This window comes from Dipodomys spectabilis, unplaced genomic scaffold, assembly GCF_019054845.1.
Source record: "Dipodomys spectabilis isolate Male_0828 unplaced genomic scaffold, ASM1905484v1 ptg000095l, whole genome shotgun sequence".
Lineage (NCBI taxonomy): Eukaryota > Metazoa > Chordata > Mammalia > Rodentia > Heteromyidae > Dipodomys > Dipodomys spectabilis.
In genome coordinates, this window is record NW_024870772.1 from 33,983,703 (window position 1) to 34,118,962 (window position 135,260).

The window sequence follows — 135,260 nt, forward strand, 5'->3', positions numbered from 1 at the left end:
GGAGTAGAGAAGTTAATCTAGGAAGTGTTTGTAGCTGCCAGTCCCTCAGTTCAGTTAAAATTAAGACATTTGTTAGAAGTTTATTTGTGCCTCTTACTGTGAAAGGTTCCAAGTGCTCAAGGATAAATGAGGCCCAAATGGTAACAAAGTCTTATGACATCACATGCTATGAATTTCTCCCTGCCGGTGTTGACCAAATAGTGGCTCATGAAACCACTTTAGTAGATAAGTCTATCTTGTGCAATTGTGTTTCACAAAATGTTATGTGCCTGTATGTGTGATTAACAGATCTTTACTAAGAACTGTGTTACAAAGCATAATTTGAAAGCACTGGTGGTTTAAGCCTATAATTCTAGCTACTCTAGATCTCAGGAACCTAGCTTACAGACAGTGCCAGCAGGTGTAAGACTCTTATCTCCAGTTAGCCACCCAAAATCCAGAGGTGAAGCTGTGGTTCATGTGGTAGAGCACCATCCTTGAGTGAACAAAGCCAAATGGAGCATTAGGACATAAGGTCAAGCAGGAATGAAGGAAGGAAAGAAGGAAGGAAGGAAGGAGGGAAGGAAGGAAGAAAGGAAGGAAGGAAGGAAGGAAGGAAGGAAGGAAGGAAGGAAGGAAGGAAGGAAGGAAGGAAGGAAGGGAGGGAGGAAGGAAGGAAGGGAGGAAGGGAGGAAGGGAGGAAGGAAAGAAGGAAGGAAGGAAGGAAGAGAAGGAGGGAGGGAGGGAAAAGGAAAAAATAAAAAATCAAAGAAGGAAGGAAGGAATGGAGGGAGGGAGGGAGGAAGGGAAAAGGAAGAAGGGAAGGAAGGAAGAAAAGAAGAAGGGAAGGAAGGAAGAACTAAAGAAGCAAGCAAGGAAGAAATAAAGAAGGAAGGGAGGGAGGGACTTATAGTTCATGGCACTGTAAGGGATGATATTTCAGGCTCATGTTCCTGTAATAGAATCTACTTCAGGAGTTAATAGACAGTGTATCAGTTATCTACTGCCATAGCAATACTGCATAACAACCACAAACCCTCAGTGGCACATGGCCATGAGCACTGGCTTCCTTTATGCCTGAGGAGCAGCTGGAAAGCTGTTGCTGTTGTTGGCTGGCTCACAATCTGAAAGCCAGCAGGCTACCAGCTGGTCTGAGGTGAACTTGGCTATGAGTAAGTGTGTGTATCCTCAAGTACGCTAGCCTGGGTGTGTTCTCCTAACACTGGTGGGGGCCAGTGTACATGCCCAAGATATGCCAACACATTTTGATCACCTGTTTCCATCACGTTTCTAATTTTCTAATGACCAAAATCACACAACCAAACCCAGAGTCAGGATGGGAGTCTGGCAGAGTGATATTAATTTATCAATCAGTGGTAATTAGTGACAATGAATGATAAGTGTGAATTAACTTTGGTTGATCCTGTCAACCCATCAGGCTGATGGTTCTGATTTTGATTTTTGTATCTGGTGCTCATAGGCTTGGCCAGATCTCTTTTACCTTTGGCAAGCTCTGGAAAAGGGGAAGAAGTGGAAAAGGTACAGGTGACAATGAGGAGGTTGCTTCAGTGGACACTGACATAGATGCCAGGCACCTCTTGGCAAGGCAGGCCAGCAGGAGAGAGACGTGATAGAGCCTACGCGTGGTCAGATACCATGGGAAAATTCCTGTTTTTCCAAATCTGCACTTGGTTCAAGGGTGGCATTGCAACCAACCAGCTTATTCCAGGAACAGGAAGTGTGTCCCATTTCTAATGTACAAAGAAATGCTGCTTCCAGCCTCGTCAGTGATCATGGATGGAATCTTGGCCAAGCCAGTTGTTCTCTGTTGGCCTCAGTTTACCTACTGAAGGAAAAGAGATAACTATGGGTTGTGAGGTAACCATCTAGCTCTGGTCTTTGTTTCTCATCTCCACAGTATAGATATGTCACCCAAGTCTCTATTCCTCCCTCAGGGGCTCGTGATAGATAGGCTGATCCATTCTAGAATGTTCTAGTATGAATACCTAGTATGGATATCGCCTTAGCCTCTTCTCCACACAGTATGAGGCTACTACGGTTGTCAGAGCACCTGTACAAGATGAGCCTTGTTATATTTGGGAAGATGGCTGGAAAAAGGACCTCTTTCTCTTTCCCAGCTGCCAAGAGGTTATGGGATGGACTCAGGCAGCTGGGAATGCAGCAATATCCCTCGTGTCAAATTAATTTAGAGAAGTGAGCTGAGCTCAAACTCTTCCTTGTAACAAATGTGGACCTCGTGGAAGCTTATGGGAACTCTAACCTATACCAATAGCAGCAAGTCTTTAATAATCTGGGGGAAGGAAAGGGGATGACTTTTCAAAGGTCACCATTGCTTTTGTCATTTTAAAGGCTAGCCAAGGACTAGAACTGTTCCAAGTAATCTGAGGTTCTTTTAGTTTTAGAGGACTGGCAATGTGGGTTGAACTAAGCCACTCTGATTTTTAGATTGTCCAGATGGAGAAACCTGAGCCTTCATGTTGCTCAGCAGACTTGAAATCGTATCCACTACTATAGCTGCACATTGTCCCACTTTTCCTTGGGCTGTCCCAGCATCAGGCAGACACTAAAGCATGGGAAGAAGAGGTAAGGACCCTGGCTCGAACTAACACCTGCTAGTCATAGGAAACTGGAAGAGTTAATTCACTGCTCTGTGTTTCAGTTTGCTGATCTAGAAAATGAAAATACCAATAGATCCTTCCTTCCTTATTTCCTTCCTTCCTTCCTTCCTTCCTTCTTTCCTTCTCTCTCTTTCCTTCTTTCTCTTTCTCTTCCTCCTTTCCTCCCTCCCTCCTTATCTTTCTTTCTTTCTTTCTTTCTTTCTTTCTTTCTTTCTTTCTTTCTTTCTTTCTTTCTTTCTTTCTTTCTTTCTTTCTTTCTCTGTCTTTCTCTCTGCTTTTCTTTTTCTTTTTCTGAAGCAGAAACTGGGGCTTGAATTAAGGGACTGGATGCTATCCCTGAGCATTTTTTTGTTTTTTTTTGGTTTTTTGGTTTTTTTGGTCAGTCATGGGGCTTGAACTCTGGACCTGGGCACTGTCCCACTGATCTCTTCAGCTCAAGGCTAGTGTTCTACCACTTGGGCCACAGCGCCACTTCCAGTTTTCTAATGGTTTATTGGAGGTAAATGTCTCATGGACTTTCTTGCCTGGGCTGACTCTGAACCACGATCCTCAGATATAAGCCTCCTGAGATTACAGGTGTGAGCCACGAGTGCCCGGTTCCCTGCGCCTTTTTGCTCAAGGTTGTGCCTCTACCACTTGAGCCACAGCTGCATTTCCAGCCTTTTGGTAGTTAATCAGAGATAAGAGTTTAATGGACTTTCCTGCCCAGGCTGGCTTCAAACCGTGATCCTCCTAAGTAGCTAGATTCCTAAATAGGCATAAGCCACCAGCACCCAGATATTCTTGGTACTTTTTAAACACAAGTGTTAACTGTGTTAGTTTTCTTTTGCTGGGACAAAATGCTGGAGATAGCCAACTTAAAAGGAGACAAGGTTTATTGGTTTATTCTAGCTCCTCAGCCCATGGTGATTGGTCCTGTTGCTCTTGGCCTTTGGCAGCACAGCCTGGTGATGGAAACATGAGGCCAAAGAGGCCCATTCATCTTCTGGGCAGCTGGGAAGCAAAAAGACAGAGACAAGAAGGGTGTCAAGTTCCAAGATACCCTCAATACCATACCCCCAGCAACTTAACTCCCTCCAGCTAAACCCCTTACTTTTTTATGCCAGTATTAGGACTTGAACTTAAGGCCTGGGTACTGTGCAAGGCTAGTCTCTACCACTTGTGCCACAGCTCCATTTTGGCTTTTTTGTTTTGTTTTGCTTGCTGATTTACTGGACATAAGAGTCTTTCCTCCTGAGTTGGCGTTGAACTGGGATCCTCAGATCTCAGTCTCCTGATCCACTAGTATTACAGGCATGAACTACGAATGCCTAGTTGACTCCCACTTCTTAAAGATTCTACCACATCTGTAAGTGGCACCACAGATTCAACCTGCAATTCGTGGAGGGGGGACATAGCAACAATCCAGCTTCCCTGAAGCCTCTCCCACCCCCATCCTCACCCCACCCCATAGTCTCTCCTTTTCCTTTTCCTTGGGAATCTGCAATCGAATCCTCTGCATTTTAACCTAACTCAGAAGGACCAACGTTTTGGGTCCCCTCTCTCTTAGACACTCAAGACCACAAGTTTGTATCTTCCTTCTGAAGCTAGAGAGCCAGTCACTCAAGAAATAGATTTTCCAAGTGCTGCTTTGTTCCATTAATTAGTCAATTCCGGAGTTGTAGAAAGAGAAATTATCTGTGAACCATCCAGACAGAGGAGAGTTTTACAGTGAGGAGCAGAGAGATGTTGGCTTGGAACAATCGGGAGAGCTAATTTGCAATGCAAATGAGCAGCCAGCAGGCAAATGAACCCTTATGGGAAAACCACTCTAATCATAAAACCCTGCTTGCTTTGGGGAGACTGTGACGTGAGGACAAGCAAAATCATAGTTCCACGAATACAGCGTATTAGGGAATTATCCAGGTAGTTTTCTATGAAATTACATTTGAATGAAGTGAAATGCTTTCCTTGGCAGTGGATGATATCTTGAAAAATCAAACCCCGCAATTGCAGACTTGAATTATTTATGATTGTTACAATATAGCTGTGATAGTTTGGATATAAAATAGTCAGACTTGCCTCTCTTGTTTTTATTTGTAGGAAAACAAGTCATTCAAGCTTTTTAGTGATACAATGTGACTCGCTGTCGATGGCAGTTAAGGATTTTTAAGCCCTGCCAAGCACAGAAGTACCCAGAAGGGACATATGTTTCCTTTGCTTTGTGTTCCAAATTTGTCTTAAAAACATGCAATTATGTGAAGGCCTGATTTATATTTTCAAAGAAAAGCACAATAATGGCCCTGTTTTGTAACTCTGTGTGTGTGTATGTGTGTGTGTGTGTGTGTGTGTTTTCCCCAAAGCTTATTTATATGGCTGCCTTTTCAAAAGAAGTTGCCTACTGATTGCTAGATTTTCACTTTCCACCACAATGTAAAAACATTTGATGAGGTCTATGACATTTAAGAACTGTTTTTTTTTAAAAAAAGAGCAATGCCAATTTAATTAATATAACTCTGAACTTTCAGCCTGACATATCTCCTGTAGTTACTTTTAGTCCATTTATTTCTATTTCTGGAGAGTGGGGAAGGAAAGGCAGAAAGCATGTGTAGGCACAACCAGGAGGCAAAGATGGCACAAAGCCTAGGACAAGGTATACATCTTGCATGGCCCCAGAAGGTTGTGTTGTGTTGTACTCAGCTAGGGAAGGTGGCCAGAGCTAGACTGAGGTATTTGTTGGGGTTGACTCTGGGGAGAAGAAATTGTAAGGGGAGAAAGTGAGGGATCACATTTTTGCTTAAATACAAATTACTGTAGGGTCCATTCTAAAGTATTACACTGGCTCTAGATTCTGCCCTTTATGACTGTTATTAATGATGAGGGTAGAGTGCTTTACTCTCTCAGCAACATTTCTGGTAAGTTCATTCAGCAAAGAGGAATTAGTCTCTTTCTGTACTGAAGAGCCCTCTTCTAAAAGGTAGGGCAATTTATTTATTTATTTTTAACTGTTCTTTTTTTTCAGTAATTGAGACAAATGTGAAAGGTAATTCCACATACTAAAGTAGCTAGTGAACAAATATAAAATTTTACACTATAAAGTCTAGTACATATTATAGCTTAGAGAAAAAAGTATTTGGGAACGGTGAAAAGATGGAAGTTTGTAGCAGGTATCACATCATATGCTGTGTGGATTTATTTGTTGACTGAGTTTCACTGTGTTGTCTAGGCTGGTCTTGATCTCCCGAGTTCAAGGAATCCTATGACTTCAGCCACTCAATGAGCTTGGACTAGAGGCACATGCCACCATTTCCCAACCAGTGCAATATACTTTGATTTCTTTGTGTGAAACTATAGTCACTTGTTTTGTTTAGGAATAAATGTGTCTTAACTAACTTATGAAGACATGAAGTATTTATGATGCATGTTTGAAATTGCAAAGGTTCAGAAAAATGTTATAAATTGAGATACTAGCAGGTGTTCCCTAAAAGTTTACCATTTCAAGGAAAATCATTTTCAAATCCTTAAAATTCATTTTACCTCCTGGAATTCACAAGGAAGCAAGGGGAACTCACATATGTTCCCTGGAGACATCAGCTTCTTGTGCAAGCGAGATGCATGGTTACGGTACGTTTTCTCATTTGTGTGGATGGTGAGCCCCTGCTTTTGTGGATTCTGTAAGCTTGGTTCAAAACATTCTGAATTTTTTTTTTAAAAAAATTCTGAATTTGTCTAATCATAGTATCTTTGTCTAGCAGTGGAAATGGCCCCTCCATTTGACAGAAGCATCATTTGCATGTATTTGCATATATCTAAATACTCTGGAGATCTTTCTCCTAGGCAGCCTGTGACACTTACTTCCTGGGTTTAGATCTTACCAGAAGAGTCCTTAGGGAGATTTTCCTAAGTGTTTTTTCCAACAGTTGGTTTTCCAATTTTGCTCCCCCATGAAAACTAATTAGAAGGTGGTGTCACTCAAGATAGAATTTTACTTCCATTCTACAAAATGATGGGTCTTCACAGAGTTTTGTGGTCAGTCTGAGTTTTATGGGAAGGACTACCACCTTAAAGACTGGTACTCAGAGAACTCAGAAGATGATCTTGTTGAGGAAAAAGCATTTCTTTTGCTATTGCTTTAACTTGACTATGAGTCCCATCCCCACCCCCTACCAAAGGTTTGGTCCTCAGCTAGTGACACTATTTTGGGAGAAATTATGGAAACTTTAGCAGGTGGGACCTAATGGGAGTCACTAGAGGAATGTCTTTGAAGGGGGTATCTAGCCCTGGACTCTTCCTGTTTCTCTCCCACTCCCTCTCTCTTTCCTCCTAACCTCTCTACCCCTTGCCCTCCCTCCTCTTCTTCCCCACTCTCTCCCTCTCCAGCCCTCCCTCTTTTCTCCTTCTCCTTTACCTTCTGCTCCTCCTCCTTCACCTCTTCTTCCTCCATCTCCTCTTCCTGTCTGTCTGTCTGTCTATCTGCCTGCCTGTCACCTTTCTTTCCACCATGAGGTAAGTAGCCTCTACCTATTGCTGTGTGGTTGGGCCTTACTACTGGCCCAGAAAAACAAAACCTACCATGACAGACCTAAAGGCTTTCAAACTGAGAGCCCAAGCAAGTCTGTCCTTCCTTGTTTCTATCAGCCAGTTTGTCACCAGGATGCGGAAAGTGATGATTATGACTATCTTCTTTAAGCTTGAGGAGATGATGCAAGAATAGTGGACCCACTGAGACATCCATTTTAAGTCAGATGTTTGTAAATTTGCACAGATGCAAAACAAACTCTGGAGATAGTAGCTAAGATGCCTGCTAATGGTCTATTTATTGATAGGTGATTAAAAGAAAACCAGGTTCCCTCACACCAAGACTAGAAAGAACCTATAGCCTTACTTTGAAAGTTTTTCCTAGATAAGAGATCAATTCTCACTTTGGTTCAATGACTAGTCTCTTTTTTCTTTTCTTCTTCTTTTCTTTTTTAAATCCTTATTGTACCTGTTCTCATTTTAGTTCAATTACTGGTCTCTTTTTTCTTTTCCTCTTTTCTTTTTTTTTAATCTTTATTGTACCTGTTTTCTCTTCCAAGTCAGTGTCTACCCTATCTTCTTTTACTCCTGCCATCCACCCCTTTTTTTCTCCCAACACAGTCCAGTCAACCCTGCTCAGAATGTGGGTCTGGACAATCCACTGAACCAGAGTAAAGACACAGAAGAATAAAGGCTGAAATAACCCAAGGATGACTTAGATACTTGTCTTATTGACTATACGGAGAGAGAGAAATTATGGATTTGCAAATATTACATTTTTATTACATTACAGTTTTAACCATGAGATTTTAATATATAATCTTTTTTTTATGAGATTGAACACCGAGTGACCCTGGAAGAGCTACAGAACTTAAACGCACTCTTTCAGGTAGGAACTGGCCAGGTAAACTCTTTTAGTGTCCTGCTGAGTCATTTGATTCTGTTTTTTGGATGCATGACTTTTCAGTGCAAACTACAATACTTTCAATTTCTATAAATGAGAGATGAAAAATATTTTTGGAGGTAAATATTTTTGTAGGTATTGAGGGTTTCAACTCAGGATGTCATTCTTACTAGAGGTCTGCTATATTTAGGACTATATTTAGGACAGGATGGTGTCTCATTTCCTGCTCTGGTGTATACCTGAGGTTCCACCCACTTTTAGATTCCCATCATCCCTGGGATGCCTGCTTCCTTTCCAGAGAGATGAAGTCTCCCTGACTTTTCTGCCTGGACTGGTCAGAGACATCAGTCTTTCCAACCTCAGCCTCTTCCTAGCTTGGGATGACAGATACGTGCCACTGCAATAGATTGAGAGAAACTTTGCAACTCATTTGCCCAGGCTGGCCTTGAACCTCAAACCTTCTATTCTTAGGAACCCTGAACTGTTATCCATTTACTCTCAGGTGCTTGGCAGGAATACATTTTTGATTGTCCCTTTTGGTCAGTAGCAGGGTTTGAACTTAGGGCCTTGAGTTTATTCAGCTTGCTTGCTCAGTTCAGTGGCACTCTTCCACTTGAGCAAAATTTCCTATCCAGCTATTTTTTGCTGGATGGAGCCTTGTGGACTTTACTGCTCTGAGTGGCTTCAAACTGTAGTTTTCCAGATCTCAGCCTTCTGAATAGCTAGGATTGCAGGTATGAGCTACAAGTACACAGCAGATTGCCACTTCTTAATGGAATTAGAAACAAGTTCTAAGTGCATCAGAAAAAAATGAAGAAAAGAGATATAATGTTAGGAGTCAACAGTTCAGGTAAGTCTGATTAGACATTCAAATCTTTTTTCCATATATATATTTATTGTAAAAATACTGTACAGAAGGGTTACAACTACTTGAGTAGGGTAATGAGTACATTTTTTATCGAGCAGTGTTACCTCTTCCTTTGTTTTTCCCCTACCATCCCTTCTCTCCCCACTTCCCCAACTCCTCACTCCCCGCCCCAAAATTGTAAAGTTTGTTTTCAACATAGTGTCTTGTACATCTCATTGTTACAGTGGATCAACCTGTATCCTTATTTAAGCATTTTGTTATATCCTTTCCCCTTCCCAAATTATAAAATTGTATATACAAGATGCAGGATACTGGAATCAAATACAGTGAAAACAGGGGTTATACCATAGAGGAAGAACAAAGAAAAACAAAGAAACAAAAGAAAAACATCGTGCATTATAAGTACATTAAGAACAATAGCAAGGAATAAAAAAAACCACTTGCTCATCTTCTCTAGCCATAAAAGAAATGCAGATCAAGACAACATTGAGATTCCCCCTCACTCCAGTTAGAATGTCTATAATCAAGAAATCTGATATCAACAGATGCTGGAGGAACCCTATTGCATTGTTGGTGGGAGTGTAAGCTTGTTCAACCTCTTTGGAAAGTAGTATAGAGGTTCCTCAAAAGACTACAATAGAACTCCCCTATCACCCATCAATCCCACTTTTGGGCATTTACCCAAATGATCATAAATAAGGTCATACTAAAGCTACCAGCACAACCATGTTTATTGCAGGATTATTCACAATAGCTAAGATATGAAACCAACCCAGATGCCCCTCAGTAGATGAATGGATCAAGAAAATGTGGTATATATACACAATGGAATTCTATGTCTCCATCAGAAAGAATGACATCACCCCATTTGTTAGGAAATGGAAAGACTTGGAAAAAATTATATTAAGTGAAGTAAGCCAGGCCCAAATAAACATAGGTCCCATTTTTTCCCTTATTTGCAATAACTAGTACATGTCTGAGACAAGCAAAAAACAAAAAAGGTCAAAAGCTATGTACATATGACCCTATAAGATGATGTTAAGGGAAATGAACCCTAACACATTCAAATCTTTGAAGTCTTGCTCCTAGAGAAATAAAATGCAACAACTATAGGTTCCTAGCTCATTATTCCTTTTCTTTTTCCTCCCAGGAGCATGAGAAGAGAGGAAGAGCATTATTGGATATGGAAACTTTTAAACACATGATGAAGCAGAGCATGAAGACACAGGATATAGTAAGTGTGTTTTAAAAATGTTGGAACCACATTAATCTTTAACCAGGTGACTCAACTAGATTTGATGACCTATATGTAAGATTTCTCTCCTTTCTAAGCTACAATTTTTCCTAAATACCATCTGATTTACTAGACAGTTTGTATAAGAAAATATTTTTAAATTATTTAATATGCTCAGTCAATAAGATATTGGATGTCAGTGGCTCACTCCTGTAATCCTGGCTACTCAGGAGGATCTCCATTTGAAGCCTGAATGACTGAATGCCTGTCAGATTCTTATCTCCAATTAACTACCTTAAAAGCCAAAGGTGTATCTGTGGCTCAATTGGTAAAGCACTAGCCTTGAGAAGAAAGAAAGAAAGAAAAATCTCAGAGACAGTACCTGGGCCCTGAGTTCAAACCCCAGGACTGGCACAAAAAGAAATAAAGAAAAGGAAGGAAGGAAGGAAGGAAGGGAGGGAGGGAGGAAGGAAGGAAAGAAGGAAGGAAGGAAGGGAGGGAGGAAAGAAGGAAAGAAGGAAGGAAAGAAGGAAGGAAGGAAGGGAGAGACAAAAAAAGAAATACAGAAAAAGGAAGACAGACAGACAGACAGACAGACAGAAAGAAAGAAAGAAAGAAAGAAAGAAAGAAAGAAAGAAAGAAAGAAAGAAAGAAAGAAAGAAAGGAAGGAAGGAAGGAAGGAAGGAAGGAAAGAAAGAAGGAAAGAAAGAAAGAAAAAGAAGAAAGAAAGAAAAGAAAGAAGAGAAAGAAAGAAAAAGAGAGAAAGAGAGAATGAGGAAGGAAGAAAGGAAAGAGGAAAGGAAGAAAGAAAAAAAAAGGATCTTTATAAGAACATTGTTTTTGTCTATTCCAAAGACATCTTTTAAGTATCTATTAAATCTCCTCACTTCTCGAGTTAAATATTTCAGACTTACTCTCTGTTAACATTAGATAGCCCAGGATACGAAGTTTATGAATAAAATGTGCTTCATTCATTATAAGATAAAAATATATGTTAAGGAACAAACTGTTTAAGCTCAAGTTGTCAAAGTTTTATAATTGTGTCTTAAGTTACAGAAAAAAATATTATTTCACTTAAAGCTATGATCCTGTCCCTGGAGTTTAATTACAAACACACCTAGTCAATTTGTAGTATACAAAGTTATCTCTTCCAACTGTAAGGTCCCCAGGCCAAAGTTACAATGGAAATTAGATGTGTTTAATCTCACCTACTACAGGAAAGGAAATTAGATCACATCAATTGTTTTTTAAAATATCCTCTCCTATCTTAGTTACTTCAGGCTGCCCTAACAACTACTCATTTCTCACAGCCTAGGAGGCTGGAAGGCCAAAGTTAATTTCTTGGCAGATTTGCTATGCAGTGAGGGCTACTTCCTGGATCATGCACAGAGCTTTTTTTTCCCCCTGTATCTGCTCATTGCAGAAGTGGTGATAGGTCTCTCTGGGGCCTCATATACAAGTGCATTGGTCCTGCTCATTAAAGCTTTGCCCTCACACACATTCTCCCTGATAGGCAGAAGTTAGATCTAAAATGCACTGGGACATAACAAATTATACAGGATTCTAGATATACTCTGGGAGACCAAAAGAGGATACTCTTAGGAGAGAAACACAAAGGCTCACTGTCTAAGTACCTCTTCATATTTATATAAAATAATACATTACTGAAATGAACTCCAAGATATGGAAACAAAAGATTTTTTCTCAGTTTAGTTTTTGATAAAACTAGAAAAAAGGATGAAAAATGCAACAGTAGAGCTCACTGGACATTGATGAAAGTGAACTATACACCTTGTGGGTAGAAACAGGAGGGAGGAAGTGGGGGGGAATGAGGGAATAGAAGACACTGTATGAAAGGAAATGTACTCATTACCTAACACATGTGATCATAATCCCTCTGTACATCACCTCTATAATAACAATAAAGTTAATTAATTATTTTTTTAAAAGCTTTGCCTTCATTCCCCAGACACCCTCCAAAGGCCTTTCTTATTATCCCACCATCTTGGGATTAGTTCTTAAACACAAGAATTTGAGAAGGAGGAAGTGGTGCTGTGGCTCAAGTGGTAGAGCACTCGCCTTGAGCTGAAGAGCTCAGAGACAGCACCCAAGCCCAGAGACAGCACCCAAGCCCAGAGTTCAAGCCCCATGGCCAACCAAAACAAAAAAAAAAGAATTTGAGAAGGAAAGAAATGCATCTCCATTTGATGAAGCCAAAACACTTTCAATGAAAGACAAAGAAAATTTCTAGATGGATAGATGCTCAGGTTACAAAAACAATACCCTAGTTCTTTAAAATGGGAGCAGTACAATTACCTATGTTTGAGAAAGCCTGCCTGCCTAGTTGTCTGCTTGTCCTTCTGTTCATTCATTCATTCACTCAGTCACTATCCATCTGGTCAGGCTTTGTCTTACAACTGTGGTGCAGTTGGTCAGGATAGTCTATGCCTTGCAGGAATGCAGACAGAGCTCTCATACCAAGCACAGGTACATGAGAGACCTGAACCGGATGAGGAGTCAAGAAGCCATAGGAATGTGAAAACTGAGTTTTTAAGACTGAAAGAATGGTACCATAATGAAGGAGAGGGCAGTGAGGTCTTCCAGGCAGAGGGAAGAGCATTTGCAGATGCTTAGAGGCGAGAACCAGCATGATATCTTTCAAACACATCAGTAAGCACATGTGTGTGTCACACTGGCAAGGGACCAAGCTAAATATCCCATGATTCAGTGCCAGTTGAAGTAAGCAAAATTTTACCCAGCACAATACAGAAAAGTGATGAGACATTTATTTTACAGTTATTGATTTCTGACTCCCAGCTCACATTGCCTTAGGATCTTTATGCTTGGTTCCATCAGCCTCTGGAACAGCAGAAGAGCCTTGTTCAGAAAGCATCTTATTCCTGCCTTATAACTGAAAGCACAGGGGATCTGAATAAGTGGCTGAAATTCCCTGGGTATGGGGGAATTGACTGGGAATTCAAACTCCAGTGCCACTAAGGCTCACAATGTGGGGGAGGATAAGGTTGAACTAAAGTGACAGCCCTCAGCCATTAAGGCCTGAGATAAGAGATTTCTTGTCTCATGTAAAAAGTCAGGGGTCAAGTGATTTCATGAGTTCTTAAGAGCTTAGACTCCTGCTACTCTGCCACTTAGCCATCTTCAATATGTGGGTTCTTCTTTATGGCCCAAGATGGCTGCTCAGATTCCAACCAACAATCCTCATTCCAGACATGAGGAAGAGGTGAGTGGCAAGGAAAGATTTACCCCCTTTACTTTAAGAACAGCTTTCAGATACTTCCTTGACAGGTACTTGGGCTCAAGTACTTTTAAGAGGAAAAAAATGTGCCATATCTAGCTGCAAAGGAAATGGTGGAAAATGTGGTCTTTATTCTGAGAAGCATGAGCCGGTTAAAAATTGGGTGCTCTATTAGTTAAGGAAGAATGTCTAAGGGAAATAACTACCACCATGTCCCTGCCACTAATCAGGAGTTTTGTATTCAGGTACCTGCTTCATACTTTCTATGAAGTGCTGACTTAGTCAAAATCAAGTGTCAAGAGCAAGTTCTAAAGGAAAGATGAATATTTCAGACACCATTGGCATGCAGAGGAAGGAAGGTCTCAGATTAGGAGCATACCAAGACCCATGACTCAGTTGGGAAGCCAAAAAACAACTTAGTTTTCTTTTCTTTTCTTTTCTTTTTCTTTATGTCTGTTGGAGGGCCTGAACTCTGGGCCTGGGCGCTGTCCCTCAGCTCTTCAGCTCAAGGCTAGTGCTCTACCACTTGAGCCACAGCACCACTTCTGGCTTTTTCTGCATATGTGGTGCTGAGGAATCGAACCCAGGGCCTCATGTATGCGAGGCAAGCACTCTAATACCGAGCCACCTACCCAGCCCCTGAGTTCCAATTTTCTAGAAATATTTTGATGCTCTTCCTTATGACCTGATGGGGGTCTGCTGCCAACTGTAGCATGAAGTTGACCATTTCCCACTGTATGTGAGGTTGCTTATCTGAGACAATGAGCACTATCACAGAATCTCTCAATGCAGAAACCTCTAGATCTGCCACCATGGCGCAGTACACTACTAGTGCTCAATCTGATTGGTTTCAAGGAGTCAACTCACTGAATTCAGTTATGAGATCAAGGCCCACATGACCATGTCTGTTCCTGCAGACACACCTCATGCTACTCAGCACTGGGCCGATCTGGGCACAGCCACAGGGCAGCTGCACCAGGGAGAGTCTATCTGCAGGTCCAGGCATTCACGATGTAGCTTATGAGGCTGCTGCCCTCCCTATCCAGAGCTCCAGGGTGTCTAGTTCTACCCAAGGTCTCTCAGACTCTTTTATGGTCACAGTGGTCCAAGGCCAGCTGTGATTGCACTCACTTGGGCACTGCTGATCCCAGTCCCTTCCTGAGGCCACACCTGTGTGTGTTTGGGCTTATTCAGACATTAATACCCAAAGTACTTTTAAACACCATGGTCATGGTATTGTCTGATGTCTGTTTGACACCATCACCCACATCAGAAGTATGGTATGTTTTCATTGGACTGGAGGGAACACAGTGGAACTTGGTCCTTCCATTTATGATCTTGATACTGTTTGTATCACTTGGATGTCTTGCTGTCCTAAATACCATGCACCCCAACATTCTCTCCATTTCATTGTTGTTTCTGTTTGCAGATACCCCTGGATTTTGTATGTCCAACATGAACACATAATCTTAGCATCTCTATTGAAGCCACCTTCAATAGACCTTGGCATTTGAAAGGACCATGTGTGTGTGTGTGTGTGTGTGTGTGTGTGTGTGTGTGTGTGTGTGTGTGTGTGTGTGTGTACACCTATACACACACACAGTCATTTCAATACTCAAATACCTTTTGCTGCTAAGCCACAAATCAGCTTATATGGATTGCCTTCAGCTAAAGAGAACTCAGTACCTTGTAGGGCAACTTACATAGCCAACTATGATCCATAGAAATGCTTGCTTTACAAGAGTTGACATTGAATTGTAATTATATGTTATCCATCAGCCCAACTTTTATGCCTTCGCATTAGTAATCCATTGCTACATGACAAGGCTTCAAAAATTCAAAACGATACATGCATAATTATCCTGAGATAACTGAAGCTATTATAAGTGAGGATCCAGACCTGGCCAGGTGGATCTTCTCAGTGTCTGAGAAGGCTGGCCAGTCTTGTCAGAAATCTTAATTGGAGAAGCATCTGCTTCCAAGCACACATATTGTCACCAAGTTTCAGTTGCTTACTGACTGTTGGAATTCACGTCTCAGTTCTTTGGTGACTGTTGGCCAGAGGCTGCCTTTGCTTGTTTGCTGGCTGAGCTCCTCTATAGAATAGCTGGCAACATGGCAGGCAGCTTTGTCAAAGCCAACACAGGAGAGTCTGCTAAAAGGACAGAAGTTGTGATCTGATGTAATCTCATTGCAGAAGTGACATCCGCAATAGTGAGGCACTCCATTGTCTACAAGTGAGTTACTGGGGCTGAGGGAATTTACACAAGCTGTGAATGCCAGGAGGCAGTAACAACTGGGACAATGTATGGTCTGGCGCTATAAACACACAAGTAAATCTCTTTTGTCTCTGTCTCTGTGTTTGTTGTCTGTCTCTCTCTTCTGTCTTTTCTTTTTCCTCTGTCTCAAACACACACACACACACACACACACACTCACACACACACAAGGATCCTTCTAATACTCAAAAACACTTCATAATTGCACAATTTGTCAGGCTACTCCCAAGTGAGTACTAACCTCATGCTTGTCCTTGGCTGTTCATCTGTTCTGCTTTCCAGTCATCTGATTGAACTGCTTGTCAACTGTCCATTCTTTAGGTAAAGCTGACCAGCATGAAGTAAGACTTCTTAGGAGCACAAGCACTGAGGATTACAACGCATCTTCTGCTCCTTAGGGCTTGATTTCAATAGCAAAAGTGCTCAGAGCCCACATCACTCTTTCGGGAAGAGTTTTGGTGTCCATGTGCTGAATTGTGATACATAGTCCTATTAATGTGGTAGTGTAAACAGTCCAGAGATTGTTTTTGAATATGAAGTCCATAAACTGGAGAAGTGACAATTTCCGCTCCTTCTGCACCTTTTCTCTCAACAGGTGTAGTGAAATCTACACACCTATTTTTTTTCTTCTCTAGAGTATTGAACAAATAGAACAACTTTTCATGAAAATAGACTACGAAGCAGTGGGGGGAATTCAGTGGGTAAGTCTGGTTATGTTTCCTGAATCCAATGGGCATTTAGTATGGATGTATGTACAAAGCATGTTTTTGTTCTGAGCTGGCTCCTTCCTGGGATACCCTTTGCCCCTCAGCACCTTTGCCAACTTGAGGCTGAACCAAAAGACAAGATTGTTGCCAATTTTCAGGATCTTAGATGTTAGGCTATATTTGCAATAGTCAGGTAGGAATCTTGGTAGCTAAGGAAAGTTCCCTGAATGCTACCCTAAAACTGAGGACCAAAAGATACACCTACCACTTTACCCCAAAGCCAGAGAAACACCAATGCACAAGAGATCTTAAGTTGAGCACCACTAGCTCACATCTGTAATGCTAGATACTCAAGAAGCTGAGATCCAGTGACTGGGGTTTGAAGGCAACTCCAAACAGGAAAGTTTATGAGACTGTTATCTCCAATGAACCAGCAAAAAAGCCTGAAGTGGAGCCGTGGCTCAGTGGTAGATCACCAACCTTGAGTGAAAAAGCCAAGCAAGAACATAAGTCCTTGGCCATAATCAAAAGCAGTGGGCAGATGTAAAGTATTTAGCAAAAGACTGTCACAGTTCAAGCTCAACAAATATTAACTCTATCATTATTAACAATACTCAACTTGAAGAAGCAATAGAGACATCTGCTTTTAGCATTCTTGCCTTTTATGTTTATCATTGGCCTTATTTTATTCTAGAACAAATTAACTCCCAAAATGACAAAGTGAGCAGTAAGACACCTCCATTCAAACCTTTGGCCAATTTCCCAACCAGATCAAATACAAGTGTTGTTACTATCACCTGACATGGAAAGGAATATTCCAGATTCCAAGGGTAGAGAAGGGAAGCTTCTCATGACACAAGACTTTGGGAAAAGTGGAAAAAAAATGAAGATTTCCTAGGTTCAAAGATCCCTGCCACACATCCCACCCCAAGGATACCGTAGGATTCTTTGCTGCAAGGAAATAGTTCAGACTCTGTTATTGAAACCTGAGTCCTGACGTATACAAACGTATACGTATGGAGCCATAGATAAGGCCCAACATCCAATGGCTTATTAAATTTATTTGCTCTTGGGCGAGCATTTAGCCTTTTTAGACTTTAATTTCTCCATTTCCAGTGGCTCACTATAAGCCCAGCTACTTAGGAGGCTGAGATTTGAGGATCATGGTTTGAAGCCAGCCAGGGAAGGAAATTCTGTGAGATTTCCATCTCTAATTAACAGTCAAAAATCTAGAAGTGAAGGCTGGAAAGATGGCTCAGTGGTAGATTGCTTGCCTTGCATACATGAAGCCCTGGGAAGCGGGTTTCCGTAGTGTAGTGGTTATCACGTTCGCCTCACATGAGGCCCTGGGTTCAATCCTCAGCACCACATAAGCAGAAAAAAGCTAGAAGTGGTGCTGTGGCTCAAGTGGTAGAGTGCTAGCCTTGAGCTGAAGAGCTGAAGGACAGCGCCCAGGCCCAGAGTTCAGGCCCCACGACTGGCAAAAAAAAACAAACAAAAAACCAGAAACCAAAAAACAAAAACAAAAAAGTGAAACTATGTTCCTATAGTTATTGTGAGAATTAAGGTATAAGTTCATGTTGTATGAAACATGGAATATTCTAAGAACAATGCTTGGTAAGAAATGTGGTCATTACCTTGCTCATGTAATTGTACCCGCTCTGTAAAGTATTTTCACAATAAAAAACTTATTGAAAAAAACCATGGAATATTCTAAATTAAAAATCACCATCCTTGCTTTGATGCTCCCCAGTGTCCCACAGTCACGCTAAAGAAGGAGAGTGGCCTGGAGGGGTAAGCCCAACAGATGGGTAACAGACTTCCAGGCATGGCTGAATAGGTGTACCACAATTATTAACCCCAAGTTTGGGGCAACCAAGGTCACATGCGAACAATTGTGTCATGTCCAAGAAAGAAGTTAGCTATTCTTTATGGGAGGAAATTTGTTTTGAAGGCCAGTGGCTATTTCATGCATCTTTCTCTGTTCTCCAGGATGGCTTCTGCACATATCTGCAACTGCAGTATTTGGAGCAGGCCAGTGCTCTGGCCCGACAGAAAGAGGCTTCTTTCCTGCTGCCGGCTCTACCTCAGAGGCTGTCCTATGGGGCCCCCGTGCTGCGCATGCTCTCTATGCCTGATGACACCTTAATCGTGATCAAAGAAGATGGAGCTATTTATTTCTGGTCCCTGCAGCTGAAGTTGAAAAGAAAAAAGTGGATTTTTGTATGTGATTCTCATTTGATAAGGTTGCTGAGTGCTACAGTTTGATTTTATTTGCTATTTTAAACTGCTCCTTAAGTGGCATGATTACAGAAATCATGCCCCAGAATAGAATATATTCATGTTAGATTTTGCCAGTTGATGAGAGGCAAAATAAAATATGAGCTCTACACGGAGTACAAGATAATGCCTCATTTCACTTCTCACATCAGCTGGAGTGAAGAATGACATGGGATCCTATCATGTAATTTATCATGTGCCTTAATGAATGACAAATGGAATCGACGTTTTCCTTTTATCCTCCATTTGTGGTTATATCAGTGAGGCCGTTTAGCTAGGATTTCTCATCTGAAAACTAGCAGAATCACAGAATCAGAAATTTAAACAGCAGAAAGCATTTGGGATACATATTTGGGTGTAACGATACAATCCCTGACCCAGGTTAGGATCTATCTATCTTTTTTGTTGTTTTTGTGCTGGTACTTGGGCTTGAACTTAGGGGGCTAGGTGCTATCCCTTAGTAGTTTTGCCCAAGGCTTTGCTCTACCACTTTAGCCTCAGCTCTACTTCTAGTTTTTTGTGGGTTCATTGGAGTTTCATGGACTTTACTGCCTGAGCTGGTTTCAAACATGATCCTCAGATCTCAGCCCCCTGAGTAACCAGGATTATAGATAGGAGCCATCTGCACACAGCTAGGATATAATCTATCTTGAGAATCATTTTTTTTATTATCTTAGTCAACGAACTGTTCTTGTTTTTGTTCTGAGGCAGAGTCTCACTATGTAACCTAAGCTTGCCTGAAACTTGCTATGTAGCCCAGGTTAGCTCCTAATTCCTGATCTGCCTCAGTCATCTGAGTTATGAGGTTCAGATGTGAGCCACCAGTAAGTAGTTGAGCCTTTATGTTGATGCAGGCTCTGTGCTGGGTTCAAAGATACAGAATACAGCTTCTGCCTTTAGAAAATGTATGCTGGAGTTATAGCCCAACATCTCAGGATGCAGAATAAATCCTTCATGAGTAGACATTAAGGGGCTGGGAAGGTGGCTCAGAGGTAGAGCACTTACCTTGCATGCATGAGACCCTGGGTTCAATTCCTCAGCACCACATAAGGAAAAAGGAAAAAGCAGGAAGTGGTTCTGTGGCTCAAGTGGTAGAGCGCTACCTTGAGCTGAAGAGCTGAGGGACAGCGTCAGGCCCCACGACTGGACCCAAAAAAATAAAAATAAAAATGAGTAGACATTAAGTTGGCAGTGAAACCCAATTAAAGGAAGCATTATGTTGAACATGCGTATTTAGTCATAGGCTGGTGACTCATCTCTTTAATCCTAGCTACTCAGGAGGCTAAGATCTGAGAATCACAGTTCAAAGCCAGCCTAAGCAGGAAAGTCTATGAGACTCTTATCTCCAATTAACCTCCAAGAAACCAGAAGTGGCGCTTTGGCTCAAAGTAGTAGAGTACTAGCCTTGAGCAAAAGAGCTCAAGGACAGCGCCCAGGCCCAGAGTTCAAGCCTCACAATTACCCCCTCCCCCTCCCACCCCCCCAGAAAAGGCATAGGTTGGTTAATTTCTACCCTTTAACCTTCCAGGGAAAGTCTATCAGGCAGAACCCCAGGTGGGTGACAGATGTCGTCAGCATGCCCCAGTACAATAAGCTCATCATTGGGACTGGGTGAGTACTGGAAGTCCCTCAACTGAAATTGAGAAATTGGGGTGTTAGGAGATGAATTTCCATATTAAGTTCACACAGATATGTTTGTATTTGTGGTATGAAGATAAAGTCATAAAATTCTCCTCAGAAAATGTTAGAACCATATATCAGTCAGAGGCAGTGGCCTAAGTTATGGTCTTGGCTTTCCCTGTGGTATTTGTTGTTATTGCTTCAAAGGGATGAGGCCTCCTTTGGGGGAAATGGCCAAGGAATGGGCCACATGAGAGAAACACTAGTCTGGAATTTTTTTTTTTTTTTAACACAGTTGATTTTAGATTCCAAATGGAATTCCTGTTTTATTATCTGAACTAATTCAGTCATGAGTGCTCTGTACTGACTCAAATAATTAACAATAGAAAGACAAGACTCCTCACTATGGACTTGCCTAAGAAGAGCAGGTCTCAAGCTGGGAAGGAAGATCCTAAAGCTTCCAATCCGATGACAACATTCTAACATGACTGTGCAGAGCTCAGGGTACCACCAGACCTCACTATGATTTTGTGAAAAGGGTACGAAGTAGTGGGAAGGAAATTCATTAAATGTCAATCAAGATAGAAGCAGAAGCAAGTTCAGCACTATGGGAGCATCTGGGTGGGTGGGTGGAGGTGGGGGAGAATTAGGCAATTTTCATCCTGAGTTTTCAGGGGCAGGGCATGGGAGTGGGCGTGGCTTGAAGAGGACATGCCCTGGATCTCTCAGGAGCCCAACTCCAGAGGGTTTTGTCTCTCCATCTTGTCCTTTCCAGAGCTCACTGTTTCTCTAGGTTTTTAAAATAGTTTAATGAACTATCCGTTAATCCAAGCTGGGTCATTTTTATTAGCTATGCTTTAGTTCATGTTGGGTTTTATAATTTATGTATATTTTCAATGATAGTTTAATAATCAATGTTCATTAACATGTTATTGTATTAACATCATCTATTTAAAAAGAAGCAAATGCGGACCTACAAATCCAGTCCAGTTTGACTTTTGTGCCAGTACTGGGGCTTGAATTTGGGGCCATGTGCTTTGCTTGGCTGATTGCTCAAGGCTGGTCCTCTACCAGCCTCCACTTCTGATATTTGGTGGTTAATTGAAGATAATTGTCTCATAGGCTGTTCTGCCCAATCTGGCTTTGAGCCATGCTCCTCAGGCACAAATCAACAGTTACTAGCTCTAGTGTGACACAAATATTATTTTTTACTTTGTTTTGAGACCTACTATTTGTACAACTTAATGGGGTCCTTTGTGATAACTTGATACATGAATACAATCTACAATGATCAAATCATTTGATCAAACCAAATGATTAATCAAAGAGTCATTTCATGAGCTGGGAAAGTCACACTTTTTTCTAGTCAATTTGAATTATATCACAGATTGTCTTAACCAATAGTTACTGTACTGTGATATAGAAAATCAGAACTAGGGCTGGGAAGGTGGCTCAGTGGTAGAGAGCTTGCCTTGCATGCCTGAGGCCCTGGGTTCGATTCCTCAGCACCACATAAGCAAAAAGAAAAAAGCAAGAAGTGGCGCTGTGGCGCAAGTGGTAGAGCGCTAGCCTTGAGCTGAAGAGCTGAGGGACAGCGCCCAGGCCCAGAGTTCAGGCCCCACAACCGGACCCCCCCCCCAAAAAAAGAAAATCAGAACTAATTCCTTTTCCCCATCTTCTATTCCCTCATCTTACCCAGTTCCTTGTGACCACTACTCTATTCTATAGTCTCACAAATGAATGACAGTACTCGATACTCCTCTTTCTATGTCTGGATTGGTTTATTTAACAGAATGACCTTTCCAGTTTGCCCAATAACTTTACATGTGTTGCACACATAGAAGGTCAGAGCTTGACAGAGGGGCCATGTAGAGACTTTCTGAGCTAGCAAAGGAGAAGATGAAGCACAGGCATGCTGGAGGTGGGGAGACATTGTACAACCATGGAAAGGTTAAGGAATTGCCAGTGACCCTGGTTATGCCCAGGGTGAATAAATAGAGGCAGTAAGATGCTTTTCTCCACCACAGAACTGTTCTCCTCTAAGCAACTTCAAAGTACCCTTCCCCTAATATAGCAAAGAAGGGGTCAAGGTGCAGGTTAGGAGAGAAGAAAATCAAGGATGTACCAAGTTAGCCCTTTACTGTATAAAAAGAGGCCTTCAATCTCCTTTTAGCTAGTCTAATCATCTCTGTGTGTGTGTGTGTGTGTGTGTGTGTGTGTGTGTGTGAGCCTGCGTGCGCACAACAGTACTTGGACTTAAACTCAAGGTCTTAACTTTTCCATCAAGGCTGGCACTCTACCACTTGAATCATACTTCCAGTTAGGGTTCATTGGAGATAAGAGTCTCCCAGACTTTCTTGTCTGGGCTGGCTTTGAACTGTGTTCCTCAGATCTCAGCCTCCTGAGTAGCTAGGATTATAGGCATGAGCTACCAGCACCAGCTGTAATCATCTTTATATTATCAACAACATAGAATTGCTATTATTTTGAGTGTTTAGCCAGTCTGGAGCATTGGACAAATCCTTTTCTCATGCACTATCTCATTAAATTCTCTTAAGTGAGACAGGGATAGTTAGGATAGCCATTTACTAGGTGGTAGACTAAAGGAGACTTGAGGCTCTCACTTCTGGATTCCAGAGCCAGGTTGAGTGGGAACTGTGCCAGCCTCCAGAGAAGGCCCAACTCTTTCCTGCCAAACTGAGTTGTCCCCATACCTGGAAGAGAGAGGGAAACCCCAAGCCTAACTAAAGGCCCTACCATGCAGGCCAGGCCTCCTATTGGTCAGGTGCCACCATTATTTTGTGATCCATGAAATATATTTCAGCAGAGTTGAAGTGGGGACTTTGTAGTTTACTTCAGTGTGTTTGATTTTTTTTTTTTTTTAACAGAAGCCGGGAGCTACAGCTATATGAGCTTTCCAACTTGGAACCTTACTGTCAGATTGGTGGCCTGGGTGCTGTTCCCCTGAAACTGGACTTCTGGTAAGAAGGGATCCCCCAGGAAGATCCAGCTGGGATGTCTCACCAAGCGCTGGAACAGTTGTGTTCAAGTAGTCTATTCCAGGGCTGCAGATAGCCTATTGTGAATATGCCATATGCCAACCTACGTAGTTGTGCCTCCAAAGAGGGACTTTCCTGCAGCTAGCAAGGACAGGGAAGCCAGAGGGGCAAAATCGCTTTTAGAGTCATGAGGTTATTTGGTTATCTAAGCTCTAATTGGCTGGATTAATTTCCTTGAAACTCAACTTGAGGTCTTGAGCTTGCTCATGGGCTCTATTACTTGAGCTATTTCTCCAACTCTGGTATTCCACTGATTAACAGGGGATGGAGACTCATAGACTCTTCTACTCAGGCTGGCTTTGAATCAAGACTCTCTAGGTCTCAGCCTCCTCAATAACTAGGATTATATCAGTCAGTGGCACTTGGCTTTAATTATTTTACTTTTTTTCTCTTGGAAGCACGGAGGTTTGAACTCAGAACCTCCTGCTTGCTGGGCAAGAACTCTACCATTTGAGCCAAGTCCATATTACTCATGTTTTTGTTTGCCGATTGCCCATCTAATAAAAATCCACACCTCCGAGATATTGTCTTACGCCATATTCTGTTACAATATCAGAATATTGGGAACAGGGTAATTGACAAAAACAAGATATTTCTGAGAGGCTGCTAAGTACAAAGTGTGGCATTGGCATCTGTTCAGCTCTTGGAGAGGGCATCCTGCCACTGTAACCCGTGGCAAAAAGAAGCAGCAAGATGCTTGCATGCAGCAGCTCATGCTTGCTACTCAGAAGCTGAGATCTGAGGATTGGAGATTTTAATGTCCCTGAGGTTTTTGTTTTTGTTTTTGTTTGTCTGTTGTGGGACTTGAACTCTGGGCCAGGCACTGTCCCTCAGCTTTTCAGCTCAAAGCTGGCACTCTACCACTTGAGCCACAGCACCACTTCTGGTTTTCTGAGTGGTTTATTGGAGATAAGAGTCTCACAGACTTTCCTGCCCAGGCTGGCTTTGAACCACGATCATCCGATCTCAGCCTCCTGAGTGGCTAGGATTACAGGTGTGAGCCACCAGCGCCCAGCTCTCTGAGTTTTTTTTTTTTAATCTCTAAGCTAGCACCACAGAAAGCTGGAAGTGGAAGTGTGGCCCAAGCGGTAGAGTGCTAGCCTTGAGAAAAATGCTCAGGGACAGTGTTGTCCAGCCCTGAGTTCAAGCCCCAGGACCAGCTCCTCCTCCTACCTGCCCCCCACATGCTTGGGTACAGAAGAGATCAAACTAGAAGATTGACTTATTATGTAACACTGGACTCTCTCATCTCAGGAGCTTTCCATATATGCACAGCTTCTGCCCCAGATCCCTGTCCTCTCAGGCCACTAGCAGCCCAGATCCCTCTCCACTTGCACTTCACAACAAGACCAGAGAGGGCGCTGTAGGCATCTCCTCCCTCCCCCCCTCCCCCCCCCCCCCCCCCCACTATGCTAAGGCGATCCAGGCATCCACCTTGCAGTGGTAAAATAGTGAATTGTGGGACTTGATTGCCTTTTATGCAAGCTGGTTTACATTTTCCTGAAATCACACGGTGTCTTATTACTGCTTTGGGGAAAGGCTATTTGAAGAAGAAAAGAAAGAAATCATCTCTGAGAAAACTCATGATGAGGAAGTTCAGCCCCACTCTATTTGACCACTGCCCCTTAAATAGCCTCTGGACAAGTTGTCAGCCCCTAGCAGCCAGGCTAGCTGTGCATCTCTCTCCTGGTGAGCCTGGGCTTCTGGGACAGGCAGGACAAGCTGGTAGACACCTAGACTGGGGGGATCTGGGTTTTTGTTTGATTCAGCTCTGGGGACCCTGACATGTTCCATCTTCCATCTTCAACCTCATGTGTCTCATTTGAATAATAGACACAGTGAAACGTGTCTCTGTGGACTACAGGAGAGGTAAAAGTATGCTGTAGATAACCCCCTTAACATAATACCACCCCACCCCACCCCATGAAATTCCCTCCCTTTCCAATTTCCTTGTGTCCTGCATGGAGGACAGCAAACCTGCTTGGTGGTTCTTAGGGCTTCTCAAAGCCCTCAGGGCGCATCTTCTTAGTCACTCAGATGTCTCCAGGCACAGGCTCTCCCTGACTCGCAGGAGTCAGCCATTCTGGCTTTGATTCATCCTTCTGCTCCACTCAGCTCTTTCTGATCTTGAGGCTTTTGCACATGTGGCTTCCTGGCTAAAGTACTAAACCAGTCTTACTGGTCAGCTCTTCATCTGCATCTCACCTCCTCTGATACTCCTTTCAAAAGTTCCTTCTCCATGTTCCCACTGAACTGACCCTGGTCCTTTCCTATCTTGTACATCCCACAGCTCATGAAAGTCAATGGTGAATATTTTTTGTCTGTTTCCTGCCCTATATACTAGCCAAGAAGGAAGGAAGAGCATCCAACTTGTTCCCCACTTTAAAACCTGTGCCAGGACATGGCACATAACAATTCAGTGGTGTGTTTTGTTTTGTTTCATTGTTTGCTTGTGTGATATACTTGGGTTTGAACTCTGTGTCATGTACTTGCTAGTTGCTCTATCACTTAAGCCACAACCTCGTGCTTTAGCCATTTTTCCAGTAGGAGTCTCACATTTATTCCCAGGTTCTCTTGGATTGTGATCCTCCTATTTATGTTGCCATATAACTGGGATGGCATTCATGTACTACTGTGCCCAGGTTTGTATTGATAGAGATGCAGTCTCAAGCTGGCCTTAAACCCTAGTCCTCCAGATTTCTACCTCCCAAACGACTAGTACTACATGTGTGAGTCATTGGTCCCTGGCTCAGTATTTTCTTAATATCTGGAAAACTGAAAGCTTCAGTTCTAAAGTCAGATCTCATTTAGAGACCTGGGAGGTCATCTGAAATCTTTGTGCCTCAGCTTCCTTATCTTTAAGCTTAGAATAGAAAACCAGACATGGTGTCCATCTCATTGGGTCCTGGGTGAATTTCCTAAGCTGATACTTGTCTGGTGATTTTTTTTGGCACATAGAGGGAGCTTTGTAAATGCTGGTTTCCGCTATGATAATGCTTACATGAACCCTTGACAAGGCAGGGCTGGCTGGAGAGAATTCTAGATGAATAAGTAATGGGAGTGTAGTAGGGGGGAGCTGTCATCCTAGGGAGTCCTGAGAACTCTATTCCACAACCATCATTCGTAGTGCTAAAGGTCTGTGTATGTGTATTTGTGTGTGTGTGTATGTGTGTGTGTGTGTGTGCTTGTGTTCTTTGCCATAGATGAAGGATTCAGGAACTGGACCCCAAGCCTAGGGGACAGCATGGATTGGTAAATGTCCTTGTCGACTCAGGCTGCTATGATTCCAAGATTAAGGTGGCTACCAATTCTATGAGGTCCAGCTGGACCTCACCTTCTCAAGGTGTCCTCACGTGGCCTTTCCTTGTGTGGAGTGCAGAGAAGGAATGAACCAGCCTCTGGAGACTCTTGTAAGAATTCTAGTCCATCTAAGAGGGCCTCACCCTCATGACCTTGTCTAACCCTTAGACGCTATGTAAGTAACATCACTTGGTAGGTTAAAGCCTCAACATGTGAATGGGGAAATCCCTTCCCCACGCAGACATCCAACCCACACTGGTGAGTATTACTGCCTTGGTATACTGCTTTGTACATATACACATCACCTCTGTTTTGCTGAGGAGTGTGTCTAGGATAGAGCCAATAGTATTAGCTGCGCACCAGTCCCATCCACCAATGGAACTGTCTGTCGGTGATGTCAGTTCTCTGAGAGCCCCTCCTCTATGGTCAGCATGCCGTGGAAGGGCTGCCCTAAGAGACTAGGAGAGAGGTTCAGGATGCTTCTAAAAAGTAGAGACAAGATCTTTCCTTCCTTCCCTCCTTCCCTCCTTCCTTCCTTCCCTCCTTCCCTCCTTCCTTCCTTCCTTCCTTCCTTCCCTCCTTCCCTCCTTCCTTCCTTCCTTCCTTCCTTCCTTTTTCCTTCTCTTTTTTCTTTCTTAGGTCTAGCTTCCAGGCACAGCCAATAGAAAAACGATTTGAGACAGCAGTTATAATAACTATCATAACTCCAATGATTGAGCATGGGAGGGGTTGAGGGCTGGGAATTCTGCACCTATGTCCCCCCATTATCTCACTTAGGGCTAGCTGGCTTGCTCTTCACTGCTTTCTAGCTTAGTGACCAGAACATAAACTTTGTATCTTTATCTCCATTTCATTTCACCACCCCTGGCATACCCAGACCTAATCACGTAGAGAGGTAGTAGAACCAACGTGGTATTTATCATAATTTCCAGGGCGAGTGGAATTCTAGTGAGCACAATGATAGCTAGTTTCAGGGACTGAATGCTCCAGGGAACATGAATCATGGTGTCTCAGTGCATTTGTGGGAGCACATTGTAAATTAATCACCATGTGTGGTGCCTGCTCTATCATTACCTCTAATATGTGATTTCAGATATAATACAACTTCTATTTTGTTTCTTTCACACCAGTGTAGGCACACTGTGAGGTATGCCTCAGCCCTAGACATTCTAGATACAAAAATAAAACAAGAAGGTAAGAAAAAATGTTTATGGTACTAGAAATGGAATTTGCTTGGCACATGCTAGGCAAACACACTACTACGGATGTATGCCCCAACCCTGAAGTATTCAGACCAGGGTTTTTAGACCCCCAGACCCTAAGACTAGGAGTCCCACATTCGATCTGGCCACCCCAAAATGAACCCTCTCACATATTGACCAAATCCTGGCTACCATTCAAGATCATAGCATAATTTATTTGGTTCAAATGTCAGACACACAGTAAATAAATAACCTGCATTATTTCCTCAGCTAAGTTGTGACTTGGGGTGTATTGATGATCCATTTATTTGTTTCTGAGAGTCTGAAGTCATTAACAGACACACATCAGTGTGAACTATGATCAGAATGGTCATTTTCTCTCCCTCTCTCTTTCCTTTTTGTCCCTCTCTCCTTTTCTCTTTACTCCCCTTTCCATCTTCTCCCTCTATTTCCCTTCCACATTCTGTCTTCATCTCTTTCACATGTGCAAATACACACCTTTTATGCACTTTTTGAACATAAATCCTTATTCTTGCTAGGTAAATGCTCTACTACTTGGGTCATTATGCCAGCCCTTGTAATGTTAGTTATTTTTTGAGCTCCATTATTAGGCTGGTCTGGACTATTATCCTCCTATTTGTGCTTCTCTTCATTGACTGGATGGCAGGCATGAGCCACTGAACCCAGCCATTGTGCTTCTCCTGCAGCTAGGATGACAGGCACGTGCCATCTTGACACCAAACCTAGGCATTGGTCAAGATGGACCATCTCAAGCCTTTATATCCTAGCTGGCCAGCTTCAAACTGCTATACTTCCATCTCTGCCTTCCAAGTAGCTAGGGTTACAGACTTGAGCCACCATGCCCATTGCTGCTTTTACATATTAAGAAAGAAGGAAAAAAGCCAGGCGCCGGTGGCTCACACCTGTAATCCTAGCTTCCCAGGAGGCTAAGATCTGAGGATCATGGTTCAAAGCCAGCCTGGGCAGAAAAGTCTGTGAGACTCTTTTTTTTTTGGGGGGGGGGGGGTCCGGTCGTGGGGCCTGAACTCTGGGCTTGGGCGCTGTCCCTCAGCTCTTCAACTCAAGGCTAGTGCTCTACCACTTGAGCCACAGCGCCACTTCTGGCTTTTTTCCTTTTGCTTATGTGGTGTTGAGGAATCGAACCCAGGGCCTCATGCATGCAAGGCAAGCACTCTATCACTGAGCCACCTTTCCAGCCCACTGTGCGACTCTTATCTCCAATTAACCACTAGAAAACTGGAAGTGGTGCTGTGGCTCAAGCAGTAGAACGCCTGCCTTGAGCTGAAGAGCCCAGGGTTAGCGCCCAAGCCCAGAGTTCAAGCCCAACCACCAACAAAAAAAAAAAGAAAGAAAGAAAAATATCAATGTGATCCTTGTAAAGCACATTGCTCTGTGCTTCATCCTGCTATGTTCACAGGAGAGGAAAAAAGGCTCTTAAAAAATCAAAAGCAGGTCCAATATGGAAAAGGGGAGATCAGTTGAATTTAAAACAGCGAGACTTGTCAGAAATCAACTAAGTTGTCCTAACAACTCTGTGATTTCGTATGTGCGCTGCCCAAGCGAACACCACGCTTTGCAATTTAGAAAGTTCAAAGAAAACAGAAATTGGATCCAGTTCAAATATCACTGGAAATTTCCAACCCTCTTGTTCTTCCCATTGGCCATATGCCAAGTTTTCCCTGAGTCTGGGGCTCCGTCCTAAGCATTGTATGAAAGATTTTAGGTTTCTTGATAGGATGCAATGCTCCTGAGAATAACCAGCATCTCAAGCAAGTTAGGTGAAACTCCCTTTTCATTTTGAACTCCCCAGTGACATGGCCCTCACTTTACTTCCTTCATTGATATTAAAATACACCGATTGGCTAGAAATGTAAAAGTCCTACAGAAAGAGGGAACTATCAGTTTCAATTGGACCTCCTTCAATCTTAAAAGGAAATCAAAGGTAGCACCCTTTGAGAAGCCCAGTCCTGTTTTTTTCAAGTGTATTGCTGTGGCTAGAAGTATTTCAGATGCCTGGATTCCCAAAATCTGGTCTTGTACCAGAATGATGGAGTATGGTGAATAATTTCTGGGCTCTGTTACTCAGAATGGATGTGTTTCTGGGGTTTTTATTTTTACTTTTCATTGGCAGAACTGCCCATGGAGTCCCCCCCTTTCTCTCTCTCTCTCTCTCTCTCTCTCTCTCTCTCTCTCTCTCTCTCTCTCTCTCTCTCTCTCGGAAGGTAGTGATATCACACTTTGAAGGGGGACTAATCAGAGTCTCCTTCCAGAGTGAGGAACCACAGAGCACAAACCCTACGTTAGGACATTTTTCCCACTTCTTTTTCCCAACAGTCTTGTAAGAAAAACATGTCAGTATACCAGGGCAAAGCTTTGTACAAGACAAACTAGAGATGCAACCTCCGTATGTTCTGACTTATTTTAATGCACTTAGAATAATGTAGCAAGTGTGATTCTCAGCCCAAAAATGCAGATATGCAATAAATAGAACTTCCTTCACTTTTTCAAACCTCCAGTTTGCTCCTATTTTGAGCTCCTTCCACCCAGTGTAGTATCAATCGTGCCAACATGGAACCATCCTTCTGAGGCCCTTCAAGGGGAAGACATCAGATCACAATTGCTGGACCACGCAGAGTATGTTAGTCAGCTTTCTGTCACTCTAACAAAACACCCGAGAAAGTAAATTTATGAAGAGAAAAAGGGTCGTTCGGAATCACAGCCTTGAAGTGTTCAGTCTATGATTAGATGGCTTTGTGGCTAGTGGGCCTATGGCAAAAGAGCACATTGTGGTATTAGTGTGTGGCAGTGAAATTATTTACAAGACAAGCCAAAAAGCAAAGAGAAGACACCAGCGGTCTCATAAACCCCTAGAGGACATGTCTCCAATGGCATAAAGATCTCCCACCAAGCCTTTCCCCCTAAAAGTTGTACCACCTCCCCAAATAGCACCACCAACTAGGGACCAAGCAGCAAGCAGGTGAGCCTGTGAGGAGCATTTCACATTTAAGCCATAATACTGGAACCCCTACAGCCATTCCTTTTGGGTGTTCACTCTCTGCCCATCTGGGTAGTCAGGAGGCTGGGCTGGGTACTCACTGCTGATGCCTTCAGTCCTCTCTGACTCTTTCCTCTGTAGAAGCTCTGTTTAATATTTTCCCCAGCCTACGGGGTCTTTTTCCATTCTGGGGAAGACCTTCCCCCTTTTTGCTCCCTCCCCACTGTTTCTTCTGCCTTGGCTTCTCCCTGACTCCTGCCCATTGAGTCCACACCAGGACACTGACTCCTGTTGTTCTACAAACTCTCTACTTTCCCTAGTGCCCTCAGGGCCTTTGCATGCACCATTAGCAACTTCCACTCTGAAATCCAAAAGGCTCTCTCCAGTGTTATCAGCTCAAACAGGCCTTTTCTCCCACACTCCAACATGACACTTGCCACATCAAGCATCCATCCCTTGGACCCAGGATTCCTTATAATTCTCATCTGTTTCATTTGCTTCCTTTGCACTTTCTAAAATCGGACTTATCACATATGATTGGGCCCTTTGTCATCTGCTTTTCTCCACCAAAGTACAAGTGCTGTGACCGTGAGGACTTAGTCTATTACATCCTAAGGGTTTCTAACAGTGCCAGGACTAGAAATATGTTTAAGAACTCTTTGTAGAATGAAGGGTAGGATGTGAGAGCATGCCCAGATTGTGCCAAGCTCTGTGATAGGCCCATACTCATTCAACTACAAGCAAGGTGGATATGGTAGCAGCTCTTGCATACGGGCTGGTACTTGGAAATCCAGAAGGCCAGGAGCCTTGTGTGTGAGTATGCGCATGCACATGCATGTGCAGTGGGACTAAGAGAGGCAGCCCTGTGGCCTCCAGGACTGGATGGATAGCTGAGGTTGGTCATAGCCTGAGTCCACCGTGGGTCTTGGAGGCCAAGTACCCAAAGGTGAATGGCAGTTCCCTTGAGGAGTGTGAGCATGGTTCAGGCAGACAGAGCCCCATGCAGATATTGCAAATACTGTGGGTCCTGGAGGGCCAGTGGTGTTGGGTTGCCAGGGAAGTCCAGATGCTGTGTGGTGGGATGTAGACAGCAGGGACAGGACAGGAGTGTGGACGGTGGTCTGGCAGTGGACAGTGCGCCAACCACAGTGCTGTTGGCCTAGCACTATTGTGGATGCTTGAGATAGGTGAGTGAAGAAAACATGCAAAAACGACTTCCTCTGGGGAGGCTGGCTGCTAGACAGTCACCATCCCCCAATACGCTGTGTTGGAAAGGAAAAGGGCTAGGGCAGGTAAAAAGACAGGTTAAAGTATCAGAAACTCAAGAGTACAGTATGGCCCTGGCTATGTGGCTCAGAGAGACAGGCAGCAGTTCATGCCTGTCCGTGGCTAATGTGCAGACATGTGGACCTGGGGAAACCAAAGTCAAGGGAAGCTGCTAGAAAGAGGAAGGTCTACACATGCATATACGCACAACATACGGCATTAACTAAAGTATGGGATGTGCAAGGGAGGACTCCAATAGTTTAATACTTTAGACAACTGATGTGCAGTTGAAAAAAAGAACACAAGGAAGGGGGAGCATGCGCTTTCCGTTGAGGAGGTCAAGGAGAGGGAGGGGAAGAATGCACTTACACGGTTCAGTGTACACATGTGAAAATGGAACCAGGAAAAGTGAAGGGAATGGGTTTGGTTGGGAGAAATAGAAGAGAATTATGAAAATGGTGACGCTGATCAAGATGCATTCATTGTATTCCCAAACTCACATGTCGACCTGAAACCCCTTTGTACAACTATTTAAGGATAATGAAAGAGAGGAAGGAAGGAAGGAAGGAGAGAAAGAGAAAGGAGAGAGATGGAGGGAGAGAGGAAGGAAGGAAGGAGAGAAAGAGAGAGAAAGGAGAAAGAGAGATGGAGGGAGAGAGGAAGGAAGGAAGGAAGGAAGGAAGGAAGGAAGGAAGGAAGGAAGGAAGGAAGGAAGGAAGGGAAAGGAGGGAGGGAGGGAGGGAAACAGGGAGGGAGGGAGGGAGACAGGGAGGGAGGGAGGGAGGGAGGCAGGGAGGGAGGTAGACAGGCAGACAGCAATCAAGCTTTAGCGTCATACTTACTGGCCACCAGGAGTCCAACTCCTTTCTATCTTTCTAGAATCATCCCTGCCTGAGGAAGAAATCATTTGGCAGATTATGGGAAATGCTCGGCAATAACTTTACTAGTAATCTTCCTAAAGACATAAAGAATAGCTGAATTCATGAGACACATTTTTCCTGAATAGAAAAATTAAATATGGTGAAGATGACCAGAATCTCAATGAAATTAAATTAGAGCTTAATGTGTTTATTCTAAAGTTTATTTGGGAGAGCATACGTTTGATAATGACCAAGAAAATGATGAAAAAGAATGAAGAAGATCTTGAGTTACAAATAGAAAACCCTTACTAAATTAAACTAAGTAGGTCTGGGGTTGTGGCTTGATCACAAAGCTGTAAGTTTAATCCTTAGCATAAAAAAGAAAAGAAACAGTTGCAATAAAATGCTAGTGTAAAGAAGAGCCACAGAGATGAGCGAGAGAGCTCTATGTGCATGGAAAAGAGTCTGGAATGAAACTGGTATTTCAATTAGAGGAGGATCAATCCAGCAAATAGCTTTTGGCTATTTAGGGGCAAAAAAATAAGTCCTTTTAGCATGTAATGTATAAGAATCGATTCTAGGTAGAACCAATATCTGAATGTTTTAGAAGCAATCTATTAGAAGAAAAGCTAGAAGAATATGTCAATAATGATAGAGGTGGAGGAACTCCTTGGTAAAATCAGGATTCTAAAGCCGGGAGTGAGGAACAGATTTGACTACATTAAAACTTCAGAAATATTTCCATGTGGAAAAGGCTTAAGATGTCAGAGTTTTGAGGCTAGGTCAAGTATATCTATTTATGTTTTGGTTTATGAATGGCAGCATTGTCTGATAGAGTCTTTGGTATTATAACAGGCAATGTTGGTTGGAATAGATATCTCACATCTGTGAATGGAGATGAGCATGAAATACATATAGGGAGATTAAAAACCAGTAGAGAAAATATATCCCCAAATACCTTCAGAATTTTTTTGGGTTTTTTTTGCCAGTTGTGGGGCCTGAACTCTGGGCCTGGGCGCTGTCCTTCAGCTCTTCAGCTCAAGGCGAGCGCTCTACCACTTGAGCCACAGCACCACTTCCGGCTTTTCTGCTTATGTGATATTGAGGAATTGAACCCAGGGCTTCATGCATGCAAGGCAAGCATTCTATCACTGAGCCACCTTCCCAGCCCCATCTTCAGTAATTTTAAGGAACAAACAGCATGGATCTATTTGGTCTGCCTACATTCTAAGTGGGAAAGAGAAGGAAATAACAGGTATTGTATGTGTCACAATATCTGTAAAATAATTATAATTAGTGTATTTAAAATACACAAATTTCTGATTCTGAAACAGAAAGAAATATGCCAAGTAGAATATTCCTATCTTTGGAAATAAAGAAGCAATAAATAATCCAGATAGGTACTGATCAATTATTCATCGAATTTAATGTGGCCACACAGGTTCCATCAAGTCTTGTGGTTGCTATGTCAATAATTTCTAGATTCAGACCGGGCCTCTCCCTTCCTTACCAGTGATAGGGCTTGAATTCAGGACCTTGCACTTTTCAATCACCTTTTTCCACTCATAGCTTGTGCTCTACCACTTGACTTGAGTCATGCCTCCACTCCTGGCCTTTTGCTAATTAATTGGAGATAAAAGTTTCACAGACTTTTCTGCCCAGGCTGACTTCAAACCACAATTGTCCTATCTCAGCCTACTGAGGTGTTAGGATTATAGGTGTGAGTCACTAGCACCCAGACAAGCCCTCTAGCTTTTACATCCACTCCGCCCCTTCTCTGTTTCTTTGGTGAATAATCCAAACAATCTATGTGTTTTGTGTCATGTGTAGACAGTACTGAAGACTTGAGGGTTGAGACAAAAGTCACACCACTCAACAGCTTCCTATTTTATTCCTACTCTCTGCCCCTCCTCCTCTTTTGTCCCTTCTGCCTGCCAAACCTGCCCTCCTGTGTGCCTGGCTATGCTTAAATCTTTCTCTATATGGAGAGTTGTTCCTCTCATTCTGAGCCTGGAACAAGCCAGTGCCACCTCATCTTTTGGAGAGCCAGATATTCATCTGACTTCACCATCCTGCCTTCTTTCTTTCTTTCTGATGGGAGAGATGTCTGGTGTCAGGGAAGTCCCTGTTCCTCCATCAAGCTGCTAAGGTGGTCCTGAAACTGGGATTGTAGACTCCAAACCAAAAGTTTGGAGTCCCAAGTTAGGTCTGAACACTGGTTCCTAGTTGCCAAATAAAGAGACATAATGAAAAGGCAGAGAAAGGAGATTTTTCTTTTTTTCAGTCATGGATCTTAAACTCTGGGCCTGGGCGCTGTCCCTCAGCTCTTCAGCTCAAGGTGAACGCTCTACCACTTGAGCCACAGTGCCACTTCCGGTTTTCTGGTAGTTAATTGGAGATAAGAGTCTCATGGACTTTCCTGCCCAGGCCGGCTTTGAACCATGATCCTCAGATTTCAGCCTCCTGAGTAGCTAGGATTAGAGCCATGAGCCACCAGCGCCCTGAAAAAGGAGGGGTTTTTTTGTTTTGTTTTGTTTTGTTTTTACATGGCAGCTATGGGAAGACAGCACTTCAGTTCTTCAGCCATCTTCATGGACGCAGACATTAGTTTCAGCTTAAATAGGGAGAATTGGAGGCGGGAAGTGAGAAAGCTATGCATAATTAAAGTCTCAGATATTGTCTGATTGAGCATTAGCTGAGTCTTTGTCTCTGGAGGAATTGTGGAGAGGTTGCCATGACTGGAACAAAGCAGGAACAAGGTGGCCTCCTGAGTGTTTGCTGTTTGCTTTAAGATAGTAAGAAGGTATGGAGCAGTTTTGCCTTTTCACAAGATGGAAATCTGTGACTCCAGTCTTTTTTGGAGCCCATGGTGATTACCCAGTGACTGCAGCAGAGCCGTCAACAGGCACCAATTCAAAGTCGTGGACTTTTGGTTAATTCACAGGACCTAGTAAAAGCATCTTCTAGCCAGGTGCTGGTGTCTCTCATCCCTAATCCTAGCTACTCAGGAGACTGAGATCTGAGGGTCACAGTTCAAACTCACCCTGGGCAGGAAAGGCTGTGGGACTGATCTCCAATTAACCCTTAGGAAACTGGAAGTGGAGCTGTGGCTCAAAATGGTAGAGAACTAGCCTTGAACAAAAAGAACTCAGGGACAGCACCCAGGCCCTGACTTCAAGCCCTACAACCAAGGAGGGGGCGGGGGAGGAAGCATCTTTTAAGTTGCATCTCAGCCCCACCAAGAGCTCACAGTCCAGCCACCTCCTTAAAACTCTCACAGCTTCCTCATGGGTTTTGACATTATTTTAACCATGAATCTTCACAGCACAAGTCAATGATTAAAGAGAATCAGAAACCACTTGCAATCTAGGTGACTTGTAATCTAGTGTCTGTTTCCAAGATGGTTACAAAAGGGGCATGGATTAAATGACTTTTTTCCCAGGCCTCACCACCAACTTATTGTCTTGGTATTGTGTCTGAAGATGGTGATTTGTGTTTATGTTCTTTACTTAGCTCCATGGATCCTGACAAGTGCCTGATCCTCTACGGAGATGACCAGGTCAGTGTAGGGGAAGAACTGAGTCAAGGACCAAACACCCACCTGGTGTCCTTTCCAGAAAAAATGGGGTGGGGCAGAATTGGATGGATGCGTATGCCTGGAAAAGCTGAGATGGAAACAGAAAAGAGACTCACTCACAGTAACATGTGTGTGGTGCTTGCTTGTGCCAGGTGCCTTTTGTATTGCCCAAACACCAGGTAGATATTATTATTGCTATTTGTGAGAGTGGGGAAATCACGGCCCAGAATATTTTTGCCATTTTCCCAAGATTCTCTGCTCCCCAGAGTTGGCAGAGCTATGATTTGAACTGGAGCGGATGACTGGAGTCTGTACGCACTTAGCCTTAGGCTTTGTGGATTATCAAGTAAACAAAAGAAATGCTCCAGATGTGGGTGAAGAAATAGGCTTGAAATCCAAATGCTGGTGGCACTTACACCTGTAATCCTAGTTATTCAGAAAGCTGAGATCTGAGGATTGCAATTCAAAGCCAACCTAGGCAGAAAAGTCTGTGAGACTCTTCCCTCCAATTAGCTATCAAAAAGCCAGAAGTGGAGGTGTGGCTCAAGTGGTAGAGTTTCAGTCTTGAGTGCAAAAGCTGAAAGACAGAGCCCAGGCCCTGAGTTCAAGCCTCAGTACTGGCAAAAAAAAAAAAAAAGAAAGAAAGGAAAGAGGATAAGGGGGGAGGGGAGAGGAGGGGAGGGGAGGGAAGGGGAGGGAATAGGCCCAAAAGCCCTTTAGTCAGAGCACAGGGAAGCAGCACAACTAAATGCACAGCCCCGGTCTGCAGGGGCCTTCACCAGGCTGGAGGAAGGAAACTTGCTTCACTATGAGAAATTGGTCTCAAATGCAAATTCGCCCGGGGGGAGGAGGGACTGGAATGAAGTAAACACAACTGAGCATCAACGATGGCATGAGTTGGTGTTCTAGCACCTCTCTGGAGAGCAGGTTTGGACAGGACAGTGAAGAAGTGTTGTGGATTCCCTCGTTTGAAGAGGGAAGAGAGGCAGCAACACTTGGGAGCGTATGGAGATCAAACCTTGCCTTGTCTCATTTCCTAATTCCACTCAGGTCTCACCCCGACTTTCCTTAAAGCAAATGTCTTTAAATATGATGAGCCTAGAAATAGTGGAGCCCAAACAAGCTACCTTTAGGGGGTGCCATTCATACAGACTGGGATGGGAATGCTGCCCTAGATTTAGGTCCCAAAGCCACTTAGCTCAAATTCCCCTACGTGGATGACAACACAGAGACAGGATGGCAGGGAAAAGCCCCTCTCGGGGGTCCCTCCCAGTGAATGGGGGTCCTAAGCTCTACCTTTTTTCTGCCTGTGCTCCCCTGGGTGTGGTCCAGGCTGGTCATTTTATGCTCCTGCAGAAGCCAGGCCAGGTCCAGGCCACACTACCAGTTCATTAGAATTCAAGTTCATGGGTAAAAATGCAAATGATCCATTTCACTTCATCCTTCTGACAGACTGCAATGGCAGCAATAACTGGCTGGCCCTCCACACCTGTCACTGCTGCCTGCCGCACTGCTCACTTGGTGTAAAGGACCTGCCATCCTTCAGGTGCAGTCATTAAAGCCTGCCTGATGGAGACTCGATCATCTACTGCCCCCTAGTGGACTTGGTGTGGATGATGCATAGGCTTATTGAGCTCCTGCTTTACAATTTAGGGGCTTAGCAAATCAGGGCTACATTTTATTTCAAGTATCGTTTTCGGTTTCTGCTCCTTTCATCTTTGTGGCTGGTGTGTGTGCTGCTTCATTAACAGCCATGAAATGAAGTAAAATGCCAATCAAAGGTGCCTCTTTATAAAGCTATACTCGAATGTTAAAAAGTCACGACATTTTCATATAGTATTTAAGACCTCATTGGATGCTCTTTTTTTAAAAAAAAATCACATATTTTTAGGCTGAGGGGGAAAAAACTCAAAGTGAATGTAGTATTAAATAGCTCAGGTGCCATTTTGCAAAGCCTCGGGTTGTGTGCAATAAACAAGTTTATTTATAAGCAGAAGCCAGTACTGCCTCGTCACCTAATCTGTCACCTAATCATCCTTTGGCAGCTCTCGGGTTTTTGCAATTTGCATGTTTCTTGATTGTCTTGTATCCTTGGAACCCTAAACTTAATCTCAATTAGCATAAAGGAAGCCACATTTGCCCTGGACTGACAAAGGCCAGGGACCTTGTTCATCACCACCTATTGTAAAGGCTGCTTCAATGAATGAATGTTCTTGAAGCTTCTTTAGACTATTGCACTCAGCTCAGAATCATGCAAAGATCTTTCAAAAATAGTCATCTATATTATCCTTAATGTACTAAGAACTCTGTTTCTCAAGAGGGTTCATAAGTAACTTTTCAGAGCCATTTTCTCATTGATAGGACTTGAACAGAATTGGGACCTTCTCAGAATGTAATGACTTGATTGTTTTGCCCCATGGCATACCAATTCCATTCCCATCCTCTGAAGTCTTTGCTGTCAAGACGCTCGTTGATAAAGTCTGAGCCACCATGCCCTAAGGCATTATCTTATGTGGGGATTAGCTTTTCACCTGTATGTCTGGGAAAAGCACAGGTTAGGTACCATCTGTGGGAGTACCGAGAAAAATCATCCCTCAGATAATGTTCTGTTCATTATGTCCTGATGAGGAAACCAGGCTCAGAACAGTTCAGTAACTGAATGAGAGCTAGGTGAGATGGGAGGAGAATAATGGTACACTCATCCCCTAAGACAGCTCTGTTCACTTTCTTTGTTTACATTCAGGCTGGCTCTGGGCAGATTTTGCCCCGATGATAGGAAACTTCCAATACAGAAAAGAAAATGTTGGTGAGAAAGTTTTCTGGGTCTACAAAGAGTAGAACTTAAATTTTTCCACCTGTGCAGACCAGATACCACAATTATAAGGAAGTGCTTCTTAGTTCTTCCTAAGCAAACTGTAGTTTTCCCCCAAGATGTCATAGGAAGTGCTGCTGGTGATTCATCCAATTAAACTTTTCCTCCTAAGTCAGGAACAAACAGAAGCGGAGGTCAGCATGGAGGGTGGAAGGGCCACTGCCTAACCAGTGAGTTCCAGTGTGGGGTGGGGCTGCTCACTAATGAAGCAGAGACTCTCAGGGCTGCAGGAAAATTCAGACAAACCCTTGCCTCTGGAAACTTTCTATTACATTAATAAAAATAATACAAGCTTGGGGGCATACAGTAAAACCAGAAATTTCCTTTTTTAAATGTCCCCATTACAGCCTAATAAAGTCTGTTGGTCACCTATTTTATCACAATTGATATAACAGTGATTCCAACTAATTTGGTCAGGTTAGTCCATGTCCTAGTCATCAACCAATTCATTTGGTAGATTCTAAGGGCCTAGAACTGCGTAGTCATCTGGTCTACCTCCTGCGTCTACAGCTAAGATCTCTTGGGAAGTCCCCAGGACATGGTGGACTTGAATACTAGGAATGGGGGAAAGGTCAAACAGAGTAGGATTATGTCTGAAAGCTAAGACAATTCTTTCTTTTATCTTAGGAATTTTAAAACTGATCTAGAAAAAATTAAAACAAGAATGCAAACAAAATGATGAAAAGTCTACCTTCAAAACAACATAGGGCATGACAGTATTACTGCCCTCTAACCTTATTCTTCAACTGCATCCTATCAAAGACTACCTCAACTGCCTGCTGTGTTCCTGGTGGGCCATGCAGCAAGCAGATGTGCGCACAGAGAGCCCCTGCCCCGAGCTGGCTATCATATGGCTAGAAGCGGCTTCTCTGGAGACATATAGCTTCATTGGCTATACCAAGGGTGTTTTATGTATGGCTTTCAAAGCTGCAGCTACTGCTGCTGCTGCGATGGTGGCTGTAACCTGGCCTTTCATGTCTCCATCTAGACAGATGCATGATTGAAGAAAGGATTCATCCAAGCCCAGTGTCACATTGGCTACCTGGAAAGGAGCCAAGCCCTCATTTAGCAAATTGCTCTGTTTAAATGCAGCTGCTCTGTCTCAGCGTTGATGTTACCAAGACAGATCGCATGATTCCTCTGCCTTCATGTATCTAGGCCGTTCCTCTCAGTCTGCCTAGCAACTTAAAAAGGCTGTTAATGCATGACAAGGCACTTGACCTGCATGATTTCCAAGCCAAGGGGGAGCATTTGTCTTGTACCAAGTCGTCCTCTCCTCAAAAGCAAGGGCACATTGCCTGTGCCCCCTGTCTTAATGAAGGCTGCTTTTATTAAGAATCTCATTAAGCTTCACAGTGCCCAGCCATCCAGCACGGTAAATATTACTCTGTAGAAATGTGCCCAGGGGTGTGGTGCAGAGTTGGCTGGGCAACTGCTTGCCTTGGTAGTCAGGAAGCGATCTCAAACCTTGGATCTCTGCAGAAGGAAGGGTGTTGTTTGAAGGTCTAGTAACCTCTCTGGAAAGATGGATTACAGCCATCAACAGATAATGTCAACAAAGCCCCTGAGATGGTTTGAATAAGAGTAGGAAGCAAAATGACTTCAGAATAACAATGAGCTGTCAGGTGTTTTACCTGGGTTTTCTTTCTTTCAAAGGAGGACCTAGGAGAAAGGAGACCAGCAAAACTACAAAGTTTATTATCAGGCTGTCACTAGCTACTTCATCTTGAGGCTGATCATCATCTGTTACTTACCAGAGCAAAAACAAAAAGTCCAGTGACTATTATTATTTTCATAAATGACTCAACTCATTTGGGATTATAGTATATTGTCTGAAAGCCAGAAGCCTAAATCTATAAGTTTATCAAATAAATATGTGCTCAGATCATACCTACGCCCATTGGAAAAACCTAGTAGATGAACTTTACGGTTAGAACCATTTGGAGCTAGGCCCTGTAATCCTAGCTATTTAACAGGCTGAGATATAAGGATCAAGCCTGAAGCCAGCTCTTGCAGGTAAGTCTCTACTTTACCATAAAAATACCAGAATTGGAGCTATGGCTCAAGTGGTAGAGCACTAGCCTTGAGCAAAAAAGTTAAGGGACAATGCCCAGGCCCTAAGTTCAAGAGTCCCAGTACTCTCTGCTACACACACACACACACACACACACACACACACACACACACACACACACACACGCACACACACGCACACACACACACACACAGAGGCACACACACAGAGGCACACACATGCAAAATACCTTTTGGAAGATAAAAATGCAATCACAGGAGTAATGGACTTTGCTGTCAAATTCCCAATGCAATTCTGGGCAATTTACCTTTGAACCTGTTTCTTCTGCAGATAGACAGTTACCTCTTGAAGTTATTTTTAAGAGCGATTGAATCAGTCATTACATGCAGTAGGAACTCAACAAATCTTACAGTGATAGTTCCAGGTTTTTTAATTTATTTCTTTGGCAGTACTGGAGATTGAATTCAGGATCTTACATTTGCTAGGGAAGTACTCTACCATGTGAGTCATGCCTCTTTTTGCTTTGGCTATTTTCAAGGTAGGGTCTCACCTAATGACTGAGCAGGCCTGGGCTGCTTCCATGTGCTTATCCAGAGCAGCATATGCCACTTTGCCCAGCCTTCGTGCCTTTCCCCTAGCTAGGATGATAGGCACATACCACCCTACCTAGGCATTGGTTGAGATGAAGTTTCTTCTCCTTCTCCTTCTCCTTCTCCTCCTCCTCCTCCTCCTCCTCCTCCTCCTCCTCCTCCTCCTCCTCCTCCTCCTCCTCCTCCTCCTCCTCCTCCTGCTGCTGCTGCTGCTGCTGCTGCCGCTGCCACCAAGGTTGGCTTAAAACCATAATCCTTCCATTTTCTACCTCTTAAGTACTTGGGATTACAAGCTTGAGCTACTGGGCCTAGTCATTATCTTCACTTTTCATACTGGAGGAATTCAGAGGAAATAAGGAACATGTTGGACAGCGGCAAGCAAGGTAACTTTTATCTTTCTCTCTTTCCTTCTTTCTTTCTCTCTCTCTTTCTCTTTCCTTTTTTCTTTCTTTCTTTCTTTCTTTCTTTTTGGTGCTGGTACTAGGGCTTGTACTCAGTGCTATCCCTTAGATTTTTTGCTCAAGGTTAAGAGGCGTGACTCTATTTCTTTCTAGCTTTTTGCTGATTAATTAGAGATAAGAGTCTCACAGATTTTCTTGGCTTTGATCTGTCTCCCGAGTTGCTAGGATTACAAGCGTGAACCACTGGCTCCCAGCTAACCTTTATCTTTTGAAGTGAGACAATCATGTCAGTCCTGAAGGAAACAGAAACCTGGGTAGAATGAGAGTATCTGATGAATGGATAATGTGAATAAGCCATAAAGATGAGACAGAGGTGAGGAAGAAGGTGAGACAGACAGGTGGACTGAAGGAATGATCTCAAATTTGAGGAATCGGAATGAAATTTTTGAGTGAATGTGTTTTTTGCCCACTGATAAAGGACCTTGAAAGTCAAACTAAAGGGCATTTCAACCCAAACTAATTCCTAACTAATTATTATTTTGATTTTGTGAGCAGGAAAGCGGCAGCGTGAGGGCTGTGGGCTGAAGGGGACTACTTGGTGTGGTTTACTGGAGAAATACAGGCTGGGCTCTGGGGTCTGAAGCCAGGCACCATTCTAGGCAGGATGGATGAGAGGCCTGGGTGAAGGCTGGGGTTCCCCTGTCACAGAAAAGTGACCGATTCAATGATGCTGATGTAATTCCCATTAAGAGAGTATGCAGACCAGAGGCCCACATAAACACTAGGCAGGAAGGAGAGAGCAAAGGAGAGAGAAAATTATATGCATGGGGCCCCTTCTCTGTGCTAGATGCCAGGCTGGATACTTTCTCAGCTATTCTTCCTTAGCTGGCTCAGAAGCATAGAACCCTAGGACACACCGAGAGAGCGGAAGCAAATGGAGCCACCAAGTTTTCTGGCTGTCTGAGCTAAGGCCATAGATTTGATGTTGTAAGCATTGAGAATGAAATATCTGTACAAGAGCCCAGGTCAAATGTCTATAGAAAAGCCCAGGTCAAGTATGAGGATCCTGTCAGAAGAAGCAAGCTCTAGTTGGGGAACCATATACACATACCTTACTGGCTTAGGGAAGACAGCTGAGGGGTAACCATCAAGGGTCTCTGGTAAGAGTGGGGACAAGATGGCTTTGTCTTCCAAGGACTATTTGAGTATTTATAACATCCTTCACAGGCCATGCAAAACTTTCAATAAGGGCAGAGAGTCTTGAGCATCCAGTGAAAATGTACCAAATGATTGCATGGACCAAATGATTTCATGTTCTAAATGACCTTGTGGGCTGGGCATTTCCCACCCACTGAACACAAGCAACGAGCTGAAAGAAAAGAGGAACTGGCAGAAGAGAAGGGATACAGGTATGGCCAGAATAGAAGAGGTGATTATCATCTGAGACATGACAGGTTGAGAAAACTCCATTTGATTCATTAGAAATTAAACCATGGTGAGAAGATGGTAGTGGGGAACAGATCGAGGAGCTGGGTGGCAGGGCTTTGGGGAAGGAGTGACAAGCGAGAAAATGATACATCGATCTGAGGAGAGGTATGGAGGGAGGGGAGCAGGAGATGGCGATTCCTTGAAATACAATGAGTTTCTAAATGGTTAGATAATGACACAGAAAAGTGACAGCTTCAACGATGCTGGTGTAATTCCCATTAAGAGAGTATGCACGGTAAGAAAACCTTACACAAAGTACCTGACACATATTGAGATCTGAGGAAGGCTAGTAAGAAAATGGTATTACATACATTACATGACATTATATACAATGTCAAGAACTCAGCTAAGATTTTGGCTTCTCTCCGGATTAATCTGCTTGAGCTCAGAGACCAGGGCAATTTTTTTTTTTAGCAAATCCAGTTCTGCTTCTTACAACCTCTATTGCCTTGAGCAAGCCATCAATTTCGGTCCTGAAATGGGAATAGTAAAATGGCTGACCCTATTGGGTTATAATTAGTCATCATAAAAATTAGAATAATTTTTAAGGTGGGTGCTGATGGCTCACACTTGTAATCCTAGCTACTCAGGAGGCTGAGATCTGTGGATCACGGTTTGAGGCCAACCCCAGGCAGGAAAATCCATGAGAGTCTCATCTCCAATTAACTAGCAAAGAAAGCCAGAAATGGACTCATGGCTCAAGTGATGAAGCACCAGCCTTGAGCAAAAACACTCAGGGACAGTATCCAGGCCCTAAATTCAAGCTCCAGGACCAACACACACACACACACACACACACACACACACACACACATTGATTTTTTTTTTCATTTTTGAGACATGGTCTCCTTAGGTAGCTCAAGCTGGCCTTTGAACTCTCAATCATCAAGTCTCAGCCTCCCATGTGCTACCAAGTCTGGCAACCATGTAGGATTATTGTGCGGATTTAATGAACTAGAACTAGAACGTGCAAAACATTTAATGGATGCAGTACTAGTCACCTATTCAAGGAAATAATCTTCAGTCAGTCAGAGTAATCCTGGAAAATACCATGTACTGGCTACCAACAAATTAGCAGAATTTTGACTCCAGAGGAGGCAAACATTATTATTATACACAACTTGCCGTTGTGCAATATTTTCGAATGCTGTGTCAAGTGCTGATCATGGTGAGAGTCATGCAGCAGGGGATGGAGGTTCTTAAGTGCAGGATCAAGTGCAATGATGAGCCCCCCTGGGAATCTGAGCCTGGCACTCAGACAATGCAGCCTGGCCATGCTCACATTCCCGTCAAGGTAACGGCAGCTCCAGGGACTCTTCAGTGCAGAAGTCCTTCTTTCTGGAGAGAAAGAAAGCAAGCCAAAAAAGCATCCATCCTCTTTTATTTTATGGGTTTGTGTGTGTGTGTGTGTTTTAAATTGGTAATGGGCTTGAACTCAGGTCCTGGGTGCTTCCCTGAAGTTTTTCACTCAAGGCTGCCACTCTACTCCTTGTACCACCTCTCCACTTTTAGCGGTTTTGTGGTTAATTGGAGATAAGAGTCTCACAAACTTTCCTGCCTGGTCTGGCTTCTAACCTTGATCCTCAGATCTCAGCCTCCTCAAGAGTAGCTAGGATTGTAGACATCAGCCACCAGCACCCAGCTCCACTTCCTTTTAAAAGGAAAACTGTTGTTTGTTGTTTCTGCAGAGAGAATTCAAGCTTTTAGCATATCTGAAGTAAATGGGATTTTTTATTTCTGAAAGAGACTTATTTTTCTTTCTTTTTAACTGTATTGCAGGGATGTGTGAACATTCTGATTTTGGCATCTGTTGGTGAATTATTAAGGTAACTATTGAAGTTGAAATGCAATATCAAAATAAAAGGGATAGTACTTTGTTTTATAAAGCAAAGGTAGAATCTTTATATATAACTATTTGCAGAAGGTACAAATAAAAGCTCACAAATGTGCTCAAGATAGTTTAAAATTTCAGATTGTAATGTTAGATTGCAGTGTTATATTTCTACTCCCTGAAGTATTCATTTCTCGGCTTTGCTGATACACCCATCATGGCTGTACCACCACTGTAGACTTCCAAAGTGGCATGCATTCATTCACAAAACACTTTGTGACATCACAAAACATAGTTTGGTCCCAGGGATAGATGAGTGAAAACAAAATTCATCCCAGCACAGGTCAGGATGAACATTCCAACCGCACATAAAATGTTCAGAGGGTCAGATAAAACATAATCACCAGGTGGCCTTTGAAAGTCATCGTTAATAAATCTCATAACAAATAATCTCCCAAGTTCAATGGCTTCTTAAAACACAAGTTTATTCCCACTCTAGTTAACAGGTCTTCAGCTGCATTTGGTGGGTGGGCTCCACATGGTGAGTCAGGGACCCAAGTGGCCCTAAAGGTTTGAGACGTCTGCATTCAGGCAGCCAACTGGATGGAGGGGTTGTGCAGAAAGGTTATAGAGGTGATAACTGTCGGTGCCATATGCCACTTCTACCTCATTCAGAAGTTAGTTATAGGCTACTTGAACTTCACTTCACGCTACATGTGAATCTTTCCCTCTATCCCAGTCTTTTGAAGTTCTTTCCCCTACAGTGCTTGGATCTAATTCTGCCTCTCTTCTGGGAAGTCTCTCTAAGCCCAGCACACACACCTCCCTCTGTAATGCTCATAGTCTGCATCACACCAGGGCCTTTCCCACTCACCACCTTAACACCAGATTGTGTAGACATGGATTCGTTTTCTAATGGAGTATACACTACCAGGCAGAAAAGCACCTGTTTCCTAGTGGGCACTCAGCTCATAATTGTTAGAGAGGGAGTATATGTGAGGCATATATTTATTGACTTAAGAGAAAAAAGTGTTTATTTGGCTCAGTTTCAGAGGTATCTGGCCATGGTCACTTGATCTGCAGAGACACAGAGATTGTTATGGCAGAGAAGGCCTGTTCACCTCATGGTGGCCAGGAAGCAAAAAGAGGGATAGGAAAAGAAGAGGCCAGGCTTCTGCTGTCCTCTTGAACAGCACACCCCTCCACCCCCTGACCCAATTTCCTCCCATAAGTCCTAGCTCTTAAAGGTCCCACCTATCACATCCCAATGGTGCCATGGGCCAGAGACCAAGCCTTCAGCATGTGGGCCTTTGGGTACATTCTGAATCCAAACCAGAACAGTAAGAGGATGTAGTGCACCCATTCAAAGGTGTGGTCCATGGTCAAACTTTCCCTGAGTCTTGACTTTAACCAGGTACTTGCCTCTGACTCAGTGTTCTTACTCATAACCTGAAAACAATCAGGCCTTTACCTCATCTCCACCCAAAAGGGCCTGAGATCCACATGAGGTAATTCAGGTATGTACAGAAGGAGGGCCAGGGTAGGCTAGCCACTTAACTCACCACCATGAGGTGATGCACACAGTGTTCCAGGGTTTGAAGCTCAGATGGCAAATCCACACTTGCCAAGAGGCTACCAAAACCCTACCTTGTATTGGCAGGACAAGGGTGTGGGAGGGAGTTACGTGGCTTCTTGGGCTGCTTCTTAGGAGCTGGAGAGATTTTCCTAAATAAATAGAAAGAGGTAAGTCAGCAAATAACAACCCTTGGCTTTTGGCTTTCATGCTAGAGAAAGAATGCTTTTTCAAACAGAAAGGAAAGACTGACTGAAATGACTATAGTTGCAATTCAAGCTATAGTCCTAACATTATTTAGCTGCCCTAAAGAGAAGTATAGTCGTCCCTCAATATTCTCAGGGGATTGCGTCTAAACCACTCCATACCAAAATCTACAGGTGCTTCCTATACAGCCCTGACCTAAAATGGCAAGGTGTTTGCATATCCTCTAAATCATCTTTAGATGACTTCTAATATCTGATATAATGGAAGTGCTAGGTGAAAAATCAGTTACACTGCCTTATTCGTGTAGTAATTACAAATGAAGGGATCTATCCACATTCAGTGCAGAGACAATTATTTTTCCTGAATATTTTTTTAAATCTGTGGTTAGTTGGAGCTGAGGGTGCAGAATCTTCAGATACCAAGGGTCAGCTGTGCAGTTGTCCTGCTCAGACCATAATAAATCCATTCACCTGCTACTAGGGGCTTTTGCTTTTGCTTGTGCCTTTGGATGACTCCTGAAATATCGCACATCATGCACAGGAAGCAGCACAGAGACCCACAAGGCTCCTTGGATGGAGAGGCCTGAGGAGTATTCATGATGGCAGGCAGGCAGCTCTGTGATCAGTTCCACCCTGGAGCCTGAGCAGAGTATGATGCCCTTCAGATTCCCTAGCTGGGAACCTGGGGGCAAATACAAGCTGCATCCTAGAGAAGCCCACCAGCTCTTCTTGTTAATATTAAGCATTGACCTTGCACAGTAAATGCAACTTCAGATTGTTCAACATGGTCTCTTGGGCTGGGCACCCACACCTGTAATCCTAACTGCTCAAAAGGCTGAGATCTGAGGATTGAGCTTCAAAGCCAGCCTGGGAAGGATATTCTATGAGACCCTTATCTCCAGTTAATCACCAAAAAGTCAGAAGTGGAGCTGTGGCTCAAGTGATAGAGCACTGGTCTCTAGTGAAAAAGCTAAGGGACAGCACCCAGGCCCTGAGTTCAAGCTCCATTACCAGACACATACACAGACACACATGCGTGCAGGCGCGTGCGCACACACACACACACACGCACACACACACACACACACACACACACACACACACACACACACACACACCCTTGATGGGGAGACTCAGGATTCCTGTGAAGTAAAGGAAAGCATCACTGATTGATTTTCAGCTGCTGGATAAAGTCATAAAAGCACTATCTCTGGAACATCTTGTTTCTTCTTAAGGGGAAAGAGATTTCCTCTGGAGGCCGAGCAGAAGCTCTGGGGCCTCTTCTGGAAAGTGATCAGCAGGGAGGGAGCTCCCTCTGTGGACCTGGAGAAGGGAAGTTCCAGCTCTTGTGGGCTGAGACATCCTCTGGGGTGTTAGTAGGCCCCCTGGAAATGGGTATGATCAGTACCGGTGACACTTGAATGTCCACAAGGGATCAGCAGTGGCTCCCCTCTGACGTCCTCTGGGAGGAGCTGCTGCCTGGGTCAAGCTGTCCATAGAAGGCCATTGACTTCAGCAGAGACTTCTGCAAAAAGCCTTTGATGATTCAGAGCTTCAAGGAGAGAGCTGCTATGGCGTGGGACTTGGGTGAACCACGTTCACTCACTGAGGGCACCATGACATAGCAAGGCAGGCTTGCAGGTAGGATGCTGAGAGGTCCTTTGTGAACTAGGAGGTCACAGGCACAGCTGTACAAAGGAGATCACCCACAGAAAGTTGAAGAAGCTCTCCTCCCAGCCCCTGGCACTGCCTGCACAGATTGTCATCCACTGTCATCCACACAAACATCCTCACACCACATAGACTCAGGAATCCACCCCCCCCCCATCATCTCAAAGTACCAGGCCAGCACCCTGTAAGACGCTCCCGCCCAGATCCTCTCCAGTGGACACCCCTACTGAAATGCCCAGCTGACACCCCTAACCTGGATCTTCCACAGCTGACACTGTCCAGGGTCTGCCATGTCCAGGTCCTCCATGGCCAATAACCCCACCCCAAACCTTCCGTGGCTGACACCTCCCTCCCATGTCTTCCAGAGTCTCTTATGCCATATGTCCAAAAGTATCTTGTAATTTCACCCCTTGAACCTGGACCACAGATCAGAGTCCCCTGTCAGTGACACCTGACACACAAGATACATGCCACCAACACATTCCAGAGACCCTTCCCAGTAACACATAAACACACCTGCACGTGTGTATATACACCTATACACACACACTTGCTCCTGTGTACAGGTTCCCTGTGTTCACACACACATTTTCATCTATATTCTTACAGTTACCCCCACACATCTCTTACTAACACACACACATTTATACACACAGATCTGTGTATACCCGGTCACTGTACACATCCCCTGTGCACACAGAGTCACCTCTACACGTCCTTGTACACACACAGCACAGACATGATGCTGGCATACTAGCAGCCCCCTCCTCTCACAGAGGTCTCTCACCAACCCCCAGGCAGAACAGTCTCTACACAGAAACCTCCCGGTGTGAAGGTCCCCAAAGGGGACCTCACAAAAACCCCTATGGGTGCACACTTACTGACTTCCCAGATGCCGCTGAAGATGCAGACATCACATTCTCTTCTACAGCTTGTCATTTCAAAGCAGCTTCTGGCTACCTGGAAAATCAAGAAAAGCCATCTATTACCAACAACCATCGAATATATATTTTTTAAAAATGCTCCAATGACATCAATCACCACATTCTCTTTCCCCTCTGGCCGGCCAAGTGGAAGCAGGCAGCACAGATCCCACCCCCCCCTTGCTATGAGGTTAAAGCCACAGGGACGCAGCTGGCAGCCCCAAGTGTGTTTCTGTGAAGGCTGGGCCCACAGTGTGATCAGCAAATAGTCCGTTTTGATCCTTGTGTCTGTGCTCAGAGACAGCTGTTCCTCTGGTGACCAGAAGAGCGGGGCGGGGGAGGAGGGGAACCTCTGCTCAGCTCTGCAGCTGACAGTCCAAAATTAAAACAATCAGAAAAAAAGAGGAAGTAATACTTCTAAAAAATCCTCAGGATTTTCTTGGAAGATAGGTTCTTCCAAAGAGGGATTTAGGCTGGTGGGTGGTGGAGGAGGAGGGGAACAGGGGTGGGGGATCAAAAAGAAAACCAAAGAGAATGGAGAAAGGGATTTGAGTGCAAGAAATAGCCCTGACCAGCTGGTGGCCATCTGGGAACCATGAAGAATGAGAAGGGAAGTTTTTGAGTTCTCAGTAAGTGGGCCGAGTTTATCATGAGAGGAGGTACTGCTTTGTGGAACTGGAGAGAAGCCAGATTCTTGCCAGCTCTTTTAGTATTTTAAAGCTAATGGTTTCCCCAGGCTTGGGTTGCAGTGTGTCTGCTCCATCAGCGGTGGAGGCCACCCTCATTTTAGGGAATCAGAAGGACTCTGAGGGTACGATGGGGCAGACTCACTCTTTCCAAGGCCATGGTGAAACAAGACATGGGTAAACAGACAGGTTTTCCCATAGACACCGGGGTCTCTTTTTCTTTTCTTTTCTTTTCTTTTTTTGTCGGTCGTGGGGCTTGAACTCTGGGCCTGGGCGCTGTGCCTCAGCTCTTCAGCTTAAGGCGAGCACTCTACCACTTGAGCTATAGTGCCACTTCCGGTTTTCTGGTGGTTTATTGGAGATAGGAGTCTCACGGTCTCTCCTGCCCAGGCTGGCTTTGAACCTCAATCCTCAGATCTCAGCCTCCTGAGTAACTAGGATTATAGGCGTGAGCCACCAGTGCCCGGCTTCTTTTTTCTTTTAATAGTGGTGTGTGTGTGTGTGTGTGTGTGTGGCATACTTGGGCTGGAACTCAGAGCCTCACACTCTTGGCTTTTTTGCTCAAGGCTGACATTGTACCATTTGAGCTATACCTCCACTCTGGCTTATTTTTGCTGGTTAACTGGAGATAAGAGTCTCTTGGACTTTTTTTTTTTTGGTTTGAGCTGAAGCTCTACCACTTGAGCTACACTTCCACTACTGGCTCTTTGGTAGTTAATTGGATATATGGACTTTTCTGCTTGGGCTAGCTTCAAATTGTGATCCTCAGACCTTGGTCTCCTGAGTAACTAGGATTAAAGGCATGAGTGACCAGTGCCCAGCTTCCTTTTCTTTTAAGATTCAAATAAGACCATGAGGAAGGTCAATAAGACCATGAGGAAGGTCAATGATTACAGAATAAGCAGTAATTTATGTCAACAGGTTGCTTTCCTTTTGTAAATTCGAAGTAAATTGTTTTTGTTAGTGATTGTCTTCCCTAGGGAAAAACATCATAAAATCAACAGACACACTATAATATGCATCCACTCAATTGTCCCACAGAGAACAAATGGACAGGATTTCAAAATTTATGCTCATCTTGTGTTTCCCATCCATCAAAAGGCTGAGCTCTAAGGACTGTAATTCAAAGCCAGCCCATGCAGGAATGTCTGTGAGACTCTTATTTCCAACTGACTACCAGAAAAAGGCAGAAGTAAAGCTGTGGCTCAAGTGGTAGAGCATTAGCCTTGAGCAAAAAAGCTCAGGGACCATGCTTAGAACCTGAGTTCAAGCCCCAGAACTGGCAATAATAATAATGATAATGATGATGATGATGATGATGATGATGATGATGTTTCTCCTCTCTTCATCTTAACTCTGTGAATGACACCTCTGGCCCCTTGCTGCCTGTGTCAGCCAAGTCATCTTAGCTCCAAGCATGGGCACCAAGTCCTGACTATTCTATTTCCTTAATAGCTCCAATCTGTGGCTCCTCCCTGTAGTCACTGTCCTCATTCAGCCTGTCATCATCATCATCATCATCATTGTCACAGACTTCTAACTGGCTTCCCCGGTCCCTATATCAAATTCCTACATCTTTCTTACTTTCCTTGTAAAACAAAGTAAGTGTCTAATCTTTTTTTCCCTCATTAATAGTGACTGACCCTCTACTCTATGTGAGTTTTTGCCATCATATAGGTATGCTTACTTGGGTTATATCAGCAAACAAAGCAGAGGTCTCAGGCTGAGAGTGTGGCTCCAGTGGTAGAGCACTGGCCTATTGAGCACAAGGCCCTGAGTTCAAACAAAACAAAACAAAACTCAGAAATCTCACTGTCATGGAGTTGCAGAATAGTCTAGAGTAAGGGAAAATGTCAACATTCAGTCGTCTGATATTTTCAAAGTTGACAAATGCTATGGAAAAAAAAGTCAAGTAAGAGGTTGTGCAAATCTTACACACATGCCCATGGTGTACAGTTTTCAATAGGGCAGCCAATATGGGCTCATTAGAGGTTGGCATATGACCAAGGGAGGTAGGAAGTAAGCTCTCCTGTAGGATGAACATTTTTGCAGAAAGAAAAGATACAGCCAGGTGGCTCACGCCTGTAATTCTAGCTACTCTGGAGGCTGAGGTCTGAGGATCTGGTTCAAAGCCAGCCCAGGCAAGAAAGTCCGTGAGACTCATCTCCAATAAACCACTCAGAAAACCAGAAGTGCCACTGTGGCTCAAGTGGTAGAGTGCTCGCCTTGAGCTAAAGAGCTGAGGGACAGCGCCCAGGCCCAGAGTTCAAGCCCCACAACTGGGGGAAAAAAGTGAGGGGAAATGAGAGAGAGAGAGACTGAGAGACAGAGAGAGGGAGGGAGGAGGGAAGGAAGGAAGGAAGGAAGGAAGGAAGGAAGGAAGGAAGGAAGGAAGGAAGGAAGGAAGGAAGGAGGGAAGGAAGAAAATAAGGAAGGAAGGAAGGAAGACAATAAGGGAGGAAGGAAGAAAGGAAGGAAGGAAATAAGGAAGGAAGAAGGAAGGAAATAAGGAAGGAAGGAGGGAAATAAGGAAGGAAGGAAATAAGGAAGGAAGGAAATGAAGGAAGGAAGGAAATGAAGGAAGGAAGGAAGGAAGGAAGGAAGGAAGTGAAGGAAGGAAGGAAGGGAGGAAGGAAGGAAGGAAGAGTCCAAGATATGCCCTCAGATGGAGCAAATTGGAGGGTTAACGACAGCAAGCTGGCTGGGGGCAGCACAAGTGCACTCTGAGAATGAGGACGTGAGATGAGAGCTTTAAGGAAGGTCAACTGACCCAGAGCTTGTGGTGAGGTCTCCATTGGAGAGTTTGGCCCCTGTATGACTTGCTCTAGCTTCTGAAAGATCACTCTATGGTGATGGTGAGCCAGACCAAGAGGTAGCAGAGGAGATAGTGATAGGTGGCTTGATGTCTCTCTCTCCCTCAGTGACTCTCTCTAGCTGGAAGATAAGTGGCATCCACAAATCATTCTAGAGTGAAAGCCCTGCTTAATTTCCCTGGTTCATTTTGGGATGGTACCTTATACTCCTGATGACTCCCATGCGCTAAAGCAGGCAAACTCCTAACAAGCATCCCCATCTCTCATGTCCAAAAGCATCTGCCTGGCAGTGGTTCCCCTGCTGGGCCTCCACAAGTATCTTCTCATTGGAGAAGTCTTTCTCTCTTCAGCACACATGCATCCTCAGAGATTTGTGCATGGTTATTGTCATAACCCTGAGCCAGTACATTCTGTCAAGAATCTGTCTCTCTCACCAAACTAGGAGCTTCGACAGGATAGGAATTAGAACTTTATTCATGAGTAACTGTTAAATTTTGGATGATGGGTACATGGATTGATGGATGAGTGAATGGATGAATGGATAGACGGATGATGATAAAGGAGATGGAAGGAGAATGCTGGAGGGAGGAAAGACAGATGAAGGATGGATGATGGATAGATACAAGGTAGGTGGTCTTATATACAAGGAATTTCACTTTCAGTTTGTAATTAGTTAAGCATTATAAAAAATGTCCAAAACGTAACCCGTTACAGAATAAATGGCTGGAGGACTACTTATAGAAACAGATGTACTGCATATGATGATTCTTTTTTTCATCAGTGGAAAAAGTAACTTTGTTGACATCTTATTTTTCCCTTGACCAAATATAATTTTAGGCAAGCTTTATTTTCTGACACGTTATTCAGTCAACAGTAGTTCACAGTATAATGTTAAGTTCATTTACACTATACTGGCCCTACCAACCTCTGTCACATCTATCCTTCAACCTTTAATGATTGATTTATGCTTGAGAAAGTGGTGAGGAATGTCCTTCAGAAAATAGTCTTTTTGCCTTGCATGAGTGTTCCTTGTTTATTTGTCTTATCTAATGTAGTCCATAGTTCATTCTAGTTTGATTTTGAAGACTGCCTTTCCTTTCTCCCTCCCTGCTTCCCTCCTTCCTTCCTTCCTTCCTTCCTTCTTTCCTTCCTTCCTTCTTTCCTTCTTTCCTTCCCTCCTTCCTTCTTTCCTCTCCCCTCTTTCTTTCTCTCTTTCTTTCTTGTGCTAATACTGGGGCTTGAACTCAGGGTCTGGACACTGTACTTTAGACTTTTCACTCAAGACTAGTGCTCTACCACTTGAGCCATTCCTCTACTTCTGGCTTTTTGATGGTTAATTGTGGATAAAAGTCTCACAGACTTTCCTGATCTGGCTAGCTTTGAACCACAACACTCAGGTCTCAGCTTCCTGAGTAGCTAGAATTCCAGGCATGACCCATTGGCACCTGACTATGGACTAACTTTTCTTATCTTCAGAAATGTTTTAACGTATTGGTTGGATGCATTACAATCAAAAGAGAATTCTTAATCCTTTTCTATGGTTTTATAAAGATACTAGGAGGCAGTTCCTACAAGCTGATTTCTTGGCACTTGTAATTTTCTGATGACTGAACCAGGAGAGATAAATGCTTGGCCAAAGGTCATTTCTTCCTCTAGACTTTTCTCCCCAAAAACATTCAAGCTATATGGGGGAGACGAAATAAACAAAAAATCACCACATATTCTCAGAGATATTTGGATTTGAGCATTGCTCTGAGCTCCGATTATGCATAATATAATGAAGTGGTTAAATGGTAGATTCAAAGAATTCTCAGTGAAAAGAGTCCTGGTAGACATCTTCTCTAACTTGGATTGAGCAGAAGTAGAACTCTCTCTTTCTTTAGTACCCTCTCTAGAATTCCCCGAGAAATGAATATTCCAAGTAGACTGGCCATTTCCAGGAAGAAAGACGATAAAGTTCAAAGCCAGACTATTATAGAATTAAGGAGATGGAGATGGTGATCAGAGTCAAAGATAACTGATTTGAAAAGAGCATTTATATTCCAAGAGGTAGAACTCCAGGGAACACTTTTAAATTTTAAATGACCACTTCTTTCTTTTTGGCTAGTGAGAAGAGGTTGCAGGAGCTTGTGTGGGAAATAAAACAGAAGTAAAGGACTTGATCAGGCAGAGAGGGGCCTGTTGGAAAAGTGTCTCAAAGATGTAAGAGAACCTGACAAATCTATTTGGATAGAACTTGACTCCCTCCACCTGCTCCTGTCATTCCTCTAGGATGTGAGAAAATCTAGCAAGGCTGGATCAAACAAAAGACAGTGGTGCATGAATGTCTCACTAGGAACTGAGAATCTTTATCCAGATGAGAGGTGAAATAGAAACAGACACCTTCCCCCCATACACACACTTGAGAAATGGGGGAGTTGGTGATATTGAGAGACTGAATCACCAAATTTCACATTTTTTCATGGAAAAGAACTTTTCTGAGTCCCTCTGTTGGTTTTTGCTTTATCTCGTTAGCCAGCTATAGGCTACCTGTTGGTATATTAGTCTTTTTTTCCATTGCTTTGTCAAAATTATTCAGTATGGGAATTTTAGAAAGCAAGAGGTTCCTTTAGCTCAGTTTTGAAAGCTAGAAGCCCAGACAGTATGGCACAGCCTCCTTCTCTGAGCTTCATCACTTTTTAATGATGTGGCAGAGTGTGTATGAGAGGGAGGAATTGTGTGACAAGACAGAGAGCCTGAGAAGGGGCCAGTCTTGCGCTTTTAGAACTAAGTGCAAGCCTCTATTCCTTCCCAACCTAGAGCCCCCAGTGATGGGAAGTAAGGACTCCCTGGCTAGGTAGTTAAGGATAGAAGATGGTGGCTAGGACTGGCTCTGACATGGAGAAGAGAAATGATTCAAGAAGAAATGCCCCTCTTGTTCCCAGGGAGCTCCAGCTGCCAAATGCTATGGCCTGAGTTGTGTTGCTCTAGCCTCCAGCCTATCAGGAGTCCTTTCTGCCCCTAAGTTCCGAGATAGGGGATCCAATCAAAAGGTGGTTTTCAATAATTCCAGAGTTTTTGGAGATGTGAGCTCACGTGCCTTCTCCTGCCTTTAGGTATAATGGTTCTGAGGAAGCTTCTGTTCTTTAGGAAAGCCCCTATCTTCTGCTACAAGGCTGCTCAGGCCCTGGCTAGGACATACTAAGAGTGGTACTGGGAGTTCTCATACAATCAGGATTTGTTGAGCCCTTGCTCCTTCCCAGGACTCATGAAGCTCTAAAAGAAGCACCTATGCCTTCAGGCTACAATATACACCTTGTGGGAAGGGAACAGCAGCTCCATGCTCCACTTTTATAGAGGGTGTTCAGATGGCATGGTATATTCAGCCAAGTCCCTATAGGGAGGGCTTGGTAAGGCTTTGGGGAATGGGAGAATTGGAAGTAAAAAGAGGAGGTCTTAGGGACATGCCAACTGGAAAGATGGTCCAAGGAAAGAAAATTGCTGCTTGGAAGAAGCAGCAGGCCAGAGCTCCAGCTGTTCTTACCATTGGAGGTCTTTATGTCTTTCCTCCTTAGAACTTGGAAGAAGATGCCCAAAGTCAACAACATGCCAACCATTACTATTCGCACCACTCTGACCTCTCCAAATGTAAACTACATCCGATGGAAAGTACATGGAGACTGGGTTACTCAGGTAAAACAAACCGAAATGGTAATTAAAAGTAAAGCAGGCTGCCCTTGCCACTCTCTGCAGGTGACTCACCCAAGCAATCGAATAAGTATGTAGTAAGTCATCACTGGCCTGGAGGTAAATCCATCAACCTCGCTCAAAACAAATATAAAATGAATTATTGCATGAAATGCAAAGCATCATAGTGAACAGTTTCTAGAAGCTGGTGAAGCTTCTAGAATGTGAGCTTCCTGCTGTGATTGCTCAAGTAGCCAGTCTCTTAGGATCCATGAATGGAGACTGAATCTACCATGGATTCCAAAAAACTAAAAGGATGTTTGTCAGATTCATGAGAAAGCAAGGGGCATCCTTAATGTTAAAAGAGCCTAGAAATCAAATGCAGAGAGGATGTGCCGCCCATAGACAGAACTCAGGACAAGGTGCAGAGCAGAACTCCTCAGGCTACACCAGTGGTCATGTCACATCTCCATGGAGGAGCACAGGCTCTTGACCTCCACTCTTCCTAAATACATCAGGCTTAATCCAAGTAGAGAACCGTCAAAACTAACAGCTTTCTGTAAAGAAAGAATGTTAAGATGGGGCTGGGAATGTGGCTCAGTGGTAGAGCGTTTGCCTTGCATGCCTGAGGCCCTGGGTTCGATTCCTCAGCACGACATAAGCAAAAAGAAAAAAGCTGGAAGTGGTGCTGTGGCTCAAATAGTAGAGTGCTAGCCTTGAGCTGAAGAGCTGAGGGACAGCGCCCAGGCCCAGAGTTCAGGCCCCATGACCGGACCAAAAAAAAAAAGAATGTTAAGAGCTATTATTGAGTGAGGGGGGAAAAATAGAAAACACAGCAAACTTATCTGATGAGTAAAAACAGAAAAATGTATGAGAAGAAAATTTGGACTAAGAAAATAGCATTAGCTCACACCTGTAATCCTAGGTTCCCAGAAGACTGAGATCAGAGGCTGAGTTCAAAAACAGCCCAGACAGACAAAGCTGGAAACCTATTATCTCCAATTAATCAGCAAAAAGCTGGAAGTAGAGATGAGGTTCAAGTGGTAGAGCACTATCCTCAAGGGAAAAAGCTAAAGAACAGTGCTGAGGTCCTGCAGTAAGCCCCAGTACTGGCACTAAAAATAAATAGAAAGAAAGAGAGAGAAAAAAGAAAATAGCATTTGTCTGAAAATAAAGACCAACCATGTTTCAAACACAAACTGAGGAAAGCAACTGCCAATCCCACAGTAGAACCGAAGAGTAATCAGGAAAGCACAAAGAGGTCAGGCATGGAGGTGAGATGCACGCCTGTAATGCCGCCTATTGTATAGGAGAAGGAGGCAGGAGGGTCACCAGTTCAAGACCAACCTGAGCTACACAGGAAGACTCTGTCTTAAAAATCCAAGGGCAAGGCATACTTCTCTGAAGTGGTTTCCTGGCATATGCAAGGCTCTGGGTTTGACCCTCAGCACTGACAAATCGAATAGTTCAGCACAAAAAGAAAACACCTTTTGATGGCAGTTGGAATAAATTTCTCTCTTTTTAGCTTTAGGAACTACAATGTACATAAAGTCATCTCTCATGCACAGCTTATTGCTGGTAAGCTTATAAGCTATACAATTATCACTGTGAGTCAGTCTTAGAACACTCCTGTCACTTGATAAGATTCTTCCAGCCCATTTCTGCTTGTCCATTTAGAATAAATGAGCCTTGAATATGCAAGGTTTGGTTCAGAATAGAATTTATACCCAGGTTCTAATCCCAGTTTGCCTACCTTTTGCTTTCCTCTTCATCCATCTGTGACCCAGAAGGTAGAAGGAACAGAAGCTGTGCTGCCCAAGGGGTGACCTTCTATAGAGGGTTGAGGGGGGGAGATCAGTGTCAACATCATTGGGAGAAAGCACTGGAAGTCTTTGAACACAGAACCTTATGCTTTGCTAGACAGGTGCTCTACCACTTGAGCCTCATATCCCTCTTGCCCTTTTGTTGTCAGTCATGAGGCTTGAACTTGGGGTCTGGTCTCTGTCCCTGAGCTCTTTCTGTGCTAGACTAGCACTGTACCACTTTGAATCACAGTGCCATTTTCTGGTGGTTAATTGAAGATAAGAGTCTCATGGACTTTCCTGCCTGGGATGGCTTTGAACTGCAATCCTCAGTTCTCAGACTCCTGAGATTACAGGCATGAGCCACCAGCCCCTGGTCCCTTTTGTTTTCCTTTTCTTTAGTTTGCTTTTCAGGTAGTGTCTCATGTTAACTTTGCCCAGGTTGGCCTTGGAACACAAACCTTTCATTTCTACCCGAGTAGCAGGTACCACTGGTGTATAACTTCATGACATGGCATATTTGTTAAGTTGGGATCTCACTAATTTTTTTGGATAGGGCTGGCTATGAACGTCCAGTCTTCCTGCCTTTTGCCTTTCAAGTAGTTGGTATTAAAGATATGCAACACCATTCTTGGCTACCTGCTCATACCTGAATGTGTGTACATGCATGTGTGTGTGTGTGTGCACACGTGATAGTAGTGGGGCTTGAACACTTAACCTCAAGTTCTCATTCTTAATCATCCTTTTTGTTCATGGTTGGTGCTCTACCGCTTGAACTACACCACCAAGCCACCATTTTGCTGGTGGATTGGAGGTAGAGTCTCTTAGACTTTTCCTATCTGGGGTGGCTTTGAACTGCAATCCTCCAAATCTCCTCAATTGCTAGGATCACCTGGCTTATTTGCTCCTATTTTTAATAAGGTTGTTCACTGTGCAAGAAGGTGGCTGGAGAGGAGAACTCAACTCCCACCAAATCTGGTGCCTTTCATCTGAGTCTGATTCCAACTGCCCCTGCCCATAAACCCTGCTTCCCCAACCCCCACACACCATCCACAGCCCAGCTCTCCATTTCCAAGAAAAGAAAGGGGAAAAATAATATCTCTACTTCTCAATCTGATGCTCAGCACTGTTTCCAATTTCTGGATGATTTCGAGGGAAGGATAATTGTTTTCTCTGTAAACCCTGCAGTTCTACGGGCTGCAGATTTTCTCAGAACAATCTGAAGCTGGCAGGAGGACTTAGAGCCTGGTCTGTGAGACAAGATGCCCAGGAATTGTTCGTTCTTCTGTCAGCCTTGAGCAGTGTACAGGGAAGATCTTGCCACAGGCTTTGTGCTGTACCAGGCCACCTACACATGTCTGCCCACGAGAGAGCATGCTCTGAACAATGTTCCTAATGTCTGCACAAATGGTTCCTTTCTCCATCAGGAAGTCAGTCTCCAAAGGAAAATTTGAAACATTGTCAGGTATTCTTCCTTGACCTAGTGAGTGATCATCGTTTTAATTAATGCTTTCTGTCTTTCTTTTTTTTTCTAGCTAAACTACTATGACTCTATGAAAGCCATCATTTCCAGCTCCAACCACGAGCCCACAGCTCTAGTAATAGGTACTGTGTGGACCATGTTCTCTTTCTGGGTGTGGGATCCTTCAAGGTCCTCCAACTTTATAGCTTCTGCATTGCAGGAGGCATCACACACTGCTAGTGTCCTGAGAAGGCTCAAAACAGACATTGCATCTGCTTGGTTTAGCTTTAGTTTTCTAAATCCACTATGAGCCAGCTAGAGAGAGAAAGATGGAAACAGAGACAGAGACAAAGCGACAGAGACAGCGATAGAGGAAAACAGAGAAAGATAGACACAGACAGAGAGTCAGAGACAGACAGACAGAGAGAAACAGAGACAGAGACATAGGGACAAAGAAACAGAGACAGAGACAGAGAGATAGAAAGAGAAGACCTAACAGAGAGATTGAGAAGACCCCAAGAGCTTGAATGATACATGTTTAACTGAAATATGAACAAATTCACTCAAATCAATGTCAGCCTCCCCGTTGAATGGACACCACATGTGATTTTCACTGAACAGGAATCCAATGTAAAACCATCCTAATGGGGCATATTCAAGAAATGGAATGTGGGAATTGAAGAGTTCAAAAAACATGAAGGATCGACATTTTCAAAAAAAAAAGGAAGAAATAAATGTGCTCATTATCTGCCTTATGAAATGGCAACCCTTCACCTTACTAATAACAATAAGATTATATATATTTTTTAAAAAACATGATGATCCAACACTTAGAAAGTTTGGGAGCCTGTGAATCTCAAGAAAGGCCAAGTAAACGCTCAGCTTCCAATTCACCCTTCAGTCTTAAGGATGCCCCCAAGATCTTAGTTCATTTACTGAGGCTATCACAGAATGCCACAGACTAGGTAACTTATAAAGGAAAAAAATGTGTTAGAAACATGGTTCTGGAAGTTGGGAAGCCCAAGAGTAGGAGCAACAGATTCTAGAGAGGGCTTTCATGCTGCATTGATTGAGATCAGAAGAGTTCACTTTTATAACAAAACCACTGGTGTTATAAATGACCTCTCCTAGCCAGGTACTGGTGGCTCTCTCCTGAAATCAGAACCACAAAGGAGGGTTAGATCTGGAATATCGAGGTAAGAGGCCAGCCTGGACAGAGACATCTTCTAGACTCTGTTTCTTAAAAATGAGCAAATGCCAGGCTATAGGCATGGTGAAGTGAGCCTGTGCCGACTAGATAAGCAAGTCCCCAGGAAGTGTGAGGCCCAGGGTTCAAACTCCAGTACAAAGAACTGGCCTCTCCCAAGAAAGCAACGAACTAAACACCTTTGTTAAGACCAATCTCACTATTTCTCTTTGAGTCTCACTATTTCACTTTGAATTCGGGGCTTTGCACTTGCTAAGCAAGCACTCTACCTCTTTAACCACACTTGCAGCCTTTTTTCTCTTTCTTTGCTTTTGTTAATTTTTAGATAGGGTCTTACATTTTTGCCCAGGGAAAGCCTCACTCAGACCACAATATCCCTACCTGTGGCTCCCGTGTAGGTGGAATCATACATATATACCACCATACCTGACTCATTGAGATGGAGTCCCCTAACTGGCTTTGATCTTCCTGATCTCTGCCACCCTAGTAATTGAGATTATAGGAATGAGCCAATGTGCTCAGGGTAAGATTCTAACACATTTAATTTTATGAGGGACATAGTCAAACCATAGTTCTCCAGTGAGCAGCTACAATTATGAATAGACTTGATCAAGCTGAACTTGGGTCTATGGGGTGAATGGGTGGTTCTGTGTGATGCAATGTGGGGGAAGGTCATTGATCTGGAAGAAACTGAAGACTTGACATCCTGGCCTTGGTCCAAATTTGAGGCAGGAATCTAATGTCTTTATGTTACGCCATTCCCCAGATTCCAGCTCATCATCTGAAATAGAGGCAGCCTCTGCCTGTCCCTGGAGCTTCCTAACTGGAATACTTCCTTAAGATGAGGCTCCAACCTACACCTTCTGCACATTGTATTTTGTGTCCATAACAATCTGTGGCTCATAGCCCACAAATCCAGCTCTTTCTCCCACCTTACAGAGTAGTTACAGCACTGCTCAGATCTTTTCTTTTACCACAACAATAGAAATCCTAAACTAAAAACTGAGTTAAGCTAAAGAAAGGGTTTGAGGTGTCTGATCTAACACAGGAAGGGCAGGGGAGCAAAGCAGCCCCACATTGGGGAATGTTAGGAGGTGATTGTATTATAAGAATACCAACATCATCAGTGGCTTCCTCCACTGGTGAGTTCACACTGTATGGGGTATTAGGAGATGAGGCCTGAGGAGAACTATCTTGTCTTGGCCTTTCCTGTCTCTTTGCTTCCTGGCTGCCACTTAGTGAGCAGCTTTCCTTCCCCATGCTCTTCCCTCATGATGTTTCTGCCTTTGGAGAGACATAAAAGCAATGGAGCCCAACAAGCCGCCAAAAACCTTCCAAAACAGTAGTCAAAATAAATCCTTTTCTAATCCAGGTGCCAGTGGCTCATACCTGCATTCCTAGCTACTCAGGAGGCTGAGATCTGAGGGTCAAGGTTCACAATCAGCTCAGGCAGGAAAGTCCACAAAACTCTTAACTACAATAAACTACTAAAAACCCAGATATAGAGCGGTGGTGGCTCAAGTGGTAAAACATCAGTATTGAACAAAAAAGACTAAGAGACAACGTCCTGGTCCTGAATTCAAGTCCCATACACTCATGCACGTGCGTGTGCGCGCGCGGACACACACACACTTTCTCCCTTAAGTTACTTCTTCATACATGTTGTCCCATCAGAACCGTAATAAGTCTGGCAGTGCCCATCATGCTGCAGGAGTAGTATAAAGGGAGCATGCTTCCCATAGTAGGGACAGGAGGGAGATTTACTAATGACAGAAAGCAGTAAAGAGTGACTGCTTCACAAGTCACAAAGTACGAAAGGGAAGGCCCAGCACTGGAACTACAACATGATTTGAATCTGAAACATCCTCTGAAAGTTTATGCAGGACAGGCTTGGTCCCCACTGCAGCAGTGCTCTGAGGTTTGGACCAAGAGGGCTCCAACCTCATCAGTGGATGACTTTCTTGATGGGCTCATAGCTTCATGGGCTGTTGGGAGGTAGGAGAAATTTTAGGATGTGAGACCTCATTGGAGGAAGTAAGTCATGAGGGGTGTGGCCTTGGAGGGTATATTTTATCCCTGCTGCTTCCTCTTTTATTCTTTATTCCACCGAAAATCCCCAACCCCACTGTGCTGTTCTGATCACCACAGCCCAAAAACTGTGGAGTGAAACCTCTAACTGTGGCCCACGTCTCCTTTTAAGCTGATTGTTTCAGCTGACCAATGCAGAAGCTCTACCCTCATACTGTGGAATCATGAGAATACCAACATTTCATTTTCTCAGATAATGAGGCTTAATTAGCATCAAGGCCTCATGCTTGTTTGGCTTGGGTTTGCTCAGCTGATGCCCTACTACTGGAGCCACCACTAGCCCAGGTTTCTGCTGATTATTCTGGAGAATAATCAGCCCAAGCTGGCCACAAATCTTGATCTTCCATATCTCAGCCATCTTAGTAGCTAAGAATACAGATGAGAGCCATCCATGCCCAGTTTAACATTAATGTTTAATACCTTGAATACCTTCTTAACACTTTATGCTTACTTCATTAAATTTCATAATTACTTTGTGAAGCTCTTGAGAATGTGTTAGAAGCCCTATCCAATTAATCATCATCTCTATGGTTAGCTCTAATTTTCAAGTCCATCGTGATGGTGGTTGCTTTATGGTTTGACACTTAGTAATTTAAAGCAATCTCAGATTCTCCAGTGGTTCTCTGTTTGAGGTACCCACTGGAACCACCTGTGGGACTTTACAAACTCTGGTTACTTGAGTTTTACCCTCAGAGAGTTTGACTTAATTAGTCAGCGATAAAACCTAGGCCTTGCCACTTTTGAAAGTCCCCACAGTGATTGGACAGGGCCATGTGATTCACAGGGATATCGTCAGGGCATCTGCATTGCTCAGAGGCTCTGTAGTAACTTTGATTTGCAGCCAAGATGAAGAGCCAATCACATGTACCACCCTACTGGATCAGAACAGCAGTAAAGTGTGAATAGTACGCCTCTCCATTTTACAGATGAAAACATAGCCATGGCAAGTTTGCTGAGCAGGTTCCTTAGCTGGAAAAGTTGAAATTGAATCTGGATTCCAGTCCTACCAAGGCAATGGGCCACCTAACATCATTGGGCTTGGGTTGGTAAAACCCCTTAGGTCTAGGATCTAGATCTAAGGTTTTACCTAGGTCATTAGGACAACATAGGACAGGTCTAGGAAAGCCTAGATCCATGGCTCCACTTCCAGGTTTTTTGGTGAATAATTAGAGATAAGAGTCCATGAACATTTCCTACCAGGGATGGTAGGAAATGAGCCACCAACTCTGAGCATAAGGAACTTCTGGCCTTGAAACAGAACAAATCTTTGTGCCCAGAGGAAAGATGTGATCATCATCCCTTGGTTATTGAAGAAGTTGATATTGCCAGTATAATTGGTCTGAGCTGCTGCCTAGTGAGCTCTGATTGGACTTCTTGCAGACCTGAATAACTTCAGGTGCTTTGAAAATGAGCCAGTGAAGAACCCCAAAACACACTCGTATGCGTGCTGGCTGCCAAACCCACATGACAGGCAGGAAAAAGAAGTGATGAAGTAAGTCCTGAGTTGCGGGCAGGCATGAGCCATGTTACAGGTTACCATGATGAACCACATGTGCAACAGTAATTGTGATGATTACAATGGATTGGACATGTCCTAGTACCTGGAGACATCATGGCTGTCATGATGGAGCTGCAGTGATGGTGCTATTGTTATAGAGCTGTGATGGAGCTGTGGTAATGGAGCTGTCTTGATGCTATTGTTAGTCATGGTGAAGCTGTAATGACATTGTCGTGATGGAGCTGTGGTGATGGGACCATTGCCATGGAGCTGTCATGCTATAGCTATCTTGAGGGCCTTGTCATGATGAAGCTGTAATGGATGCTGTAACTTATCTGCCACGATGAAGCAGTTGTCATGTAATCGTCATGGTGTAGCATTAGTGAAGCTATTGGGATGAAGCTGTCAGGACGGAGCTATCATTATGTAGCTGTCGTGATGAAGCTGAAATCAAACGGTCACGGAGACTCCTTGATGAAGCTGTCACGGTGAAGCTACATGACGGAACAGTTGTCAGGTAGCTGCAATGATAAAGCTGTCATGTTGGAGCTGTTGTGATGGTGTTGTGAACAGCTTCCTGCACCGTGTTGTATAAAAGTGAGAGTGTGCCAGTATAGCTAACCAGCATATAATACCTGATCGTGAGAGGAAGGCTTCGACGTTTGTTAGACTTCACTTTTATTGTTACTTTTATCACAAATTCCTCCTACTCATAAAATATTTACTTTAAATGGCATGCATGCTCTCCTAGAAGCTGCACTCTACATCTCTCAGTGACTTCAAGATGCCATGTGGAGTGATTGCCCTATACTCCCAAGGAAATGCCTAAGGATGCAGTTCTCAGGAGCGTGTTGTTGCTAAGCAACATGTACCTTTTACCCACCTGTGTCCCTTTTTACCTCCTCCTCTGCACCATCCCACATTCCACCTTGGACTTTAAGGATTGAGTGTCTTCTGGGAGCTGGTAGTTCATGCCTGTAATCCTAACTACTTAGGAGGCTGAGAACTGAGGATCATGATTCAAAGCCAACCTAGGAAGAAAAGTCTGTGAGACTCTTATCTCCAATTAACCACCAAAAACTGGAAGTGGAGTTGTGGCTCAAGGTAAAGCACCATCCTTGAGGGAAAAGGCTAAGTGTAAGTATGAGGCCCTGAGTTCAAGTCCCAATCATAGCATAAAAGGGAAGGGGTTGCTGGTTGTAGTTCACCAAGCAAGGTACCTGTAAACCATATTAAGACCCTTTGCAGTGGTTCATTAGTTATCACTCATGTAAGCATGCCAGCCATTTCTTTTATGATGCCTTCCAATAGAGCTGGATCTGGGCCTTTCTAAGTCTCCAGAAAAGCTGAAATCTGAGTTTCCTCTTCTTAATCCTTCAAAATCTAATTCCATTTGGCACAGAACATCATGGAAAAATCAATAATGCTTATGCCAAGGTCTCAGCTTCCTGTGAAATACCACCTTGATCCTTTCTTCACAGCAATCTTCCTGAAGGCCCTTTCCAGCTCCCTGATTCATAGCCTGAGAACTCACATCATCTTTCAAATAAAGCTTCCTTTATAAATGTCTGATTTACTACATTTAAATCATCAAAGGGTTAAAAAGAAATGTGTGGTGGTTACTTTTATTAAGGACTTCCATTAGACTTTCTTGGAACTAGGGGATTTGGTTTTCTAGAATACTGATGGGTTTAAATTCTAAGAAATTGAGATTTAGCTTTTGGAGGCTGAAGCAGCCTCAATATTTGTTTGGGCAGATGAAAAGCAATGCCTTCAGGGAAAAGAACAGGGACTTCTAGCCCTGGCTCACTTTTTAACAGCCCTGTAATGTGGGTTCCTGTTTTCCTTCCAGCTCAGTTAGGAGCTATGGTTTGGGTGTGATTTGAGTGTGTCCTATAAAGACTCAGGTACTGAAGACTTGGTCCCCAAGATACTAGTGTTGAGAGACCCAGGATCCTTTGAGGAGGAGGGGCCTAATGGGAAGCGGTTAGGTGATTGGTACATCACCTTGGAAGGGATTGATGCAGTTCTCATAAGACCCTGATTAGTTCCTAAGATCAAGCTGTTAGACAAAGAGCAGGACGGGCCCTTCCCCATTCTCTTATTCCTGTCTCTAGACATGATCTCTCACATGTGATCTCACCATGTGATCTCATACATGTAATCTCTTACATGTAATTGATCTCTCACATGCACTCCCACTGTGATGCCCTTCACCAGGCTGTGCTGTCCTCTCAGAATGTAACAAATGGAATGCCTCATCTTGGGTTTTCAGTCTCTAAAATTGTGAGCTACAGTAACCTGTTTACTTCCTAAGTACATAGATTCAGGTGTTTTGTCACAGTTACAGGAAACACCAGTACAATAAGAAAGTTGACAGAGCTCTAAAGGAAGATCCCTCCAGTTCACATTCACCAAGTCCTCATTCTGCTGAAAGAAGCCTGTCCATCCTTACTCCTTCTTGTATCAAGAAAAGAGAGACCAATGAAATTGCTTACAGTTTCCAGCTGCTGTGATTCCATCAAACAAATATTTCTCAAGCCTTAGATACCCAAGTTATAGCAAAGACTAGCCCCCAAATCAACATTATTGTTCTTATGAGTTTCATTTGACTCTCATCTCCAATTAACCAGCAAAAAGCTGGAAGTAGACATGTGGTTCAAGTGGTAGAGTGCTGGCCGTGAACCAGAAATCTAAACAAAAGCTAAGCCCTGAGTTCAAGCCCCCTGGCACACACAGAAAAGATCCTCTTTTACATCCTTCTGAACTCCAAAACTTGGTATATAGTCAGCTACTTATTTCCTGCTCTCCTTTGCACTTACCCTATGCAAGGAAAACTGTAACTGAAAATATGAATGCCTACAGACTTCTCAAGTTTAAAGTTCCATTTAGCACTGTTGTTTATTCAGCTGAGTCTCTCGATTCATGTGTATGTGTGCGTGTGTGCGTGTGTGTGCGTGTGTGTGTGTGTGTGTGTGTGTGTGTGTGTGTGCATGCCAGGACTAGGGCTTGAACTCAGAGCTTTGTGTCCCTCCTTTGGCCTTTTCTGTTCTCAGTTGGAGCCCTACTTGAGCCACATCTCCACTCTGGCGTTTTGCTGGTTAACGAGGGATAAGAGTCTCATGAACTTTTCTGCCCAGGCTGGCTTTGAATCATGATCCTTAAATCTCAGACTTCTGAGTAGTTAGGATTATAGGTGTGAACCAGTAGTCACTGGATACCCTTGCGTCAGTTTTTGTAATTAATATCTAATAAGCAAAGGGGACATTATATTGGTCAAAGTCACAGGGAAACCAAGGCTGGGCTTTGAGTGTGTTGTATTTTGCAAATGGTAAGTGTGGGCTGATTTTCTGACCACAGATCCATGGGCAATGCCACTCTGTGGAAACTAGGGTAGAAAAGAGGGATACAGTACAGGAAAGGATAGGCAAGAGAAGTCTCCAAATCTAACGTGATTCAGACAGATTAAAGGTCTGATCTTCATGGAATGCTATTAGCTCATAAGTATGTTGGTGTCACCTTAGTCATCCTGTTACTAGTAGCACACTGGACTATCAGAATTAATGTCCCATCAGGACCCCAGCCCCTGAAGATTTGCCTGTTGGTTAGTGTGCCTTGAATCTGTTTTAGGTTTCCATGGCAATTGCTTAAACTTTTCATCATCCTTCCTTCAGACCTTGGAGAAGCACTATGCTCTCAGTTTCTATGACAACCATATAAACCTGTATCTCTGTCTGGCTCTATTGAAATAGAACACTAGAGATAGTGCAAATGAATTGGCTGCTCTCCCTTACTTGAAAAAATTAATAAATAAAATAAAAAATGAAGTGATACACCTGCTTAGAAGTTTTGGGTCACAAGAAGGGCAAACATGTCAGACTGTTCTCTGAGCTGCATGTGCTGTTTTGTTTGTAATTTTTATTTTTGATACTTAGAGTGCTCACCCAGATTCTTGAGCTCACCCTGTCATCTTGTGTAATTATCTATCTGCCTTCCCCTCTGCTTGACAGCAGCAGAGCTGCAAGTTCAAAGCTGTTTCCCTTCCTACTGAATATCAAAGGAGTAGAGGAAGGCAGGACAGAATGACTAGTCAGTCATCCTACCCAACATAGCCCTTCCACTGTGGAAAAGTGAGCAGGGTCACCAGCTCAATTCACCATCAACATATTGACCCAAGGTGGCTCAGGACTTGGATTAGAGCCCATGGATACTGTGGAAATTCCATCCTGGCCATTCAGATATGACTCTACACTCTCTGGCTGGATTCATACCATGGAGAGCAGCCACCCACCATTTCACAAGCCTCATGCCTGTAATCCTAGCTACTCAGGAGACTGAGATCTAAGAATTGTGGGTTGAAACCAGTCCTGGAAGGAAAGTCCATGAGACTCTTATCTCCAATTAACCACCAAAAATCCAGAAGTAGAGCTGTAACTCAAGTGGTAGGGTGATAACATTGATAAAAAAAATCTAAGCAGGAGTGTGAGCCCCTGAGTTCAAGCCCCCTCTCCACAACAAAACAAAACAAAATGAAAACCTGGTTTTGTTTTCTGCGACTATTTTTAGGGTGCACATTGGGAACGACAAATGTCAAGCAAAAGATGAAAGAGATGATACATGTGGGAAAAGATGTCAAAATCAGGGAAGGCTCAGCCTCCCCTTCTGTGCCTCAAAAACGGGCAGAATGGGATCAAATGGTTTTTCACATCTATAAAGGAGTCAAAGTGTTTTCATTCTGCAAGAGAAAGAACTTGCTGCTGACGGGTGGCATGGATCGGATCATTAGAGTCTGGAATCCCTATATGCCCAGGTAAGATGGCTTTCTCCAGTCAACAGTACCAATGATGTAGCAAGCTTATTAAAAGCAGAACTGGAGATCCAGTAATGGAATAATCCCTATCCAAAAACTAATCTCCCATACACACTGCCTAAGAACTTCTGCTTATGGACTTTAAAGATTCAGTCCTTGAGCTTTATTACACTTCATTTCAAAGGTAAATGCCTTGTGCCAGTCACCAGTGGTTCATGCCAAAATCCAATTCAGGAAGCTGAGATCTGAGAATAATGGTTTGGAGACAGCCCTAGGCAAACACATCCAAGCAACTCATCTCTAGTTGACCGGCAAAAAGCCGGAAGAGGAGCTGTAGCTCAAGTGGCAGAGCACTAGCCTTTAATGGAAAAGCTCAGTACATTGTCCAGATCTTGAATTCAAGCCCTACCTCTCCTTCCCCATGAATACACACACACACACACACACACACACACACACACACACACACACACACACACACACACGGTAAATGCCTTGTAAAGCCATCATTCATCCATATCTCAGCACCATTCCTTTCAGCAGACTGCTATCTTCCTTACGCTGAACCACCAGCACTACAGTTATGGATTTTGAGGTGTAATCAATGTATTTTTAGGTAGCTCCATCAAGTGACCCCCAAGTGCACCCTCAGTGGATTGTTTAGTCTCACTCAATTTACAATGCTATCATGCCTAAATATGGCAGCATTAACAGAAAAGGGAAGAATCATTTCTGGATTTTGTGTGTGTGTGTGTGTGTGTGTGTCTATCATGGGGCTTGAACTCAGGGCCTGAGAGCACTGTCCCTGAGCTTTTTTGCTCAAGGCCAGTGCTCTACCACTAGAGCAACAGCTCCACTTCCCACATTTTTTGATAGTTTATTGGTAGTTTTTTGGAGATAAGAGTCTCACAGACTTTCCTGCCCAGGCTAATTTTGAACTGCAATCTTCAGATCTCAGCATCCTGAGTAGTTAAGATTACAGGCATGAGCCATGGGTACCCAGTAAAGGATCATTTCTTGATGTAAGAAATCGGAGATTGCTCTGGAAAGCCTGGTATTTGGGTAGCAAGGTACCAGATAGTATAGCCAGTTGTGTGTGGCTATCAGACTCTGAAATCAGCCACAGACTTTTCATGATAAGCCAAGCTGAGCAGATGTTCTAAGGTACTTCCTAAGTGATAATAATGACTACCATTTTACTAAGCACCTACTTTGTTCCTAGACCTGTGCAACACATACATTTCACTGTCTCTGCTCCTAGTGTCAACCTGACTTACAAACGACAATACAGCTGGAGCCCTGAGAAATTCAGTGGCTTCCTGGAGGTCATGGAAGAATGGAGGTCTAAAGGCAGCTTTGTCATTTCTATCACAATAGTAGATGGGGAGGAGAGAGAGAAATGAGAGTTCCTTCCTGCCTTGAGGTGGGAATTTCGGGCTGGGCAGGAGCCACATGGCACATGTGGCATAATATTCTTGGCATAGCACTCTGGGGACACACAAGAGAAGCCTGCATCTCTCAGGGATGCAAGAGTTAGCCAAGATGATACAGACAGATGGGCTCTGATTGCTGTCCTCCCATTGCCTAGCCAAGGACAATCTGATCAGGTGCTAGAGCCTCAGTTTCCCCATATATAATGGTGACCAGAAAATCTGCCTCCTCAGATAACACTTCAGAATTAAAAATGAAATAATCCACCTGAAACACTCAGCAGAGTGTCAGATACATAATAAGAAGACAATTACCTTCTATACCAACTTCTACTCCTTTAGATTCTCATTTGTCTATTAACAGAGAACAATTTTCTCAACTCTTGGTTATAAAAAGGTTGCGCCTCTCGCTGTCTCCTCCTTCTCCCACAGCCAGCCCCGAGCTTCTGCAAGGGTCCTGGGATTCCTTCACATAAGCTTCTATTGCAAAGCCCAGGTTTTAATACTGTTCACTTTACCTGCACAAAGAAAGGTAACATGGTCACCACTCCAGTCCCAGCTTGGGCTCTTGCTGGAGTCCTCTTACGCAGGTATCACCAGCAGTCAGAGAAACAACACCCCAGGTTCTGTTGCACTAATGGGTTTATCACACAAGATAGCTCCATGTGATTCCAAAACACAACCCTCCTCCATGCCGAACAGAACTGCCAGATCTAAGCCAAGTTGTGTTTTCCATTTTTAGATAGTACAGACCAACCTGCATTGTGCTCATCGGTTCCTTTTCCATTCTAGAAAGCCAACAGGTATGCTGAGAAGCCACACGGCCCCTGTGAGCTACATCCACATCTCCTCGGAGGACAGCAAAATATTTTCTATGTCCATCGACAACACTGTCAAGGTGTGTCTCCTTTTACATTTCATGCATGCCTTCTCTAGGCCAGTTTCAACAGAGAGGTACCCCTTCCCCTGCACTCCCCTGGCCTGGACCATTGGAAGGGCCTCTCCCCCTGTCGTGCACAGGTGTGTGAGTTTCTCTGGAAGAGGAGCTCTGCAGTCAACTGAACACTTCAGGCCTTCATGCCTGGTGCTTTGTGTAGGGCTGAGCGGACCTTCCAGCATGGAGGCCCCTGCATGCACACATGCCAAATACATCCTGGTGCATACCTCTCCTGTGTATTACAGGGTAGAGAAAGGGAGCTACAGAGAGAATAGAAACCTCAAGAAGACAAGAATGCTACTAGTATCAGTAATAATATCTGATATGGTGTGGAGGGGGTGTGTGTGCGTGGGTGCATGTGTGTGCTGGTACTGGACTTGAACTTGAGGCTTCTAGTTCTGGCTTGGATTTTTTGTTGTTGTTGTTCAAAACTGGCATGCTACCACTTGACCCATACCTCTATTTCCTGCTTTTTAGTGATTAATTGGAGATGAGTCTCATGAACTTTTCTGTCCAAGCTGATTTTGAACCATGATCCTCAAATCTTAGCCTCCTGAGTAGCTAGGATCACAGGAGTGAGCCACAAGTGCCCAGTCTTTAATATTTTCTTATTTTAAACTCTATGGAGAGCAAGTGGGCCCTTTCTGAAAGGTAATAAACATTCTGGTGGAGGAATTAACACCACCATCTCATTTTGCTTGCCTTCCTTCCTATTTTTATACCACAAGCTCTGTCCACCTTTAAAATTAGGTTCTCTCATGCCTTTCACAATACAATCTTTTTGTTTTTGATGACACCAGTGGTGTGAACTCAGGGCCTTGGACTTACTAGGCAGGCTCTCTACCACTTGCGCTATGCCCCAGCCCTGCAATTCACTCTGATTTTACAAAAAGAAGTTTCACTAATTACATCCTTCATCCATCATTATGATCACCTTTTCCCATGAACAGGACAAGTTTTCACCAGCCATCCATCCTAAAGTGGGAACTTTAGGGAGGAGACCAATGTCACACCAGCTTGCTAATCCCTCAGAGCATAAATGACTGAGGGATATTGAGGGTTGAATTGTGTTTCCTTCTCCAGATTCATCTGTTGAAGTTCTAATCCTCAGTGCCTAGAACGTGGCAGTATTTTAGAAACAAGGCCTTTAAAGAAAAAAGATTGTCCATTTGGCTCTGATCCAGTATGATTAGAAGCCTATGAAAAGACACTAGGAAAATCTAGATTGAGGAGTAAGCATTCGAAGTCACAGTAAAAACTGTAGCCACGTGCAAGCCAAGGAACAGCCCCATCAAAAAAAAAAAAATCAGTTCCACTGCCTCCTTGATCATTGACTGGAAGAAAATATGTTTTTTGTTGGTTAAGTCACCCATGGAAAGGTGTTGGCACCCCTAGAAACTGACGCCATAGATTTACCTACTCTGTGAGCCTAGGAATGATCCAGGCCTGTATCATTCATTCCATCTACAAATCTACCAAGTGCTTGCCACGTGCCAAGAGTGGTCCAGGTTCAAAGACAAGGGAAGTGATAGAAGTCCCTGTTTTCATGGAGGTGATGATCCAGAGGATGAAGTCATATAGAGAATTACAAAATAAAAGAATTAACAAATATACTCAGTGGTGACAGGTGCTACTGAGGACCGTAAGGCATAAAGTTAGGAAGTCCAGGGTTGAACACTCCATGGAAATTTTAGGCAGGAAGTAAGGAAAGAGCCGAACATTATGGAAAAATTATTTTGTGTTTTCTAGAGGTTGGTTTAGGAATGACCGCAGTAAGATGACATTTAAGAAAAAAAAGCTGAGAAAATGAAGGGAACACCATGCATTTATGTGCAAAATTAAACATGAAAGAGAGAGAGACGGAGAGACAGAATTGAAGGCATGCAAACAATAAGCATAAAGACCCTGAGGTGGAGGCCAGTAGGAGATGAGATTGGAGGGGAATCAGGAAAGCATGAGGAGGTAGATTGTGGAGAGTCATGCAGGCCTTCATCCGGACTTTCATTTGTCGTCATGCATTTGTATGTTACTTGGAGTTGTGATTCATAGGCGTGACATGACATGACTTGAACGAGGTTTTGAGTAGATCATCGAGGTTCAGGGCAGACACAAGGAGAATAGTCTGGAAGTTTCTGCAGCAGCCTGTTTGAGGATGTAGTGCCAGCACACAGATCAGCAACCCCTTCCTCACAGTTTCACAATTAGTGGAACTGTGGCCAGATTTATTTGGCCACAGAACATAGCCTGGACTCCTTGAGTTTATTTGAGTGTTTTGATCTCACTTGGAGTTTGCCACAGAAATGTGTCTGACTGGGGGGTTCTGTCAGAGACTCTATTTAGGTGTTGTATCTTTTTTTTTTTGGGGGGGGGGGGTCCAGTCGTGGGTCCTGAACTCTGGGCCTGGGCGCTGTCCCTCAGCTCTTCAGCTCAAGGCTAGCGCTCTACCACTTGAGCCACAGTGCCGCTTCTGGCTTTTTTTCTTTTTGCTTATGTGGTGCTGGGGAATCAAAACCAGGGCCTCAGGCATGTAAGGCAAGTGCTCTACCACTGAGCCACCTTCCCAGCCCCTAGCTGTTATATCTTATATGCCCATCCAAAATTCAAAATCATTCAAATTCCACAACACATCTAGCCCAAAGAGTTTTAGATAATGGATTGAAAAAGAGGGAAAAAAAGGATTTAGTGATGTAGAAGAGAAACTTCTAGAAGTAAGAGAGGAAACACAAATACATGATGTACTACTTAAACCTATGGGCTACATTTAAGACAATCCTTACAGAGAGGTTTCTAGATGAAGGCCCCTGCAAATAAAGAAGATTTTTAAATCAATAATGTAACTTTCCACATTAAGATACCTGAGAAAGAAGAGCAAACTAAACCCAAAGCAAGCTGAAGGAAGTAAATAATAAAGATTAGAGATTAAATAAAATAGAAAAACAACAGACAGAACCAACAGAACTGAAAAGTGGTTCATTATAAGAACATCAACCAGATCGATAAACTTTGATCAAGCTTGATTAAGGGAAGGAAAAGAGAAGACTCAAATTACTAAAAATCAAGAATGAGAAAAGGAATATTATTACCCCCTTCAAAAAATAAAAAGGATTCTAAGGTAATGCCAGCAATCGCAATGCCAACAGATTTGGCAACCTACAAAGAATTATATGCATTTCTAAAAAGACACAAAGTATAAAAACTGACTCAAGAAGAAAAAGAGTAAGTATACTTATAATAAATAAAGAGATGGAATTATTCAAAACCACAAAACCACCTACTATTTTATTAGTATGAAGAACTCAAGCCACAGAGACAGAAAAGTGTTTCGTAATTAGGCTAGGGTAAGGTAGAACATGGAAAGGATGCAATGAGTATAGATTTTTTGGGGGGGAGGGGAAGTGGGGTGTAATTCTTTAAAATCAGATAGTAGTCATGGCTGACACCCCATGGAAATACTGGTCTGTTTATTGACACACATTAAAAATGGGAATTTTGTGGTATATAAATTTTATTGCAATAAAGTTATTTCTTAAGGAAGAAGACCAATAGTAAGAAGATGACACCACAGCTTGGAGTCTGAGCAAAAAAAAAAAAATGCAATCGAGAATAAGATGGGTAAGATCAGGCGCTCAGTTGTAGATGCATTGAACAGAGTTGCTCTGAGTCTAGAGAGTTTCAGATTTAAATTTAGGAAGCATTAGCATTTAGATGGAATTTTAAGCTATGGACAGGATGAGTTGGGAAGGGAAGGACTGAGGTAATGAGCAGAGGAGGGGAAATATAGCCCTTCAAAGATGGGTAGCTGAGGCCCTGTGATGAAATGGGCTTGTCCTTTGTGTGTCCAATATGGCTCCTGGATCATGAACTCATCAGGTCCCATCTCCTGGTGAGGATGAGGAGGATGAGGATACTTTATAGAAAACTTGGGTGTCACAATCATAGTCAGATAGATCTGGAGCCCAGACTCAGTTCAGTCCTTCTCAGTAAACTTGATTCCAATGGAAAGATTTATGAATTTTGGTGTTTGATTTATTCTGAAAATCAGCTTCATCCAGTGGCTTCATCTGAAATCAGGAAGCTGCAGGCTTATAATGTTTAATGAGCTTGGCTTTCTTTTCAAAACTTGTGGTCCTCTGGTAACAATAATTCTGTATGTGGGACCACATCCTCAATCTTATTTGCTTTTCCCAGGGCCTCTCCATTTCCTCCTAATCTAAACTCATGATTACAAGATTAGCATCGTGCCTGTGATGATTCCAGCACATTGAACAGTTTCCCAATGTGTATTTAAAAATGTATTGAAATTCCATCATGGAAATGTGGTGTGTAAGTTATTTCTGAATATATTATTCCCCTCAAATAAAAACTAATCAAGTAGGAGCCAAACAGCTAGAGTTGGTCTGATCAGACAGTCGTCAGTCTTTTGAATGGATTTTTCAGCCCAAATCTTTCAGTGCTTTAAATCATCGTGAAACAAAAAACACTCCAGGAGTTTGCTGGTTTTCTGGCATTCTCTGACAGCAAGTGAAGTGACAGATTCAGATTTCCTTTTTTACTTATTTTCTGTAAATTTAACATTACAAACCACAAAGAGAGCTGTTTAGTCTCAGCTAGAGTTAGGCTGCAAAGGAAGTTATTTCTTGGAAGGAAGATAGCATGATGTACTGGGTAACATAAGAAATAAACCCATGCTCTCTATAGGTTAAAGGCACTAGAAGGTGGTTTCTGTCTACTGTAATGATCCAATGTTAATGGTGCTTTTTCTACCATTAGAGAGCCAGCTCTATCCAGCTGAGAGACCCAATCTCCCTTAGGTTCTCATCCACATGCTAGTGGTATAAGAATAAAGAAGACACAGCCATCTCTTTAAACAAGTGATAGTAAGGCATTGGTGGGCCATGTCTATAATCCTAGATATTCAAGAGGTTGAGATCTAAGGATTGTAGTTTGAAACCAGGCCAGGCAAGAAAATCTGTGAGACTCTAATCTCCAATTAATCATCAAAATGCAAGATATAGAGGTATGGCTCAAGTAGTAGAGCACCAGCCTTAAGCAAAACAAGCTAAGGGACAGTATCCAAGCCCTAAGTTCAAACCCCAGTCTTAGAGCGCATGCACACACACATACAAGAGATACATACATCACTACCTCTCCCAGCCCACTGCTGAGTTCAGGACCACCCTGAGTGAAAGTTTGGATGTCACTTCCCAGCCACAACTCTACATGTGGACAAAGAAGTATGGATTCAGGGAGGTGGTGGAAAGCTTTAGATACATCCGGCCATGAGTCTAAACTCTGAAACCACCACAAGTTAGATGACTTTGGGTGAGTTATTCAATCCTCTAAATGAAGTAACTTAATTCTTTGGGGCATTAGTTTCATCTTTGCCAAATTGGGGGCAAGATCCACTTTGAGGGATAGTTGGTCACCAAAGTGTATGTATAAGTTGCTCTCTATAGAGTGATTTTGCCACAGGAGACTTTCTTGAGCCTGATAAACACAACTCTAACTCCAACAGGATAATCTATAAAGGGAGGGATTGATGATCATTTAAGCCAGATCATTGGACCTTAGCCTCGATGGCTGGGGTCACAGGCAGGACCCTCTGTCTGTGATTCTCAATCCTCTGTGCAAATGAGCTTCATCATCTCTTACTGCAGCTAGCTTTTCTCCCTCCAAGTGGCAAACAGCTGTATGTACCCAGCCCCCAATTCACATGCCAACTCTCAGCACCAGCCAAAAAAATCTGAGGGAAGGACACAGATTGGCCAGACACATCTGCTACGCCTCTTGCTTGAAGTCCCAAAGGCAAATCTGTAGACACATGCACAAAATGAGGATGCCAGAGAGACAGCTTTGTAGCCAGTGATGTGAACATTTGTGAGCCTCATTATTTTCATTTGGGGGATTTGATACCTAGTCTGAACTAGGAAGAGCATCTCCTCACCTTTTTCTTCTTGGACCTTAACAGACATCCCTGTATAACATCCCACCTGAGGTCCTATTCCCAGACTCCAGAATTTGATGTGTGTTCCTGATCCTCTCTGAAATCTCCTTTTCTCTCTGTCACTTTATCAATTAGCCAACTTCCTGTTGTTATAACAAATACCTGAGACCAGGTGGTTTTATAAGGAGTGGAAGTTTATTTAGCTCATGGTTCGGAGGCTGGGAAAACCAAGAGCATGGCCTTGACATCTGATGAGGGTCTTCTTGGTACATTATAAAATAGTAAATGGCTTCTCATGGCCAGAAAGAGCAAATGTACCAGGGTACATTCTCTCTTATAAAGCCATTTGTGCCATCTGGAAGGCCTCACTCTCGTGATATCATCCAATCCTGATCCCCTCAGAAGGCTCCTACCTTCAAGTGTCATTGATGTAGATTGGGGGATTAAGTTTGCAACATGAACTTTAGGGGGAACATAATCAAACTATAGCATCTTATATCATAAAGTGAGAGGAAATGAACAGATTGAGTGGATGATCATGGAGGTCTAGGGACAGATAATAAAACTGTTGAAAAAGGAGTAACTTCCAAAATCAGTATTTCAGAAAGGAGAGGGGACATGTCCCCCTTGAGCAAGCCACCCTCAGGGTTGCTTTTACACAGAATTATTTTTTTTTAATTTTATTTTATTTTATTTGAGAACATACTGTACAGAGGGGTTACAATTACATGGGCAGGATAATGCATACATTTCTTACCAAGCATTGCAGCCTCCTCCTTTGTTTACCCTTCACCTCCCTTCCCAGCCTCCCCCATCCCCCCCACCCAATCATACCCCCCCCCACACCGACATTGTAAAGCTGGTTTTGACATGACATTTTGTACTTCTCATTGTTGCAACAGGTCCACCTGAATCCTTAAACGACTTGTTTGTCCCCATCTCCTCCACATGTTATACTGACATCAAATATAGTGAAAGCGGGGGTTACACTGTGGGGGAGGGACATACAAAGCAACAAAGAAATAATCTTATAAATGCGTTAGAAACACATGCATGAAAGAAACAAAAACATTAAAATACATATTTGAGGGTTCGTTTTCCTAACATCACATTCTCTGACTTTTTCCGCTTGACTCATACCTATACTAGATATTGCAAATAAGGGAAACCATGGGACCTACGTTTCTTTGGGCCTCGCTTACTTCACTTAATATAATTTTTTCCAAGCCTTTCCATTTCCTAACAAATGGGGCAATGTCATTCTTTCTGATGGAGGCATAGAATTCCATTGTGTATATATACCACATTTTCTTGATCCATTCATCTACTGAGGGGCATCTGGGTTGGTTCCATATCTTAGCTATGGTAAATAATGCTGCAATAAACATAGTTGTGCTGGTAGCTTTAGTGTGGTCTTTTTTGTAAACATTAGGGTAAATGCCCAAAAGTGGGATTGCTGGGTCATAGGGGAGTTCTATGTGAAGTCTTTTGAGGAACCTCCATACTGCTTTCCAAAGTGGTTGAACAAGTTTACATTCCCACCAACAATGAAGTAAGGTTCCTTTCTGTCCACATCCCCTCCAGCATCTGTTGTTGTTAGAGTTCTTGATTTTTGCTGTTCTAACTGGAGTGAGGTGATATCTCAATGTTGTTTTGATTTGCATTTCTTTTATGGCTAGGGATGTTGAACATTTCTTCATGTGTCTGTTGGCCATCCTTCTTTCTTCTTCAGAGAAGCTTCTCTTTAAGTCTTTCGCCCACTTATTTATTGGGCAGTTGTTTCTTTGAACATTTGTTGTTGGGGGGTTTAATTTTTTGAGTTCCAAGTATATTTTAGGTATGAGACCCTTGTCTGTTGTATGGCTAGTAAAGATCTTCTCCCAATCCGTGGGCTTTCTATTGATCTTGCTAGCTATGTCATTTGCCCTGCAGAAGCTCTGCAACCTTATACAATCCCATTTGTCCAACCTTTCTTTGATTTGTTGTGTTTCCGGGTCTCTATTCAGAAAATTTCGGCCTGAGCCAAGGAGACCTAGGGTTTCTCCTATTCCATCCTTACACAGGATTGTTTTTTATTGGTCATGACTGTGACTCCATGCTGACCTCCCAGGTGGCATGGATGAAATGACAAGCTGGATCTTCCATAATCCATTTGCTAACTTCCAGGGATAGCTAATAGGAAATAAACACAGTATAAATTCAGCAAATTAGGGTCTGGCATAAAAGGTAAAGGGCTAAAATCTCATCATAGCTAATTTGTTTCCTGGAGACTCCAGAGAGAAGAAGAAGATCTGTCCATGCACATCTTGATCATGCTAAACCTTAGGTTTTCCTTTTGGAGGGAGAGAGGGGGGGAGAGGGAGAGGGAGAAAGGGAGAGAGAGAGAGAGAGAGAGAGAGAGAGAGAGAGAGAGAGAGAGAGAGAGAGAGTGTCCTGAGGTTAACTTTTGGTTTAGTTGCTTACTGATCCTTAAACTTGGGTGAGCTTACTGAGGCTCTGTGAGTGGGTAATGCCTGCTTCCCAAAGTGGATTTAAGAGAACACTAATTTGCTAGGTCTGTGCTATAGTTTGCTATAATTCATTGAGCCATGTGTTAGAGGCTTTGGGGAAGTGGGGTCTAATATGAGGTCTTCAGGTTTGCTGGAAAAGCAGTCTTGAGGAGGATAGTGAGATTCCAGGCTACTCCACACTGTCACTTCCTGGTCATGTGGTGAGCAGTTTCTTTCCCTCACTTGCTCCTGCCATGGTATGCTATATGGTTGAATACCTAAAGCAACAGAGCCAAATGACCCTGGATGGGAATCTCCAGAACTCTGAGTCAAAATAACCCTTTTTCTTTATCAGTTAGTTTTCTCAGCTGTCTATAATAAAAATGGGAAGTCCCATGGAAAAAAAATCTGTGGGATTCCTATTTCCAATTAACCACCAAGAAGCTTGAAGTAAAGATGTGGCTCAAGTGCTAGAACACCAGCTTTGAGTGAAAAGGCTAAGGAAGGAACAGTGTCCAGATCCTGAGTTCAAGCCCTGGTATTGGCACCAATTTTTGTTTAAAAAGAAGAAGGAAGGGGAAGAGAAGGGAAAGGAAGGGAAGAGAAGGAAAGGGAAAAGGAAGGGAAATGGAAGGGAAAGGAAGGAAAGAAGGAAGAAAGGGAGGAAGGAAGGAAGAAAGGAAGGAAGGAAGGGAGGGAGGGAGGGAGGGAGGGAGAGAGAGAGAGAGAGAGAGAGAGAGAGAGAGAGAGAGAGAGAGAGAGAGAAAGAAAGAAAGAAAGAAAGAAAGAAAGAAAGAAAGAAAGAAAGAAAGAAAGAAAGAAAGAAAGAAAGAAAGAAAGAAAGAAAAGACAAACCTTATTAGAGGCCAAAAATAGCTTTGTATGCCAAATGAGAGTCAATACCACACACCTCAAAGGCAGGTCCATGGAAGAGAGGTGACTGGTTATTTCCTTCTGGGGTAAGAAAAGCTGGGAGAAGTGTGTAGTCAAAGGCATACCCCCCAGCATGGCCAAATACAACTCTTCCCATTCTTGTCCTTCACAACAACAAAGGAGAAGCAACCCTTTTCAATCCTTTGCCTCCTAGTGGGCCAGTGTGAGGCTATGTTTAAGCTTGATCAAGCCAGACAGACGATGGCTAGCGAAGTAGCACACAGGTGTTTATGATCTGCAGTTATACTCCCCTGTTTTCTCTGCAGATTTGGGATCTGGAGACCCACAGCTGCTTGTTCACAGCCTCCTCCAAAGCCAGTGGTATTAAGGGGGAGTTTGCAACCTGCCTTTATCTCCCTGGCCCCCAAGCCCTGTGTGTGGCCACTGATTCTGTAGCACTCCTGAAGCTGAGACTGAGGTATGAAACTGTTGGTCCTCTGAGCTCCACTTCTAGGCCCAGACAACCATGATCAACTTCTATACACTATGTTCTGCTATTTGGACTTTTGCAGAAACTACAGGCCCTGAGTATCTAGCTTGTGCTCTCTCTCTCTCTCTCTCTCTCTCTCTCTCTCTCTCTCTCTCTCTCTCTCTCTCTGTCATTATCTTTAAGTAGTTTTACAAAGGAGTTGCCATTTAACAAGACAGTTTATGAATGTATTTCTTTTTTTGGGTCCGGTCGTAGGGCTTGAACTCTGGGCCTGGGCGCTGTCCCTCAGCTCTTCAGCTCAAGGCTAGCACTCTACCCCTTGAGCCACAGCGCCACGTCCGGCTTTTTTTCTTTTTGCTTATGTGGTGCTGAGGAATCGAACCCAGGGCCTCAGGCATGCAAGGCAAGCCCTCTACCACTGAGCCATCTTCCCAGCCCTATGAATGTATTTCTTGATCAATGTCACCCCTTTCAACGTTCTCACCCACCCCTCCTCCACCCACCCCTTCCCTTACTCTTCTTTATTTTGTAGGCTATACATTAGATTCTTGACTGCATTCTGGCCTCCCCTTCTTTTCTTCATTTATCTACCTCTCTCCCCTGTACCCCACCCTCCTCCTTTTGAGTACTTGCTTGCTGGTATTTTATTTGGCTAAACATTGACTTTGCCTTTCTCCCTGAATCTACCATATTTCAGCTACTATATTGCAGAGGTCTCTTTAATATTTTAGGGGGGTGCTAGTACTGGAGCATGAACATAGGACCTGGGCACTGTCCCTAAGCTTTTTCATTCAAGGCTAGGGCTCTACCATTTGAATCACACCTCTACTTCCTTGCTTTTGGTGGTTAACTGAGTCTCATGGGCTTTTCTGCCCCAAATGGTTTTGAACTGCAATGCTCAGATCTCAGCCTCCTGAGTAACGAGGATTACAGGCATAAGCCACCACCAGCAGTGCCCAGTGATCATTTTCCATTAGCTACCTCGCACCCCTGGAGTGACCCATGTTATACTGAAGTCTGTGAACTGCACTTCTTACACCACCTATCCTATCTGCCACCCATTTGTGTAAGAAGTTGTCCCAAACTTTACTACATATAGAGGCTGATAATCGTGCCCAAGGTATCACCAGAATAATAAGAGTCCAAGCAGTGCTGTTGCTTTCCTTGTGCCTCATGTTTCAGACTCTTGTCCATAAAGCATGAGAGCTATTCTGGGACAGCACATGCCCAGGTGATGAGACTTCAAGTGGGCTTCTCTTTCCCAGCGCCTCAGTATCCAGGAGCCCTTCGGTGCTCCTTCACCAGGCCACGTCACTATTGCCCCATCTGCAAGGAAAATGGGCACCCACCTTCTTGCCCTTCTGCACTCAAAGAGACCCCTAGCCTTGACCATCTGTCAGCTCTGGGTACTTGGGCTGAGGCTCTCTGGTCTCACAGAGTTTTAAGTTCTTCCTCCATGCACATGCAAGTCATCTCTTCCATTCCCAGAGCCTTGCAGATGAGAAGCAGGTGCCTTACGTAGGGAACAAATTGTCCTAGGGTACACAAGGCAGGCACAGATTAGGGACCAGTTCTACCCTTTGGTTTCATCCATCCTGCTGAAACCAAAACTTTCAGAGATGTCAAACGAGAGAGGAAACCTTGCATTTCAAACACAATCAGGGGTAGGTGCTGGTGGCTCACACCTGTAATCCCCACTCTCAGGAGCTGAGATTCGATTGCGGTTAGAGGCCAGCCTGAGGGGGAAAAAAAAGTCCCTCAAAACTCCATCTTCAAACAACCAGCATAAAACAAGACTGGAAGTAGAGTGCAGTCACATGAACAAACTGGAGGCCCTGAGTTCAAGTACCTGCCTCCCTGGTAATAAATCAATCAATCAATCAATCAGACAGCTGTGTGCCAATAGCTCACAATTCTAATCCTTGGTACTCAGAAGGCTGAAATTTGAGGATCACAATTCAAAGCCAGCCTGGGCAAGAAAGTCTGTGAGACTCCTATCTCCAATTAACTACCGAAAAACTGGACCAGCCCAGAAATAATCAAATAAATAAATTAGACTGCTAACATGGTGACGGGGTGAATATGTTTAAAGTATTCTATATGCATGTACAGAAATATCACAATGAAACCCTTTTATATTACAAAATGCACACCAGTTCAAAAGCTAAAAAAATATTTCTAGATGTATGTTAAAAATAAAACCACACCAATTGAAAACCCAATCAGACAATAAGAAGCAGCTGCCTGGTCTCCCTTCTCCAGAGCCTACAAATAAACCACCCTGGTTGGCCCCAGTGGCCCTGGGAAAAGTCATAGCTCTTCTCTCTGGCTCTGTCACAGAGCAACTCTCTCTTACCCGGATCAGTCACTTGCCCTGTGCTTTGACAACCTCAAGCATTTTCTGCCTTCGAAAAAAACACATCATTACAGCTGGCCTACAGTATAGGTGTCGTTTCCTCTTATTCACCCATTTCCCCTGCCTGGTAGCTACTTTTCTATGAACTCAAAAGTCAGTATCAGGAATTCAAGACAAGGACACAGGAAAGCTTATAGAGTGACTATAGTCATTTGCACATTCCAGGTCCTTTTATCTCTGCAGTAATGGTGACTGGATTTTCTGAACCCAAAGCCATGACCCAAAGAATCATAAATGGTTTCTCTTCATTGGTAAACAGAGGCACAAGAGGAATCTGAAATGCAAGAATCAGTCAGGGACCTGATGGCATGTCAAGAATTGACTTCACAGATGGGTGCTAGTGCTATACCTGAAACACTAGCTTTCAGGCAGCTAAGATCTGAAGATTGAGGTTCACAGCTAGCCCAGGCAGGAATATCCCCAAGACTCCAATTAACCAGCAAAAAACCAAAAGGAGAGGTATAGCTCCAAGAGGTAGCGTGCAGAGTGCTTACATTGAGCAAAGAAGTCAAACAAGAGTGAGAAACTGAATTCAAGTCATAGTACCAGGAAAGGAAGAAAGAAAGAAAAAGAAAAAAAGAAAGAAAGAAAGAAGGAAGGAAAGAAGGAAGGAAGGAAGGAAGGAAGGAAGGAAGGAAGGAAGGAAGAAAAAGAAAGAAAGAAAGAAAGAATGAGAAAGGAAGAGTTAGCAATCCTATTTCAGAGATATCAATCCCTTGGAGCTATCCAGAACTGGCTAGAGCCTGTGACTTCCTGACCTGCTCACTGAGGCCATGGAACATGCTTGCCTGGGTTAGGAGAGCCTGGGCAGAGCAACTGCCAAGTGATTATTGCCACCAGGCTGGGAAACAATCGCAGGCTCTTCATTCAAAATACTAACGTGAGTAGCTGAAAACAGAAGCTTCCGTCAATCAAACTACTGTTTGTTCTACATGATAGCGTTGTGCAGAACAAACAGCCTGCTTGATTGATTTCTTTTGCAGTAGAGTGACTGGATTCCACTTCACAGCAAACATGGCTTCAATCTCTAATGCTAACAATTAGATATTGGATCATGTCTCCTCTCCCCACCCCAGCCCACCCTGTCTCTGCTGTCACTCAGGATCTCTAGGACCTAGATGGAGTTACCTAATCTGCATCTGTCTAACTGAAGCTCCACTCTCTTATCTCAAGGCTGGGGAAGGGAACCTAGGGTGGCTGCTCTAGCCAGCACTTCCTTTTATGGCCCCTGGCCTCCCCTCATCTGGCCCTTCCTCCTCCTCCCACCTGGGCCAGATCTCACCTTCACTTCTCCAAGCCCGATCCTTAATACCAGACTGTCTTTGCCCTTGAAAAAGACTCCTGGCACCATGCCTGATGCTTCAGATTTGTGGGGGGCTCGGCAGTTGGACAGGACCTGAATCTGGGGCTACGCTGCAGAGGGCAATGAAGAAAGCACCGTGGATTAGCAGTGGGGCAGAATTCACATTCAGTACTGAGAGTCTAGCGCATGCCAGGCCCCTGAAGACAGTTACATTCCCATCACTCCTCACAGGACCATCTGTTTTGCAGATGAGGAAATTCATCCAAAGGGATAGGTTGTTGTCTGCTCTGTGTCCTGGCCCTAGGCTGGGGGTGGCTCATAGGGCAAGGCCATGCTTGCTCAAGGGTGCCATCTCACCTTAGCATGCATCACTCATCAGGCTTTGCCTGACTTGTCTGCTCTGAGTAAGAAGTGCTGCCTTTGGGCATGAGGATTCACTGAAGACTCATCTGTTTGTATTTGTTTAGGGGAAGATCTAAATTAGTAGTGAAGATCTATTGTGTAATCTCAAAACCATACTCCTACCCTAAACAGGACATCTGTAACCAGGCATGGTGGTCCATGGCTACAATTTCAGAGCTTGGGAGGTGAGCCAAAATGATCATGGATTTGAGACCAGCTTCAGGTACATGGCAAGACATTGTCTCAAAATAGTGCTGGTCACTCATACCTGCAATCTTAGCCAATCAGGAGGCTGAGATCTAAGAATCAATGTTGGAAGTCAACTGGAGCAGGAAAGTCTACTAGTTTATTATCTCCAATTAACCAATAAAAAGCTAGAAGCCAAGCTGTGGCTCAACCTGCGGTGAGGCACCAGCCTTGCACGTAAAAGCCAGGCAAGAGCAGGAGACCCTGAGTTCAAGTTCCAGTCCTGCTTCTCCCCATAGGGAAAAAAAAGAGATAGGACAAGGAGAAAGATATATATATATATACTCTGTCTTCTTTTTCAGGAGCTATGACATTGTCTTATCACACATCAATTACACATATGATGCTCTGTGCTAATGAGATTGTACGTTTTCTCTTTTAATCTTCAAAAGAACCAAGTATTACACTGTGTCATGCAGTTCCCTCAGCTGTCACCATCTCTCTGTCTTTCACAAAGAAGGTCTGCCCCAGAGCCCCAGCTGGTGCTTTCTCACCAAGAGCCTGTGGTATGCTGTGGATATAACCCAACCTTCAGGCATGTGGTCAGCTGCTCAGAAGCATCAGTAAGTATTGACACTTAGTATCAGCAATGTGGTGTCTGCAAGAGTGGGCCTGACACCTCTGCCCTTCCTTAGAGCCCAGTAATACATTCTGGTTATATTTTACACCAAGAAATAAATAATGGAAGTGGTGCTGTGGCTCAAGCAGTAGAGCATGCGCCTTGAGCTGAAGAGCTTAGGGACCGTGCCCAAGCCCAGAGTTCAAGACCCACTACCAACAAAAAAAAAAAAAGAGAGAGAGAGAGAAATTCAATTTTCCTCTCTTAATGATCAGGTAGTGTTTGGGTATTCTTAAAATGAGTCAGATGGAAGAGTTCCTCTAGTGGCTTGTAGAATGAGCCATTTAGATGATCCATCCATCCCAGCAGTATTATTTCATTGAGACTCCCCTGTCTGGTGTAAAGCAATTACTTTCTCTTAATATATTGTCACTCTAATCCATGTTGGAGGGGCAGAGACTTCCATGGCTGCATCTCAGCACACAGATTTGTGAGGATCATCTTACCTGCATCCTTAACAAGTCACATAGTGTCAGCCCATCAAGGTGGAAGATATAACCAGTTCCTCTTGAACAAGGAAACCTGGCCCATCTTGTGACTCATCTTCCACTCCATGATAAGGAGAGGCTATACCCTAACCACACTGAGGATGTCTTCCAGTTCCGCAATCTAGTAGTCGAGCAGCATTTAATGGTGGCATATGTTTCAAGAAATAGGTGATTGGATTATTTTGTGGTTGTGCAAATGTAATAGAGTGCACTTCACAGACCTGGGTGGTATAGCCTTTGTGTGTGTGAGTGTTTGTGTGTGTGTGTGTGTGTGTGTGTGTGTGTGTGTGTGTGTGTGTGTGAAAGCCTATTGCTCCTAGGGTTATGATCAACAGAGCAACAGGAGATTAAAACAAGCACAAGAGAAAACAGTGGAAATTAAGAGACATGGCAAACATCAGATATTGAGGCTTCTATCAACACAATATTCTGTTTGACAGATATCTATCTATCTATCTATCTATCATCTATCGGAATATACATCCTAAGTCAAGACAACAATATGGTATAGTAAATCAAGTTACCTCATCATTTATTATCATTATTGAGTATCATTCATCATATGTGATGGTATTGCAGACTTTTTTTTTTTGGGTCCGGTCGTGGGTCTGAACTCTGGGCCTGGGCGCTGTCCCTCAGCTCTTCAGCTCAAGACTAGTGCTCTACCACTTGAGCCACAGTGCCACTTCCAGCTTTTTTTCTTTTTGCTTATGTGGTGCTGAGGAATCGAACCCAGGGCCTCATGCATGCAAGGCAAGTGCTCTACCACTGAGCCACCTTCCCAGCCCCCTTGCCAGACTTTTATCTATGATTACCAGTGTCACCACAAACATATGAGTAGTGTATTAAGACCAGGACATTGGCACTGCTTGGATACCAGGAGGAAACAGGAATATTTCAGCAGTGCATGCATGTTGACTGAAATGCCCTCATGCAGCACATGACTAATCACTTTCTGAATCACTAGCCTGGGTACCATTCCAGGTGAACGCCCAGAGTACATGGCCTCACCTTCTTTCCTGCTTCCTTGCTAAGCCAAGACTATCATACTTTAGGGTAGTGGTCTTGGATGCAACCCTTACTTACTGCACACCTCTATTTTGGGTTCCTCATACTCATTACAGCCTCATGCCAGTGAGACTCTGTTGAACAGCTTTCTGCCAAAGAGATTAATGATCAGTATGATTTTATTAAGTATTATAAAATGGATTACCTGGGCAAGAAGTTTGTTTTCTAACAATGATTCAGTTCCAGCACAGCTCCACGTAGGGCACGTTCCTGCATAGCTGAGGCTCCTGCTGAGAGGAAATGCTTATCTGCCCTACCTCCCTGCCTCCCATGTAGCTGGCCACCTTCCTGCCCATCATTGCCCCTAGCTCTGTTCAAACTGTTCCTATCTCCACCCAGGAGCTTTCCTGTCTCCTTTTTTCCTGCATATACCTGAGGATCCTTCTAGATCCATCTTCTATGAAACTTTTCTTCCCAGGCCCCTGTGTTCAGACACCACATTGCTATGTACACAATCTCTCACCTGAGTAAGGCTCACCTTCAACGAAGGCATCAGGTAGATGAGGCAAGGGCATTTGTGTCTCCTCTCTTCTCTTCTCTTTACCTCCCTCCTTCCTTCTTTCTTCGTCATAGAACACAAATATTAGCTCCTCTAAGAAACATTCTTGCAACATCTTCAAAAAGACTAAGAAGCTAGATCAGCTTCGAGCTATATACTCTTATTTTAAACTGCTTTTTTTATTGTCAAGGTGATGTACAGAGGGGTTACAGTTACATAAGTAAGGTAATAAGTACATTTCTTGTCAAACTTGTTACCCCTCCCCTCATTTTTCTCCTACTCCCTCCCCATAAATTGTGCAGATGATTTTCAACATAGTGCCTTGTGAATATCACTGTTTCTCTGGCTCCCCTCTTACCCTTTGTCTCACCACTCTGTTGTTCCCCTTCCCTTCCGAAACAGTAGTCTATAATTGTTTAATAATTGTATTCAGCTCTGGTACAATTTGAGGTTTCCTAACCCACAAAAAAGAAAGTTCAAAAGGCTCTGCTGAGTGGGTGAGAGGGGGCAGGAGAGGGTGCATGAGAATAAAAGGGATGGAAGAAGGGGGGAATGGGGTAGGGGAGAGGGAAAAAGAAGGTGAATTTGTTTGGAAGACATGGTAAGCCTTTATGGAAATGCCACAAGGAAACACTCCTTTGTACAACTAATGTAAGTTAATAAAAATATTAAAAAATAAATTTTAAAGGGAAAAAAATTAACATTCTTGTTGGGCCTTGATGGCTCTTGCCTTATAACCCAAGCTACTCAAGAGAATGAGGTCTAAAGATCGTAATTAGGGGGGCGGGGAGAATTGGGGGGCAGGGAGAATTGGGGGGGGCAGAGGGAAGATGGGAAGGGATGGGAAGGGGAAACAAAGGAGGAGGCTACAATGCTTGATAAGAAATGTACTCACTATCTTGCCCATGTAATTGTAACCCCTCTGTACAGTATTTTCACAATAAAAAAAAAATCGTAATTCAAAGCCAGCCCAGGCAGGGAAATCTGTGAGACCCCTAACTCCAATTAACCACCCAAAAGCCAGAACTGGAAGCATGGCTTAAGTGGTAGAGTGCTAGCTTTAAGCAAAATAGCTAAGGGACAGCACTCAGGTCCCAAGTGCAAGCCCCAGTATTGGAGTGTGCGCGCGCGCGCGCGCGCACACACACACACACACACACACACACACACACACACACACACACAAACTACCTTGTAGGGACAGATATTGTGGAAAAAACAACGGAGACAGCTCAAATGCCATCACAGCATTTTAGGAGCCTTGGCTCTGGAAAGGGACCACAACTGCAAATAATACAATATGCATGCCTGGCCATTAAAACCTAACAGCAGGTGCTGAACACTTGTAACTTAAACTTGTGGGGCTGGGAAGGTGGCACAGTGGTAGAGTGCTTACCTCGCATGCATGAGGCCCTGGGTTCGATTCCTCAGTACCACATCCACAGAAAAAGCCTGAAATCGCGCTGTGGCTCAAGTGGTAGAGTGCTAACCTTGAGCTGAAGAGCTGAGGGACAGCGCCCAGGCCAAGTCCAGGCCCCATGACCAACCAAAAAATAAAAACAAAAACAAACTCATAATCCTAACTAATCACGAGATCTGATGATTGGAGTTCAAAGCCAGCCTGGGCAGGAAAGTCCATGAAACTCTTATCTCTAATTAACCACCAAAAATATCTGAAATGGAGCTTATAGCTCAAGTGATAGAACATTAACCTTGAGCAAACAAGCTAAGGAAAAGCACCTAGGCCCTGAGTTCAAGCCCCAGTACAGGCACAATAAATAAACAAAAAATAAATGTCCTAACTTTCAGGCCATAAGAAAGGACCCATTAGCCCTGGGTTAATTCCATGGTAACATCATCTGCCTCCTTCCATAGCTTTGCTTTCCCTCTGCATCTCTCCTCTGGCAGTAGGTGGCAAGTAGATATTGAGTTGAGATATAAATACTCTCACAGCTATTATGGTAGTAGGCACATGCTGGGAATAGATTCCCCGACATTGAGTGAATTAAATTAGTGATCTCAGTATGTGCTGCCTTGCAGATTTGCTGCTGGGTTAAATCTCTGTAGAATCGTGATGTCACCATCTTGATCTAAATCCCATTGCACACTTGATAATTGTGGTAGAGAGAGTATAGCCAAACATCTTCATGAAACCCAAACTGATGCATACCACAAAACCACACTGCCCACTTGGTCATGAATGCAGAAGCCTGAAAACTGCACAACGTATTATTCATCAGTTGAATGTTTATAGCATTTTATATACTTAAACTTACATATATACAGTGATGAAAGTTTGTTTTATAAAAATAACAGATAGATGACTATCAGGAGAACTCAAAACTGTAGATATTAGTGAAAAGATTTTAAAATCTAGTATCAAATTTTTAATTTTACTCTTGTATGTACTTGTATGAGGGCATGAACTCAGAATTTCACTCTTTTTTGCTAAAGTCTGGCACTCTGCCACTTGAGCCACACCCACACTTCATCTTCTTGCTGGTTAATTTAAGAGAGGCATTTCATGGACTTTTCTGCAAGGCACTGGCTTTGAATCACAATCTCCAGATCTCAGCTTCCTGAATAGCTAGGATTACAGATCTGAGCCACTGGTGCCCAACTGGAGATATGTCCTTTAAGGAGGTGGTGAAGTTAAAAGAAGCCATTCAGTGTTGGAGGTTCTAAGAGAAAGAGAGAACACAGAAAGACCAACTATGCACCTGCACAAGAGAAGAAGCCACTTAGGACTCTGGGAGAAGGTTGCAACCTGCAAGGTAGGGGGTGGGGATGAAAGGGCTTCAGAAGAAACTACCCTGCCAGCACCCTGACCTTGAACTTCTGCGTAGAGACTATGCTATAGTACATCTCTGTTGCTGAAGCCACATGGTTGTGGTACCTTGTTTCAGCCCTAGCCAATAGTTTGCCAGTGTGTACCAGAAGCACCAATCTATCTTTATTTTTTTTTTATTGTGAGAATACTGTACAGAGGAGTTACAATTACATGGGCAAGATAATGAGTACATTTCTTATCAAGCATTACTGCCTCCTCTTTGTTTCCCCTTCCCATCCTTTCCCATACTCCCCCTTCACCCACCTGATTCTCCCCCCCACCCACCAAAGTTGTAAAATTCGTTTTTTGACATACCGACTTGTACATCTCATTGTTGCAATGGGTCTACCTGTATCCCTAGTTAAACGATTTGTTTTTTCCATTCCCCTCCACAAATTATACCAATATCAAATACAGTGAAAGCAGGGGTTATATCGTGGGTGAGGATGTACAAAGCAACATAGAAATCATCTTGTAAATATGTTAGAAACAATTGCATGGAAGGAAAAAAAACATTTGAATACTTATCAGGGTTCATTCCCCTAACATCAATTATCTGACCTTTTCTGGTTGACTCAGACATATACTAGTTATTGCAAATTAGAGAAACCATGGGACCTGTGTTTCTTTGGGCCTGGCTTACTTCACTTAATATAATTTTTCCAAGTCTTTCCATTTCCTAACAAATGGGGCAATGTCATTCTTTCTGATGGAGGCATAGAATTCCATTGTGTATATATACCACATTTTCTTGATCCATTCATCTACTGAGGGGCATCTGGGTTGGTTCCATATCTTAGCTATGGTAAATAATGCTGCAATAAACATAGTTGTGCTGGTAGTTTTAGTGTGGTATTGTTTGTGATCATTTGGGTAAATGCCCAAAAGTGGAATTGCTGGGTCATAGGGGAGCTCTATGTGGAGTCTTTTGAGGAACCTCCATACTACTTTCCAAAGTGGTTGAACAAGTTTACACTCCCACCAACAATGTAGTAAGGTTCCCTTCTGTCCACATCCCTCCAGCATCTGTTGTTATTAGAGTTCTTGATTATAGCCATTCTAACTGGGGTGAGGTGGTATCTCAGTGTTGTTTTGATTTGCATTTCTTTTATGGCTAGAGAGGTTGAGCATTTCTTCATGTGTCTATTGGCCATCCTTCTTTCCTCTTCAGAGAAGTTTCTCTTTAAGTCTTTAGCCCACTTATTTATTGGGCAGTTGCTTCTTTGAAGATTTTTTGTTGGGGGATTTGATTTTTTAAGTTCCAGGTATATTTTAGATATGATACCCTTGTCTGTTGTATGGCTAGTGAAGATCTTCTCCCAATCCGTGAGCTTTCTATTGATCTTACTAGCTATGTCCTTTGCCAGGCAGAAGCTCTGCAATTTCATGCAATCCCATTTGTCCAACCTTTCTTTGATTTCTTGTGTTTTTGGGTCTCTATTAAGAAAATTTCGGCCTGTGCCAAGGAGACCTAGGGTTTCTCCTATTCCATCCTGTAATGTTTTCAGAGTGTCTGTTTTGACTCTGAGGTCTTTGATCCATTTGGAGTTGATTCTGGTGCAGGGTGATATATAAGGATCTAGCTTTAGTTTTCTACCAGTAGTTAACCAATTTTGCCAGCACCATTTACTGAAGAAGCTGTCTTTCTTCCATTCTATTTTTTTAGCTCCCTTATCAAAGATTAGATGGCTATCGATCTTTAGGTTCATTTCTGGGTTTTCAATTCTATTCTATTGGTCCTGAGGTCTGTTCTTGTGCCAGTACCAAGCTGTTCTGATTACTATGGCTTTGTAGTAGAGTTTGAAATTTGGTATTGATATTCCTCCAGCACTCTTTATTTTTTATTGTGAAAATACTGTACAGAGGGGTTACAATTACATGGGCAAGGTATTGAGTACATTTCTTATCAAGCATTGTTGCCTCCTCCTTTGTTTCCCCTTCCCATCCCTTCCCATCTCCCACCCCCCACCCCACCACTCCCACCCTTTTACCCCCCGCCCCCGGCCAAAGTTGTAAAGTTTGTTTTTCCACATAACAACTTGTACATCTCATTGTTGCAATGGTCCACCTGTATCCCTATTTAACCGGCTTGTTTTTGCCCTTCCCCTCCACAAATTATACCAACATCAAATACAGTGAAAGCAGGGGTTATACCGTGGGAGAAGTACATACAAAGCAACAAAAAAAATCATCTTATGTTAGATGTTAGAAACAATCGCAAGAAAGAAAAAACATTTGAATACTTACGTCCCATGGTTTCCCTTATTTGCAATAGCTAGTATATGTCTGAGACAAGCAGAAAAGGTCAGATAAGTTGATGTTAGGTGAAATGAACCCCAGGATAAGTATCCAATCTATCTTTAGTATGTTTGACACAGATCTTTAAACACTAATTTCCTTTTGTTTGGTAGCCAGCATCTTCAGGTCACATGTTTCCCCTTTTTTTTTCCTGCAGGTAGTGAAAGTGTGGGATTTGGACACAGGAAGACACTTATCTGAATTTATTGGAGATCATGACAATGCTGGAATTACTTGTCTGACCTTTGACTCCAGTGGAAGAAGGTATGCACTTTCTCTCCAGTGTTTTGATCATTAACAAGTTGGCTCCTGCCATTTCCTCCTAAGGCCACACTCTGTTTCCTAGGCTTGTAACCGGGGGCAGAGATGGCTGTCTGAAAATCTGGAGCTATAACAATGGACACTGCCTGCACACCTTGAGACACGGCAAGTGATCATGGGATATTCCTGCTAGATGGACCTCATAAAATATTGATGTAAGAGTTAGCATTTGAACCAGGCATGGAGCTATGCACCTTAATTCCAGCACTAAGAAGGCTGAGACAGGAGGATTTCGAATTAGAGGCAAGCCTGGGCTTAAGAAGACCATCATAATTTTTCCCAGAGCTGTTCACTGAACTCACGAGTCTGTTTTTGATGAAATAATAATAATAAGTCTCTGATTCCTGTCAGTAAAACTTCTACCGGGCAGATAAGATGCGGGCATTCTTCTGATACTGGAGGGAGATAAAATAAAGGTTACAAGACAGATCAGAGTTGTGAAGCTAAAGCCATGAGCCTGTGAGCCCCAACTCTGCTCTAACCTCCTACATTCACATAGCGATTCTAACTCAGTGAGTGCACATGCTGCTGGGTCTTGTCAGGAGAAACTCAGCCTCCTCTTGGAGCTGAGCAAGGGCCAAATCAGCATTATGGACGATGAGGGAAGCAGCAAATCTAAAGCACTTTAATGACTTGACTCATGTGGTCTGAAAACCGCTAAGTGTGCAAGTCTTCATCATCATCAGTGATATTAGAACAATCTATATACACTGATCAAGACTTAATAAGGAAGCTGGTACCTCTCAGGAAATTGAGATCTGGGAATTGTGGTTCAAAGCCAGCCAGGACAAGAAAGTCCATGAGACGCTTACCTCCAATTAACCACCAAAAAGCCAGAAATGGCATTGTGGCTCAAGTGGTAGAGCCCTAGCCTTAAGCAAAAATGCTAAGGGACTGTGCCCAGGCTCTGAGTTCAAGTCCAATACTAGAGGGAAAAAGGAGAGAAAGTTAATAAGGACAAGTGTTTGATATACGATGATAATATTACTGTCTTTCCAGATGAGAAACAAAGTGAAGTCTGCGATTGCACCTACCTGGAGATAAACCAAAAGAAGTGAGTCATATTCAGGTTGAATATGAGAAGAGTTGCATTTAGTGGGGAATCTTTAAAAAAAAATACAATGTTTATTCTTGAGCAAGATTCCAAAATACTGAGGGGAATTTTCCAGAAGAAAATGTGTCAAGGCATTCCCAAGGACCCTGTTTGCTTTCTGGAGATGATTTAGCCATCTAGGCTATTGGAACAATTTTCTGTGCATTTTGACAGACGTTTAGAGGTATAAAATGTGATAGTGCTATATCTTCCCACCAAATGTTTATTAAGAAACTAGAGATTAGAAACAGGAGCAATCAAATCCAACCATCATACATCAAAGAACAAAAATTCAATCAACTCCCTTCTCAACATAGAAAGGGTGAAGCATTCTTGGTCAGTCTCTGTCCAGGCCCCGCTGGACATGCTTCTAACAAGTTCGTGGGAACAGGAAATCCTCAGACAGCTGCCCGTCCAGGAGCATCCCTGAATCTCAGAAGTCATAGGATATCCTGTGACTTGTTTCCTGATCCTTTAAGCACCAGTTAAAACATCCGACCTAATTGACCAAAGAGTATTTCCTGTTGTGTTAGGTAAGAAACAGAAAATCTCTGTTCATTCCTTCTTCATTTATCTCCTGGGCATGGCAAAATTAAGTCACAGTATTCATTCCACACACAAAGTAATCCGATGAAGAGCTTAAGTGTTGAAGTGTGCAATTCTGTTATTGTCCTAGGTATGTCATAGCGGTTGGATGGGACCGAAGAATAAATATGTACTTTGTAAGTGAAATGTACCAAATGATGGTACTTCGAAATCCTCCTCTGGGTTGATTTTTTATTTCTCCCTCCCCTTGTCCCTTTCCCTCTTCCTCTCCTCTCCCACTCCTCATATCACTTTCCTTGTCTCCTAGTCCCACCCGTCCCCCTCTCTCACCCTTTTAGAAAAAGATTTGGCCAGGCATTCATGGCTCATGCTTACAGTCCTAGCTACTCAGGAGCCTGAGATCTGAGGATCTCAGCACAGACAGAGTGCCAGCACAGACAAAAAATCTGCAAGACTTCAATTAATCAGTAAAAAGCCCGAAGTGGAGCTGTGGCTCAAGTGATAGAGTACCAGCCTTGAGTGAAAAGGCTAAGTCCCTGATTTCAAGCCCCAGTACTGGTACACACACACACACACACACACACACACACACACACACACACAGATTATGGAATCCCTTTGCTATCTGGCACAGATCAAGCTGAGATATACACAGGATTTTCTCTCTTCATTCATCTTTATTCACTCTTTTCTTGTTTCCATTGAAGATATTTCTCCACTATTTTTTTAACTAGAATTTTTGTTTTTGTTTCCCCCCTGTAGTTTCTTTATTTTATTGTAAAGATGCTTTACAGAGGGGTCACAGTTACATGGGTAAGGCAATGAGTACATTACTTGTTGATTATTGTTACCCCTTCCCTTCCTTGTTGTTGTCCCTCTATCCCTCCCCTCCCCCACCTCCCACACTCCTCACCACTCCACCCCATCCCCCCACCTGAAGTTGTAAAGTTCATTTCCAATATTCTGTCCTGTGGGTATCCTTGTTGCAATGGGTCATCCTATGTCCTTGTTTCAGCATTTTGTTATTCCCTTCCCCTCCCCAGATGAGACAAATGTATATACAAGATGCAGGGTATCAAAATTAAGTACAGTGACAACAGGGGACATACCCTAGGGGGAAGAACATGCAAAGGAAACAACAAAAAAAAATACATGGTACATTTAAAACAATAACAATGCAGACAGACCTCTTGTGTCCATATCTTGGGGTTCATTTCACTTAACATCATCTTATATGGACATATACATGGCTTTGAGCTTTACAGCTCATCTGATAAGATTATTCTATATGTATTCTACTTATTGGATATAAGGGAAAACATGGGACCTAAATTTCTTTGGGACTGAGTTACTTCACTTAATACAATTTTTTTCTAAGTCTTTCCATTTCCTAACAAATGCGGCAGTGTTGTTCTTTTGATGGAAGCACAGAATTCATATATATACCACATTTTCTTAATCCACTCATCTATTGAGGGGCATCTCAGTTGGTTCCATATCTTAGCTATGGTAAATAATGCTGCTATAAACATAGCTGGTAGCTTTAGTATGACCTTGTTTGTGATCATTTGGGTAAAGGCCCAGAAGTGGGATTGCTGGGTCATAGAGGAGCTCTATGTGTAGTCTTTTGAGGAACTTCCATACTGATTTCCAGAGTTGTTGTACAAGTTTACACTCCCATCTAAGAGAAACTCTACGGCTCCTTGGCACAGGCCAAAATGTTCTTAATAAAGGTCCAGAAGCATAACAAGTCAAAGGTTGGACAAATGGGATTACATGAAACTGCAGAGCTTCTGCACGGCAAAGGAAATAGCTAGTAAGATCAATAGAAAGCCCACAGACTGGGAGATCTTCACTAGCTATACAACAGACAAGGACCTCATATCTAAAATATACTTAGAACTCAGAGAATTAAATCCTCCAAAAACAAATCCTCAAAGAAACAACCGCCCCGTCAACTAGTGAGCTAAAGACTTAAAGAGAGACTTCTCTGAAGAGGAAATAAGAATGGCCAATAGACACATGAAGAAATGCTCAACTTCTCTTGGCATAAAAGAAATGCAAATCAAAACAACATTGAGATTCCACCTCACCCCAGTTAGAATGGCTATAATCAAGAAATCAAGTAACAGCAGATGCTGGAGGGGATGTGACCAAAAGGGAAACCTACTCCCCTCTAGTTTCTTATAAGGAAGCTGTCGGCACTATAGAAAATCCCTGGGGATCCAAGTCAGATTTTGTCCTTAACACGTGTGCTTTCCTGCCTGCCTTTCACCCCTTCCCCCATCTGGTATATTGGCTGACCGTGGTCTCTCCTCGCCAGCTTTTGGGGTCTCCCAGCTGTCTAGCACATGCACACATCCCCCACTTTAGGTTAATCAGTCTATCAATCATCCAGCCGTTTGGGTTCTTCCTTCTTCATCCTGCCCCATCTTTAATCTATCTCTAAATAGAAACGGGATGCTAAATGCCATCCACAAGCAGTCTTACAGAGAAAATTCCTCTTTATGGCCTAGAGATGGGGAAAGGAATTAAAAGAGAAGGGAAGTTGAAAAATGCTGCCTAGAACTAAGTCTTAAATCTCCCTCTGCCATGTCTTATCCTCACTTAGGAGGAGGAGGAGTCGTGGATTCCCGAAAACCTTTAAATGCTGCAAATTCTTTATTCTTCGGGATGTGCCAAACCTTGCATCCTCAGAATGATTTGAGAGATGACTACCTGGGAGATTTTGGCATTGAATTTGTCCTTTGGAATTACAGGTTCCTGGGCTGATGGCTTTGGTGTTAGCACTTGGAACAGCTCTGGTGTTATTAGGAAGGCAAAGCTCTGTAGCCCATCAGAGGCGAGCTTGTCAGTTGACATATGATTTGCTGGAACGCAATCACCCAAACGTCAAGAGTGGATTGCTTTTTATTCCCACTGGCACTAGGGGAATTTGCTTTGACATTTCAAAAATCTGCATCAGTGGTGGGGTGAGGGGTAGGGTTATGAAATGTGCCAACACCTCCTCTCTGAAGTTGTGAGTGTGTTGGCAGTTTATTTTAGTGCATGTACAATGTCTCTTCTTTGGCTGTGGATACAGGATGCCCCACATGACTTTCATCACTTCTGGAAGCCGCAGCCTCCCTGGCAGGATGACCTGGTGAGTCCTAGTACTGCCTAGCTCTTGAGCCACACAGCAGCACATGATCAGGACCTCTGTTACTCCAGGCCCTGTTACATTTCCTGGGCCTGACTTGCATGAGGACAGCATCTTACAAGTCCCTATTCTTGCACAATTTGTGATTGGGGTCCAAGTAGAGCCAGGCCTACTGAGACCTAAGTGGCCACTTCTTTCTCTCTGGGGAGGTTGACAACCCCATGTAGCCAGAGGGCCAGAGTCGATCTAGCACTTATGAGTCCAGCTAGGAGTCCCAGTATGCAGGAAGGGCAGTTTACGATGAGGTAGGTGAGCTTTTTTATGGAAGAAAGCATCTACTTTCTGCTTCTGTTTCACCCTGTGTTCATTGTACCATCTGTGGGCATCCAGAGAGCTTAGAGGGTGACATTTTTCTGCCATACAGTGGCTTATTGGAGGCCAAGATGCAGAAGACTTCTTATTTCTGATTAGAACTCAAGAAGATTCCCACTTTCCTGCACTAACTGGCCCTCCTCAAATTATCTGAATGCCGCTGGTGCTCATGGCTCACACTTGTAATCCTAGCTACTCAGAAGACTGAGATCTGAGGATCAAGGTTGAAGCCAGCCCAAGCAGAAAATTCTGTGAGACTTTTACCTTCTATAGCAAAAAGCCAGAAGTGGAGGTGTGGCTTGAGTGGTAAAGTACAGCCTGGAGAGAAAAAGCCAAGGGAGAGTTCAAGATTTTGAGTTCAAGCTTCAGTATCAACACACACACATACACACACACACACACACACACACACACACACACACACACACACATTATCTAAATTCCAAGACAATAAAACAAGTGTCAAGAAAGCAGGAACAGGCCAGGTGCTGGTGACATAGATCTGTAATTTTAGCTACCTAGTAAGTTGATGTCTGAGGTCTCTGTTCTAAGCCAATGAAGAAGTCTGTGAAACTCTTATCCAATTAATCACCAAAAAACCCAGAAGTGGAAATGTGAGTGGAAAAAAGCCTTGAGTGGAAAAGCTAAAGGACAATGCCTAAATCCTGAGTTCAAGCCCCAGTACTGGCATTAAAAAAAAAAAATAAACAAGTCTACTGTGCCTAGCTGTGTTCCTACATCCTATCTACTTTTTTACTACACACACACACACACACACACACACACACACACACACACACATATAAAATTGAATAGGTATAAGTAACTTGTAGTAGAAATTCTGTGAAGACAGCCCTCGTTGACAACCCCTATCTATCTTTTCACTGTGGTCTACCCAGCTCAGCACTTGACTTGTAGTAGTTGCCCAATACAAATTTATTTTCATCTGATCAGCATCTGTTAAGTGCCTCTTGTGGACCAAATGTGAGTTGTTTCAGGGATGAGCAAAAACAGGACAGTCCTGTCTTGGTGGAGTTTGCATTCAGTGAATGCTGAATGAAAGAATAAATTTAAAGACAGAATATCCCAGAGAAGCCATGACCACTACAGGAGAAGAAGTCATGCCTGAGTCAGAGGGTGCAGAGTCATTCAATCCTCAATTCATTCACAGGCATTTATGGTGCATTGCATCATGCCACCCTTAGTGGACAGGCACCGAAGTGCAAATGTGAATGAAGTATGATTTCTCAAAGTCTCACAACACTGAGCAGATAACCCACTGAAGAAATGCGAATCATACACTGTAGCAGAAGATTAAATGAATTCTCAACTGCTGCAGAAGCACACAAGTGGGCATCACTAACTTTGTTGACATCACAGGGGATTTTAAAAGATGACTAGGATTTTTCTGGAAGGGCAAGATGATCTAGATGAGGAGAGAGCGTGAGCCAAAGCCTGGAAGGTTGGGAGTGTGTTGTCTGTACTCTGGAGAGTTTGAGGAACAGATGCATGGGTCCTAGGTGGGAGAAAAATGCTAGAAAACTAAATCAGAGTTTGAAAGGGATACTAAAATAGTATTTTGGCCTGCTTGGTCTGCCCTAACAAAATGCCACACACTGAGCATTTTGAACAACAGAGATTAAATTAGATTTCTCACAGTTCTGGAAGTGAAAGTCTGAGATCGGGTTGTCAGCATGGTTGGCTTTGGGTGAGGGCCCCTATCCTGATTCATAGATGGATGCCTCCTTGCTGTGGACTGACAAGAAAGGGAGAGAGTGAGCTGTATGTCTCTTCTTGTTAGACACCAATCCCCACATAGGGCCCCCATCCTCACAACCTCCAATAACCTCCCAAATGCCCCATCTCCAGATACTATCTATCACCATGGGGTTAAGACTTCACTGTGTGAACTGGTAGACATGGAAGAATCTCAGACCTAAGTGCTCACAAGTTTTGGATGGTAGATTGGGAAGGGGATCTGGAAAAACAGTATCATGGGGAAAGATGGCCTTTTTCCAACAGTCTCACTGACATCAGCTGTATTTCGACAGAAGGGTTACCTTAGGTGATCATGGACAGGTCCTCAAGGGACTTTCTGTGGCAAACACACACGGGCAAAGGTGACAGAACATCTTTGTATGATCAAGAAAAGCCAGTTCCCTTTGCAGAGTAACTGCCCTGCAAGACACTTCTGGAGCTGGGTACTAGTATCTCACACCTGTAATCCTAGCCATTCAGGAGGCTGAGATATGAGAATCATGGTTCAAAGCTAGCCCAGGTAGGAAAGTCTGTGATAACTCTTATCCCCAATTCACTTGCAAAAAGTCAGAAGTGGGGCTGTGGCTCAAGTGGTGGTAGAGCAGCAGCCTTGAGCAGAAAAGCTAAAGGACAGCACCCAGGCCCTGAGTTCAAGCCCTACTACTAGCTTTCTGGACCCTGAAGTGCCAATCTTTACAAACCCATGTTGGGTTCTTATACCTTTCTGAATGATACATAACCCAAACTCCTCATTTTGAAAACAGATGGCTTCCATTCATACCAGCACATGTAAGCCACAGTGAGAGTGATAGATGGGATCCCCAGAGGGTCTGAGTCATGGAACATCTTACCTCAGCATACAGGCCTCTGGTTATGGGAAAACTGAACTACCTTGCCAGGGACTGAGTTCTGTTGTCCCTTACCCCACAAGGGCACCTTGCCAATAACCTGCTTGTCAGCCACATGGTGAGGTAAGGAAGCCACTAAAGTGGCACTTCCCTGGGAAAGGCGAGGCCTACGGAGGTTATAGAGCTGACTCAAAGAGATACAGCCTTTCTGGCTGATCTAGAGACTGGTTGGCCGAATGGAGGTTCCATACACACGGGCAACCGCAGGGGAGGGCAGCAGCTGTTCCTTCTATCTTCTGGATCGAGTGAAGCCCAGTTAAATGTGGATGACTTGAGACTTGATTGTACTTTTCAACTCCACCCATCGCTCCTCTGCAGAACCATGGGCACAAGGAGGACATCCTCTGTGTGGCTCAATGCCCACCTTTTCTTCTGGCCACCTCCAGTTATGATGGAGAGATTATCATTTGGAATGTCATCTCAGGCCACATATACTGCAAGCTGGACACTTCTAGCCATGTGGATGGCCTGGATCATGGAAAAGGTAAGCAAAGGGCAGGCTCCGAAGCTTCTCTGCACCAGCTTCTGCTGACTTGAGCCTGGCAAGTCAAAGTTCTACGTTCTGCACCTTTGCACTTGGGGAAGGTGGGCCTCATTTCAGGTTTTGCCTTATCAGATGGAGAGTTACAAAGCTTTCAGAAGGGAGCTAAAGAGTTCAATCAGCCAGATGCCAATGGTGCATGCCTGTAACCCTAGCTACTCAGCAGGCTGAGATCTAAGGATCGTATTTGGAAGCCAGCTCAGGCAGAAAAATGCATGAGACTCATATTTCCAGTTAACCACAAAAAAAGATGGAAGTGGGGCTGTGGTTGAGTGGCAGAATTCCAGGATTGAGCAAAAATAGGTAAGGGTCAGTGTCTAGGCCCCAAGTTCAATCCTATACCAACACAAAACACACACACACACACACACACACACACACACACACACACACACACACACACACACATCAGAGTATAATGCCTACCTAGGAAGGTCAGCATAAAATGTGGTCAAAGTGAAAAAGTGCCTGTCTTGGGCTATAGTACACAGAACATGCCCCAAATTAGACAGTCCTAGTTGTGATCAAGGTTCAGGGTAGGTCAAAGCCTGACTCTGCTGTGTCTACGGTGGCTCCCTGAATGCACAGCCCAGAGCTCACAGTCAGGCAGAAGTAAGTACTGCAGGGTCAATTCATGAGACATCACTTTCTGTACCCACCTCCAGCACCTATCCTACCATGACTATCATATTTTATCTATTCAGTCTTCATAACAAAATTTCATGAACTGGATAGCTTACAAGAAACAGAATCTTTTTTAATAAGTTTTTTTTGTGAAAATACCATACAGAGGGGTTACAGTTACATGAGCAATGTAATGAGTACATTTCTTATCAAGCATTGTTGCCTCCTTCTTTGTTTTTCCCCTACCATCCCTGCCCTCCCATCTCCACGACTACACTCCCCTCCCACCCCCACCCCCGCCAAAGTTGTATAAAGTTCATTTTTCAACATAGCATTTTGTACATCTCATTGTTGCAATGGGTCTACCTGTATCCCTATTTAAACAATTTGTTTTTTCCCCTTTCCTCCTCAAATTATACCAATAGCAAATACAGTGAAAACAAGGGTTATACCATGGGGGAGAGACATACAAAGCAACAAAACAATCACCTTATAAATATGTTAGAAACAATAGCAAGAAAGAAAAAAGCACTTGTGTCCTTATCTTGGGGTTCATTTCACCTAACATCACATTATCTGACCTTTTCTGCTTGTCTCATACATATACTAGTTATTACAAATAAGGGAAACCATGGGACCTATGTTTCTTTGGGCCTGGCTTACTTCACTTAATATAATTTTTTCCAAGTCTTTCCATTTCCTAACAAATGGGGCAATGTCATTCTTTCTGATGGAGGCATAGAATTCCATTGTGTATATATACCACATTTTCTTGATCCATTCATCTACTGAGGGGCATCTGGGTTAATTCCATATCTTAGCTATGGTAAATAATGCTGCAATAAACATAGTTGTGCTGGTAGCTTTAGTATGGTCTTGTTTGTGATCATTTGGGTAAATGCCCAAAAGTGGGATTGCTGGGTCATGGGAGAGCTCTATGTGGAGTATTTTGAGGAACCTCCATACTGCTTTCCAAAGTGGTTGAACAAGTTTACACTCCCACCAACAATGTAGTAAGGTTCCCTTCTGTCCACATCCCCTCCAGCATCTGTTGTTGTTAGAGTTTTGATTATAGCCATTCTAACTGGGGTGAGGTGTTTTGATTTGCATTTCTTTTATGGCTAGAGAGGTTGAGCATTTCTTCATGTGTCTATTGGCCATCCTTCTTTCCTCTTCAGAGAAGTTTCTCTGTAAGTCTTTTTTATTGCTGGGGGGGGTGGGGAAGGGGTCCGGTCATGGGGCCTGAACTCTGGGCCTGGGCGCTGTCCCTCAGCTCTTCAGCTAAGGCTAGCACTCTACCACTTGAGCCACAGCACCACTTCCGGCTTTTTTCTTTTTGCTTATGCGATGCTGAGGAATCGAACCCAGGGCCTCGTGCATGCCAGGCAAGCTCTCTACCACTGAGCCACCTTCCCAGCCCCTCTCTGTAAGTCTTTAGCCCACTTATTTATTGGGAAGTTGTTTCTTTGAGGACTTGCTTTTGGGGGGTTTAATTTTTTGAGTTCCAAGGAATATTTTTGATATGAGACCCTTGTCTGTTGTATGGCTAGTAAAGATCTTCTCCCAATCCATGGGCTTTCTATTGATCTTGCTAGCTATGTCCTTTGCCATGCAGAAGCTCTGCAACTTCATGAAATCCCATTTGTCCAACCTTTCTTTGATTTGTTGTGTTTCGGGTTCTCTATTAAGCAAATTTCGGCCTGTGCCAAGGAGCCCTAGGGTTTCTCCTATTCTGTCCTGTAATGAAGAAACAGAATCTTAATCTTCAGCATTCTGGAAGCAGGAAGTCTAAGCTTAGGATGCCAGAACAATTGGGATCCTGTCTTCTGAGTTATAGACTTCTGAATTCTTTGGAGGCCTTGCGTGTGTGTGTGTGTGTGTGTGTGTGTGTGTGTGTGTTGGTCCTGGAGCTTGACTACTGTCCCTGAGCTTTTGTGCTCAAAGCTAGTGCTCTATTATTTTGAGTCATAGTACCATTTCTAGAGTTTTGGTAGTTAATTGGAGATAAGAGTCTCATGGACTTTCTTGCCCAGGAGGGCTGTGAACCATGATCCACAGATCTTAGCCTCCTGAGCTGTTGCAGTTACAGGCATGAGCCACCAATACCCAGTTTGTAGTCCTTTTTTTTTGGGGGGGGGGGGGGGGTTCCGGTCGTGGGGCCTAACTCTGGGCCTGGGCACTGTCCCTCAGCTCTTCAGCTCAAGGCTAGTGCTCTACCACTTGAGCCACAGCACCACTTCCAGCTTTTTTCTTTTTGGTTATGTGGTGCTGAGGAATCGAACCCAGGGCCTCATGCATGCAAGGCAAGCGCTCTACCACTGAGCCACCTTCCCAGCCCTGTAGTCCTTTGTTACTAAGAGCACTAATCCTATGCATAATAAGGTCCACCTTTATGGCTTCATTCCCTCCCAAAGGCACCACCTCCTAATACCATTACCTTGAGGTAGGCTTTCAACTTGTGAATATATTGAAGAACCCAAACATTCAGTACAGGACAATCTTTTCTTTATATATATCATCTATTTCCCCTTTGGTGTGGGCAGTGGACATCCAGAACTCTCTCTTCAGACCTGGCTCTAGGAAGATCAGAGAATAGCTGTTGGCCCAGGCTTCCTGTATCCAAGAAGCAACATTCTTTGTGGCTCTTAAAGATTTGGATCTAGGCAGGTTTGTAGGATTTTTATTCTAGGCAAATATTTGACTTTTGTGTATGAAGTGCGCTCAGAGGGCTAGGGATATGAAGTCAAATGGCAGATGCAGGCCCTCTGTTGATAAAGCCTGGCAGGTAGGTGACATGGGTTGTGCTATGTCCAGGATTTGTCTATGTCTGGGCTTGCTACCTTCTCCCCTGGTCTGCCTACTCAGGCCAGTGTTATTATGGTTCAGATCTCTGCTTCCCCCACGCTCACCACATTCAGCATGAGGCCGTGTCACTAAGTCATTCTTGGATGTTGGTGTAAACTACATGATGAGGGAAAGCCTATCTTGTGGTCTTAATTTCCATCTCCTCTGTGGTTAATGTAAAAGATATTAGTTAATCAATGATTATATCTCAGGATAAACTCCTGAATGCTCACCTGTTGGTATCTCCACCCTTTCCTGTGTAGCTCCTGTCAAATTCCCACTTCCTGTCTCACTCCAGAAATCAGAGAAAGAAAGTAAGAGAGGGAAAGAAGAAGGGGCAGGGAGAGGGAAAGAAAGAGCTGTAAGTTGCGGCACTGGGAAACCCAAAAACAACCAAAAAGCTGTCTTTCTTCCCCAGGCCCAGACCAAAGTGTCTCTTGCCTCACTTTCCTAAAGACTCGGGCAGCCAAGTTGGACTCGGTAGCTGCTTCTCTTATGGCCAATGGGCCTGGAGGTAAGTCCAGACCACCCCATGGTAGAAGTTACCCCTCATTTCTCAGACAAGGCCATCCCAGGCCCAAGTGGGGTGACAAAGGTCGCAAAGCTCCAGTACACACCCCGCAGGTACCTCTTCTACTTGCCCATGAGCCAACTGGTTCTGAACTCAGTCTGCCCTCCAGGGAGGAACTCCCACAGGAAAATAGCCCAATCTCACTTCCTTCAAAGTAGTACTCCCTGCCACACTGCCTCTGCTGCCCGCCCGGGGCCTGGCTAAGTCCTAGGCCACCTGGAGTCCAAAACTGTTTAGGGACTTGCAGACATCATTTAATCTGCTGAAACAGACCCCAAATGTAACCTTTCAGGGGAAACTACCATAAGCAGCTATGAGCAGCTGACCAAAGACCCACAGAAAGAAGGGCAAAGAACCATGTAATAGAGAGATGTCTGACCTCAGGGATCAGCTCCAGAGCCTGCTCACTTTATGGAGAAGAGCTGAGGTCACAACTAACTAGCTAGGTGACATTGACCAAGTAACATGACTTCCAGGCTTCAAATATAACAAGTAGGCCTAAGTCTAGCTCTCAGGCTCTGAATCTTAACTAAAAGGGCCAGTTAAAAGTAGCCACTGGCTGGGTACTGTTGGCTCCCACCTGTAATCCTAGCTACTCAGGAGGTTGAGACCTAAGGATCACGATTTGAAGGCAGCCCAGGCAGGAAAGACCAGAAGATGTTTATCTTCAATTAACTAGCAAAAATGCTGGAAATAAGGTTTGGCCCTAAGAGTAGAATGTCAGCCTTGAATTAAGGGAAAAAAGCTAAGGAAGAATGGAGGCTCTGAGTTCATGCCCCACTACTAGGGGAGAAAAACACAAAGCAAAAATATCATCCACTGGGGGCTGGCAACAGGAAGAGGCTGAGGTGTGTGACCCCAGATATGATTATTGTGTAAAGAAGGCCAACTTGTCTGCCTTGTTATCCCACGCCCCAAAGCTGCAAGCCTGGTGACACCAGGTGATACCCCTTTCTTCCCACCTACCTCTCAGAGGCATGCCTGTCTTTTTGAGCAGGAGGGCAGATAACCTCCTCTGCCCCCAACCCCCAACATCAGGGTAAGAGTCCACATTTCTGATGTAAGGAGCTCCCAACAGGAAATGACACGTGTGGTGTCCCCATTTCCCAAAGGTCTGTTACCTGACCCCTCATACAAACCAGACACAAGAACTAGGACTAAGAGACAAAGCAGAATCCACAGTGAGTCTCTGACTTAGGCATGTTCCATGACTCATTCAAATAAATGTACATGTGCACACGTGCACGTGCACACACACACACACACACACCCTGAGCAGAATGTCATTCATTACCACACCAGGACACAAACATTTCCTCTCTAGCCCTGAATTACTATCCAAAGGAGAAGCCACTGAGTCAGTGCAACAAACCCCCACCCCCAAAACAATGGGCCCCCCTTTGTCAACATGCCCTGATGATTCTAACTGCTCAAAATAAACCAAACATAAAAGGAGAAGTGATGCTTAGCCCATGGCATGAGACTGCAGGGGCTTCTTAGTGGGAGTCATGAACCGTAGCCTGTGTGGGCTTAGGACCCCTGGGTAAAGTACAAACCCTGCTCCTCACTGCTTCTCTCCATCCTAGGTTCTGTCACCTTCTGGAAGCTATTTGGTGGCGCTGGCCTGGTGGCAGACTTCACTCCTGTAAGTTGAGCAGCCGATTGGATTAACTCTCCAGCTATGGGTTTGATTTTGTTGCTGTTATTGTTTTTTTTTCTTTTATTTATTTATTTTTGGCACTAGAGGATATAACCAGCGAGATTCTGCCAAGATCTAAGCTGCTTGCTTTATTTATCTTTCTGGCATTTCTAACTCACTGGATGGTTAATCCAGGAAATATACCTTACACAGAGAACCACATTGTACTCACGTGTGTGTGTGTGTGTGTGTGTGTGTGTGTGTGTGTGTGTGTCTCAGTCCATAGAGAAAACCCAGGTGAGCTGCATGGTGGTAACAGCAGGAGATGCCCTCACCTACCTGGCTGACCAGCAAGGCTTTGTGCACGTCTATGACATCAAGGACTATGGCCTGCAGGGACCAGAGCTGCAGCCTCCCAAAAGTAAGCCATGAACTTCTTCATGCTAATCACTATGATGATGTCGCTAGAGTATTCCACTTGGTAAAATAGAACTGTACTAGTATGGTGGGACTCTATGAAAACAGATGGACAGCAAAATATTTTAATGAAAACACTTGGTGTTGGCAAGAATGCAGGAGAATAGGCAGGCAGGTATTGTTTTCTTTTTTCTTTTTCTTTTTCTTTTTTGCCAGTCCTGGGGCTTGAACTCAGACCTGGACAAGAAGCTCAGGGGAGCTTCTTTTGCTCAAGGCTAGTGCTCTACCACTTGAGCCACAACACCACTTCCTTGTTTTTCTGTGTATGTGGTACTGAAGAATCAAACCCAGAACTTCATAAATGCTAGGCAAGCACTCTACCACTAAGCCACATTCCCAGCCCCAGGCAGGTATTCTTAAAGAGAGTGTGAATTTCTATATGCTTAACTGAAAGGCAAGTTGGCAATATGTTTCTAATGCTTTAAATGGCAATTCTACTACAAGGAAGAGATTGAACTGAAAGAAATAATAAATGTGAACAGAGATCTAGTTAGACAATTGTGCATCAGTACATCATTTATGAGAAGAAGAGAAATGTAGATCATCTGTAGCCCCAGTGCTAGGGCTAGAACTCAGGGCCTTGGTGCTGCTATCCCTGAGCTTCTTTTGCTCAAGTCTAGTGCTCTACCATTTGAGCCTCAGCATCACTTCTGGTTTTATCTGAGTAGTTTATTGGAGATAAGACTCTTACAGACTTTTCTGACTAGGCTGACTTTGAACTGTGGTCCTCAGATCTCAGCCTCCTGAGTAGCTAGGATTTACAGGTGTGAGCCTCCAATGCCCAGCTTGTTTGCAAGTTTAGAGCTTACAGTTCGTGACTGATTGGTCCTATTGGTTGAGGCCTTTGGCACCACATCATGATGGAAGCATGTGACAGAGCAAAGCCATTTACCTTGTATCTTGGAAGTGGGTATAGGAGAAAGAGAAAAAGACTTGGGTCCCACAATCCCTTCTGAGGTCATGCTCTCAATGGCCTAAAAATCTCCCACTAAATACTACATTAAAGTTTCATTTTCCATCGTGAAAAACTAAAGACCAAGTTATAAGTCGGGGGGAGATGAACATTCTAGATCTAAAGTATAGCAGGAAGTGACTATACACTACCATTAAAATTATTTCTCTTTATCTTTAGGTAGTTGTACAAAGGGGTTTCAGCTCAACATGTCAATTTATGAAAACTCTGCATCTTGATCAATGTCACCGCTTCCATCATCCTCCCCCATCCCTTCCAACCCATCCATCCCCCAAGTCACATCATTCCATTTTCACATATGTATATTTTAATATAATAACTGTATTTCTGACTTTCCTCTCCATCTTTCTCCTCGACTCTTCTCCACCAAAAAAAATATTTCAGCATCCAGGTATTCGTTTTGTCAAACTGTTCATTTTTTTATTTGTAAAAAATAAAACCCTATGCGTTAAGTAAAATCACAGTGTGCCACATATATCTTATATGGATCCCATATCAGATGCTATCATACCTGGGGTCTTTCACATATTAGGTACTCAGCAATCACTAATGAAATCAATGCAGCATGAACAAGACCTGCCACATCATACCTCTCTGCCTATTGGACATGCATTCAGATTTGACCCCATCCTGCATAACACTTAGCACCATCATGTGCCAATTCCCCCATTCTACTCAAATGTTCCCTCCCTCTCTCTTATCATTTAGATGTGAACTTCTGGAGGGCCCATGTCAACACAGTGACATCGTGAGTACCATCTTTATTAGAGTTCAAGAATTTGGAAGAGGGAAAGTGGTTTGATCCAGTCAGTCTTCTCAAAATCCCTTTAAACTGATCAAAAGAGGAAAGCTGAATTTCAGTTCTGCTATTTATGAAAACAAACCATGTATTGTTCACACAGAACTTAAGAAAGAAATTAGAAGACTTGATTTTTCTTGTAACTGGATAATTGTTTCCCTGAAATTGACCCTGGTATTATAAAATAAGTTTACAAATTTATCACGTTTGAGTTTTATTTTCATATTCTTCCTCTTCTACGCTTATTGGTCATCCACAAAGGAGTTTCCCAGACATCTCATTTGATATCCTGGGGCTGGAGTTGGGACAATGGATTAGAAATGAACAATACCCAGAATTCTGGAGATGAACCTGGTTTCTCTAATCCAACTCTGGTGAAAGCAGTACTGATCTATTGATCCAACCAACATCTCTTTCACATGACAGCAGCCATAAGCAGTCTCTTCTTCCCTTTATCTCTGTAGTTTGGAGCTGATCGAGGAAGAAAACATTTTACTATCATCCTCACTCGACCACACCGTGTGCCTGTGGAGCAGGGATGGGACATGCATAGGTAGGGAATGTCCACCTGACCTTCGGGATGAACATCTGGCCCTCTTGTCCACCCTCATTTGGGACCAAAGATATCACTCCACTGAGTCATGAATTATCTGAGGTGAAATGTGTCCAGCCACTCATATTACCATAACAAAACACCACAACTTGGGCAACTTAATAAGAAGAATTTATTTTGGGCTGGGAAGGTGGCTCAGTGGTAGAGTGCTTGCCTTGCATGCATGAGGCCCTGGGTTCGATTCCTCAGCACCACATAAGAAAAAAGCCAGAAGTGGCGCTGTGGCTCAAGTGGTAGAGTGCTAGCCTTGAGCTGAAGAGCTGAGGGACAGTGCCCAGGCCTAGAGTTCAGGCCCCACGACTGGACCCAAAAAAAAAAAAAAAGAATTTATTTTTCTCTTTGCTCTGAAGCCTTGAAGTCCCAAGATGGGGATCTCAGTCTGGCTAGGTTCTGGTGAGGGATCTCTTCTGTCCTTTCAGAGGGCTACCTTCTTGTGTCAGCACATGATGAGAAAGAGTATTCTCTGATACTCTTATAAGACACCAGTTCTATAGATTTAGAGTTTTGCCCTTATGATCTTATTTAACCCTACTTACTTCTCTAATGGCTTTGTTTCCAAATGATTTTTTTTGTTTCCAGTGATTACACTGGGAGTTAGAGTATCAGTATAGGAATTTTGGAATTACATAATTCAGTCCGTAGTCATGAAATAAGTGAGCTTCTTTTCCCCGAATTAGCAACACCAAAACATTTGAACTTAAAGAATTTGGTGAGCTTAAGGCACCCATTTCAGGAAGGAATTACCTTATTATGAGGGTCAGGTATTGGGTATGACTTGGGACCTTTCAGAACTGGGAGCAAGGGGCTTGGGGTTTAGCCCAGCGGAAGGGCGCCCGCTCGGCGCGCGCAAAGCCCTGGGTTCAGTCCTCAGCCCTGGGGGGAAAAAAAGAAGACAGAACTGGGAGCAACTGAGTTGTGGGTAAGAGCCTGGCATATATGGGTTGTGGTAATTATATGGTCTGGATGAAAAATGGCCAATAAAGACATGAGGAAATGTTTTAATATCCTTGGTCATGAAGGAAATGCAAATCAAAGCAACATAGATTCTCTCTCACCACAGTAAGGTTAGCCATCATCAAGAAAATGAACAGCAACAAATGTCCACAGAGATGTGGGACAAAAGGACCCCTATGACAAAACTGGTGGGAATTCAAACAGTTAGTGCAATTACTATGGAAGATAGTGTGGAGGTTCCTCAAAAAACTAAGCACAGAACTACCTACGATCCAGCAACACTACCCTGGAGCATTTATCCAAAAGATTACAAATCAAAACACTGGAAACACATTTGCACCCCACGTTCTTGCTGCACTATTCACAATAGCCAGGATATGGAAACAGCCTAGATTCCTGTAATGGATGAATGGATCAAGAATATGTGGAACAAATATACCAATGGAAGATTACTTACCTATCAGGAAGAATAATATTATGTCATTAGCAAGGAAATGTACAGACATGGACAAATTTTTGTTAAGTGAAGGAAGTCAGTCTCAGAGAGGAAAAGAGCACTGTTTTCTCTCATACGTGGGAGCTAGATCTAAATTATAAAGATATGTGATGACATATACAGGGTCATATTCATGCATACCCAAACAAATTAACTAAAGTGTGGTACAGGTCAGGAAAGAATCCAATAGTGTAATTCCATTAAACAACTAACTTACAGTTTAATAAAATGCATACCAGGAAGCTGAAACATATTTTGTCAGAGGGAGGAGGCTCAAACAGAGGGTGGACAGACAAATGGGCAAAGACAGACAAAATATTCCATGTGCCTATGGGAAAATAGAACCCGGTGACTTGAGAGGATGAGTGTGGTTGTTGAATGAGAGAGAACAATGGAAGGAGTGACTTGAATCAAGACGCATTGTACTTGTTAAATGACCTATTGAATTGGTACCCTTTTGTACAACTACTTAAATATAATAATTTTATTTTGTTTGAATCATAAAAAAATAAATCAAAATCACCTGGCCACTGCTTGGGGAGACTGTGAGCTTATTTCAACAGAGTAACTTATGTTTCCTGTAGCTTATTTCTTTTTTTTTTAATTTTATTTTATTTGTGAACATACTGTACAGAGGGGTTACAATTACATGGGCAAGATAATGCGTACATTTCTTACCATGTAGCTTATATTTCTTGAAGCTGGTCTGAAACTATTTTAAATTTATTCTGTAAGTTTGCAGTATATTTCTTGAGTATACACTCAATAATAACATACATTATTGAGTTCCCAGGATAGCACTGAGCCTATTTACCCACCTGGTAAATTTTGTAGGAGGAATTTTAGATTTCTATCTTCAAGGATAATTGTCCTGCAGTTATTCCTTAGGGAATTACAGAATCATGACAGTTTAATTCAAGTATCTTCTCTCCAGACCCAACTAGGCTAGCAGTATGATTTGTTTCTGTTAGAAGTCAAATTATCGCCTATCATATGCATTCATTTATCTCTATTCTTCCAGGTACCTTTGGGCAGAATAGCCCCTGGGATATTTTTACTCCTACCTCCTGGAGTCATCCAAGAAACCCTGATGAGATTCCGAAAGATTCCCAGAGCATGACTGCTCACCCCGTGCTGGAAGGAGATGCTCTTGCTGGGCACAGAGAAGGACAGGAGGAGCAGAACAACATGATGGAGGAGAAGGTCCCTGATAAGGTTAGTGCTGACACATCTGGGTCACCAGTGTTCTTTCAGGCAGATCAGCCATGGAGCATGGCTATAGGCAGAAAGAATCAAGGCAGGGCCCAGAGAGCCAAGTCAATAACAGGAAAAAAGTGTGTTCCCACCATTCTGAGCTCATGATCCTGACCAGGACCAGATGGGTCCTAGGACCAATCTGTGGGATATGGGAACCCATCTACAAAGGTTTTCCTCTGTTTTTGTGTGCTGGTACTTGAACTCAGGGCTTTGCACTCTTGCTCAGCTGGCACTTCCAACTGGTACTCTACCATTTTGAGCCATGCCTCCACTCTTGAATTTTGTTATTCAGAGTGAAGAGTCTTGGGGATTTTTGTCTGTCCAGGCTAGCTTCAAACTGAAATTCTCAGATCTTAGCTTCCTGAGTAGCTAGGATTACAGGCATGAGCCACTAACATCTGGTATCTACCTCCTTTTCACCAAGAGAAAGGCAGCTGTCCTCGGCCTTGGGACTGAGGTACACAGCATGATCAACCCAGGTGTGACCCCCGAGGAAGCCATGGATCCTGTACATTCAGTCCCCAGTGCATGTTCTGAGATGAATTTAAAAGCAGAGCCTCCTAATATCGAGAGGAGATGTGATTGGCTTAATGCCCAAGTCTATGAAAGTCAAAGTCAGAGGAAGAGGTTTGGAGAAGGTCGTGGTCAATGCAGTCTTGATTTAGAGCTCTGTGAAATATATAGATTTTCAAGAAATGCTTGCCCTTTAATAAATTGAAGAGAAGGTCATTCTGTGAGCTACGGCTCAGCAGCTATGTTACAGCTCAAAGCAGGACACCTGCTCAGCCAGCAAAATTGTGTATCTTCTGTTTTTGCCTTGGTGGTTTCATAGAATACTGGTCACACTATAAAACCTACTTACTCTCTCGAGCTTAGAGTCCAAACATGCTGAAAATAGGAAACAAAGGAACCAGAGAACACAGTACAGGAGATGCTTCTATCCTATTCAAAGCTCCTCCCACCTCTCCAATCTCTCCTTCCCAAGTTATCAAGAGGCTCTGCATTGGCATCCGTCAGGACACTCAGTGTCACCTGGCACCACCAGCTGACTTAGAAACATAGTACTTTCAGCATCCATTTAATATAGAGAAAACAAACAATTCAACAATTTTGATAGATTCGCCCTTTGGAAAACAAAAAGTCACGGAGAGACGGGAAGAAAGAAAGGAAGGAGAGATGGAGGGGGATGTGAGAATAGAGACATAGCCCTTGTTGGGCCTTATGTTTTAAGACATCGGACTTCAAAAGAAATCAAAGGCAAGGGGGGGGGGAGGCTGGGCATGGGTTAAGAGGAAAGAATGGAGAAGGAAGAGGGTTGGAGAAGAAAGATATTCAGGTCAACAAAATGAAGACCCTCTCATTTACTTCCTGCTTTCTTTCCAAAAGTGAGCAAAATCTTCACCACTTGACCTTGTGTAAGGAAACCACAAGGTGACCCTGTGCTTATGATTCTACCCATTTGGCTACAGGTACCTTGGAAAACACTTCAGATTCTTTCCAAGAAAAAAAAAATAACTTCAAAACCAAGAACCTGCATCTTTAATGTAGTGTATCTGGGCCATTGGATGGGAACCAAATTGTAAAATGTTTCATTGCTGTGTGTGAGTTACAGCTCCCAGAGTTCTACTCTGAAGTTCACCTTAATTATCCATGGGATCTCCACCAGCAATCACTTCTGCAAAGCTATAAAACAAAGAGAAATGGGATTTAGAGTGATCTCAAATTTTCTTTCCAGCCCTCCCAAATCGTATGATTCTCTGAACATCTATTCACAAAAATTGGATGCTGATTGGATTTTTGGATGCCAGGAGTGATTCTTCTAAGATGCCAGCAGATCAAACAACACCACAGCTAAAATAAGTTGCCTGGATGTAAAAAAAAAATTCATCTGGAAAATACCTCCTATAAGTTGGTAGTTGAAAAGATTGAGTAAAAGCACAAAGGAAAATGCTCTTGTCATCTAACTCAATTGGATCTTGGTCTAACACAAAAACCACATGTTTTCAATAGTGCAATTCTTGTGCTGTTACTAGTGTGATCATGGGTTTCTACTCTCGTATCTGTACCTCCTTCTTCCAGGTTGAAAAGATCTATAACCTTCCTCCTCCAGAAGATTCCAAGGTTGAGGATGAGGTGCAAGAATGTATGAACAAACAGTCTTCATTTTTCCATAGCAGGTCAGTTTGCAAAGGCAGCCAGAACTTGGCACTGGTGGCTCACGTCTGTAATTCTGACTACTCAGGAGGCTGAAGTCTAAGGATTGTGGTTCAAAGCCAGCCTGTGTAGAAAAGTTTGTGAGGCTCTTATCTCTAATCAATGAGCAAAAAGCCAGAAGTGGGGTGTTGCTCAAGTAGCAGAGCGGCAGCTTTGAGCAGAAAAAAACTAAGTGAGAGCTCAAGGTCCTGAGTTCAAGCCCCAGTATTGGCACAAAAAGAAAAGGAAAGGGAAGGAAATAGAAAAGAAAAAGAGCCAAGTCAAAGGGAGGGACTCTCCTGAAATTGCACAGCCTTATTGGCAGAGGCATCCCAGAGTGTCTAGTCATCTGCATTTGTCCCTAAGCTTGCACACCTTTGGAGTAAAACTGAGGTCACAACTCCAGTCTCACCAGTTACATGATTCAGGACACTCTAAGTTGGCCCCAATTTTGTCTGGCCATCACACATAGCCGAAGACCACTCCCAGTTCTGTACCTTGAGCTCTGTGACGGATGTAATTATCTTCAGCACACTTTGGGCAGGACAGCCTCACTACCTTTCCCACAGAGCCCTTGTGCAGCCCCTCTGCCATCCTAAGGGCCTAAAGTCAGAGACAGGCCCTGCGGCTCTCAAAGCTGTAAAAACTTGGGTTGCCTTCAAAGGCCTTGTGTGTGCTACAGGTCCCTGTGCACTGGAAGATGGATGGCAGGTTATACAGAGAAGCAGAGCAAATGAACGCCTCTTCCCCCAGTCCCTCAGACTCTATACTGGCTTTTCTGGATTGCAGTCAACAAAGATGCCAAAGAAATAGTCCCTTCAGTGTCACTTGTTGCTCCTCTTATCACTAGATTTGGATCCTGGACACAGGTCACATGAGTGATGGCATGTCCCCTCTCCTGGCACCTTAGTGCAGTGGCTCCATGATGTCAAGGGCCCAGGCTGCTTTTCCAATTGTGCCCATCTACTACCTTAACTCTTCCTTCCATCTTCATGGTCACCTACCAGTACAGGCAGTTACAGGGGCCTACTAACCTCTACCTATGCTCTAGGATGTGCCAAACAGGGCCTAAAGTATAAGGTCCAGGATAAAAGAGTGCATCTTCCAGCCAGGTCAGCACTTAGTGGAATGTTCCAGTAGCTTTTGCTCATTTCTCTTTACATCTGGTTGGCCAGCACATAGTCAGAGGGCCATGCCTCTAAACTTTGGTTGGGGAGGATGGTTGATTTGTTATAAAAATGACATGAACTTGGATTCTAGTCACAGATTTGTCATCCAAAACAATGTGAGTTGCTGGAGGCATGATTTAGTGGTAAGAGCACCTACCTAGCAAGCATAAGGCCTCAAGTTCAAATCCCAGTAGCATCATAATTAATAAGTAGGAAGAAAAAAAAAGAGATGAAAGAGAGAAGGAAAGAAAAATGAGAATGCAGGAAGGAAGGAGGGAGGGAGGGAAGGAAGGAAGGAAGGAAGGAAGGAAGGAAGGAAAGAAGGAAGGAAGGAAAAACCAATGTGACCTCAAGACAGTCATTTAAACTTCCTGTGTATTTGGAAATCTTCCAGGTGGGTGTGGAAGTTGGATGGCAAATGTACTGGCATTCTTCAGATGGAAACTGGGAAAGGGAGAGCATTCCTTCCAAGGCCACAGATAGTAGGTTGCTGCTGTTAGCAGCTCCAGCAACAGCAGAATGAGCAACATCTTGAAGCATCTTCACAGGCCCAGTTTAGGTTTGAATTGCTTGTCTTCCCAGTGGTTTTACACCACTGTAGGGTATAAGGGAGAAAAAAGGCTTCCAAATAACCAAAATAACAAAGCAGCTGGAAGTTAAAAAAAAAATGAGATGCTGCATAACTGTCTTGGATCCACTCTTGGTACAGATAGCATAGAATGGTGCAAAGAAAAGCAGCTCTGAGCTCAGAACTGGTTCCATTCTCTGTGACTGTAGCAAGCCTAAATGAGGAAACAAGAGAAAGAGACAAGCCTGGAAGAAAGGTAGCAGTGGATTTGCCTGGAAGAATCCTACCAGGGGCAGCACAGAGGCTAACATCAAACTTTGTCAGTACCTGAGGTTCTTGGGCTAATTTTTAAATGTGCATCTTTTGCCAGGCACTGGTGGTTCACACCTATAATCCTCACTACTCAGGAGGCTAAGATCTAAGGATCATGGTTCAACATCAGTCCAGGCAGAAAAGTCAGACTTTTATCTCCAGCTAACCAGTAAAAAAGCCAGAAGTTGAACTGTGATCTAGTGGTATAATGCCACCCTAGAGTGAAAAAGCTAAGCAAAAGTGCAAGGCCCTGAGTTCAAGCCCTAGTATCAGCACATAAACAAATAAATATAACAAATAATAAATAAATGACAAGAACCATTTAAAAGACTATGCACATTCTATCTTGTTTCAATTTGCAACATGAAGATGTACATTTTTTCATTTGCCAGACTTCAGATGTTGACTATGGTTTTCTATAATGCATTATATATTATATATGATTATATATGTTTTTTCTATCTCTGCTTTTAAAGCATAGAGCAAGATCTTAGCTAGATTTCCAAAGAAATAAGAGAGCCTTTATCTTTTCAGATTATTTTTATATTTTTTCCTGCGCTTCAACAGTTATTTTATTTATCTTCGGTGCATATTACCTTCTAGCTAGTCTTTTCAAAGACTCTGTCTCTTAGCTTTTCCAGAGATTTTTCTTCACTATGTTCACATTCATGTCAGCCATTCTCATTTTGTTTGGATAAGTGTATAATCACAATAAAATGTAAAAATATCAGAAGCAGGTTGGAAAACAAATGCAGTTCATTCTGGCTGAGCATGTGACTCGAGCCCAGTCACTGCCAGGGTAGATATGCACAGGATACTGTAGCCACCTACAGGCATGGGCATCCTGAGGGCTGTGGGCATTTGCATGGTACGGATGGGGCATCAGTCAACCCACGGACTCTATTAGAACACCTAACACAATGATCCTTTGAACAACAGAGATTTTCCCTAGAAATCAAACCAAGCATTTTCTGGGCTGCTAGGCTTCAGGGCCCAGGATGAGGGGGAAAAAAAAGAGGAGGAGGATACCTGGAAGGTAATAAGGCAGGTGTAGAGTCCCCATTGCTGTTTCTGCTACTAATTAACCAGCAAAAAGTTGAAAGTAGAGCTATGGCTCAACTGGTAGAGCACCAGCCTTGAGTAAAAAAAGAGCTAAGGAAAAGCATAAGACCCTGAGTTCACGTTCCAATATTGGCACACACACACACACACACACACACACACACACACACACACACCTGACGTAGTCAATCTATATAATGTGTATTTTACCACAATTAAAAATAAAGGATAGAACATGAAAGATCAAAGCAAGAGAGAGAAAGAGGATGTTCTGGGAACTTTTAGTAGTTTGATATGGTTGAAAGAGTTGGGGGCAATGGGGAACCCCAGCAATCAAAACAAAACTACCACAGAATTTGCAGGGTGAAAGTAGACAACTTTGCAAGGTGTCAGAAATCATCAGGAGGAGGAAAGAGTCCATGACAAAGGATCAAAGGGATGGGATCAATATGGCTTTTACCATAAAAAACATTCAGATGCTGGGTGTGGGATTTCAGCTAAGCCAAGAAAGCAGTACAGGACCTTTAGGTGATGGATAATCTACATACTTAGTTGGCTTTTTTCCACCAGGCTACAGCCAGCACTAAACAGGCCTTGCAATAGAGTGCCAGAGCCCAGGTGGCCCAGCATTTACCAGAGACTCCGGTGCCATGAGATTGCCTGCGTGTCTGTCCTTGGGAAGAAGCCAGATTTGTCTATTATTGGCTCGGATTTGTTCGATGTGAATTTCCGCCCGCAGGAAGAAGTGGAGCTGCCCAGAAGGAGCACTGATCCTCTGTCTGAGTGCTAAAAGGGTCTCGGCTGCTATTTTCTTTTCTTGGCAAATTATTCTTCCACATGCAATCAAAAGGCCTGACTGAGATTAAGCTTTGCCCAGGAGGAGCAAAGAAGAACAAAACAAGAAATGACTGCAGCCAACATGATTCTCTTCCCAAAGCAATTACAGCTTGAATTTAAGAGAACAAATCAGATTTGAGGTGTTTTCTTTTTTCTTTCCTGGAAGCTGTTATTTCTTTGTATGGAAGCCTAGACTGGTGGCTACAGCCAGTGGCCCTGCGCTTCCCCATACATCAAACACTACTGGTGGCATTTGGCTCTAGGTGGGCTGAGGACAGTTAGACTGTTGGTAAAAACAGCTGCAGTTTGGCAAGCTTTTTTTCTATTAGGTAGATCTTATTTAAGAGATTAAATGTATTCTCTCATTTATCCCTAGTCACATTCTATGCATAGGTTCTGTTATTAGCCCATCTGACCCATGAGAAAACTATGGCTCCAAAATGTTAAGGGATAGTCAGACCAAGTGGCTCACACCTGCAACCCTAGCTACTCAGGAGGCTGAGATCTGAGAATAATGGTTTAAAACCAGCTCAAGCAGGAAAGTCTGTGAGACTCTTATCTTCAATTCGCCAGAGAAGAACCAAAGACTGAGATCTAGGAATAGTGGTTCAAAGCCCGCACAGCAGGAAAGTTTCTGAGACTTATTTCCAATTAACCAGGAAAAAAGCTGGAAGTGGAGGTGTGATTCACGTGGTAGAACATCAGCCTTAAGCAGTAAAAGCCATCTGGCAGTGTGAGTCCCAGAGCTTAAGCTCCAGAATTCACATACACACACACACACACACACACAATTAATTTGTTGATAGTTATCAAATGACACAGAAGGATCCAGAGTTAGGGTTTGTCCTGGTTTGTTTTGGTTTTCCCAGTCCTGGGGGTCAAATCTAGAACCTGTGCATGGTTGGCAAGTTCACTACCAAACTACAACCCAGCCCTCATGGTCTTAATTATCGACATGACTGAGAATAAAATTTGAGGGGCACTAGACCTCTCCTTTCCAGGGATCATCCTAAAGCAGTCATCATCAGGCTATAAGCAAATGACCTCAGAGATTGCAACACTAGTAGGAAAAGAATTATAGTACAGCTATCCAGCTGTCAAGTACTGGGCACCGCCTGTGCTCTGAGCATCCTGGGAAAATCACCTCACAACATCACTATATCTGGAGGAAAGACAACCTGTCTCATAGATTGGGAAAATTAATTCTCAGATTGGGAAAATTAATTACACAGACAAAAAATTCAAAATTCAAACTTACTGTGACCAAATATCTACCTTTAACTCAAAGGCTTTTGTTTTGTTGCAAATACAGAGCTTGAGGTTGGCGAGTCAAGATTGCATAGGTAGGAAGTCTCTTGGCCCTTCTTCTTTAGAACTTTTCCTTTTCATTTTTTGCCAGTACTATGAGGTGAACTCGGAGCTTGTACTCTTGCTTGGCTTTTTGCTCAAGTTTGGTGCTTTCACTTCACTTCCCAATGCCTATGACCTAGTCTCTGGTTAACACATGGCTAGTACCAACCTTACACCTGGGCCAGAGGACTCTTCTCTGGCTCTAAACAAAGAGGTCTTCAGGATCCAGTAGACCTACTCAAGCAGACCTGTCTAGATTACAGTCCAGGCCTGAGATCTGAAAATTGCATGTACATATGGCCCCAAGGCCATTTCCAGAGCGCTTGTACTCTCCTCCAAGACTCATCTATCCAAGGAAGGTCCCCACAGTCCCAGAATCAGGGACATGGCTAAGGGGTGAGTGTTTGCTAAAGGTTGACAGACATTTGGACACTCTGGCAGAGGCCAGGCAAAAACAATGAGGCCCCTTGGTGCCAGAGGAAGCTGGGGGTTCCTGAAAGAAAACAAGATGGGTGCTACAAGCCAGAGAAGGCTCTCCCTGAATTGCTTCATATGCCAGAGAGCTTTAAGGACTCCAAGAACCTGACATCCAAACCAGCCTTCTGGAGCCTTCTGGAGTTTTCTGGCACATCCAGGGTAAAAGGATAGAACATTCTGCATCTGTTCAATATGAACAATTTATAAGCTTCATATTTAACTTTTAAATCCTCAGTCTCTATTTAAAGTAGGCTTTACTCTGGACCTAAAGAAAAATCTTAGCAATGAGCCTGCTTCCACTTCTCTTTTAGTGCTTAGATTTTTCTGGTTTCCCACACTCCTGTTCTTTCTGGAGAGAGCACCCTTGCAAAGAATTCTGGCTTATTAGTGGGCATGTATGAAGTGCCCACACCTTCACTGTTACCTCCAGCATGAATGACTCTGAATGTATGTCTGGATTTCCAGCAACCAACCTGCTTCCATGAGTCTTGGTTCAATAGCTCACTCATTTCCCAGGTCTTGTCTGACCAGATGGAAACAATTTGGGAATCCAGCCCTTGCCCCCTCCAGGTGGATGCCTCTGGAGAATGTTCGTATCAGTGAGAACTCATGGTGATCTGTGAGAAAATCCAAGCTAGGCAAACCTAGGCAAAGGGAGAAATTTATTGGCTCATCGAACCATGGGGCTCTTGTCCCATGTTTCCTCCCTTCCCCTCCCCTCTTTTCTCTCTGTTTTTCACTCCCTCTCTCCTCTGTGTCCTCTGTCTCCAGAGTTCTTTCCACAATGCAGAAAACATGGCCAGATAATCATGGCAGCTTTTACTACTCAGAGACTGACTTGGTTCCCCTAGGTTCTAAGTTCCAAATCCCAGCTGAAAAGGCTTGATAGTGGATCACCAGTCAGTACTTAACTTGGCCCAGCCAACTGAAAGCTGGCTCCTTGAAACATGACTACTCTCAAAAAACCATGGGAATGAAGAGACTCTGATGTACCACAGAGAAGAAGAGGATTGTGGGTACACAGACAACCCTTTACATGCCTCCTGAGGTAGGCAGTTGATTTTCTTTACCACAGACTTGCAACCTTCTGTCCCTCCTTCCCCTCTCCATTTCTTCCTTCCTGAGTTTGAATCCTAGATGTTCTTCCTGCTGCTTGCAAGTTCCATAGGCATAGAGATGATCTGGTCCAAAGGAGGATTTTGTTGAGTCTTCAAACTTCCTAAATAATTCAACCGAAATGTCCCTACTTGCTTTATAACATCTAAACAATTCCATTCCTTCTATTTAGTGAAGTATGCATTTATTTATTTATTTATTTATTTATTTGGGGTGTGTGTGTGTGTGTGTGTGTGTGTGTGTGTGTGTGTGTGTGTGTGTGTGTGTGTGTGTGTGTGTGTTGGGCCTGAGGCTTGAATTTGGGGCCCTGGCACTATCCCTTAGCTTTTTTGCTCAAGGCTGACATTCTGCCACTTTAGACACAGCTCCAGCTCCACTTCTGGCTTTTTTGGTGGTGAATTGGACATAAGAATCTCACAGACTTTCTGGTCTAGGCTTACAAAGATCCTCAGATCTCTGCCTCCTGAGTAGCTACAATTACGGGCATGAGCCAGTAGTGCCCAGCTAAACTTATTTTTAATCCTTGATTTTGGACAACTGCATTTTAAGTCTCATCTACAGGTCATAGGCTGCCTACCAGGGCTATTTTTGTTGGAGAGATGAGGATGGACACTACTGTGCTCAGAGTACTGCTGCCTCCATTAACAAGTCCCATAAGGGACTAAGGCCATTAGAGGAAGCCAGTGGTGCTCAGAATAAAGCCCATCTCTATAAACCACAGCAAGCGGCATTCTAGAAACTTCATATATAACTTCCAACAGATCAACAGAAGAAAATGGGGCCCAGTAGTGAAATGTATAACTTTATCCTCTTCCAGGTTCTCTCCCCTCCCTCCTTCCGTAGCCTCTGCCAGCCAGTATCTCACTTGCCATCAAACAGGAGCAGAAGCTAGGCACCCTGTCCCTCATGGTTGTAATCCGCAGGAGGCTGACATCTGAGTTTCAAGATTTCAAAGCCAGTCCATGTGCAAAAGTCCATGAGATTCTCACATCTAACGAACCAGCAAAATCTCCAAAGTGGAGTTATGGCTCAAGTGATAGAGCACCAGCAGAAACAAAGTCCAATCGCTACCCACCCTCAATTCCTGCCATCGAAGTGGGAACTTTCTGAGGTAGGAATGGGGCTCCCTGGTGAAATAAATTTGGGAAATGCTGCATTCACGATATCTCACTACAGCTGGGCGCCGGTGGCTCACACCTGTAATCCTAGTTACTCAGGAGGCTGAGATCTGAGGATCATGATTCAATGACAGCCTGGGCAGGAAAAGTCCATGAGACCCTTACTCCAATAAACCACTCAGAAAACTGGAAGTGGTGCTGTGGCTCAAGTGGTAGAGCGCTCACCTTGAGGGACAGAGCCCAGGCCCAGAGTTCAAGCCCCACGACTGACAAAAAAATTTTTAAAAAGATACCTCACTACAATGGTTTACTTCCAACTGGATCACTTTATATCTTCTAGTGCCTGGGAAATCATCAAGAAAAGAACTGTTTCCCCACACTCACTTGGCCAGGGAACCCCTTCTCCAAGGCACATCTCCTGGGATATGATCCAAGGAATATACTTTGGGAGACGTTATGTGAATTGCAGCCCATTCGCGCTCAGCCTCTCTCACAATGTCTTTTCTAACTAATTGCCACCTTCTTTTGCTTTTCAGTTGTTCATGAGCGTATGTGCCTCTTCTTCCAATTCACCTTCCCAAATAAATATCAGTGCTTAAAATATTCAGATGAGGAAACTAGAACTCAGAGCAAAGCATCTTCTTGTCCCAGGTCTCTGGGACAGCCCAGAAACTAGCGGGGCCCATCTGAAGACTTCTGGTGAGCACACAAGGAAATTGAGGCTCAGAGAAGCAAGATGACAGTAGAGCCAGAGGGATGTGAGCTGTGGTAGGACAGGACTGGCTGGGATTCCTGGAATTTGCAGGAATCCAAGGAGCATCTGAATCTGCCCTGCAGATAATCTCTTTCCTTAGAAGACTCCAGAGTCAGACCAGATTGAACCAAGCTACCATTTCATCATGAGCAGAGACACTTAAGTATCCTTCGGCGAGGATGCTCCCAGGAACAGAGCCAGAGCCTGCTGAAGATCTCAGCACCCTAGCAGGATCTTTCCTTCCTTCTACCCTAAGCTTACCACCAAGAGGCTGAAGCTCTGGCCTGCACCATCACATGTGTGAATAAACGAAATCTCATTAGGATCCTGGGTTCTGATGGATGATATCTGAGGAATGGAGCTGCCTGCTCCTCTCCTGTCTAGACAATGCAAAGTAATGCTGCTTAGCCCCCCTCCCCCAGGGCAGCTCATCTTTGTAGGATGCTTCAGTGAAGTGAGGGAGGCGGGGGGGGGGGGGGGGTGGGGGGGGAACCATGGTCTTTTCTCTGTTCCATATTAGGGGAAGCAGTCTAGCATTCCTAGAAGCTGGGTCGGGTTCCTCAGCAACCAGCATGAGAAACAGGATTCTATTTTTAGACTCTGGAGATTGTGTCCTCTTCTAACCCTGACCACTCCTGGACCATTCCTGAGGCCTCTCTCTCCTGTCCCTCATCTTACCCTTCCTTTCCGAGTTCTGCTTAAGCCTGAGCCTTCCCTTTCACCCTCCCTCAGCTTTGAGAACCCAGAGTCTATTTTATGACTTCGATGCTGGTCTGAGCTCATTCAGCTGGATTGAGAAAGCATGCCTCTCCCCCTCTCACCCTGAATCGGGCCTCTCAGCCTCCTACTTCTGCCTCTCATCACAGAGAGCCTCTTGACAAAGGTATCATTTGTGTGCCTCGTTAGTGTCACCAGACGTGTTACTACAGGCTCAAATGTTCTGCTACTGGCTTTATTTCCTAAGAGAACCACCAGCTAAACATTTTACCTGGAAGATCTTCTTTAGTACAAGGCAGACAGGAGAACTTTGCAAGAACGATTAGATAATATCCAAACTGACCCACCATGGAACATGTAGTTGGCTAAATAACAGCCATTCAAAATGAAAGTTCTAGTCCCCGAATCTTCCGAATGTGACCTTATGTGGAAACTAGTTTTCAGATGTGATTAGGGTCAAGATCTTGAGATGAGATTGGAGAGATTATTCTGTTTTTGTGGGGTTGTTGTTGTTTTGGCTATTTGTTCATGTGGGTCATAAGTACCATCACACGTGTCTTATAATAGATAGGCTAGGGCCAAGTGTGGTAGTGTATGTCTTTAATCTCAGCGACTCAGAAGGTGGAGATAGAATAATCACAGTCTGAGGTCAGCTAGGCAGATGCACAAGACCCTTTCAGAAACAGCAAACATGCTTATCAAGCATGCTAAGTCCAAACTCAAGTATGAAAGAGAAAGAAGGAGGAGGGTGGAGAGGAGAAAACAAATACCATGTGTTCTCCAAAAGTTCAGCTATCTCTCTGACAGAAATCACTGGGGATGTGGTATAGTCATTTCTGGCAAACATTCTGACCACTTTGCAACTTTCTTCTCTGTTACTCTCTGGCTCATTCACCTGCAACAGCTCTCCATACCCAGCTTTCCTCCCAGCTCCCCACCAATCCTGTTTCCTCTGACATCTTCAACACTGGCCTTCTGCAGGTTCTGGATTGAGTGTCATTAATCATTGAATAAATACTGACTGAGATTTGACGTAGGCTTGGGCTACAGAAAATATGAGTAAGACTGAGCCATGTGAGAGGAGAACAGCCAATAATCACATAGCCTCAGGGCTTAACACCCCCTGCCTGAGGTTGGCAGACAGTTTCAGCTCCACCTTCCTGTCTGAAAAGTGAAGACAGAAAGATGTAGTAAGGATGGAACCAACTTTCCTCTCTCCTGCACTCCACCCTGGGTTCATGGTATAGCCTGCCCCTCAATTGTATTTCTTAGAATTGAGTGGCCTAATCAAACAGGGAAGATAACCCCTCCCCCCAGAGGACCAGGGATACACCCTCCACAGGCAGGTTTTGAGGACCATAATACAGTAGCCACCACTATGCAAAATATGTGGTCTTACTTGTGTGTAAGACATCACACTTATGTATATGCCATTGACCAAGGAATCGGAGAGTAATTGTAGGAGTGAGGGATGCTGGTCTTTATTAAGTAGAGGAAACTATTTACAAATACTTCCTGAATGATTTATATTAACTTTCTGACTGACAGGCCACATGTTATGCTGATATTGCATATAAATGCATGTAAATACTATCTAAAAATATTTTATTATTTATTTTATTTTATTTTTTATTGTGAAAATACTGTACAGAGGGGTTACAATTACATGGGCAAGATAATGAGTACATTTCTTATCAAGCATTGTAGCCTCCTCCTTTGTTTCCCCTTCCCATCCCTTCCCATCCTCCCCCCACCCCCCCAATCCTTCCCCCTCCCACACCAAAGTTGTAAAGTTTGTTTTCAACATGACTGTACATCTCATTGTTGCAATGGATCCACCTACTAATTTTTTGCTTCTAGTCCTCCCTCCCTCCCTTCTTTCCTTCCTTCCTTCCTTCCTTCCTTCCTTCCTTCCTTCCTTCCTTCGTTCCTTCCTTCCTTCTTTCCCTCCTTTTCTTCTCTCTTTTCTTTCTTTCTTTCTCTCTCTCTCTCTCTTTCACTTCTTTTCTCTCCTTCTCTTTTTCTCTTTCTTTCTGCCAGAACTAGAGCTTCAACTCAGGGCCATATATTTACTAGGCAAGAGTTTTACCACTTGAACCAAGTCTCCAGCCCTTTTTGTTTTAATTTTTTTAAGATAGGTTCTTGTTCTTTTGCCCAGGGCTACCCTCAGACCACAATCCTCCTACCTCTACCTTTTGAGTAGCTGGCATTGCAGTCATCATGTCTAGCTCTAATTTCTTTAATAAAGCTAAGCTTAAGGCAAAATGCTTGTGTTTACTAGCTGTAAAGTAAACAAACTCAAACAAAAGTTGCATCATTAAAAAGGTGTTGGGCTGATGAGGATAATCAAATGAAACTTATAATCTTTGTATCTTGGAACAAAAACAAAAGAAAACAAAGTACCATAGTTGTAAAGAGTATTGTGTGGGGCCAAGGACCTGATGACACAATTGTGTCAAGGGGAGTTTGCTTGGAATAATGGTGACCTGTGTCTCAAGAGGGGAAGTTTCTGTTCTGACAAGTTACTCCATGAAGACCCTGGATGGAGCCTTGTAAGGACTGGCCACATGCTTACTCTACCATTCTCCACCCTGCTCCAATAGATTTTTTTTTTTAAAAAAAAAGGTGAGGGCATTACCAAAAAAATGGTTGAACCAGTATTTGTTGTTGTTTGTTTGAGGGGAGATATTGTTATACATTTTCAGAATGGTTTTATATCACTGTGAAAGCTATCAAGATCAAAATAAGTTGCTTGTAGTGAGCTAAGAAAGAAGAAGAAAGAAGGAAGGAAGGGAGAGAGAGAGAGAGGGAGGGAGGGAGGGAGGAAGGAAGGAAGGAAGGAAAGAAGGAAGGAAGGATGGAAAGGAAGGAAAGGAAGGAAGGAAGGAAGGAAGGAAGGAAGGAAGGAAGGAAGGAAGGAAAGGAAGGAAGGAAGGAAGGAAGGAAGGAAGGAAGGAAGGAAGGAAGGAAGGAAGGAAAGAAAGACTAAAGGTCATGTAGAGTTTCATAGATGTAAGCCTTATGACAACATCGATCACAAAAGACACAAGTATTCCAACCTGGCACAGAGGCTGCTATAAACTTATACAGAGGATGCTACCGCCAGAACATCTGTCCAGCAACTGTCTTCAGTCTTGGATGGCCTCATCCCTGTTACTGACCCCTGGGCACCCTTGCTATTTATCCTTTTTTTTTTTTTTGTCCATCATAGGGCTTGAACTCTGGGCTTGGGCGCTGTCCCTCAGCTCTTCAGCTCAAGGTGAGCGCTCTACCACTTTAGCTACAGCACCACTTCCAGTTTTCTGGTGGTTTATTGGAGTAAGAGTCTCATGGACTTTCCTGCCCGGGCTGGCTTTGAACTGTGATCCTTAGATCTCAACCTCCTGAGTAGCTAGGATTATAGGCGTGAGCCACCAGCTCCAGGCTCCCTATTTATCCTTTTAAAGACCAAGGATTATTATTTCAAGATAAAGTAGATTCCTTCTCATAGTCTCTTAATGGTCTCGCTACAGCATTCCTTTTGCGTGCGCCCATGATTCTAATGCTATGTGTCTTCCACATACAACACCCTCTGCTTTTCCCAAAATATATCCCATCCCCTCTTTTGTGGTGTGCAGTACTGGAACTTAAACTCAGGGCCTCAGTGCTCCCCTCAGGCTTTTCTCTCAAAGCTAGCACTCTACCCTTTCAGCCACCACTCCACTTCCAACTTGTTGGCGGTTAGCTGGAGATAAAAGTCTCACAATTTTTTCTGCTGAGGCTGGCTTTGAATTTCTCTCCTCAGATCTCAGCTTCCTGAGTTGATAGATCACAGTTCTGAGCACATGTGCCCCTTGTTTTTTAAAGGTAAACCAAACATTTCATAAGTTCTGTTGTGAGTTAGTACATCTTTGGGAGTAGAAAAATTGCCTGTTGCTTTTGGGCTATGACGTTATATATTCTCCAGAGACAAGCATTGGCACCCTCTGGCTGACAGAATGTTCCCAAGCCCAGAAGTGGGAAGTGGCAAAGAGGTAGCCATGGGCACCCAACAATAACAAACAGACTCTGGGGTTCCACCAAGAGGAAGAAATTAAAGATGGAGGTGTGTGGGATGGTGGGGGTAGCACAGCAGGGGTACGGAGCAGACACTGATTTTGGAGAGAGCAGCTCTCCAGTTGTAATCAAAGCTTCATTGGGTGCCCACTGCGCGCCAAAATCATGAACACTAAGTGTATCCAAATTCCTTTTACCTTCAGCAACCACCTCATAAAGGTAGGAAGTACCCAGCTAGGGAAGTTAATGTCAAGGCCATGCGGACTGGGAAACGTGGGGCCAGACAAGAAAGCCAGGCAAGGATTTGACTGATTGGTCCTTCCATCCTGTCTAGTACCTCTCCCTGTTTAGCCAGGTCAGTGCTAAGTATATACCAGGTTGTCTCTCCAGCCCAATCTCTATGTTTTCTGTAATTAATTATAAAGGCAAAAGCAAACTAAAGTAGTGCATGAGTAGGTGCTGTAGTTTGGATTGGGTATGTCCTGGAAGCTGGGTTCCCAGTTTGGTAATATTAAGAGGTCATCATAGGTGCTGTCTATTGGAGAAATTAGTGTAATTCTTGTGTGGGGGTGGGGAGTGAGTCATAATGCTTCACCTAAGAGCCAGATGCTATTCTTTAGATTATTTGATATAGGCTATCACTCCACTTCTAGCTTTTTGGTGGTTAACTGGAGATAAAAGTCTCACAGACTTCCTTTCCCAAGCTGGCTTCAAACCTTGAACCTCCTCAGATCCCAATCTCCTGAGTCCCTAGGATTATAGGCATGAGCCACTGCTGCCCGATTTAATGTGGTTTTTGAGGTATCATGGTTAGTTCTCAAGAAAGGGTTGTTCTAACTGGCCACTCCTCAGTTTTTCCACCCTGGCTTCCTGTCTCACCGGTGAGTGATAACTCTTGTAAACACTTCTGCCATAAGGCTGGGTGCCATGATACAGTGCAGCCATGGGGCCATTGCCAGAATTGGCACCATGCTGTTTTGACTTTCATCCTCCCAAACTGTGAACTTATTAAACCTTTTCTTTATAATGTACTTGGACTCAGGTGTTTGGTTACAGCAACAGAAAAGTGATGATTTTTTCCTACTACAGTAGGTAATCTTAGGATAGCATCCATCTGTGTAAGAGGATGTTGGAGGATGTATCAGTCAGCTTCACATTGCTATCACAAAGTATCTAAGATAATTAACTTACAAACAGAAAAGGATATTTTTGGCTGGTGGTTGTAGAAGTTCTAAAAGAAGGTGGGATGGACTCATTGCTCTGGGCTGCTGCTGGGCTGATGGTAATGGCAGGAAGTGGATGGCAGGAAAACTGCTACTTCATGCACCAAGGAGCAAAGAGCAAAAAAGAGGAAGAGGTGGAGTCCCACCATCTCCTTTGAAGGTCTATCCCTAATGACCTTCAGATCTTCTTCTAGGGCCTACCTCCTAAGGCTTCATCACTGCCTGATAACACCTCCATGGTTCCCAAGCCTTTAAGACACATGGACCTTAAGGAGACATTTATCCAAACCACAGCAATGGGTTTTAGGAAAGCTTTCCCCCGCCCCCCACAGCATCAGACTGTGTGACAGTGAGACACTATCTCTGTTAAACTGTCCACAGATAAAACACAACAGACATAAAGCTATGGAGAGGCACAGCTGCATTTTGCATCCATCCCTAAATTCCGCTAGACGGAAGCCAAAGGAGAGGAAGTAGGGTAACTACAATTGTAGTCCAAGTGAAAATGCTAATTATAGGGAAAAATAAGAAGGTTAAGCAAATGAGAATACCAACGCACATATTCAGCACACAGACTACATCAAGCAATGCTCAGAAAAGAAAAACAACTTGTTAGAGTCAATGGCTCTCAAGGGACATTTTTGGTTATTCAAATTGGGGTTGGGCATGCCACTAGTATCTGATGGGCAGAGGTCAGGTCTATTGTTAAAGATCCTACAATGCCCAGCATGCAGCCAGTCTCCCAAGCCTGCTGCAAAGGTTAACAGTGCTGCAGCTAAAAAATTGGTATCTCTGAGGGAGCCGCAAGAGATTGTCAGTTGGGTGAGAATGTGGAGATTCAGAGAAGTACTATCTACCTAAAAGCCAGAGTACTTGAGGGGCAGGAGAATTTGGAAATGAAACCCCTTTCTTCTCCACAAAGATGCTCTTTCTACTGGGCCACACTGCTACCTGCCCTTTAGCAGAGTAAGAGCTGTCAGAGAGGTCCAAAACCACAATTCTGAGAAGAAAAAAATTAAATGGCTGGGAAAGCTAATTATCAGAGAGTTCCTCAAGAATGTCACACAGACTGTACAAACCACATGCTAATACAGACTCAAAAGGGACTCGGTGTTGATTGGCTGCCTTGTGAATTGTGCCTCAGGCTAGCTAAGTGAAACTAGGAGAAATCCTGCAGCTCTCCATCCAGAGCAAATAGAGCAATGTTTTCTGATCATCCCGTCTGCTAGCAGGGCTTAATTATACCTAAACTGTATAGCACTTTGTGAAAAAGTAAGCCTCTTTCTCCATATATGGATTTAGTCACCAGTGCCCAGTGACTTTCCTACTTTTGATGGAAAAATTAGGGCAATAAAATCAAGTAAATATTGTTTTACCCCCCCCAAAAGTAAATCATTGGCCAGACATAATCAACATGAGATTAGATTCAAAGTTCAATCTGTACAGGCCCTTGTGGCACACACCTGTCAATCCTAGGTAATCAGGAGGCTGAGCCAAATCCAAGAGACCCTTATCTCCAGTTAACCAGCATAAAGCCAGAAGTGGAGGTGTGGCTCAAGTGTAGCATACCAGCCTTGAGCTTAAAATGTCAAGCGAGAGTGTGAGGCCCAGATTTTTTTTTCTTTTTCTTTATTTTTTGCTTATGTGGTGCTGAGGAATTGAACCCAGGGCCTCATGCATACAAGGCAAGCACTCTACCACTGAGCCACCTTCCCAGCCCAGATTTTAAGCCCTAGGATCAGGACAAAACCACAAAGTTCATTTCTTTTCCTTGTTAGTTACCAACACACTGGGGCATTTTTAGAATTATTGCCACAATGTGAAAATCTGACTGAAAATTATATAACATTCAGTCCTTTGCCAAGCAAGGTATTTATCTAAACTGGCACATGTCTGAGATTCTACATGATTTCTAAGTACTGCCACAACTGTTTGAGCTAATGATATTCCAGTGTATTATAATCAATTTAGGAGTGTACTACTCCCCGACCCCCAACCTCCCCCCCCCAAAAAAAATGCAGGTTTACAGTTTGCAGATTATCTCTAGCCACTGATGCTGGAACGGAGGGCCAATCACCACTTCAGTCATACCTCTAACCTTTTTGATTTTTTTTTTTTTTTAACCAGGACAGACTTGGACTAGATACTCCTCTCACCTCCAGAAAAGCTGGAATTATAGGCATGTACCACTATACTTTGTTTTAGAGGGACTAGACTTATGTTTTTGTAGACTGGAGGTGAACTGGGTTCTTCCTAAACTCCAACTCTAGAGTAACTGAGATTACTCCCTCCTTTCAACCATTGTTTGAAACAGCTTGGGAGGGGGGAACAACATTGGACACTGTTGGACTTGGGGGGAGGGGTTAACAATGTTGGACAAGAATTGTGCTCATTTCCATATGTAATTGTAACCCTTCTGTACATCACTTTTACAATTAAATAAGAAAACACTGATTCTGTACCATGATGCTACAGCAAATTTCTTAACCATCAAAAGACGTAGCCTGATGCTAATAATGCTTCCTCCATTGTCAAGTCTATTTTGGAGCAGAAGGGAAAAGAATGTGGTCCCATCCTTATTTTTAATACCTGTATCCTTTGGGTCTTACAAAAGGCCATGCGCTGGAGGTTTTAGTTGCTAGTCTGTGACACTACTGGGAGAAGTGTAATGGAAGAAAAGATCACTGGGGATGGGCCTCGGGAGGGGTATGAGGACCCTATCCCTCTTCGGCTTCCCAGTTACCATATGGCAGATTTCTCTGTCATACTTGGTCATGATATACTGTTCCATTAGACCCAAAGGCAACAGAGCAAAGTGACCAAGGCCTGACACTTCTGAGACCATGAACCAAAACTATCCTTCCTTCTTTAAACCGATTTCCCAGCCACTTTGTCCCAGCAATGGGAAGATGACACAATGAGGGCCCCAGGTATATTAGGAATATTTATTCCCACTTTCACTGGGCAAACTTCTTAGCTGGCATCCTTTAGCAAGCCTTAAATGGGCACAAGACCCAAAAAAGCCCATCACATTACAGAAAAAAAATGTAAAGCTTCTACATATATGACATGACATGACATGAAGTAGGAAAAACTAAGCAACTGACAAATAGTAGAGAATCTTTAATGTTTGATCCTTAAGATCCAATGTCATCTGAGACTATACAAAGTATGTAACTCACGAAAAACAGGCAAATTTCAGGTAAGGACTTAACAGACATAGAAAGCGCCAGTTACTTGATGTGTGGGTATAGGCTTTAAACTATGGGTATTTCAGCTGGGGATTGTGTTCTCAGCTGATACTGAAGTATCCCAAGTTTCTATGCAAGGCTGTCTGTGAGGCTTATGGCACATAGTGGCTAGTCTATAATAGGGTGGCTACAGGCAAATTTCCTCCACCACAAAAACTCTAGCCACACTGAAGCAGCAGTCGGACCCTTGCTGGCAGCATGGTCACATAATCCAAGAACACGTCTTCTTCCCATCCTACCCCCACAATGGTACTTTCAACATTGCCCTTGGTGAGAAAGGGGTGAAATTGGTATTTTGTATTCATCAACTACATTGTTAAATGCAACTCCTTTGTATAACTACTTTAAAAAAAAAAAAAAAGAGCTGGGCGCCAGTGGCTCACAGTGGCTCACGCCTGTGATGCTAGCTACTCAGGAGGCTGAGATCTGAGGATTGCGGTTCAAAGCCAGCCCAGGCAGGAAAGTCCGTGAGACTCTTTTATTGCCAATAAACCACTAGAAAACTGGAAGTGGCGCTGTGGCTCAAGTGGTAGAGTGCTCGTCTTGAGCTGAAGAGCACAGGGACAGTGCCCAAGCTGAGTTCAAACCCCACAACCAACAAAAACAAAGAAAAAGAAAAACCGGAAAAATCTATCCATCAGTGGTGTGATCAACTA

The 135,260-nt window shown here is 43.5% G+C and overlaps 1 protein-coding gene across 1 annotated transcript; it reads left to right on the forward strand.

Moving 5' to 3' along the window:
- The first annotated feature begins 45,094 nt into the window (after positions 1-45,094).
- LOC122112878 (WD repeat-containing protein 49-like) lies at positions 45,095-120,516 on the forward strand. The gene is made up of 23 exons (XM_042685837.1): positions 45,095-45,223; positions 45,709-45,755; positions 57,187-57,304; positions 60,636-60,705; positions 69,922-70,165; positions 72,388-72,493; positions 82,165-82,316; positions 87,156-87,258; positions 94,655-94,761; positions 94,844-94,923; positions 95,818-95,872; positions 96,588-96,633; positions 99,540-99,599; positions 102,953-103,118; positions 107,062-107,157; positions 108,801-108,859; positions 109,133-109,274; positions 111,012-111,051; positions 111,567-111,655; positions 114,187-114,380; positions 114,847-115,049; positions 116,456-116,599; positions 120,297-120,516. Exons 1-23 carry the CDS (start codon positions 45,095-45,097, stop codon positions 120,514-120,516), a joined length of 2,670 nt encoding a protein of 889 aa, XP_042541771.1.
- Positions 120,517-135,260: the final 14,744 nt, after the last annotated feature.

What these genes read in the sequence shown, in the direction of transcription:
- LOC122112878 (XM_042685837.1), top strand. Translation starts at nt 45,095, where the DNA reads ATGGTGAGAGTCATGCAGCAGGGGATGGAGGTTCTTAAGTGCAGGATC. An exon ending in TGGAATCCCTATATGCCCAG is followed by an intron (nt 70,166 to 72,387) that starts GTAAGATGGCTT and finishes TTTCCATTCTAG; the next exon opens with AAAGCCAACAGGTATGCTGA. An exon ending in TTTGACTCCAGTGGAAGAAG is followed by an intron (nt 94,762 to 94,843) that starts GTATGCACTTTC and finishes TCTGTTTCCTAG; the next exon opens with GCTTGTAACCGGGGGCAGAG.